The 130,597-nt window shown below is 36.2% G+C and overlaps 1 protein-coding gene across 2 annotated transcripts; it reads left to right on the plus strand.

Annotated features, from left to right (window-relative positions):
- Nucleotides 1-14,407: 14,407 nt before the first annotated feature.
- Nucleotides 14,408-98,997, plus strand: SLC12A2 (solute carrier family 12 member 2). Of its 2 annotated transcripts, XM_032476640.1 has the most exons (27): nt 14,408-15,325; nt 38,550-38,669; nt 39,868-39,943; nt 40,050-40,145; nt 48,687-48,826; nt 50,514-50,624; nt 51,231-51,339; nt 56,004-56,131; nt 56,227-56,311; nt 58,958-59,109; nt 64,140-64,247; nt 65,307-65,430; nt 66,391-66,492; nt 67,948-68,103; nt 69,395-69,494; nt 73,746-73,857; nt 75,307-75,447; nt 80,697-80,803; nt 84,012-84,091; nt 86,152-86,277; nt 89,005-89,052; nt 90,481-90,603; nt 92,065-92,176; nt 93,027-93,113; nt 94,356-94,491; nt 94,792-94,859; nt 96,110-98,997. In XM_032476640.1, the coding sequence occupies exons 1-27, from the start codon at nt 14,591-14,593 to the stop codon at nt 96,243-96,245; spliced, it is 3,618 nt and encodes a 1,205-aa protein (XP_032332531.1). In that variant the 5' UTR covers nt 14,408-14,590; the 3' UTR covers nt 96,246-98,997. The 2 variants fall into 2 exon arrangements, with proteins under 2 accessions (XP_032332531.1, XP_032332532.1); XM_032476641.1 differs by lacking the exon at nt 89,005-89,052.
- The last annotated feature ends 31,600 nt before the right edge of the window (nt 98,998-130,597 follow it).

The following is a 130,597-nucleotide window of genomic DNA, read 5'->3' on the forward strand; positions in this document are numbered from 1 at the left end:
ATAAGATATTGGATATCATTCCCTGTGCTGTACAGAAGAAACTTGTTGTTTATCCATTTTATATATAGTAGTTAGTATTTGCAAATCTCTTTTGTTTGTTTTTGGAGGAGAGGTAATTAGGTTTATTCATTTGTTTTTAGAGGAGGTACTAGGGGTTGAACCCAGGACCTCATGCATGCTAAGCATATGATCTACCACTTGAGCTATACCCTCTTCTCTAGTATTTGCAAATTTTGAACTCCCAATTTATCACTTCCTACCCTCTTCCCCCTGGTAACCATAGTTTGTTTTCTATGTCTGTGAGTCTGTTTCTGTTTTGTAGATAAGTTTGTGTCTTCTTATTTTTTTGTTTTAGATTCCACATGAGTCATATCATATGGTATTTTTCTTTCTCTTTCTGGCTTACTTCACTTAGAATGATAATCTCCAGGTCCATCCATGTTGCTGCAAATGGCACTATTTTATTCTTTTTTATGGTGGAATAGTATTCCATTGTATAAATATACCATAACTGCCTTATCCAGTCATCTGTTGATGGACGTTTAGGTTGTTTACCTGTCTAAGGTATTGTAAATAGTGCTGCTATAAACAATGGGGTGCATGTATCTTTTCAAATTAGAATTCCTTCTGGATATATGCCCCTGGGTGGGATTGCCGGATCATATAGTAAGTCTATTTCTAGTTTTTTGATGAATCACCATATTGTTTTCCATAATGGCTGCACCAAACTACATCCCCACCAGCAGTGTAGGAGGGTTCCCTTTTCTCCACATTCTCTGTAGCATTTATATTTGTGGACGTTTTAATGATGGCCATTCTGACTGGTGTGAGGTGATACCTCATTGTAGTTTGGATTTGCACTTTTCTGATAATTAGCAATATTAAAGATCTTTTCATGTGCTTATTGGCCATTTGTGTGTCTTCATCAGAGAATTATAGAGAATTGCCTGTTTAGGTCTTCTGCCCATTTTTCGAATGGGTTGGTTTTTTTTTTGTTATTAAGTTGTATGAGCTGTTTATATATTCTGGAAATTAAGCCCTTGTCAGTCGCATCATTTGCAAATTATTTTCTCCCATTCAGTAGGTTGTTTTGTACTTATTAATTTTTAAATAGCTTTAAAACACACAAGAAATAAGAATATAAACTTAAAAAGTCTTGCATGATTGGGTGCTTCCCACTACTTGTAAGTGTTACTGTTTAGACATGTTTCAGTCTCTTATTTAAATCTGGGTTAAACAAGAAGTCATTTTAGCTGAGAACTAAGTATAAGCTAGTTCACATGGATTATTTTATATATTCAAATGTTAACTCATTTAGACGTACTTAAGTGTTTTGATAAACTTTATATATATGTCATATTTTAACTATTCTATTAAAATATCTATTATAGGTTTTCTAAGGCAAATACAGAATATAGGAAATAAGTCCATATAAACCAATTTCATTTCATTCATTACAAGCCAACATTTAACCAAGAATTAAACTTTTATAGTAAATACTGGAATTTCTGACAGCTTTTGATAAAGTGTTTAAGGTGAAGTGAGGAACTGTAGTTTGAAGGAAGGTTGGAGGGAAGGTATTCTTTACCTTCTTAGAATAATTTACGTCTGGTAAGATAAGGCTCTTTACTAACAATTCTTCTCCCATTGACTTTCAGAATGACTGAAGGAAGAAGGAAAATAGTAGTTATTCAAAAGCTGAACACATTTTTGTTTGACAGCTGAGATTCATTGGAATCATCTATTCTTCTATCTACAGTGGTTCCTTCTAGAATTGTCCTCAAAGACTTCTTGGCAAAAAAGAGAAGGAAAAGGCTGAGCTATACGTGAACTAAATTTAGCTGTTTTTACAAATTTACAAAACAAATGGCAAAACATGAATAGACTTTTAAGTAATTTAAAAATTATGTAGAACCCCCAAAATCATAAGATGAAAATTTATGTACAAAAAAGTTATAAGCAAAGTGCAAAAATTAACTTCAAAACAGGAAAATATTTATAACACATAATAGACAAAAAGTTAATTTCTTTTTTTAAAAAAGGCTGACAATGTTTCCATTTTTTAAATTGTTTTTGCTTTTTTGGCGGGGGAGGTAATTAGATTGATTGATTGAATTTACTTATTAAATGGTACTGGGGATTGAACCCAGGACCTCATGCACGCTAAGCATGAACTCTGAGCTATATCCTCCCCAACAAAAAGTTGATTTCTTTAACTTATAATGAGTTTTACAAATCACTGATGAAACTGAGCAGGACCCTGTGGGGCCCTTCTGGATACAAAAGCCTTTTCCATGTCCCTCATTTCTTGTTTGTAGGAAAAATGCTTTAGCCTCCTAGATAGTCCCTGAGTTACAAAGGGCAGATTCAAACAGCTGCTAATCAGAAAACAGAGCAGCCAAACAGAGTTCTAGTTCCTCCTCAAGGAATGTACATAACAATATGTCTTTGAGTTCTGCAGGAACTAAGGCCGCCACCCAGGTGGAGAATGGCAACTTCAGGCTGAGCACAGGTGTCCTGGAATACAGCCTTGTTACCACCTACATCACCAAACAACCAGAAGAAAAACACACACCCAGCAGCCCTTACCCCAAATTTTGCCTATTAAAAACTTCTCCCCCAAAACCATTAGGGAGTTTGGAGCTTTTGAGCACTAGCCACTGGTTGTCCTTGCTTGGTCCTGCAATAAACCTTTCTCTTTTCCAAACTCCAACATTTTGGTTTGTTTGGTCTAACTGCGCATAGGAGGACACAGGAACCTGTGTTCTCTTGTGTTTGGCAACATTAAGAGAAAAAATGCAACCACCCAATACAGAAACAGGCAAAGGATATTAACAGGCAGTTTGACAGAAAAAGAAAAACAAATAGAATCATGCTTAACTTCATTCATAATTAAATAAATGCAAACCAAAACAAATTATATTTTTCAATGATCAGAAAAGCAAAGTATTCTGGTAATGCACAATGTTGGCAAATAGTAGGTGATGGAAATATAAATTGATACAACCTTTTGGACAGCAATTTTGCAATATCTATAAAATTGAAAATGCTTGTACAGTGAGAACTTTAAGTCTATAGCTAGGATTTTATCCAGTGAATAAACTCTCAAAAATTACAAGGCATATGTTCCAATGCATTTACCACTGATAATAACAAAACCTGGACATGACCTAATTAATCATCAATTAGTCTGCCTGGTTAAATAAATTATTATATACCAAATCACAATCAATTCAATATTATTTAGTATTATAAATTAAGAATTATACATGCTATTAAAAGAATGGAATCATATATGATGTTAAATAAAGTGACTATAAACAAAATAATACTATGTGCATTGTCATCTGCTTATGTATATGGAGAAAATATATATAAACATTTTCTAGGATGCATACAAAAGAAATTGTTAATTAGGCAGTCAGTTAAGGCAGAACTTTAGGGAGAGGAATTAGTGGAGACTTTGTTTCTCATTTTATAACTTTTGCCTGACTTAAAATTTTATTTTGCCATATATATTTATCCATATTATATATTTATGCTGTAATATACAGTATATTTAATATATATCTATATTTACCTATATATTATATTATTATCTAATTGTTGTATGAACATGTCATCAATAACATGTTTATACATAATATATAGTAATACATAAATAATAAATTATAATATATTATATATTAATGCTATATAATTTACAATAAATATTTTATATAATATGTATTAATATATATCATCCATAATGAGATACCTTTTTAAACTATGCCTAGGAAAGAATGGGTTTCCATCCTTTCTGGAGTATTTTAAAATTATAATACTATAATATAACCACTTTCCTCTCTCAGGGAACTTCTAGCAAATATTTGAAGACATGGTAAATAACCTTAAAAATAATATCATTTTTGGTACAAGTACTTGGAAAACAGTTTGCCATCTATGGTTTGTCACCTTCTATAGATGGTTTGTCACCACCTATTGAAGGTGAAGAATATACCTTGTGAACCAGTAACATCCTAAAAATAGACCCAGCAGAAACCCTACACACATATTCACCATGACATGTGTACTAAAATGTTCACTGCAAGAATGTTTCCAATAGCAAAAACAAAAGCTAACTTGGGAACCACCAAAATTTTCATTAATGGTGGAACGGCTATATGAATTGTGGTATATCCATACAAGGCAAAGCTATAATGTTGTGAAAATAAACTCACTACGATACACACAACATGGATCAACTGCACAAACATATGCTGAAAAGAAGCAAAGATATAAAAGCAACTTGCAGCATGAATCCATTTATAGTATGTTCAGGGATGTATATCCAGATAGTAAAACCAAGGAAATGACAATCCACGAACTATGGGGAGGGGGTCAAAAGGGTTATAAGCTGGAAGGGACACATCTTGGGGCTCCTGGAGACCTGGCAATGTTATGTTTGGTGACCTAGATTGTGATTTATATAGATATTTGCTCTGTAACTTTCATCAAAATGTACATACATGTTTTAAACACTTCCTTGTATGTATGTTATATATCATAATAAAAACTACAAAAACAAAGCATCCAATACCATTCTGCATCAATATTTCTATCCACTAGCAGGACTCATCATCATAAAGAATTCCAGAACGCCATGGGTTTTGGCTGGCCACATGACTGCCCACTAAAAGATGGCATCTCCCAACCTGCTATGCCTAGCCAAGTGCCTAAATTCTGGCCAATAAGATGCAATCATGTGAGTCTGTGTGTGTTAGAGTGTGTGTGTGGTGTTAAGGAGGTTGCCTATTTTCCATTCTCTAGTTCCCTCTTCCCAATGGCTGGGGAGAAAAAGCAAGAAAAGAAGCAAGTGCCTCTGACCCAGAGATGCGCACTCCTGATGAGAATGGCAGAGCTACCTGGCCAGCTTGAGATATATTTCTGGGCTGCTGTCTGAGTAAAAGATAAATGTTTACCTTATTTATTCATTGAAATTTGAGGCTACTGTTAAAGTAGATTTTAACAGAAAAGCCTAAATACTCAGTTAAATTATTTGTAGATAACTGCTAAATCACTGCCTCATACAAAGTAAAATTAGTATTATATGAATTTGGGGATTAAACATAAAACATTAAACTGAAACTTATATACATATAATTTTATGTACATGGTCTTGTAGTGGCAAAGTCCTCTCTAAGCATTATATAAAAGGTGAAAATCACAAAGGAAAAGATTGAGATATTTGACCACAATACATTTTTAAAATAACTGAATGACAAAACTATGGTGACAAAAACAATGCAATTGACAAATGAAACAGAACCAATTTAGTTTAAGGTCTATGTCTATGATACAAAACTCCTAAAATCGGTAAATAAAAGGCATTAGAAAAACAATAAAGAAGCATTGTATTAATACTGATTCTTGGTTGCAAACCATGGGAATGAACACTGGTTAACTTAGAGTGGATTACTAGGAGACTATGGGAAAGCTGAAAGGAAGAATTGTACACAGAGAGAACAGGAGAAGTAGTTCCAGAGGAAATACTATACAATCTTCTCTGAGTGCTGCACTGGAATAAAAGGACAGTTTCCTGGAAGTAGACTGAGGTGGTGAGTGCTTTCAGGAGATACATCTCTAAGGAAATGAGGAAGGCGGGACTGGGCAGAGGGAGAAGCAGACCTATAATGCAGATGCAGCTGAAGCCTCAATTAATCCTGTGGGCTGCTCTTGAGAGTAGTCCCAAGTAGAGGGAAAGGACTTTCTACTGTCTCTTTAGCCAGTTCTGCCTTGGGCTGCCCCCAGGCAAGGCAGTTCTCCAGTGAGTGAGGCAGTGACTATGAGCAGCTCATAGTCCCAGCAACTGGACTTACTTTCTGACTTTGCATCATACCACTCAAAATTCAAAACACTTCAGAGAGCAGATTGGCGCATTTGGTCATGTGCTCACAATTAGGCACAGGCAGTCAAGGTCCTTTAATATTCTGCCCTTCCAGAACTGCACAGAGAGATCATTCCCACATCCCACCAAAAGAAATGTGTATGCTATTACCAAAACAAGGCAGAATGGAAGCCGAACTTTCAGGATATAGCAAATGTCTATTACAGCAACCATCAGGTAACTCAGAGACTAAAAATACAATGCTAATAGAAGAATAAATTGATACAACCTTTCTGAAAATCAATTTTGCAATGTACACCAAAAGTTATAAAAACACACATACCCTGAAATTTCACTTCTAGGAATTTATCCTAAGGAAATAGTCAACTATGAAGAAAGTTATATGCACAAAGATATTCAATGCAGCATTGCTGCTATATTTATAAAGGAAAGAAAGAAACTAAGCATTCAAAATAGGTGATAGATTCAGTAAATCATGATAAATAAAAATGATGCAATATTTTGAAGCCATTAGGAATCATGCAGTTACAAGAAGATTATATATGCAGAAAGATGTTCGTGTCATCGGTTAAGTTTTAACAATTACAAAATATATAATATATCTTTTTATTATATCAAACACCAAACGGTAAATGCTTTTTTAGGGTGATGGTGTTATAAGTACTATTTCCCTTTGATTTTTCCTATGACTTCTGTATTAAACATGTATTACCTTTATAATTAGAAAAATATTATTTCTAATTAATTGATCTCACAAATGTGGATTTTAAAATTTATATTCTGAAATTTTATGTCTTTAGAAATTGGTTAAAATAGAGATAGACTTTTAGTTCAAAAGTTTTAAAGAACAATTAACATTTTTTGACTAATCAGAAGAGCTAATACTCAGGGCCATATTCGAAGTCAGACATGGTAGCCCAGTTGGAAGCAAAAACAATTACTTGAACTGTAAAAATCTGTCTTTATCTTTACAATCATCAGTTGTTGTTTTTTACTGGAATATTGCATTTAATAGTTTTGGCTCACAAATAAGAAAGATTAAATTACTTGGAAAGAGCCCAGAGGAAAGTAATAAAAATAATTACATATTTAGAAATTGGGATCTATAATGATGTGCAAGAGGAAATCATTTAGAAAATAAAACCAAAAATAACCTTACATTTTATAGGTTACCATAACCTCTGAAGAACAGGACAAGAATCAAAATTTCTGAAATGTTAGAAGAATAATTTAATTTAGCCATTAGGAAGAATGTCCTGTTCAAATAAGTATTTGAGTGTTTTATTACTTGTCTAATACTATAAGGACTTGTAACCATAAGAATGAGTTACTAAAGAAAAAAAAGGTGTTTTTTTTTAATGGTCAAAGGTAGAATGATTACTCTATTCCTCAAAGTAGGGGTGTACTTTATAAACCTTTAAGATCACTTCTGTATTTATGTCTTTTTGAATGTCTTTAGGCATCAACAATTATAAAAATATATCTCAATTATACTTGTGGCTTTTTGAAAGTGAAAAAATGGAGTAATCATTAAGGAATATAGGATGATAAAAAATTAGAGATTTTTCATTAAGAGTGAAGAAAAAGTGGGTATGTAATTTAGTTATGGGATACATTACAATATCTGACTCCAGAAAGAGGGACAATTTAATTATTAAGGCATGTATATTTTGTAAGTGTAAGTGTGTATGTTTTAAACCTTTATTTGGGGGAAATTACAGTGCAATATAGACAAAACATTCCTACAGCATATTTTAGTATATAACATACATTCAGTACATAATAGTTGTAGTAACAAACCACAAACAAACCACTAGTTTTAAAGGGCACAGCAGGAGGGGAAAATAGATTTAAGGTAAATAAAAAAGAAACCCTCAGCCTAGGCTGTTGTTTTGTCTTCCAAATTAAGTGGCAGCAAAATAATGACACTAACAACTGCTTTAAAAACCCCAAATCTGTAACAGGAAAGAAAAAAAAAAAAAACTTGTATACTATGCAAAAAAATCAGTTAAAAGCCTCTCAAAAACAAAATAAAAAGCAAAATTTAAAAACTAAACAGGACACACAGGACATACAATTTAAAAGGTTTGCTTTATATCTGGAAGGAAGTCTAATTTGAAAATATACATGCACCCCAATGTTCATAACAGCACTACACGCAATAGCCAAGACATGGAAACAACCTAAATGTCCAATGACAGATGATTGGATAAAGAAGTTGTGGTATATTTATACAATAGAATACTACTCAGCCATAAAAAAGAATAAAATAATGTCATTTGCACAACATGGATGGACCTAAAGATCATTATTCTAAGTGAAGTAAGCCAGAAAGACAAAGAAAAGTACCATATATCACTCATATGTGGAATCTAAAAAAAAAAAAAAAAAGAGGAGACTAATGAACTCATCTACAAAACAGAAAGACTCGCAGACATAGTAAACAATCTTATGGTTCCTGGGGGAAGGGGAGTGGGGAGGGGTTTGGAAGGGATAAATTTAGGAGTTCGAGATTTGCAAATGTTAACAACTATATATACAGACAGATTAAAAAAACAAGTTTCTGCTGTATAGCACAGGGAACTATATTCAATATCTTATAATAATCTTTAGTGAAAAAATTTAAAAAAAATAAATAAAAGATTTGCCTTACCACTATTTCTTCATTTGATTAAAACATTGTTTTAAACAATTATTCAATGTTTACATAAATTAGGGCTTACCATGTATCAGGTACTGTTCTAAGCACTTTATAGATAGAAATTCATGTAATCCTCATAGCTCTGAGTTAGCTACCATTATTATTCCTATTTTACAGATAAGGAAACTGAGGCACAGAGGTCACATGACTAATAACTAGTGAAAGTGCAATTCAAATCCAGGTAGACTATGGAGATCATGATTGTAACCACTTAGCTATTTGGTAAAAGTATTTACTTGATATATTAATATTTGATAACAATTTTGCACTTTAAAGTTTGCAAATGTTCATAGCCTTCAGAATTAGAAGTATAAAAGTTAATCAGTGCAGATGGAAAATAAGTTCAGCAATACAAAATCTGAGTGAAAGCAATTTCCTTGATTAGATTTATGACAAACGTGTCGGTGGAAGTAGGGAATGAAAGAAGACAGATTTATGTTTATTTTAAATGCATTTGTCATGAATTTACTGCTTGGATAAAGAAAACATAAAAGATTTAAATTCAGTAAAATTTTGGGCTATCTCTTTTGAAAGACATAATTTATAAATACTAATTTAAATATTATTTAGATAAAAAGCATTGTTAGATTTTTGATTAATTCTGATTGACTTGAAAATCTTTATAACATTTTTAATTTAAGAAGAATGCAATTAGTACTTAGGTAAGGAAACAAAAATTGTAACATTTACAGTATAAACAAGATTCTCTAGGGTAACTTTTTTTTTTCCCATGATAAGAGAATCACTTTATTTCTCGAGGGAAATACCATTGCCCAAATCTGTATACTGACTGTTAACTAGTAAAAAAGGAAAACCATAACCAAGTAGAATGTAAGCACAGAAAAAACACACAACTAAAACTCACTGTAATGAAAAAAAAAGTGATTTTAAAGGCTGTATATGGTTTTGTAACTCACATGTTCTAATGCTGCAGATATGAAGAACTATAGGTCTAGTATAATTTTTGTCTCCTTTTAGGATATTTTTGCATTTGTGAAATGAGAGGCCTGGAACAACATCCTAGTCTCTTCTAGTCCTAAAATTCTAAGTATGTTCAATGCATAGTACTAAGGACACTGATACATACATGGCCAAAGACTGATTTCCTGGCAGAAGGTGAAAATGAGCAAAATGACCAGGGTACCCCTCCATCATGGCCCTTATAATGAGCCTGTTCTCCTCAAGGTTAGTCTCTAAATCAACACCCTGTAAATCAAATAAACAAAATATTTGCTAACAGCGAACCACAGGAGACCTCTCCTGACAGCATTTCTATAAATTTCACACTGCCTATTAAGATCATACCTACTGGAACACTGCCCTCCCTGCCATAACCCTCTCATTATGTTGTTTCACACGTTACCAAATTCAATACATATTCACCTCTCATCTTTCTCCAATTCTTGGCCCATTTTAACACAGCTGATCCTACTTTGAAAATGCCGTCATTGAGTTTTCTCCTCTCTCTGGCCACTCCTCCCTCAGTCTAGTCGTTACATGTTGGAATTACACCAGTCTGGGCCCTAGGTTTTCTCCTTAACTCTATACCTATGCTGTTCAATATGGTAGCCACTACCCCATGGGGCCATTTAATAAACTTAAATTAATAAACTAAAATTTAAAAATCAGTTCCTCAATTGCACTAGGCATTTCAAGGGCTCAAAAACCACAAGTGGCTCATGGTTATCAAATCGGGCAGCACTGATATAGGACATTTCCAACATTTTACTGTACAGTGCTGCTCTACACTATCTCCCCAAGTGAGCTGATTCATATCCAAGTGTCAGTTATTATTATCTATTTGCAGAGAACCATCACATTTGTAGTCTCACTACAAACTTTCTTTTTGAGCACAACACCCATGTCACCAAATACTTCCTGAATTTACCACTTGAATGTCTCAAAGGTACTTCAAGCCCAGTATGCCCAAGATCAAATTTCTCATATTCATCTCCAAACCTAGTTTTAGAATGTTCTCTCTCTCTAATGTCACTACCATCTAACTCCAGATGAACAAATTAAAAAACTCAAGTTATTCTTTATTCTCCCACATTCCTTCAATCCATTTCCACGTACTCTGAGTTACCTCTTAAATACTGTATCTCTGATTTTCTTTCCTTCTCATTTCCCTGCATTCCCCATAATCCAAACTCCTAAAGCTTGATTAGTGGAGACATTTCCCTGGATTCAAATCGTTGGTTTTGGAGTGACCTCAGAGAAGTTTCTTTAAAAAAGTTTTTTTTTAATTAATTATTTTCTTACAGAAAATTTCTTAAACTTTTTTCCTTAACCAAATTTTTAATCTGTAAAAATATGGGTAATGTTATCATTTTCTTCAGAATGTTGTTGTAAGAATTAAATAAGATTATGAATTTAGAACTTAGCACAGAATCCAGGACATAAACTTCCTATAAAATCAGCTACTATTATTACTATCATCTTATGCCTAGATTACTGATATTGTATCCTATCTTTCTATACTTACTCCTGCTTCTCTCCATTCTTCTGCCTACAATATAACTAGAGAGACTTTAAATAAATGTGCATCTGATCATCCCCTACCATCTCCCTGGAAACCCGTTAATGGTTTTATAGGGCTTTTAGAACAGTCTCATCTTTTATCACTCTTGCCCCTTATTTCCTAGCCTTAAACCAAACTGGATTCAAACTCCTTAGACAGGCTATATTCATTCCATGAGGGCTTTTGCCCACAATATTTCCCTTTTTTGAAACCCCCATGACAGTTATAGTTTAATCTTAATCATCCTTCAGACCTCAGCTGAAAAGTCACTTCACCCATGACCAAGTCTGGTCCCTCAGTGTATCATATTCCTCTCTTGTCCTAAAACTTCTCAGCTGCAATCACACATTTATATGAATGAGTACTATTTATTACTATTGTATATTTATTTGTTTCCCCCAACAGATATAGCAGACTGAGCTCCCGATATTCCTCCAACCCAAGCTTGCTCCCTTTACCATCTCCTCCATCTCAGAAAACAGTAACACCATTGTTCCACTTGCTCAGGACAAAATCCTTGGATTCTCTTCAATCTTCCACAACCATCAGCAAATTCTACTGGCTCCCCAGGGTTTGACAACTTTCTTCCCATTTCCACTGCTACCCACAGTGGTCAAATGTAGCAATTCCTCTTAACTCATTTCCTTGCTTCTTTCTTTGCCACCACTGCTTACCATCTTGTGTGTTTACAAGAAGGCAGGTAGATTAATCCTTAAAATACTGTCAAATCATGTCATTCCTCTACTCAGACCCTCTAATAAGTTGCCATCTGCTAGGGACTAAATTGTGTCTCCCAAAATCCTTATGTTGAAGCACTTACCTGTGTGACTCTATTCAAGATCATGCCTTTAAGGAGGTGACTAAAATTAAATGAAGTCATAAGGGTGGAGCCCTGATACAACTGGTGCCCTAAAAAAGAGACACCAGAGTTCTTTTTTTCACCATGAGTGGACATAGTGAGAAGGCAGCCCAAGCTAATATACCATCCCACTCAGAGTAAAAGCCAAAGTCCTTTGAATAGCCAGAAGTGCTACACATTCTGGTCTGTCATGTCCGCAACCTGTGACCTCTCTGACCTAATTGCCTTTGATTTCCTCCATTCCTTAAGCAGCTTCAGCCACACTGGCCTACGTGAAATTCCATGAACATTTTCAGCAAGCTCTCACCTCTGGGCCTTAGTTTTTCCTCTGCTTGGAACACTCTCTCCCCAAATACTTGCATCACTTATTTCCACACTCAAATGTCACCTTCTCAATGGGGTCACCCCATGAAAAATTTTACCACCTCCATCTTACATACCTCATTCTCTTTTTCTTAGCGCTCAATACTAGCAGGCAACATACTTTACCTATTTATCTTGTTTCTTGCCTCTTTCTCACAAGACTATGAACTTCATGAGAGAAGATGCTGTCTGTTTTGCTCACTGCTATATCCCCATAACTCAGAGCATGTCACAGTAGGGGCTCTACATTTGTTTAGATCAATGAATGTTGAATAACCACAACCACGAAGCTTTAGAGCTAAAAGTTACCACACAAATCAGCTACCAAGGCAGCAATTCTTCAGCAGAAACTGTAGTGATTCAAGAACCACCTCATTGTTCTGGCTTCTAGTTTTCTGCTAATGTTACTAAAGCTGATGAGGGGCTTTAAAAACCCTGGCTACATGATCCAAGGGCGGTTCCTTCCTCTCTACACCTTTACAAGAGATACTAAACTGATATGAAAAGTTGTGAATGTCAAATTCATGGATAGGACAACTTTTTGAAAATTGCCCGATTGCAGCTTTCTTCATGGTATTTCCAAACAGCTCTGCAAATTCTGCGTCTCTTTGATCCTGCTTTCAGGATTCAGGAAAGGATGGTGTTTATTCTCACAAATAAAATTTAAAAACACACAAATATCAATACAACAATGAAAGACAACTGATGGAAGAAGCCGTTCATGGTTGTTTTTGTGCAACGCAGAGGGTAAAATTTAGGTTAGAAATGGATTCTGCTGCTAAGAAAGTTGCAAAGTAATTATATTACCCAACATTTTACAAAAGAAAAAATAGGCCTGCAGAGGAAGACCTTTCTGTTTTAGTTGAAACATTGGAATTCTTCACATTAAAGCTTGTGAAAGCTACCAGGTTAGTTCTCCACCATTAGGTATTGTCTCGGTGTATTCATTTCTAAGTGGAGCTTCCTATCTTTTTCAGAAATGCCTCAAGTTAAAAATCGTCTTAAAACAACATGGTATCACAACTAGGCTCCCTTCTCACCTTCAAACATCACAGCTTTTAAAAGGAAGCTGTCGTCGGAAGTGTGGACACACCCACTGCATCAGGACCGGAATTAGTATCTGGTTATGCAAATCTAACGCTGCCACGCGAGTGAGTTTATCCCCTCAAAGACAGCACTGAGGAAATCCTGCCTTCCCCTAGGCTCAGGCCTGGAGTGAGATGGGGAAGTCTCGGCGGGCCGGTGCTCAGAGTAGGCCTCGCGACGGGGGCGCACTCTGCCCGCAACTCCGGAAGCACCTGCGGGCCGGAAGGGAAAGCCCCCGGCATCACCCGCGGGAGCGCAGGGCGGTCGGCGGCTACTGCATCGCCTCAGGTACCACGCGCCGTAGGGGAAGCGGCCGGCTGCCCTCCAGCATCTCGCGAGATCTCGCCGGCTCAGCCCTGTACTGCGAGCATAGAACTTAAAAAAAAAAAAAAAAAAAAAAGCGAGCGGCGATAGTCCCTGAAGCTGCTGTAGTGGCAGCTGCCGCGAGAGCATCAGCAATCGGCGAGCGCCGAGGCAGGGCCCGCGCGCCCCTTCGCGGGCGAGGCGCTGTCCGAATCGTGGGCTGCGGCGGCCTGGGCTGCCGGCCCACTGACGCGCGGCCCCAGGGGCGGAGAGAGAGGGAGGCGGCCGGGGGGCCCGCTCCTCTCCGCCGCAGAGCGGGGCGGGGGAAGGAGGTGGAGGGGTGGGAGGAGGGCGACGGAAGAGGAGGTAGCGGCGCAGAGATCTTCCCGGAGACGGCGGTGAGGCGGCCAGCGGCCGCGCCTGCTCCCAGATCGCGCTGTTCTGTGACGACGGAGTCCCGGCGTGGACTGGTCGGGCCCGATTCCTGCGTGGGGTTGCGCGGAAGCCCGAGCGGGCCGGGCGCCGAGGGAGCCTCAACTGCGAACCACTGCCGGACCACGGGTGGGCGGGCTGAGGGGCGGAGGAGCCGCGGGCCCCGCCTCCCGCGTGCTGCAGCCGGAGCCCCGCCGCCGCGGCGGCCCCGCCGAGGCTTTAAACAGCGGGGCCCGCCCCGCGCCCGCTGCACTCGCGCGCAGACTCGCCTGCCGGAGGCGTTCGTGCCGGCCCGGGCTAGCGGCGGGGAGCGCGCGGCTGGGAGAGCGACTCCCTTACCTGGCGTTGCGGCAGCAACCTCCGCCGGCCAGGGGCGCGGAGGGCGTGCAGCTCGTGAGGTCCGCAAGGCTCGCCGGGTCCGCCGGTGGTCGGCCGGCGATGGAGCCGGGGCCCACGGCGCCCTCCTCCGGCACCCCGAGGCTGGCCGGGGTCGGAGAGACGCCTCCAGCTGCCGCGCTGGTCGCCGCCGGGGTGGACCTGCCCGGCACGGCCGTGCCCTCGGTGCCGGAGGATGCTGTGGCTGCGAGCCGGGGCGGCGGTGGGGTCTGCGGGGAGGGCGCTGCGGCGGCCGGGGACGGGCTGGGCAGACCCCTGGGACCCACCCCCAGCCAGAGCCGCTTCCAGGTGGACCTGGTTTCGGAGAATGCCGGGCGGGCGGCGGCCGCGGCGGCGGTGGCGGCTAGCGCTGGGGTTGGGGGCAAGGAGACCCCCGCGGACGGGAAAGCCAGCGGCGAAAGCGGGCTAGCCAAGGGTAGCGAGGAAGCCAAAGGCCGCTTCCGCGTGAACTTCGTGGACCCAGCTGCCTCTTCGTCTGCGGACGAGAGCGTGTCGGATGCGGCGGGGATCGGAGGCGACGGGCCCAACGTGAGCTTCCAGAACGGCGGGGACACAGTGCTGAGCGAGGGGAGCAGCCTGCACTCGGGGGGCGGCGGCAGCGGTCACCACCAGCATTACTACTATGACACCCACACCAACACCTACTACCTGCGCACCTTCGGCCACAACACTATGGACGCCGTGCCCAGGATCGACCACTACCGGCACACAGCAGCGCAGCTGGGCGAGAAGCTGCTCCGGCCCAGCCTGGCGGAGCTCCACGATGAGCTGGAAAAGGTGAGCTCTCCCGGCCTTCTCCCTGCAGCCCTCTCGCCAGCCCTCCCTCCTTGCCTAGCTACTGGTCCGCGCGGACCGCGGGATGTAGCCGCCGGCTCCCGGCGGGTGAGGCGGCGGGAATGGACGTGCACGACTCGCTGGCATCCCTGGATTCAGCTGTCAAGGGTGGAATTGCAGAGGAATGTAACTTAATCTCTTAAAAGTTTGCAGCGGGTTAGGCTAGTTACGTGATACAGGAGAGGCTGCATTTAACAACCTTCCCCATCCAGTTACATATCTTGTGTACGCTTTTTTTTTTTCTCACCCACGCTTAACAATTTCCGTCCCTCTGAATGACAGTTGTGCTTTTTTTAGGCCTGAAGAAGAGAATATGCAGAAGGTTTAGGTGAGGACGTCTCTCAGGACAGAGGGGAGAGCACCTAGGATCCGCGTTCCTTTTAAAGATTGTGTAGTATGGTTTAAGTACACCCATTAGGGGTCCCAAGAGTGGGAACATTAGTGTTGGAAGGGAAAATCTTAACAGAGTGTGTTTGTGGTCTATGAATTATTAAAGCTTAGTTGCAGTTTTGAGTATGCAAAGATCATAGAAATCTTAAGTCTTGGGACAGGCTGTTCCTGATAATGGCATAAATCCACTTTTTATAATGTAAATCTTTTAAAAGCGGATTACATCTAAAAGATGGGGAGCAGAGTTTAAAAGAGAGGAAGAGAGAAATAGAAATGGGAGAATTGTTTTTCTGTGGAGGATGTCCATAAGACCTTCCAGGGTCTTTTGTAAGTCGTTATACTTTGTGAACAGAAAGCCATTCCTATAAACTCTATTGATTTCTGTAATTATATATATATTTTTTGGTCACATAACGACTTTTATTTCTTCAGGTACAAAAATCGTTATTTTGAGATAACGATGCTTTTGATATTTGATTAATAATTAACTTTTTTTATGAGTTCGAATAACTTGAAGTATGCCTTTATGAGTGTATAATGACTACATTGATGGAATTCTGTAACTGCAAAGGGTACCATATAAGTTGACATGATCATAAGGTTGAAAAGTTTAAATACAGAAAGTATATAATTTCTTTTGGATATGATTATTTGGAAAGATTGTACTTGTTCCAGTGATGATAATGTAACATTCATACTGTTTGAAATAATTACTGAGGTCCCAACCCTTACAACTTATTGATTGTTTAAAAGCCTGACAGCATTTAGCTTTGGATACTACTACTCCTGTTACTCTGTTGTGGTCTTTTGTCATATCAGAAGGAAAACAATTTTTAAAACACTTATTTTATTCATACTCTTGTAGTTTCTCTCTAATCTATTATTTTTTCCTTTCAAAACTCAAAATCCTTGCAAAGTAGATACATAGCTGGTAATTTCTCTTTTCTGAGAGCATTTTTATTATTGAAAATATTAGATGTTTTCAGATTTACTTCACCAAAACCCTGCAGTTTAGTAGTAAAGCAGTCTATATTTGCTTACGAGTTTTAGAAAGGCTTTTTTAAATTGAAGAATATCATATACCTTGATCTTGTGTGCTCCCTCAAATTTTTTGTTATTTTATATTTAATTTTCTCAATAACAGAACACTTCTAGTTCTCCAAAACTTCAGGTTTTTATTTTTTTGTTTGGTGTTTTCGGTCAGTTCACAGAGTCGGAAAGAGAATACCTGTTTGGTTTAGATGTATAGTAGTTGAAGGAGTCACCCCAGCCTCTCAGAATCAGCTTCCTCAGCTTTCAGGGTTATTTTGGAGATGAGGAAAAATATTTCACATAAAGGCCCATGTTCAGTACCTGCAACATAATGGCTAGTGTAGTTATTATTTCAATCTTATATGGGTCCTTGAGAAAGTACATAGTTAAACTTTAGGATTTCAATTTTAGATCAACTTTAGATCTTATTTTCTACATTTTTGAGTGAATGTAGTTTATAAAGTGTTATGTTCAGAGTTTCATTTGTGCGTCAGGTAGTATAATGAATTATTTATAGTTTTTTACATTTTACCATCTGGGTCCTTTGTGGGCAAAGAGAAAGGTTTATTAGATTAACTAACCATAGAACTTCATCTTGAAGATAATTTTGTTTAGAATTTAGCAAATAGATTAAAGAAATGTATAGTGTTAAGGAGTACAAATCTGGCTATAGACATATTGCTATTGAAGGAAGGCAGGAGAAGGCTGATAATATAGATTGGACAGATTCCCAAAAGTTGTTCCTTACTCTGTCTAGATTAACTTTTACTTCTTAAAACATTTTCTAGTTCTTCTAGCCTTAGGTGAAATCATGTTATTTAGAATTCTGTAACATTTAACCCTAGCAATTGATTATTCTGTAGTCTACTTTGGTCACTAAGTGCTTAAAAGTATCTACCATGGATCTAACTCTTTCCTGGGAACTATGGAAGAACAAAAGAAGCAAAAGAAAAAGACTCCAGAAACCTGTTAGGAGAGAGGACTGTATTGTCTTTCTTCTACTTGAATTCCTGTGGTTGCCCAGCACTGTGACTTTTTAAAGTATTTTGCCTAAAAATCTAACTAAAAGGGAATAGTTAAATAACCATGGTGCATCTTGGTGTATTATGCAGCCATTCTAGGGCAAGTACTCATGAGTTCTCCCATTATCAAATTTGCTGGGGAGAAGAGTTTCTTAGGTGTTTGGTCACATGGCTGTGGCACTGTGGGGTGATGCAGTTATTAACAGAACGGATACTGACTAACCAAATGGTTGTTCAAGTGACAGTTACAAACTTTTCTTCCCAGTGCTTTGGAAGAAAACTGTAGAATAATAGTAAGGATATAATAGGACCTCATTTAATTGGGGTTGGGGAGGCCTTTTTCACAAAGTGTGACTTTGAAGCTGAAACCTGAAGGCTAAGTTATGATAGGCTAAGTTCCAGGCCAAAGGAACAAAATCTGTGAAGATAGTGTGGTGAGAGTAGTCCGTCCAGAGAACGTGAGGAGGCCAGTATAAGATTTTATTATAAAGGTAGTGGGAAGTTATTGAAGGGTTTTGTGTGAGGTAGCAACATGATCTGTTTTGTTTTAACGTCTTGATCGCTGCATAGAGAAGGGATTGGCAGGGGCAAGAATGGGAGCAGGGATGCTCAAGCTTTTACTGTGGTCTGTTTATGAATATTAAGAGGTTGGTGGCAGGATGAATTGGATGTAGGTAAATTGGATGTGCGAGTGAAAGAGAAGCTGGTTCCCCAGTTTTGTACTTGAGGGAGGAAAGAAAGAATTCTGTTTGAGTAGCCTGTTAAGACATCATAATCCAACAGTCATTTTGAGAGAGGAAGGGCATTATATTTGTATATACATTATGTGTATATATGTGTGTGTATATGTGTACACACATATATATAAGAGAGAGAGAAAGACTAAAGTTATATGTGAAATTATTTAGGGAGAGTGGGTAGCTAAGAGAACAGAAATTGAGCCTGGGATTGGGCCTAGGGAATGTCTAAAGGTCTGTTAGAGACTAGGGAGATACTAGCAAAGGAAATTAAGAAGGAGCTATTGGGATGGTGAGGAATAGCCAGGAGAGCAGTGTCAGAGAAACTGAAAGAAAAGAGTTTTAAAGAAGGCAGAAACTCTTCAAATCTGGTGCCAGGAATTGATTTTTTTTTTTTTTAAGTATTTGAAAGAACAAACAAGTAGTGATTCCTGTCCCTACAAGAAGAAATTAAAAAGTGGAAGGAGAAAGAGATAAGTATTTGATGGACAACTTCAGCATGTATGATGGAAAGCATGATTATCAAATGTGGAAAAGTATAGTGGTGGACAGTTCATAATAGTTCCTACTGGATTTAAAGCATTATTAAAGTAGCTTTAAAAGATAGCATTACCTTTGCATAGTTGTCCTTAGGCCAAAGCTTGGGAGCCTTTTGCTGGTGATATGTCCAGTCTCTGTATATGGCTTCTCTATTTTTAGCCTTTCTCATTAATAAAAAGGGAAAGGTTTAAGGAAGCAAGTGTATCAAGTGTCTTTTGTGGTTCACTGGGCTTGCTGGTTTTTTTCATATAATGTGAAATAGGTCTTATACACATTTTACTTAGGATAAAATGGGCTCATAGAAGCTGGAGAAATTGCATAATGCCACTCTCCTAGAAAGTGGTACAGCTGGAAGTCACACCCAAGTTTTTCTGACTATTGCCAGGACACAGTGGCTCCTCTTCCTTGTTACCTCTTCTTCCTGCTTATCCCTCAGACCTGCTCTGATATGGCAGGGATGTGGAGGGGGGATATGTTGGAGATTGCTAACATCAGTCCTCTACCTTGACCTTCTGAGAGTGAAATGATTACATAACTGAGGGAAAAGAGTTTCTTGTGATGTTTGTGATAATGTAATTATTGACTAATATGATTGTCTCTTTCACTAGGATCTGAGCTTGTGTCTCATTCATCTCCATATAGAGAATAGGTACTTAATAAAGATTTGTTTATTGAGTGTATCACTGTTGGCAGTTCCTCCCTCTTAACAAGTACTTTAAGACTGAGCAAGTGTAGCTGCTGCTCTGAAGGGGCTGTGTTGACTTGTGGACAAAAAATTTCACATACTACTGATCACGACAGCACAGAACTTGAGTCTGTGAAGGTCACCCTGGAGGAACAAGAATGGGTCATATCCTTGGGGATAAGGAGTAGAGTAGTCCTAGGAATGAATAAAGGTGGGACTCAAATCAGAAATATTTGCGTGTGACACAAACTTGAACTATTTGACAGTTTTGCCAGGGGCTCCACGCTCTAAACTCATGCCACCAGGGCTGAAGTCTGGTTTACCCATAAGACTGTACACATTGCCCAAGTATATACCAACTGCCTGCCCGGGCAGAAGGAAACATAAATTTGGGGATTTAAAACTTGGCAAAAAATCTGTACATTGCTGTTTTCATTGATGTCTTCTCTGTGTGTCTGTGTTCACACTTAAATTCCTGATTCTGTCAGACCAGAATTTAAAGGACCAAAAGAACGTTTCTTGATTGTTACATGTTGAGTGTGTTTATTTTCACTAATTTTTAATTGCACGTTTCCTATGTGTTTGGCAAGTCTATGGTACTAATTGAATTGGTTCCATGTGGAAATGAACTGAATATGAGTTTAGTTACTCAGCAGATCTTAACTGAGCACCAAAAATAGCCCTGTTGTGAATGCTGGGGATATAGTTGTGAGCACAGCAAAGGAATGGGGCTTTCATTCTGGTGGTAGGAGACCAGCAAATAGCTCAGATGTAACTGCTGTGAAGAAGTTAAATGTGGATAGATGGTAATAGCTGGGGTGGTGCTGTTCTACGGTAGTTAGACAAGCCCTCTCTAATATGTGAACAGACACTAGACAGGAGTGAAAGATCAGCCCCTGCAAATACTTGGGGCAGAGGAAGTGCAAACACCAAGACCTTGAGGTGGGAGTGTGCTGGAAAGTGCTAAGCTTGATTGAGAAACAGGGAGGCTAGCAAGACTGGAGTGATGAGGGAGAGTGATAGGAGAGGAGGTTAGAGAGCAGTGAAGAACAAATAGTGTAGAACCTTGTAGATCATGATAAAGACTTAGGATTTTACTCTGAATGATGTAGGGAGTCATGGAGAGTTTTGAGCACAGACTTGACATAATCCGACTTATACTATTAAACTGTCACTCATTGCTCTGGAGAATATCCTGTAAGGGTGTAAGAATGGAAGCTGGGAAACCAGTTAGGAGCCTATTGCAGTGCTTCAGTTGAGACGATGATAACTCTTACAGAGTGATAGTGTTTGATACAATGACTGGTGTTTAGATGCTGGATATAGTTGTTGAGACGTGGTGACAGTTTGGATCAGAGTCTTCCCCTGTTGAGAATGGAGTCGATATTTATGGAGACATGGAAGACTAGGAAGAGCAAGTTTGGGAGGTGGACTCAAGAGTTGGGTGGGTTGCATTCTACAAATTAGTTCTATAATGGGGCAAACACTTATAAAATTGCATCTACTGATTTGTGAAATAATAATAGAACTTGAGAAAATGAGTTTTAATTTATAGCATGAAAATGTGCTTTTATGCTACATTTTAGGTAAAACCATGAAAATGAGTATTTTGCAGGGAACTAGTGAGTTGCCTCCACAAAGTGAAGGAGTGGGGAATGGACAAGGAAAACTACTTAAAATGTTGAAGTCTAAAGTATAGCAATGATTTCCCATTTAAAATATGAAAGCTGTCATCTGCCAATGGCTGTATTATTCTTCCATTTTTCACTAGAACATGTACTAGTGATGTATTAAGCCATTATGAAAAACTTGGAGCCTATAGAGAACTTGGGGATTTCTGATTAGAAAGGGAAGATCTGAAAAGCAGAAGTAGCTTAGTGGAATCTTGTGCCTCTGGAGAAGCTAAGTATGGCTGGTATATTCATAGTACCCATGGGCTCACAAAGTTCTCTGCTTTAATTTTTTACTGTGCTGTTCCTGAACATTGACAAATTAGCTATTCATCTAGATAAAGAATAACCAGAATCCTCTGGATGGCTATTCATTGGGCTAATGTGAATTGGTTCCTTCAATGGTGTAGCTTCTAACAGAGTTTACCGTGAGTGTCATTTTGGAGCTTTTTGGTGGGTAAGTGGCTTGATAGAGCAGGCTTTATTACTCTAGTGGAGGAAGACTTAAAGGACCTTTGAGGACCCTGACTCTGTGCTGTAGTATGGCTCCTACCCCATCATTTCCCCTAAGTAGTTCTTATTAAAATTATCAGTTATTCTTATCACCAGTTCCAGGAAACTTTTTTTCCCAGCCATGTTCAACCTTCCAGCAGCATTTGATGTTCTTTTGAAGTCTTCTTGGCACTTGCTTGGCTTCTGTCACGCCACTCTCTTAATTTTCCTTCTCCCTCTCTGGCTCTTTCAGCCCAATGTCTTCTGCAGTCTCCTTCATCTCTAAACTGTCCATCCTCAAGGCTTGATTCTGGCTTTTCTTTTTCCTATGTCGTCTTCTCTCTCTGTGTATCTCCCTGTCTGTATCACCTGTAGGCTAATTACTCTCTAAATTTTGTCTCCTGCTAATACCCCTTTTCTGAATTCTAGGCACCCAAGGCCTGCTGGACATTTTTCACTTTACGACTCAAAGACACCCTAGAGTCACAGACTGATAATTTTCTCCTTCCTCCTCCAAAAATCAACCCAGGCCTTCTTTCAGCATGTCCTTTGTCTCTGTGAGACATAGTCATCATATTATGCAGGTGAGAAAATTGAGTCATCCTTCACACTTATTCTCATCCCTCTACATCCAATTCATCCCCGAGTTCTTTGTATCACCTTTATTTCCTTAGTGTTCTTTCCATCCTCATTGCTGGCATCATAGACCAAACTGCAGCATGTCCCTCTCCAGTAGCCTTCTTACTAGTTTCCCTATATTTACTATGCCCTCCTATCACTTTTGTGTTCAAAGGGATCTTTTAAAAATAAAATTGATCATGTTATCCCTTGGCTTAAAACTAGCCTTACATTGTCTAATTCTGGTCTGGCTCTTCATTGTTTCAATTCCTCAATGGCTCAATACTTCCCTTGGCTGTAGGCCTTTGTATGGAGTACTGTCCATGAACTCCTCCCTTCTCCCCCCATGCCACACTGCTGACTTTTCAGTTGTAAGATTTCACTTTAATCCTCATTTCCTCAGAGAGGAAGCCTTTCTCCTCCAGTCTAGGACAAACTCCTTTTCCCTTATAGCCCTTACTTCAGTTAGTGATAGTATGTTTATTAACCTGGTTATTTGAGTCAACTTGAATTGAGTTGACTGCTCAAGCTCCATGAGAAACAGACTGTGTCTGTTTATCATTATGGCCCTACTTCATAGCAGACCTTCAGTCAACACATGTTGAATAACAGAACTATTCTTTATAAATTAATGTAGTATGCAAGAATCTTAAACTCTTTTACATACCTTATACTGTTACTAGACTCTCTAAAGAACACTGGACAGGCAGATTGCCCTAGTCTGTACATTTGGAGATACGGAAGAGGTAAGTAAACTGTCCCAAAAAAATAGGACCTGTAACTGGCAGAGCCAAGGTTGGAACTTGGAGCAACCATTTTGACTCCCAGTTGCTGCTAATTCCAGTATTCTGCAGTTTAGTACTATAAAAGTTCTTAATATTTTGGTGGGGTTTTTTCTTTTTAAAATACTCAAAACAGTTGTATCTTTAGTCCATTAAAGTAGAAAATATTTGGATTCCTCAGTTTCACTGTATGGATGTATCTTTTCCCTATAGACAAACCTTAAAAAAAAATTATAAAGAAGTTTCTTATAAATGGAATCTGAGGGTTTTTTTTCTTTCTTTTTCCTCTGCCTTTCCCTTTCTGTATTTCCCAAAAGTGTAATGGAAATTTTTTAATGTTCTAGGGTTGCACTTTTCAATACTGTAGCCACATGTGGCTGTTAAACTAAGTTTAAATTAAAGTTAAAAGTTCAGTAACTTGAACCACATTTAAGTGCTCGGTACCCACAAGTGGCTAGAGGCTACCATACTGGACAGTGGAGTAGAACATTTCCCTCATCACAGGGAGATCTATTAGACAGTGGAGTCAAGGAAGTGATATATAAAGGAACTTCCTTCTCTCGTTCCTCCTTTCTTTTCTTCTTGCCTTCCTTTCCTTCCATATTAAATAATCACCACTAGTTGAAAACCATTAAACAGTCAAATTTTCTTCTAATTTTGCATGGGATCCTTCCTTAAATAAAGGTGTTTAGAAGATATTAGGCCTCAATGGAGTATTTGTTAAATCAGTGGAATCTCTTAGATCTTGGTCTTTAATTGGAAAGGCTGTAAAGAATTTCTTAATATTGTATAAAGTGTTAAGCACTTTCACATGTCTGTGTTTGATCTTCACCACCTGTCTTTGAGGAGGTGGATTTTCAGAACGTCTTGGAGTGGCAGTTGTATTTTGCAAGGCTGAGGTTTGCTGAAAGCACATAACTAATACTTGGTGAGTCTGCATCTCTTTGAAACTAGTGCTCTGCTTGCCTTTCATTTTCTTCTGTAGCAGTGATTCCCAAATTTCTAGAAGAATAACCTGGAGAAAATGTTACAGACTCCTCTCTCCCAAAGAATACATACGTCATTTTTAAAAAAGCTTTCCTAGTGATTCTCAGAGAGCCAGGTTTGAGAACCAATGTCCTAGATCATGTTGAGAGTCTTACACCTTGGTAATCATAGTGCATGTTGTTTTATTTATTTATTTTTTTTGCTATGCTGATTGTCAACTTTGAAACATTCTAATATAGACAAATGCTAGCTATCAAAGATCTGGCTTTAACCCTTAGATAACTTGTACACTGAATTGCATTGTTACCAATTATTCAACATCTTCTGTGTTTCAGGAGCATTTTGTAGTCTGGGCACCTTAACCTTCCATACCAGTTAGTTTATAGATAGAGAAACTCAGGCTAATAGCAAATTGCCAGTAAGTGGTAGATCCTGGATTTAAACCTAGGCACGTTAATAAAAGCTCACATGTGAGGTATTAGGACAAACATATAAGTTGCTTATTAAGTGGCCTATTAGAATCCTATAGGGAAGTCAGATATACAATTTCTAACTGGTAAGTTTGAATCCTGATGAGATATCACTTGGAAAAGTTGGGTCTAGATATTACCTCTCATATAGAACCTAATGGCTTCAGACATAACTAATCAGGCTCTATTATTTTAGAAATTAAGCTTTATGATAAATTACTCACAGCACTGGCTTACTATTAATTTCTAGAAATAATAGATTGGGATTGTTGGACTTAAGAAATTACTGTCTCGCCTATTTCAGCCCCAGTTATTTGGCAGATTTGCTGATCAGAAACAAGGCTGATCTAGTAATTAAGCAAAGCAACAATAATAACAGAAAGGCTTTCATATAAAAGGATTAAGTACACCTGTACTTGGGGACGGCATAGTTAAACACTTCATACATAGTTGTAACAAATACGACTTTCTGCTTTCCAGAACCAGGGCAGGTTAGAAGGGAAAATGAACACTGACAAAGGTGGATTCAACAATGGCCAGCATGTTGAGAGAGAGAGAAGTTAAGAAGATCAGGAAAAGCAGAAACAGAATTCTCAAGACAATAGCAGTCTAGAATAGCCCTATAGAGCAGATGCAGAGACAGGACTTCAGTTCTGGTTGTCACAGCATCTCCATCTAGCATAGTGCTGGCACAAAATAATGGTGCTTAAAATCTCAGTACAAAAGAGTCAACCAGCTACATGTTTTTGGAAAATTTCAGTCTCAAGTCATCCTAGAGTATCGAATTTTAAGAGGCGAGGGATTAATCAATCCTTTTCACAACAAACACTAAAAATTTACTCCAAGGGTTTCATTGTACTTTGTTTAAGATGTTAATCATTTCATTATAAAGAGAAGATAATACAGGAGGTTTGGAAAACAGAAAAGTTAAAGACCTCAAATCCTTGGTACTTGGCATTTTTATATGCATTTAAAAACTGTAATTATATATCTCACTCCTCCTACCCAGCATTAAATAATTAATCTTTAGTAAATAAGTACTCAAAATCTAATTTTTAAAATAGTTATTTTGTTGAGATTCCCTGTTACTCACTGATTCCCTATTTACCTGTAATTTTTTTTAACATTTATTATAGCTATTTTGAAGTCTTATTTCTTAAAACTAACATCTGTGCACACTTGAATTTAATTTCTAATGATTGTGTTTGTCTTGATTATGGGATACATTTTCCTGTTTAGTAGTAGTTAAGGGTAAAGACTGGACATGTAGATAATACATTATAGCAACTTTGGGTAGTTGTTTTAAAATATTCTTCTAAGGATTATTGTTTTTGTTCTAATAGGTACTTGATTTGTCTAGATTCAGACTGCACACTGGGTTCTCTCTTCCCACTATACAGTTGCTGATATCTTTGTTGTATTCTGTGTTTTTCATCTGCTACTTTTTTAGCCTGTCTCATTGTGGGAGAGGATGTGTATGTGAGAGGGGCCTCCCCAGTACCTCTGTTATTTAGTAGTCACCTGCGATTTGGAGCTTACCCTTGCTATCATTCCATTTTTTTTCCCCTAGAGATCTGCATTTAATTACCGGTTCTGCTGTCTCTTCGGCTCACTTCTCTGATATTTTAAGCCAGTAATACTTCACTTTAAGCTATCCATGTTACACACAGTTGTGGAAATGTTCTGTTTAAAAAGGCAGCAACTCATTGCAGCTGTATCTATCAAGAGTATTTCCTTTCTGGTCTTTGCTTTTTTACAATTTGTCCCAGGTTCTTTTCCATGCATAAATAGTTAAGCTGTCAGTCAGGGATTTAAACCTTGGCCTTTCTACTTAATACTTGTGTGACCTTCCAAAAAAAGACTTGCCACCTGTAATCCTCAGTTTCCTTTTATAGAAAATGGGAAAGATGATAATTCATAGTGAGAAATAGCATATATTCATGTGAGAAATACATGAAATACCAAGTGCAGATCATGCACTAAATTACATGGTTCTCCACTTATATATATTGCTGTTCTAATACTTGACCCATTTATGATGCTGCTAGTCATAGTTGTCTTCTTGATAACTTGATTCTTGTTATTTTAAAAAATAAAACAATTTGCAATGTAGATGACACAGATATTAATTGACACTGAAAGGTACAAGTTTTCTGGTCATTTGAATGAAAATATTTTTCAGCCGTTAGTCTGTTGTGAGGGATTTGAAATGGTGCATAAGTTAGGCTATTCTTAATGCATTTCGTTGTAACTCAGTCTTGAATGGTTAGTAAAGAACACATGGGCTAGGTGGAGGACTGAATTCTTTGACTGCAATCAGCAGTTCTGACTTGATTCATTGTAAAGTCACATGGTCACACCATCCACTTTTATCTGTGGCACTTGAGTTTTGAGCTTTGCATTAATGCCACTGGATATTAATAGACCATTGTTACCCAGAGCAGATTGGATTCCTGTAAAACAATACTTTGTTTTGAGAGTGTAGTCTGTATGGGCAGCATTACACTGAATACACCAATCACCGACAGCACGGATAGGAAATGTTGGTAGCTTTGGGATGATATAATTGGCTAATACTTGATGAAAAAATGGTTAAAATAAACCCAGCCACTTTGGCATCTAAATTTGCATATGTATCATCTATTTTTAGTTAGTGATTTGACTATGTTTCATGATTTTTAACACCTTACCTTGGTATTAGGCAGATGCTGTTAAACTATATGAGAAAATTTTAATCTTTTAAAGTATCTTTACTAATACGTTAGTTCAAAAGTTTGTTCTTAAGGTTTAAATAGCATTTTGGGGTGAACTTTAACTTTTTTGTAGTGTGACTTTGTTTTTGGTTTTGGTTTTTTCAATTAACAATAAGCTGCTTGTAAACAAAGCAGTGAGTTATTTTATATTAACTGTGCCCTGAAATAGATTCCCCATTCCTCTGGCTATCACCAACAGTGATTTAATTTGCTTAAATAAAGCTGGGCCCAGTAGTTTTGCTTCTATTCTCAGACTGCAATCTGTGCAATCTCACATTAACTCTTGCCAGCCCTGCTGTAAAGTGTTTATCATTTGCCATTAAAGGAAATAGCAAAGGGAGGAAGCTTTCATTGACTAAGCACATTTTTAATGCCTAAGAAGTTGCAAAACATTTCTAGTAGTACTGTGATCGTTGGTTATCAAAGCCAGATTCTTCCACTCTGTACCCTGCTGACTTCATGATGGTGTGGATGATAAATCCTTTGCCACTATTCCAAATGGAGATGCCATATTTGTATGTAAAGTTCAGTGTTTTTGTTTATTCTTCCAGAGGTAATCTTAAACTCTACCAGTATCAAATTATAAGAAGCGATATATTAGAATCTAGATTAATACTGTTTTGCAGTATTTATTTTTAAACTCATCCAATGGTGTGTAGGATTGTTTCTAGTTCTTAGCAATTTTTAACAATGCTGAAAAGAACATTTTTATATGTGTCTTGCATCATGTAAGTATTGTCTATCTATAGGGAATATTTAGGAGTAGAACTGCTGGGTTAAAAGGTATGCATTTTTGGGTGAGTTTAAAAATGAGTCATTTAAACTTCCTCAATGGACAGTTGCAATAATAGGTTACTTAATTTGTTTTTTATAATAATAGCCAAAATTTAACTTACTCTGTTAATGTTAGATAATGTATCAAGCATTTAATATATTTTCTTGCTTAATCTTTTAATTAGGGAATATATCAGAAAAAAATAAAGCATAAGTGTATAACTTCATTAAGTGATCACCAACCAGATCAAGAAATAGAACACTGCTGGCACCCCAGAAGCCCTCTGTATACCCTTTATAATCCCCTGCACCGAAAATAGTCATTGTCCTCTTTCCTGACGTCCGATGATTTTTTTTTTTTTTTTGAGGGGAGGAGTGATCATTTTTTTGAGTCTTGGTCTTGATCTTTTTTTAATGGCTTCTTTTTTTTTTTTAACCTTTATGTTTTCCTAAATACTGTTAGTCTAGTTTTGCCTGCTTTAAAACTTTATATGGAATTATAGAGTATTTTTAAAATCTGTCATCTTTTGCTCACCTGTGTTTGTGTATATTTATAATTCATTCATTTTTGTTGCTAATTTTCTTCCATTATATGAAGTGCTACAATTTACTCTGTGGTTACGGATGTTTGTGGGTGTTTTTAGTTCTAAGCACTTATTAACAATGCTGATAAGAACATTTTTATATAAGTGTCCTGCTTCATATAAGTATTGTTTATCTATAGGGATATATATAGAAGGAGAATTGCTGGCTTAAAAGGTATGCATTTTTTCAACTGAGGAAGATAATGCCCAAACCTTTTTTCCAAAGTTGTGTACCAATTTATATTCCCACCAGCAGTGTATGAGAATTTCTGTGTTCCATACAATCAGCATATTTTTTTACTTAATCTTCTCAAACAGTATGGGGTAGGTAATATTATCTCCTTTTTATAGATGTAAACTGTAGGGCCAGAGGGGTTAAACAATTTGCCAGAATTCACATAGCTAGTGAGTAGCAGAGCTGGAATTTGAACCTGGATCTAACTGAGGAGCAGACACTTAAATTTTTACTTCTTACTATTTCAGGACGTTATTTAGAAAGCATATTACCCGTAAAGTCTCAATATTCATTCACTATGTCTTTGATTAAAATGACAGGAAAGATCTGTGCCCTTGTGGACCTTCCATTTTAATACATGTTGAAGGAGTGGAGGTAGGTACATAGATTATAAAAACTGAATCAGTAAAAAAAATAATTACCGAGTGTGGTACATCCCTTGAAGAAGGTTTTTAAAGGGGCACTGATGAGAAGAAACTGTATGCTGGGTGCTCTGGGAAGGAAGCTACGTTTAGGTTAAGATCTAAAGGATGATCTCAGATCCATCTTCAAAGTATGTTAAAGGCAGAGGGAATAGCAAGCAAAAACTTCCCCAGGAGAAAATACTTTAAAACTGGTATTTCAGCAATAAAGCAACATGTCAAATGAAATATTTTAGTTAGAACTCTTTCAGTAATTTTCTAATTTAAAGGATGGGAATTTGAGGGTGTATAAAGATTTCAAGGAAATACAATAGAAATAGGAAAGTGGTCTGTGATTGGAAAAATACAGAGACCTTCTAAAACAGACTAATATTTACCTTTTCTTTAATCATGCCAAATATTACTATGTGTGATTACAAAACAGTGATGACAAATCTCACGAATTCTGTGTGGATAATTTTATTTTTCAAGCCTTCCTGAAAGAGCATGGATGTGTAGGTAGAATCAGGGGTCAAGAGGTTGCATAAATAAAGCATTTAAGAGAAGAAAGAACTTAGTAGGACTTAGCATTTGATTAAAGTGAGTTGCTAGCTTGAGCAGCTGATGTGGGTTTGTAATTGGAAAAAGAAAATCCTAGGTAATACACAGCTGAAGAGCCTATTTTACCCACCCTCTCTACCACCATAGCCTCCAAATAAGCTTCCAGAGTTAAAGATCTCACATGACTCTAGGGCACAATTTCATAGTGAGACATTTTACATGCCTTCCCAGATGGATTGTCTGGACACCAGCAATTCTTTCTCCTCCAGAGGTGGCCTCGTGCGGCTGTCTGTAACAGTCCTGAAGGGCGAAGAGTTGCTTAGACACTGAAGACTGAGGAGTTCGTACAAAGCACCAAGAGATTTCTGAAAATCCCCTCTGGTGCCATACAGTGCAGAACTTGGGCTGTCATTTTTGTTTTTATGAGGATTATGTCAGAAACCCTTAGCTTATGTAGATTTGGAAGCAGAGGAAGGAGGGAAGGATGAAGCAAGGTAAAGAGTGAAAAATAGCTGAGCAATTGGGAATTTTGAGTGGGATGGTTTCCTGAGTTGGGTGATATGTCTTTTGTCACCTTGCCAACAATAGATAATTAAAATAATTCACTTTGGCTCACTATAAAATGTGGAGTTCTGCCAGTTAGAAGATTCTTTGCACTGCCACCTTAATACCTGCGTGATTTTGGGTAAGTTTACCTGTAAGATGTGCCAGTTCAGGGAAATAGTACATGTAAGTATTCAGAGAAGTATGCGACACACAGTAGGCTTTCAGTAAACCCTGGCTGTTTTTAAAGGAAGCCAGCCAGATTATGAGGGTCTCATATACTAGGAATTCTTATTTTACCCAATGGTTAATGGGTAGCCAGACAGATTATTATGAACAACTGTGTTTTGTAGAAAACTTTTTTCTTGACTGTAGGAAAACTACTGTTTTGATGTATCTTGTAGTATTACTTAGCACAAAAAAATCTGACATGAATCACAATAAACTTGAATTGGGTTGGATTCTGTGCCAGGGTTCACCTCACTCCAAATTGCAAAACCAATTTATTGCGTAACCTATAAATCAATTCTTAATCCAGAGTTGAACTTTTAAAGAGTTCTCTTAAAGTCATGGGAAAAAAAATAATCCCTTTCCTTGTTTCCAAAGTGTGCGTGTTGTTACAGGAAATAGTAAGAGAATTGCTTAGAAACAGATAGAAATGATGTGTATTCAACTACTAAGGCAGCTCGTTACACTGCTAAATAGGCTTTTCCATCTTGTTTTTTATTTAGCACAAGTGTTGGTTTGGGATAGAATTTAAAACTTCTGGAAAGGATTATTTCAATTTTAGCATTTAGATGATGTGATATGCCAGAAAAATTTGAAATTGGATAACTTGAGTGAGGGTAAACATTTTGTATATTTTAAGATATTCTCTACCATAGCTACTACCTTGTACATAGCGTATTCTGAATAAGCAGTTTAAATGCCTTAAAGATTTTATAGCTATATATAAGCTCCCCCTTTTTTTCCTGTTCATTTTTTTTTTCTGCCACTCAAGATTATTTGGTAAGGTTGATTTACTGTGTAAAAGGTAACATCAGTTGTGATTGGGATCCAGATTTTATTTCATTGATCAAAATGCTAGAAAGCAATGTAGTTCCCTGGTCTTCATTTGGCATGCTAAATGATTGACCCATTTTTGTGGCAGCAAGATGATTAGGTAGTATATGTAATGTCGTCTTACTGAAAAACTAATAAAACTCTCTCATATGACATCCTACCTTCCTTTACAGCCTTCTTCATTTTTGATAAATTAGCTTTGTTTTTTTATGTAAGCAAACACCTTATCTTACACAGTCCTCACATGAACTATGTAAGGTAGTGTATTAGTTTAATAACCACTTTCTAGTTGCAGTGGTGATGCTAATAGAAAATCTTGTTCATCTAAATAAATGGACCTTTCCACAGAAGCATAGATTCACAGTGGGCCCATAAAACATGATCAAGATATAATGCAATATATATTTCAGAGATACAGTGTGAGAACAAAGGGGAGAGGATCCTTAGTTGCCAAGCCTTAAGAGGTGCTCACTGGTGTGGACTTTGGTCCTCTGTATACTGTGATGGGTTTGAGCTTCCCAGCAGGTGCCACAGGAGTAGCATTGACGGCACTGAGAGCATGTGCAGGCCCAGAGAAAGTGCTGTCTTTGCTCTGATAGGGTCAGCTGAGTATGTAATCTTGTTCTTGTCAAAAAGTGGCCACCCATTGAAAATCCAGGCCTTGGAATAAGTTTCCTACCAATCCTTTTGAAATGTATAACAGTGAGTCACACTCTCACATTTCTAACATGGCACTGAAACCTAAATGGCTATATTACAATCAAGTCGTATCAGCTGGCTTGGTAGTCAAGCTCTAGAAGCCTTGGCTGCTTTATGTGGCTGTCTTATTACAAACTGATCTTTATTTACAGAGCCTTAAGATTCCAAGGGGATAGTACTGATAGGGATTATTATTTCCATTTTACAGTTGGGAAACTGTCACAGAGAGGCTGTGACATGAAAAGGGAGGTTTTATGGAAAAGGAACTCAACCTTTTTTGACTGGAGTAAGCATTTAATTTAGTAGAGGCTGTTTGTTATAGTGGAAAATGCCCTGGATTTAAGATAAAAGACCTACCTTTTATCTCTAGCCTGTACTATAAAAATAGCAACTGGGAGGCCTGCAAAATATCTAGTATGGTGCTTGATAAAATTGATTAATAAGTATTTGTTTAATGAATGAGTGGAAGGATGTGATGGTGGTTTATCCCCAGAAACTGCTTTTTGCAACTGCAGACTCTTCAAATAAAAGAATAAAATAAAATAAAAGTAAAAACAGCTGAAGTTATTTTAAGGGATTGGAACATTTCTCTCTTCAAAGGGTATTCATACTTGAGCATCCTTAAGTCTACTTGGAAACAATACTGTGACAGCCATAGACCTAAAGAGATACTTGGATATAGCATTGCTCAGTTGTTCTTTAAAACACCCATAAAACAAAATAAGAACCCAAACACTTTCCCTTCTCCCAGATTTTAAAAAAAAGTACATTAGGTTACTGTCTTTTGCCTGGTATGGCCTAATATTGCTGAGCAAAGATATTTTACCAAGCCTTTATCAGATTAATTGTAAACACAGAATAAATTAGCATAAAAATGAATAGATTCATAATAGACTTTCCCAGAAATGTGTTTTATTAGTATTTTAACTATATTGAGAATTTGCACTGTCTAGACAGTCTTGATCATTCTTTGTACAATAATAAACATCTTTATTCAGCCTGAAATTCAGAGGGCAGGTCTGATCTGGAAATGTATAAGAGCCATTCCTTACTACGTATCATACATAGATGGTGTTTAAAGCTATAGATCTGGGGAGATGACCATAGAAAGAAAATAGAAAAAGAGATGGGTCTAAGACCAAGTGTTAAAGGGACTGGTACCACTTTATTGCTGGGTAGAAATGGCTGAGAGATTGTGATAATTTCACATAAAGTTTCAACAAAGAGGGAGTGGTCAACGGTATCATAAGATGTTGTAAAAATCCATTGAGACGGGCTGAAAAATGTACACTATATTTGGCAACAGAGAAGTCTTTGGATGTCTTAATATAGTTATTTTGGGGTTGTGGCATGGTGAAGCCAGGATGGCATGCACTGAGGACCTGCTGTAGTATTCCTACAAGTTTGGCTGGGCATTTGAAGAGGGGGTGTGCAGTGTGCAAGTAAGATAACCGTGGTTAAAGGAGAAAGAGTGGTCAAGTTGAGGTGAAAATTCAAATATACAAGGGAGAATATCCACAGTGTAGAAATCCCCTTTGACCATGGTGACCACAGTTGCCTTTCATTCTTGTGTTTTCTGTATTCTCAGAAAAACGTTGAACTCTTCACATTGTCTCTCCCCATGTTTCTCTTTTCATTCTTTTTCCATAGCTTCACCCTTTAGCTCTTTATCCCTGTCCCCTCTCCTAAGTTCCAGTCATGAATTTTTTAATTGCCTGATAGAACTCTTTGATTGTCTCATGGCTCCTCAAATTCAACATGTCCAACCGAGCTAATCATTTCCTTTTCAGACAGAGGTAACTTGTTAGCGTCTCTGTTTCTTTCATTAAGAAATCCTTCCAATTGCTAAGCATCTGCCTTTCTGGGTCTTCCACTGGCTCCTCTGTTTTTTCCTCTCTTCCCCGCTCTGTTCTCGCTCCCAGCCTAATCCCTGCCTTGTAGACTCAGATTCACAGGGCTACTTTTTGAAAGACTATTTCCCCAAGTAAATCTAAATTAATTTGGTCCACCTCATTTTATATGGTGTTAGCCATAAAATCATTTATGCTGTTGTTTTTGACATTTGTTATGTAAACACAAACTCATCATTTCTGTGAAAATGGTAGGGAGACTGAAGATTTTATGTACCTTTCTATTAGTATAATTTATAGTTCATAATTGTATATGTGAAATTTTCCTGATAATAAGATTTTTACACAATTTTGTGTTTCTGTAGATAAAATGTCATACTCAACAACTTCCTTATTTCTCTGAAACTAATGTGTTTATAAGAACAAAATATGTATTCTGCTTTGGTTTCCTGTTTAGGAAATGAATATAATTATAGACCTAATTTCACTATATTTAAATATATATTGATTGAAATATAAATAAAAATACTCATTTGATTTTAATTTTTGAATTGTATTTTAGAGATTAATAACAAACACTTTTTAAAATACAGCTATTGGAACATGATAAGGAAATTAAACTTTGATATTATTTGGATCTGTCTTTATTTTAAAATACTACTTCATACACTCAGGAAAATCTTTGTTTTTTGGATATAGTTGTTCATAGTGTTGGAAACTAGTGTAATTATTGCTAGATCTTCAACTTGAAGGTGGAATTCTGATAACCACCCCCAGGGAAAATTTTAAGATGCCTGCATGCTTCTGAATTATTAAAAAGACACCCACGTCAATACTTGGCCTTGGAGAAAGTAGCCTATTAAGTACACACATTTTTAGCTGTCTTTTAATAGAGATGGGAAAGAAATGTCTCTTTGCATATTACTATAGGCATTATATTTTCTTGTAGTACTTGGAGGTTATATAATATTTTAAAGTATTATTTTATAAGTTACCTGAAAAGCACCAGATATCCTAGAATGAAAACTAAGGAACATTTGTCTTTTTTAAAGTCAACTGAGTTAATAGGCATATATTTTTGTTTTGGATTTATTTGAATAATTGAACATTTGAGTCATCAATTCCCATCAGGAGTCTTTTTTGGGAGTAGGGTGGGAGGAATTCAGTGATGTCTGACTGTCTAGAACACATATAGCAGTGGAGGTCAAGCCAAAGTGGATTTCTCTTATGATTGACCCACACAGGCCTATGATTACATTTTTTCTATTTCTACATATTTCTAACAAGCTTAATAGTTACTAGTTTCCATGTTTATACTGAATTCTAAGTGAGAAAGAGGGATAAAAATAGGCAGACATATTGACTGAAATGAGGAGTGACATTCTGCAGTCCGATACAGAAGAGGTGAGAAAGATGACCAGAAGTAGTTATTTCAAAAAGCATTTCATGACCAGCAGTTCTCCTAGGTGTATACCCAAGATAGGTGAAAAATATTATGTCCACACAAAAACTTGTGCACCAGTGTTTACAGCAGCATTGTTTATAATTGTTTATATGCCTGAAATGGAGAACAGCTCAAATGACCATCACCTGATGAAGAGATTTTTTGAATGTGGTGTATTCATACAACAGAGTATTACTTGGCAATGAAAAAGAGTGAAATACTGATAATGTAATATAGCATGGATGAACCTTGAAAACGTTATGCTAAGTAAAAGAGGCCACATACAAAGGCCACATATCGTATATTTCCATTATTCTATGCATGTGATATGTCAGTATAGCAAATCTATAGAGACAGAAAGTAGGTGATTGCCAGGAGCTTCAGGAAAGGGAAAATGGAGAATGGAGTTTCTTTTGGGATGATGAAAATGTTCTAAAATTGACTGTGGTGATAATAGTACAACTTTGTGAGTACCTTAAAAATCATTGATGCTTACACTTTAAATGAGTGAGTATATGAATTATAGTTTAATAAAGCTGTTTTTTTTAAAGTATAGCAGATTGGGATAGTTAAAAATTTTTTTAATGGAAGTTTTATATGCCATAAGCCTGGGGCAGCCTTCTTTCTACCTTTTTTTTTTCTTAATGGAGGTACTGGGGATTGAACCCAGGACCTCATGCGTGCTAAGTATGTGCTCTACCATTGAGCCATACCCTCCCCCTGCAGCCTTCTTATAGTACAATAATCCTTGATACAGTAGGTAGTAGTTATGCAACTATGTGTTGTAAGGGAAATGATTATAATTTATTTCTCTTGGGATCTGTTTTTAAAAATTTGTGAACTATCAGAAGTAGTTAAGATTAAAGTTCATTTTAAAGTTCTTAGTGGTCTTAAAATGATTTATTTTCCATGGATTTCACATAGTTGAAATTATAGCTATGTCTTTTAGTGTTAACATGGGGATTAGTTTAAATTTTGATTATTTTAAAAAACCTGGGTAAAATAATTTATAAAAAGAATGCTTAAAGAAATTATTGCATATAACTTATAATTATTGCATATAACTTACTATAAAGAAATTATTGCATATGACTTTTTTAAATTAAAGTTTACAGTGTTGTGTTAATTTATTAATTTCTGGTGTACAGCATAGTGATTCAGTTATACGTATATATATTCCTTTTCATGTTTTTTTGTTATAGGCTATTAGAAGGTATTGAATATAGTTCCCTGTGCTGTACAGTAGGACCTTGTGGTTTATCTATTTTGTATATAGTAGTTAGTATCTGCAAGTTCTGAACTCCCAATTTATCCCTTCACCTCCTTCTTTCCTCCTCTGGTAACCATAAGTTTGTTTTGTGTGTGTCTGTTTCTGCTTTGTAAATATAAGTTCATTTGTGTCCTTTTTTTAGATTCCACATATAAATGATATCATAGGGTATTTTACTTTCTCTTTCTGGCTTGCTGCACTTAATATAACAATCTTTAGGTCCATCCATCTTGCTGCAAATGGCATTATTTTATTCTTTCCTTATGGCTGAGTAGTATTACATTGTAGGCATATAATTTATTATAATTTTTTTCTATTGCTTAAAAATCTAAGAATTTGTAGTAGGTAAGTATGTAAGTATGGAATATGAGAGCTGATCTAGGCTGATAGCACTTTGGAAAACCATATAGCAATAATGCATTAAATGGAATTAAATGAATCGACTTGGGTAACAGAAGTCAAAGAAAAAAATGGAAGTTTGGATCATTACATGAATTTGCTCTGTTGTAACAGAACTTGCTACAGCTCATTTCTATGAAAAAAAATTTATATTCAGAATTCAGTAGAGGGTATGAACCACTGAAAATGATTTTTAAAAAAAAGGACTGTAGGAAATCTAGATCACAATGGTCAGAATTAAATGATAATTTAGTTGGCTCTTCTGCATTTAAAGAATGTTTGAAATACAGCTGTGGTTTGTTCCCTGCTGTTGAGATATGGGTAGAGGAGGAACTGTGGAGATAGTGTTAGGGACAGGATTCTAGATCTGGGACATTTTCAGTCTCCCAACACTTCCCTCCACCCTTAATGACCTGTTTAAGGCACTGCTACTGGTTTAGAAATTTGTCATGTGCCTTGGGCGTGTTAGGACTGAACAAAAGTTGAGAACCATGGAGAGAGGGAGAGAATGTGAAGAACGAAAAACTAAGAATTACTGAATCAGACATGAAACATAAAGCCTTAGAAGGAAACACTAGTTGTGAAAATGCATGTCAACCAGTTCATGTCTGAATCTGAGAAAAATTAGAAAGGAAAGAATGGAGAGCGCTGAGTGACTGAACACAGAGAAGGGATGAGTAAAGGCAGGAGTTAGGAGTGAGTCCTGCTGTCAGGGACTATAAAGGGAAGCCTTTTCATGGGTGACTAGGAGGATTCCTATACAGTTATCACTGAATTTCAGATATGGGATGGATGCCAACGAGGCAATATAAAGTTGTACCTGGGGAGACAGTCTAAATCGCAGTCCTGGCTAGCCTGTACTTAACAAACAGTATTCATTGTGTGCTCCAGATACCACCAAGGTATAATTAAAATTTGAAATTATTAAAATGGGTTTGCTGTCATGATAAAATTTAAATTTTTAAAGTTCTCAGTAATTTAGGTTTTATTCCACTTCATGGCTTTACATTTTCCTCTGGTAAAATACTCAGAAACCCTTGATTCTTGGAAATCTGTACTGTGTCCTCCTAAACATGGTTAAGTATATGTAGTGATGTTTGTTTTTATCAGGTGATTTTAAATTATGAATAATTCTTAAGTATAGTTTACATTTCCTTTTATCACCAGGAACCTTTTGAGGATGGCTTTGCAAATGGGGAAGAAAGTACACCCACCCGAGAAGCTGTGGTTACATATGCTGCAGAGAGTAAAGGAGTTGTGAAGTTTGGCTGGATCAAGGGTGTACTCGTATGTACTTAAAGACTTCATTTTAGAATTATAGCATTTCTGTTTATTAAAAAAATCTTCATAATCTCGTTAATTCTCTAGAGAAGGCTTTTTCTTTTTTAAACTGTTTTATCTGAGTGTTACGGAGGACCAAATTAATAACTTACACCTGTCATCCTTATGGGTATTAAATCCAGCAAAGGAAATAATTTAATCAAAATATACTTGGTTACCTCTAAATGATATTTTATAACCTCTTGTGAATCTCACATATTATCACTTTTCAGAAATTAGGTATGAAGCTATTAAATCTGTGAGAGCGTCAGAATCAAGAAAGCTGGGCAGGCAGTTTAGCTGAAATAAGCCTGCTTCCTTATCTTTAGAAGAGAAGTGTATAGAATTTAACAAGCACAGAATAAAGGAGAAATACTTAAGTGTTGAGATCACTTCAGTAGTCAGGACTAGGTGATTAAGTTTCAGATTTACTTCTGTTTTTCTGTGTTTGAGTAGGTACTAAGAATCTGACTAGAGTAGATAGTCTCATCAAGACTTTGGAAGCACTAAATTAGAGGGAAAACCCCAATTCTAGTAGTAATTTTATTGTCTAATCAGAGTACATGTTAAGCTCTGAGTCGTATTGTTTGCCTATTCTTAGATTTTGGTCTTTTAGAAGACTGTGTTCTATGTATGAGCATAAGGAATAAAAGTAAAAATATTTTGGGCATACTGTCTTACAAAGAGTTTAGATTTTGAGAGATGTGTGAACAATTTTGTGTTGACAAATATTATCTAATACTTAATCTGCTGTAGAAATCACGAAATGAGGCTGTTATAAAATAATAAGCAAAAATTAAACCTATATTGATAAAAGGGAACATAAACTACTACTTTTTAGAGTTGAAGTCTTAAAATACTCCTTGTACCTTTGTTGTTTATTTGCTCCTGCTGCTTCAGATAATTGTAATGGGTGTATGTATGTATGTGTAGATAAAATATATACACACAAATACTCATATGTTACATTACACTTAAATTAACTCATGTAAGATCTCATTAAGCTCTTCAAAAAAACTGTTAAAGAAAAGGGTGGGTTAAGAGTTAGATTGGAAACAACTTTCTATGGTTTTAAATGTTATTCTGCTATTGGCTAATTTAGCATTTACTGTGCATTGTGTTTGATTACTTTTCATCTGTGACTTGACCTCGTTTTCTTTCCTAGGTACGTTGTATGTTGAACATTTGGGGAGTGATGCTCTTTATTAGATTGTCATGGATTGTGGGTCAAGCTGGAATAGGTAAGTAAAGTTACATACTGCTTGATTCATTTGATAATGAATAGGCAAAGTGGCTGTGTGCATTTGTAGGCTCTGAGCCTCAAGTCTCTTTTCTTTTTCCCTAAAGGTCTGTCAGTCCTTGTAATAATGATGGCCACTGTTGTGACAACTATCACAGGATTGTCTACTTCAGCAATAGCTACGAATGGATTTGTACGAGGAGGTAAATTCAGTCTTCTCACATCATCATCATTGGATTACCGATACTAAATTAATATTTAAGTCTTTAATTATTTTTTACCTTAAAAAAAAACATACCAGGTCTGTATAGGCAAGAAAGTTGCTATTGAGTGCTTTTGAACTAGAATTTTGCAATATAAAATTTTGTGTTGATCCATACACAAACCTGTATGCTTCAAGTTGTTTAGAGCATTCAGTATGTTTGGCAGCAAGAATGGAGCTTCTAACCAGGTTTCTTCTCCACCGGCTGTCCCTTGTTGCTTCTTCCCAGGCTTTAGCCCTTGGATCAGTGGCATGTGTCCTGTGTTTGGTCAGTGTGGAACAGGTATAATGTCATTCCTCCCCACTGAGGGAAACTTAGGCAGAGTGTTTTCCTCATGACCTAACAGCTTGTGTAACGCCTGGGGTTCTGAATTCATACCCATGACTAGCTGTCTTCAGTGGGCACCCTGAGGTCCCTTCTTTTATTGTAGTCCACAAAATCTACCTTGTGAGATTTCACATTGCCTCAGGAGAAAACCCAGGACACCAGGAGAATGGCATTGAGACCCTTGAGAACAAGAAGAAGAAAAATCCGTTTTCCAAACCAAAACTCATCATTTAGCTGGGGTGAGAGGAAGAGCCTTAGAAAAAGGAGAGAAAATTTATACTAGCCCCTGTAAAGTCATAGTAGATCACATGAGAAAATAATCAACTTGTTCCTTCTGTCTCAACTGTCTCTGCATATCTGTATTTGACATTGTATACATACAATTTCTGCTTTAACTGCATTGGTATTTGGAGAAAGAGAGAACCAGATTGAGCTTTCCATTTTTCCCCTGTCTTCATATTTCTTAAATACCAGAGGAGTCAGATCACTATGGCCCTCGGGAAAGCTGGCAGCTCACATCAATACAATTTTGACTATGTTGAGCATGCATCACTGTTGGCTGAAGTTTTGTTGCGTACATGAATCTGGATTGAGCAAGTTGGGGTTTAAGATGTGGATATGTCCAACAGTTAATTAGACACTGCTGTGAGATTCTTTTTGGTTTCTTATGTGCTGAATGCCTCATGCTTCATTTCATTCTGCTGCTATTGGAGAACGAAAGCTGAAGGAGAAATGGGGTGGAGTGTTAGGTGTTTGTGAGGATCAGCAAAGCATCAAAGAATTTCTCCTTATCTTCAGCCCTTTGAATCTAGGTTGTGAGCCTCGAGGGGAATGAGTCATGAACCCACTGTCAGCATGAACCCCAGACTGTTTCCCTGCGAATTCAAAATTATGGGAAGCATAGATTTTCCTGTATTGTGACTAAAAAGACATCTCATCTTTCAGTACTACCAGTAGTTTTCATGTATATTTATGAATGCCTTGGAGACTTGCATCTAGTCTTCTCTCCTGAGATACCGAGGAGGTGTGAGAACGTGGAGTGCATGAAGGTGTGTTCCAGCAAAGTACCGCATGTTGCAGTTTTGCCTGAGTTGCCTCAAAATGATAGTCAGTTCATGAAGTAAGAAACTTTAGGGAAAAAGTCATTGGATTATACAATTTGTAGTTCTTCTGTTACCAGATATTCATAAATGAGAAAATAAATAAGCTTGCTGAAATAATGAAACCTAGAGAAAGTCATTAATGTAGAGAAATGTCCAAATACTTTGAAGCTTTGCTAGAAGTCATTCATTTTTCACTTAACAGTCAGTGACTTTAGAAACCAAGATGATCCTTTATAGAATATAAACAAGTTGTATCATCTGCAGTGAAAGTCCCCGGAGATTATTTCAGTGAATGTCAACCCGTTCTGTCTCCTCTCTATCTGATTTGCAGACTTGGAGATCCGTGACAGGATTTATTTGGTTTCTTGAAAAAACTATTTCTGTGTGGAAGAAAGTAGATACAGGTATAAAACTAATGAGATTATATTGTATTCTGTATTCATGATTCTAAATTGAAGTATGACTCACACATTTTATCCCAAAAGGATATATTTCTTAGCTCTTTCTAGGAAAGTCACTGTACCACATGACCAACACAGTATCCCTGAGCACCCCTAGTGCCTACGTTGTGTATTTCCATACAAAGGAACCAGGGAATCTTGGAGGAATAACTTATTCCTTATCTGGGCAGGAAATGTACTAGAGGAGCCTAGACATCTTTTCACAGCAGAAAGGAAAGAAGGTAACAGGCTGCTAGTTACATGTTAGAAGCACCCAGTAGCCACATTGAGGAAGCTAACACTGACTCAAGTTTGGATAGTTTGAACAGCAATACTACTGCTACTACTGATTTAAATGAAAGCATTATTTATGACAAACTCCATAAGTTCACAGACATCACACAAAAAAATCTCTTTTTTTACCTTTGAAGAGTGCTAGGCAACTTACTATGAAAATTGATAAATAAAGGTAAAGAATCTAGTGTGAATCAAGTTTCCTGAATGAAAATTTCCTTATCTGAACTCAGTGTAACCAAGAAATTGATAAGAGATTTGTTCTTTAAGTCATTATTCTACAAAATAAGTGAAAAAAGAAAGAGAATTAGAATATTTCAACTTTGTAAACTTTTTGCTCAATAAGAGTACCTGCGAGGTATTGTTTCCCAACAAGTTGAATCTGAATTGCATCATACCTATAGCTCAAGGAAGCATTTTATGGAGTATGTACAGGAGAGATGAAATTACTAAATGACACTAGAGGCTGACGACAGTAAATGCTGGAATGGGGATCTTTCTGGAACAAGGAATCCTTGTTCAATAAAATTTCCCAAGGAGCAAAAAAGATAAAACAAATTTTAAAAGACTCAATGTATAGAAGTGAATTTATTAACAATAAATTATTTTATCTTTTAGTAGCTCTAGGACCTAAAGTGCCTGGGTTGCATGCCCTCTAGCACAGCTTCCTCTCTTGAAGAGGCTACATAAGATGAGAATAATAGAGCTAGAAGCATCCAGGGGGGCAGGGCGCAAAGGCTTCGATAGGAGAAATGGAGGGGTACTATGGGAATAGTGATGTCTGGAGACCCATCTTAATTTCCTTTGTACTGAAAGTTGATTATTAAGGGAATTAATAAGGAAATATCTTACCCAATGTACTTACAAAAGGTTGTGGTTGCTCTGTCTAATAATTTCAGTTTGAAAATCTCTCTTTTAAACTTGAGTACGTAGTTATTAATATAAAGAACTATTCTGGGGTAGTGTTTGACAGTTTATATTGATTCTCAACTGAATTATCACATTTTAATTTTATTAATGTTGAATAATATTTTATTCTTGTTTTGTAAGGTATGTGTTTCCAGCTCTGTGGAAGTGTATAAAATGTATACTTTGCCTGTGCTTTATGCCAAAGGAGAGATTTAATGTTACTAAGTAGCTTTAACATTGGCTTTAACAGTACATTTTAGAGATTAAACAGATACTAATCTAGAATAGTGTAGTTTTTAAAAAAATATAAATTAACTGCCAATTTGTGAACAAAGTGTCTGGTTGTGAAGTCTAGGATGAAAATAATTTGAAAATATTCAGGGTTTTTAAAAAAGAATCAAAACTTAGAAAATACAAGATGCTTAGTTTCAGGCTTGATTAGATTTTGCTAGTGATTTTTGGGTGGTAGTTAAATCTACCAGTGGCAGCTGAGAGAACCATCCCCTCAATTCTCTGCCTACCCAGATTAGGACTAGCAGCACCAACTAGCGGATGGAGTCACCCCCTTTACCTTCATCTCTGGTGTAGTCCCTGCTGTAACAGGCACATTCATGCTCTACAGATTATTGTAGCTAGGAACCCCGAGCTGTTTCCTGTTCTGCAAATCCTACCAGTGTTTTTAAGAATTTGGATTTTACAGAATTTATTTGGGTCATGTGTAACAGGTTCTGCAACTTAGATGCTGCTGGCCAGTAGCCACTTTCCCTCAGATCTGCATTTCCTAGATTTCACAGACCAGAGTTTCTTCCATCCTCGAATAATTCATCTCTGAATATCAACTGATTTATGAAATAGAGAACAACTGCAGGCGGCCTTTCGTAAGATGCAAATGTAAATTCTGGTTTTGGAACTACACTGTGTTATATGAACTGAGAAATAGAAGCAAGCAGTTCCTCACCCACTTTCTGGTTTGGAGCCTTTACTTTAAACTGGAGGTCGGTCCAGCTTAAAGTAAAAACCCAAGGTACATCAAAATTTTGATAGGTAATTCTGAAAATGTAAAGTCATTAGAAATCTACTTATTCTGTGACTAAGGTGAAGTTTTTGTTCCTTATATTTCAGTCAGTCAACAGATAATTGTTGAGTTCTTTGAGGCAGGCACTGGATTTGCAACAATGAAAGCCAGACAAGTTCCTATTTTCTTGGAGCTTATGTTCAGATAATAGTAGCAATTATTTTTTGAGATTTAACTGCTAGGCGTGATACCATGGTCTTGACATACATTATCTAATGTAGTGCAACATTGCTGTTGCATTATGCAAAAATGAAACAAATATACTTTTTTAAAATGAACTTTAATTTTCTGCAGATTCTGCTGGTGACTCTTTATAAAATGTCTGCTATATGTCAGAATTACTTTCACATACTCATATCTTTTTCTTTTCTCTGAAATAATTGACCTCACTTCTGTATACAAGTAAAGCCAAACATTGGAAGTGAGGAAAACTAACATTTTTCACATGTTGTAAGTGACAGAAAGTACTTTCTGTATTGGTAAAATAGATTGTCATTGATTATCAGATTTTTTGTTAGTCCATTATATAACTTTATTAATTATTATCATTACCAGGTAGAAAGTTAGATCACTTATTTTTTTTAATATGAGCATTTAAAACTGTAAATTTCCCTGTAATTCCTGCTTTAGTTATATCCTGCTAATTTTGATATGTTTCGTTTTTATTATCATTCAATTCAAAATACTTTTTAATTTCCCTTGTGGTTATTCCGTTATCAGTGGGTTTCTTAAAAGTGTCTTGCATAATTTACAAATATTTAGTAATCCATATATTTAACTCTCTTGTGGTCAATAATGCCGTCTCATTTCTGTTCTTTGAAATTTATGAAGACTTGTTTTATGGCCAGTGATCATAAGACTCTTGATTAACCTAGTCAGGTTTTTGGTTATTGATTTTTAATCTAGTGAGAGCTATAGGGAAGTATATCCTTAAATCAATATGTAATCATAGTGGAACCCATCATATATGGTATTATTACTTAGTATCTGTGGTGTCTGACTCATTTATGTCCTCTGCACTCAGGAGAATTGAGTATTTTATGGCCAAGTTATGAGATCCTATGAGGGTATTTTTTCCATATCAAGCTCTCTGTTTGCCTGGGCAATAGATTTTTTAAAAAGAAAATAGTTTTTTTCTGTTGTTGCTTTTTAATTGATCATAATTTTTTTTTTATCATAGTCTTTAGCCTATTCGTTGATAACAGAAAGGCTGATTTCATCATACATATTGTACTGAGTAAGCAAGTCAGAGAGACCTGAGTTTAAGCCCAGTTCTTCCCCTTGTACGTGCATGACATTGGTCAAGTTATTTAACTTTTTTAAGCCTTGATTTTCACATATCTAAAGTGGGGATAATAATTGTACAGCATAGAAGTTAGGGGTGCTGACCGTTGTGGAGTTGAAAATCCATGAACTTTTGAGTCCCCCAAAACTTAAATAGCCTGCTGTTGACTGGAAGCCTTGCGGATAATATAAACAGTTGATTAACATACATTTTGTATATGTGTTATATACTGTATTCTTACAGTAAAGTAAGCTAAAAAAAGAATTATTACGAAAATCTTATTAAAAAAAGTACATTTACAGTACTGTACTGCTACCATGTGTTTATATCATCTGTCTACAAGATGAATTATCTGAGTAGCCACATCAGTATTGTCTTGTATGATACAAAACACTACATATGTTATATGTATTACTAACACTAGAGATAAAAAATGAAAAGGTAAAGTGAAAAAAGAAATTTGTATTTATTTACAGGTCTAACCATGCACTGATAGCAAAGAGGCAGCACTGCGATTGCTTTATTGTAGCCCAATATAGTGATATGATTGCTTTGTGGTAGCCCAGGCTATTCAGTAATGAATGAATCATTACACAGTTTTTATAGCATACAGTATTACAGTCATATTCATAATACAGTACGGGGAACATTGTTACATTTTTTAAAAAACCACTCATCTGTGATGATACACAATTTCTCTAATTCGGAGAGAGAGAGATTGGCACATACTGTACGGTAATTAATTCTTTGAAGGCAAAGTTATAAAACACTGAGAAAACTAACACATTATTAATTTTATGTTAAATATCACTCATACCTATGTAAGCACAAAGTAGTATCCACATATATTTTAGGCATTCATGACATTCGTAATTTGTTCTTAATTTCTTCAGTATTTCTAGGCTACATGATTTATCTGCGAGTTTTTTCAGTGTTGTAAATCTCCAAAAAGTTTTGAGTATATTTGTTGAGAAAAATCCACATATAAGTGGACCTACACACCTAAAACCCATGTTGTTCAAGGGTTAACTGTACTTGCTAGAATTAAGTAAACTGTATAATTTTTAACAAAATAAAAATTTATGTGCCACCCTAAGCTGATTAGGAAATATACCAGTCATACTAAGTAGTAGGTCTTTTATACTAGTTTGATGCTAAGGGGAAAAAAAGTAGGGGAGAAAACTACTCTTAAGCTGATTGCTTCTAGGACACAGGAATGAAAGTGAGGCGAAATAGGGCAGAGCACTAGAACACTTTTGCTGTTCATCAGGAATTCAGAGTATAGGAAGACGAGAAGATGCTTTTATATTCTTCATGTGTAACTTCTTATTTTCTTAAAAAACCTTTTAAAAAGCAATGAAACTGTGTTCTGGGTTTTAAGTTTAGATATCCCAATTGGTAGAAGATTTTAAAGTAGTTCTGAAATCTCAGAATTTGTTGCTTATATTCATCATCTCCCTTCCCATTATCTTTCCCCATGTCAAATGCATCATAAGATGTATTTTTTTCTTTTTAATAATAGAAAGACTTGAAATTTTATAAAATCAAAGCTTTAAACACATTACAAATGAATTCCCTGCTTTTACAGGTTCTGTTGGTGATAGTTCTCATTCTAAAGTTTATATTGTCAACTATGGAAACACATAGGTAGTTGACTGATTTCAATTAAGCTTTTATTGTGACTTGAGTTTCTTATCTATAAAATCAGGGTAAACAATACTTAATTCATTATTGGTATTGGTATCAAATGAAATAATTTACATGCATTTTGACAACGTTTCAAAATATAGTCCGTGATGATTATAATATTCCAGGGGTATTCCTTGTGATTAATTATAATGTGATTTAATATTTTTAGAACTTCAAGAGAGATCTTTATTTGACACAAAAAATTGTCATTATATAAGTCCATTAGAATTTTTAGTGTTCAAAATATTTTGGAGAAATTTTTAGTTTTCATCTTATTTAAAAAATGAGGCTAATATTAAATGCTCAGGTTGCATTCTTTTTCTTCAGAATTTCCAAGGTGATAAAAATTATTAATTGGTAGAGTGCATCACTAAGGAAGTATTGTTGGATAGTTTTAAAGTATAGAATATTTTGAGAAACTTCATAACGTTAACAACAAAACCTGTCACAGGTATTTCCCGAATAAAATTTGCGTATTTAGTACTTTATTAAACAGTAGAATTTTTTTTGTTGCATTTATCTTCATTATATTGGGGAAACAATAGAAATAAATAGTAAGCTGTTTAATGCCATTTCATTATATGCTCTTAAGAATGAAATACTTCATCAGTGTCTAGCAAAATGTATATAACTTCATGTAACTTCATTATTATTAAAACTAAGTTTTGATTATGACCTAGAGGCCAGAAATAAATGAGAATTTTAGGAGAGCTCTTAGAGACTTCACCTAAGCATTAGAGTGACTCAGAATTATAATACTGATATATTTTTTAAGTTAGAAAAATACTTGATTCATGATAGCTCAATTAATGTCTTTGTTTACTCTGCCTTTTAGGCAGGACTTATTAGAATACAAACTATATCTCTTTGGGATGCCAGTATATGCTGTTCTTTAAGTTTCTTGTGATACTGTTTTTTACCTTAGTATTCACATTACTAGCAAATTACCATACTAATTTAAGTAACTGAAATCATGTCAATTGTGATTTTAAATGTTACATTAAGATTAAAAATATTTAGAAAATCATTGGGAAATGATCTTGGTGTCTGAGTATGAGGAGGAGGCTGTTACCCATTTTAATCTAAGCTTTAGAAGAGAAAGTAGAGATTTAAATAGCAGAATGATTTTATATTTGACATGAGGAGAATTCTCTGGATGTTGAGAACTGTTAATGAATGAAGTGGGCTGTAAAGAATTCTTTCTGGGTGTTTCTTTCTGAAAATATGCTCACCCACTTGCCTTTTAGTTTAACTGCTGTGTTCACTGGAGGCATGTGCTCTCTTGTGTAATTAAAAGGACTGTCTGACATTTAAAATCCTAACATTAGTACTTTTGTTGTTTTTTTTCCTTTTCTTTAGGAGGAGCATATTATCTAATATCTAGAAGTCTAGGGCCAGAATTTGGTGGTGCAATTGGCCTGATCTTCGCTTTTGCCAATGCTGTCGCAGTTGCTATGTATGTGGTTGGATTTGCAGAAACTGTGGTAGAGTTGCTTAAGGTAAATCACCTTTTTCTTGTCGTTTGTTTCCCAAATCTTTATTGAGGGGTTCCCAAATCTTTATTGAGGGTTGATGTGCCACTCACCATAGAAGATGCTAGGAAAGCAGCAAGGAACACAAAACTCATCCTTCAAGAAGTTTAGTGTGGGAGAGGGACCAAAAATTTATTATAGAATGTTGGAAATGGGTAATAGTAGGAGGCCTTGGCAACATGAAAGGGATCACTTAATTTACTATCCAGGAATGTGTGGCAGAGGAGTCTCAAGGCAGGGTTTTCCAAGGGGGTCTAGACGTTAGCAGGCAGATAGGAGTGGAGACGTATGGTATGAGAGGAATAGGGAAGAAAAAGAGAAAAGATCTGGAAAGGGTAGAGTATGGTGTTTGAAAAAAAGAAAAAAGCCAACCAAAACTGGAACTATTTCAGTATGGCTGGCAAGAGATGTAAGATGAGAGGGGAAGAAAAGGATCATATCAGGAAGAGTCTTACTTGTTGTTAAATTTGGGTCTTACCTTGACTGGAGTTGGGATCCATGACAGTCAGATTTGGGCCTAAGGAAATAACTGGCCACAATATAGAGGATGGATTTGTGGGGCCACAACTGGAGATGGAGACCATTTAAAAGTTGTTGTAGCTCTCCTGGAAGGGCAAACGGTGGCTAATCTTACACCAGTGACCAGTGGGGTTCGAGAGATGTGGGTGAGTTGGAGGGATTTTTAAAAAGTTGAGTAAGTGAACTTGATGAATGAGATGTGGGGAATTAGAGAAGGAGGGGGATTTAGATGGGTGGTAATGCGATTTACTCTGAGAGAACTCAGAACAGTTTATTTTGGGGTGTCTAATTTGGTGTATCTAAGTAGAGCTGGCCGGAAGGTAGTTGATGATACTGCTCTGAAGTTGAGAATAGAACTGATTTGAAAAGAGTAGTTTGCATGTGTATAGTTAAAGCAGCAGAAGTGAAATAGATTCAGTGTTATTAAATGAGAGAAACCTTGAGTGGACACCTGTGTTCATGTTAGGTTGTAACTGTTGTTCTGCTGTAGTATACTATGTGTTAGGAAGTGTAAAATCTGAAAAGGACTGGCATTTGCATTGGCACTGACCTTAACCTGTATAGGCCAAAGGATGGAGAAAAGGCAGTAAGCAAGCAAGAAAATCATTAAGAATTCATATTCCTTCATTGTGTAATTTAGTGTGTGTTTAATGTCATTGATATTTAGCCACAAATAATTTTGCTTGTAGAATGGAACAGTGTGTGTTTTTGAACAGCTTCGTGAAAGTGTGTTCATCTCTTTTCCTTAAGCAATGTAAGAGACATTAAAAACATAGGTTCACTAGTCACAATGAATAAAAGTACATTTTTGCCTCGTAACTTAAAAAAATCCTATTAGTACTATTTAGTCATATTATAATTTTTATTTGCTTGTTAGCAATTCTTCTTTTGTTTGTTACTGTATTAAATACAGTAATTTGATATTTTTGATGTCTTCAGATGCTTGAATGACACCTTAACAGTAAACAGTAATTCATTCCTTTTCCCTAGGTATCTCTATTCATTCCTTAAATAGGCATTTTATTCAACTGCTGCGTGTGAGGCACTGTGATATCTCTAAAATGCCTTTCATAAAGAAATGAAGAATGTCTCTGAAATAACTAATATTGCTCATTGTATTATTTTCTGCTTCTAGGAACATTCCATACTTATGATAGATGAAATCAATGATATCCGAATTATTGGAGCCATCACAGTGGTGATCCTTTTAGGCATCTCAGTAGCTGGAATGGAATGGGAGGCAAAAGTAAGTAATGATATCATTAGAACATCTGTATATGTTGAATGTATAAACTTTTAGAGTGTACATTTTAGGAGTGTTCTAAGGTGGGGCAATATTTTTAGATGTTGAAGATTCGTAAGTGGCCATTCTCAAAGAAGTTTACATATAAGATTATTTTTAAGATTTTCTATTTGGCAATGTGGGGAATATTTGTAGATAACAGTCATTTTAAGACTGTAATCTAAGAGTTTATTAAAAAAAAAAAAAAGGATGATAGGGTAAATCACCTATCAGGGGAGCTAGTAAAGATAATAATAGTACTGTAATTTTTTCCTCTGTGGCACTTATTAGCAGGACTTGCACATCTTTAATTCATTTCAGAAATGTATAGCATGATCCTACTGTTGCTGTCCATTTCCCCACAGTGTGCTGAACGTTGTAGGATAGTTCTTGAAGATTGTTCCTCTGATAAAAATTTATTAGGCACTTGCTTTGTGCTTGGCACTGTTTAAGGCACTGGGGAAACAACATAAATCCTTTCCCTCATGGAAGTTACATATATTCTATAATTCTAGGAAACGAATTAATGTCTAGACATGATATATATGATTTTGATTTTTAAATTTTCAGGCTCAGATTGTTCTTTTGGTGATTCTACTACTTGCTATTGCTGATTTCATCATAGGAACATTTATCCCATTGGAGAGCAAGAAGCCCAAAGGTTTCTTTGGTTATAAATGTAAGTAGGAAAAATAGACTCTTTTTTATAAAGCTGGATATTATAGCATTCTAGTGTTAAATATTTTAATGCATTTCAGATATTTTGTAATGTAGTGCATTTTAGATATTTTGCAATGTAATTGAGTTTGGTGTACTGACCAACACTAATTGACAATTCAGTTTAATTTGGTTCCCTTTATGTTTGTTGTATAATTGGAATAAAAAGTCATTTTGATTGGCATCTTTCATTTTTATTTATTAGCAACAAAAGTAATAGAATGTAGAGAAATCAATGCTATTGAGGAAAAATGCTTTTGTTCTCTATTCATTTGGGGAATTTGTTACTGAAATTGTAACTTTTGTTCTAACATAGCATCTAACATCTTTTTATTCTTCTGGTTATTTTTAAACACAACAGTCTAAAAGTGCCTCAGGCTGTGAAAGCAGTTAGAAATAATAGTTTTTTGCAATTTAAGTTTTTCTACAGTTTACATTAATTGCAATTTAGGTTTTTTTTTTTTTTTTTTTTTTTACAATTTACACTATTAATTGTGTGAGAATTTTGCCAGTTTTCATTTTTCATAACCCTTTTCATTCTGCACCTAATTTTCACTAGAGGTGAAATTTACTTGTCATTTATTATTTCCGAAAGTGTCTTTCTGTATGTCTCCTCCACCCACTCCTCGCATTGAGCAGCAGCTCTGAACCCACCTCTGCCGGGTAGAATGGAAGCCAGAAAGAATAGTTGCAGTAGTATCAGAGATGCTTATCACTTAGGGTAATAGGTCTGTGTTAAGTTGACAAAAACTCCTTGTTTTGAAGCCTTGCAAGAAAAAGCCTAGCTTCAGTTCTCCTGAGTTGTTTAGACCAGAGCTATTTGTACAGATTTGTGAAAAGATGCAGAATATAAATCAATGCACTTCTTGCTTCAGAAAGTCTTACTGGAGAAAAATTAGTTGAACTAAATGTAGGGCCTAGAGACCTAGGTGATGTACCTTCTGGTGCAGGCTCCTTATTGATCTTATTGCCACATGGTAACAACACACTGTTGTTGGGTCACATGTGAGTAGCATTGGTTTGGCCTATGTCTGACACTGACTTGGCTGGGCAGTTTTCTGATACTAATTGTTTCAAGGTTTACCTTACCCAAGGACACCTGCCTATAATTTGTGCCTACTCATCCTGGGTTGATAATATGATATCTGTTCTGGTTATTTGTGTTTATGCCTACTTTTAAAACAAGGCACTAACCTTCTAATCCTCATTTCCTGGATTAGGGGATGAGGTGTCTTTTAGGCATGCCAGAAGTGAAAATTTAATAGCATTAGTTAGATAATAATTCACTCTATTTTGTACTCTAAGAAATTATATTTGTGACTTTTCTTCTAATTATGAATGATTTTTTTACTTAAAATTTTACATTATGCATTTTTGAACATTTGTTTTTGCCACTTTTATTTCTAAAATTACAGTAAATTATTACTACTAAAATATTTCTAATAGTTACGTATTTTCTGCTTATGACTTTAATATCTATAAATATCAACTAGGCCATATTTTTCATTTCCTTTTTTTCAGATCCTTGACAACTTATAAAAGTATGACATAATTTTTTAGTATAGGAATAACTTACATTGTATTTAAGTAGGACATCTGGGCTATCTCAGCTGAGGTGAATAAATTTAAATATACTTTGGATCATGACTTTTTCTTTTTGGCAGTTGATACTGCTTGGCCCTCCTCTCACTCATTATTCTAAGGTAGTATCTGCAGTAAATGTTGATAAACTTGTCTGTTCAAATGACTACTTTCCCAATAGGGATATTCATTTTCTCCTCTATTTTATGTGAATTATCTCCCTTTTGCCAAAGACCAGTGCCCCTGTTGTGACCTAGTTCCTGTTTGTTTTACTTTCTCAAAGCATTTATTCTTTGGTAATTTTCTTGCTTCCCTGCATTGAAACTATCACTTCTATATACGTTTACATACTTGCTCTAGTAATTCCCTTCCTTGAAAATACTCTCTTGTCTTTTATTCTCCTCCAGTTACCACCTTACTTTCCAAGCCCCTTTCATAGACAAATTTCTCATAACCTTCCTTTCCATTTATTCCTTGTTATTTCAGAATAATTTCAAACTTACAGAAAACTTGAAAAATTAATACAGTAAACTCCTTATACCCTCCACCTAGGTTCACAAAAAAATTCACACTTTTGTATTCTTTTTTGACAAGTTTTTTTCATCACTTCATATATGTCTAATTATTGTTACTATGATTGATACCTTCTGAGGTAAGTTACAGAAATCATGACTTCTTATCTGTAAATACTTAAGCGTGTATCTACTAAGGAAAAGGACAGTTCAGGAAGTTTAACTTTGGCACGATGTTATAGCTAACATATTTTTCATATACAGAATTTTCCTATTGTTTCTATAAAGATTTTGTAGAGACTTTTTTACTGTTCCAGGATCCAGTCCATGATCATATATTGCACTGACTTGTCATGTCTTTTTAATCTCTCTTTTTAAAAACATTCTTTACTTAATCTTCAGTACCCTTTAGTCTGAACAGTGCCTTAACCCTTTTTTTTCCCTTTCCCTACATTCACATTCTTTAAGATTACAGGCCATTTGTCTTTCTAGGAGGTCCCTCCAATTGGGTTTGTCTGATTTATTTCCGTAGATTCAGTTACTCATTTCTGCTGAAAACAATGTGTCTTCCTCGGATCATCACATTGGGATGCCATTTTCCCAATCACTGATTGTTTTAAATTTGATGACTTGGTGAAAATGGTACCTGAGAGGTTTCTCTGTTGTGAGGTTGCTCCTTTTTTTGTGTGATTAATAAGTGGTGTGCGGAGAGGTACTTTGAGACTGTGTGTAGCCTATTCACCATCATGCTTTCACCAAATGGTTTTATTTCATTCATTATCAACCCCTCTTATCTGGCTTCTGTCAAGGTCACAGTCACTTGGTGCTAGATACAGTGTGCAGTGTTTTAGTCTTTTGACTCTCAGCAGACTTTAGTTGTCCCATATATTTAGTTGTCCCATTCTCCTTTTTGTTTGATGTCAGACACTGTGTTCTGATCAGTTCTTTTCTACCTAGTTCACTGGTCACTATGTCTATTACTCCTGTGAACCCTTCTCTTCTTTCCATCCCCTACATGTCAGAGTTGTACAGAGTGTGGTCCTGGTCATTCTAACTATATTCTTTCCTTCTGCAATATGTTTTCTTATGGCTCAAAAGTCTCTCAAGAGGCTGACATGTTTCTATTCCTTTCCTTTAACCTCCAGATGTAGGTGTACATTCAACTGCTTATTTAATGCCCTTCCTACCTAATCATTCTCAGACTTTTCCATCCCAATAAGTGAAAGAAACCAGGATATCAGTGTTTTCTATTTGCCCTCTTACCTTCTAATCCTTCTCTAGTCAGTTCATTATTCTCCCATTGCTAGAGTGAACCACTGTAATAACCTCCTAGGTGGTCTCCCTGCTTTGGGTGTTGATGCCTTCAGTACACTGTCCACATAGCATCCACATAAGCATTAATCACATCATGTCATTTGCATGATTCTAAACCCACCTTGGCTTGCCATTATATTTGAGATAAAATCGAAACTATAAAATTTTGCATAATCTCACCCCTGTTGGCCCCTCCCATCTCATTTTATCTCCCCCTTACTGTGAGAACTTTGTACTCTTATAGTTTCTCAAAAGAGCTTAACCTTTTTCCTGCCTCAGGGCCTTTGTACATGTTGTTGATTTTCCCTGGTATACTCTTTCCCCTGAATCATCACATGGCTGATTCTTACTCAGTAAAGTCTCAGCTTAAGTGTCAGCTCCTTAGTTGTATCTCTTTAGCCTTCTGTAACCACAATGAATTAGATTATTTCTCTTTCACAGCACCATCAGTAGTTTACTGCTATTTGCAGTGACCTGTTTCTGTACTTAATTTGTAATTCCCCATTGATACGCTTCAGTTTCATGAAGGTAGCTTGTTGCTAAATTATCGCTCAGTACCTTGAGATAGTAGATGGCTCCAGTGTAGGACCTGCACGTGGTGTATACTCTTATGATAGATGGATCGATGGATGGATGGATAGATAAATGACAGTTAGTTGGTTGTTTCAGTGTCAGAGCCTGTCACAATAGATGGAAACAATAGGACTAGTTGAAGCTTTCATAATTGTTGAAATAGAAAGGACCTTTACCTAGTTTGTCTTAGGTAAAATTATCTGGATGCCTGATGAATAGCCTCAAAAATCAAATAGATCACCACTAGGAAACAGAGAAAGCTGTGCAGGTAGTGTGTAACTTGTATGTCAGGGGGAAAAAAATGGTTCCAGGTTAGTATCATGTTCCTTTTGTTCTCCTACCTCCTTTCTTGTTTCTTTGACTTCTTGGTCTGGTGATAACAATCAAGTTAGAGGCGCTTGAAACGTAATTAGTAAGGTATACAAAATAGTACGGCATGAGCCAGGTCAAATAACCATTTTGGTTGTAAACTGTTGCCTCTACAAATAAAGAAAAACACCAGTATTTGAATCAGGAAATATTCAAGAATTTACTAATTACTTGAACTGAGGAAAAGTCAGGGATCATAGATAACCACTTACTCTTAACCTAAATTATGGTCTAATCTGCTATCCACTAATTGCCAAAAATATTTTGTTCTCTACAGCTGAAATATTTAATGAGAACTTTGGGCCAGATTTTCGAGACGAGGAAACCTTTTTTTCTGTATTTGCCATCTTTTTTCCTGCTGCAACTGGTATACTGGCTGGAGCAAATATCTCAGGTGATCTTGCAGTAAGTATTATCAACTGCTGTGTTGATTTCACATAAAAATGACATACATATATTTATTTTTAAAGATAGACTTAAAAAAACTTCTTGTCTTCTAGGATCCTCAGTCAGCCATACCCAAAGGAACACTCTTAGCCATTTTAATTACTACGATGGTTTACATAGGAATTGCAGTATCTGTAGGTAAATACCCTTAAATTTCTCTATGTGTTTCAAAAATTTCATGATGTACATACTATAAACATTCTTTTTTCATGACATTATATTTAACTTTTAAATTAAGAAGTATTTTATTAAGAAGACATGGAGTTTTATATATTTTATTTCAAAAACACTTGTAAGTGAACTAGTAGTGATTTTATAGAGATTATCTAAGCCACCAAATGATCTATTGTTTCCCTCTAGGATTTTTCTTAATTATATAGTAAATTAGAAAATTATGTACAATCTTATCTGCACTCTTAAATTTCACCAAGATACATTTATAGAAAATTTAATTAATATTAAAGTAAATGCATTTAAGTTTCTGACCTTTACAAATTTTGGAATATTTTTGTTTGTGATGATTCTTATATATTCTTGTGTATTCATGCATAAAGATCACTTCAAGGCTACTAAGCAGTACCTGACATTGTTTTTTATCATAAAACCTGATTTCATTGAACAGGACATACTACATTGAATGAAGAGTGTTAAGAAATTGAATGAAAGTAGTTTTAAGCCATTTTAATACATTCATGGAATCGTAACATTTTAGAACTTGAAGAAAGGGTATAAGTGGTCAACCAGTCTCTAAATTCTTGTTTTATTGTGTTTTATAGGTAATTAAAGGTTAGAGATTTTGCTACCAAAAATGAGATAATGGCATTTGCTTTAAAAAATTGTTTTCACGGAAAAGAGGGTTTTGGTGCCTTATTTATTTATAAATAAGTAACGTTTTAAAGGCTTTTTATAGTGGTAGATTCTTTAATTGAAACATTCTAGTTCAGAAAAAAATTAATAACTACTGATTTACATATAATTTGCATGTATTGACTGTAAATCCTGTCTTGTTTTGAGTTTATTACACTTTCATAAAACTATATGCTTTACCTAGAAAACATATGTTCTTAAAATGTAAGCATTGTCTTGAATGTCTAAATTCCAAAATTCGGATTTTACAGTTAAGTTTTTAAAGCATATTTCAGGAATAAATCTTAGTCAAGTATTAATCAGAAGAATCACAAACTCAAAATTCATAGACTACAGAACATAAATTTTCCATAGTATTTGAGTTAGAAAATTTTTAATGTTGCCGTTTTTAATTTTGCCAGTCATTTGTTTGTAAGCAGTTACAGAACTTTTTACAAACTCTGCTGCTAATTTGCCTATATGTGATTTTAAAATTTTTCTAAACAAGGGTTAGAAATGCTAGTAGTCAGTTTTACGGTGGCCTAAATTAGTATTTAAAAAAATAATTGGATTACATTTATCCTTACAATCCATATGTAAATCTCTGAAATTCATTTTGAAAAAACAAATGAATTAGATTTAGGCTGAGCAAAATTTTTTTGTGTTTCCCTAAAAGTTTCTAGCTTGCTTATATACATTATACATAAGCTAGCTAAAGGAAATTTAGTTTTAATTTAAAGAATATCCTTGTTATTCAGTAGCTGGGCTAATAAAGATCAGTTCTACACCAGTGACTGTGTCACTAGTTCAAGCGGTGGAACATCTTTTCCCCAATTTTGATGCAGGACATCAGAACATAAAAGCTTAGCTGTTTTAGGGTTAGATAGGGCGCTGTCTGTTCTCCCCTCACCCTTCAGTGTTTGCAGGAATGCCTTTAAGAAAAGATGGTTTTGCAAACACTGCTCTGAAAGTTAGAAGAAATTTAAGAATAAAAAACTGTCTAGTCATTAAAATATTCTTCCTTTCTAAACTTAATTTTGTTTTATTGTTCAGTTTTTGCAGTAATACCTATGATTTTTACCTCATATATGATGATACAGAAATGTTAAAGTTCTTCAGAAGTAAAACTATATGAAGACTAAGGAATGGTAGTTGTTACATCATATGTTATTCCAAAGGATTAAGTGCTTTTTCAAGAAAACTTCTAAAAAATATTTTATTAGGAAAGTTTCCAACTTTGCAGAAAAGTAGAATGTTTTCTAATGAAGAGTCCAACGTGTAACCATCATCCCTCTTCAAAAAAGTTACCAAGAATTATCAGTACATGGTTAATCTTATTTCATCTATGCTCATTCACTTTGCCCTGTGGGTTACTTTAAAGCAAATCTCAGATACCATGTATTTTCTTATTGTCAAAGTAGACTTACTTGATACAGAGGTTTAAATAGAATTATAAATTCATGTTCAAATTGTTTTCCCTCACAGAAGATTGATATTACCTCAAGTCTGATCTTTGGCACATTTTAAATATAAAATATTTGGAGTATAGGAAAACATTTTTGCCATTTGGAACTCTTCAGCACACACGCATACAAGAAAAATGTTTCTGTATTTGCTTAAAGACATCTTAACCAAACAGTGCAGAAAACGGTTTTGCTACTACACCATTTTTTACAGTGATGCTTACAGGGTTTTTAAGTGTGTATGTATACATACTAGTCTTTATAAGATTCCATTTCACTACCAAAATATTGAGGACCATGATGCTTTCCAAATTCTGTTCCAGGTAAAGCTATCTTAATTGTAAATGCAGTGTATGCTGTTATAAGCAAGTATATACAGTCAGTACCATAATTTCTTCATCAGTATATATCATTATGAAATGAAAATGAATGTTAGCTTCATTATCCTTTTTTTTCTTGGTCACTTGTGCTTCAGGTTCTTGTGTCGTTCGGGATGCCACTGGGAACATTAATGACACTATTGTAACAGAGCTAACAAACTGTACTTCAGCAGCCTGCAAATTAAACTTTGATTTCTCATCTTGTGAAAGCAATCCTTGTGCCTACGGCCTAATGAACAACTTCCAGGTGAGCACCAAATTTATATGATACAGAAATTCTCTGTTCATCTTGAGGTAAGATTGCTACCAAATCTGACCATTCAGAGTATAATAGTAACTTAGAAAGGAAGACTGTCATTGCTTTATACATAGGTATCAAAGACTGTACACAACTAATTGGGCAAACAGAAAAATATGAAAGGACAAAATCTGAAGTTGTTAATGGCAAAAGGGCCCCAGAGAGTAACACTTTTATAATAGAATATAGTGCATAGTACATATATGTAGTATACTATTTCAGAAAGCAAGGAAACATCTCACGCATGCTTGTGTGTGCTGGATTCGCATTCCATTGATCTTTGTGTCTGTCCCTCCACCAGTACCATATTTCCTTGATTACTATAGTTAGGTTGTAAGTCTTGAAGTCAGGTAGATTGATTTCTCCATTTTATTCTTTTTCACAATTGTTTTAGCTATTTTAGTTACTTTACTTTTCCATGTAAATTTTAGAATAATCTTATGTTTATCTACAAAAAAAAATCTTGCTAGAATTTTGATAGGAACTGCATTAAGTTTGTACATCAATTTGGGGAGAATTGATAGATTTACTGTTTGAGTGTTTCAGTCCATGAACACCATATGTTTTTCTGTTTATTTAGATCTTCTTTGACTTCATCAGTATTATGTAGTTTACAGAATATAAGTCCTGTACATATTTTGTTAGATTTATACCTAAGTATTTCATTTTTATTTTGAACAATTTAAATCCATACTAATTGAAATGGGTTCAGTTTTCTAATTTGAGTTTTCTCCGTAATTGCTTTATATATAAATACCCTTTTAAAAAAGTGTTGATCAGTATCAGTAATCTTACTTAATAAGATATGGCTTATAGAGTGATGCTGTGTTAAACCTCCATTTAACAACAGAATTAAATTACTAACGGTTGCTTGAAAATTTGTGAACTATTAAAATATATGAACTATGTAAAGATTAGTATTACTGCTCAAGTATTTGGAGACTATCAGTTCTGCTTTTTATTATGTCTATAAGATACTGAAAGCAAAATGAAATTTTTGTAAAATTTATGGGTCTTAGAAAAGATTTATAAGAAGAAAGGGAATTACTAAAATTTGGAGGATACTTTGAGAGTTGCTTGATAAGTCTTAGGATGCTAGAAGGAAAACACAAAGGTATAGATCAGGAGATTAAAACAAGATATTCTGTGGCAAATTTATAGAATAGATGGTTCTACTAATTCAAAGTGGAAAATAAAAAATTTGCTTCCTAGTGTTTTTCCAGTATTATGTAAATATAATAAACAGAATAGTTGAAGATTTAATGTATTTCAGAACATTATGTAGAAATTTTATGTAGACTGTGTATTTTACAATAAAATTTTTAACTTAAAATTTTAATGGTATTATTTGTATTTTCTATTGTATAGTTTCAAGCAATTGACGGCAATTTCAGTGGTTATAGATATTGAACTCAATTATATAATAGAAGTTTGTTTTTCCTAGTCACAAGACTAGGCAAAATCGTAGGAATGAAAGAAAGTATTCATATCCAGCTAATTACTCAGGCCAATTCTGACATTGATATTGTGTATGAAAGGCACAAATGTTGGTCTCTGCCCAGTGACTGAAAATGCCAATCAGATTTCTGTGTTTTTGCCTTAAAGTACAAAAGTGTGTTGTGTTTATCAACCCTAAGTATAGATTTATTCAAACAAAGAGGAGTTTGGTATACAGAAAGCTGCTTTTCCAGTTTAAGTAAATTTTTTAAAATGCTTTGTAAAGCGATACAAAATGGAAAGACATTCCTGTAAAAATATTTGTCCCTTGGAGAATGAAGAATGGTGAATAGAACATAAATGAGGAGCATGTAAGTGGAGATTCCAAAATGAAACCTATACAAAGGCACACTATATGATACTGATTTGCATATAATTGATAAACATATGCATGTATAATTGGGTCACTTTATTTGTCTTAAATTTTTTATAGTTTTATGTTTCTTACTCTATTTCTACATTTTAATGTCCTCTGAAACCTTTGACTCACCACTGCTTAATAAACAAAATGTGAGCATCTTTGCTCTGTCAGTCAAAGCCCTTCGTACCCAAAGTGCCACAGCTTCGTCCAGGCTGAACTCCAGTCATTGCGTGTCTGTGTATGTAAACATGCCCACTTTACTTTGTTCCTTTATTTGGTGCTTCACTCTGCTTGAAAGGCACCGGCTTTTTCTTTTTACATGTCCAATTCTGTCTGCCCTTCAGGGAGACCCAGTTCCATGAAGATTTTTTGAACACTAAATCATCAGTACATACTCGTCCCCCATGCAGAATATTACCATTCATTTTACTTGCCACTTTTTAACCTTTAATTAGACTTTTGTCTTTTATCCCCCCTTATTAAAGACCAGACCATCTTTTTCTTCTCGTCTTTATCTTTTGTATCGTAGACCACACTGATGTTACCATTATATACATTTATTTTCATTTACTTGCTACTCATTTTATCATAAAATGATAGGAAACACAAAGGTTACTGGATCAATATATAACTAGGGAAAAAGGAAACTTGGCACATCATAGAAGCATAGTCATGATAAGCTTGGAGCATTATTTACCTTAATTCAGAGGTGATGCAAGAAAAGAAAATGAATTTTTTCCTCAAAACATGAAAGGTGAAATATAGTTATATGTAAAGTTCCTGGGGTCAGTTTTGCCTTAATCCATCAATGTATCGTATTCTCTTTTCTCCCCTTTGTTCTTCATTTACCTCCTGCCTTTGTACTTGCTTAACTTTGAAGTCATTACACACAGACATGGAAGTTTGTATTAGCTGATAAATATATATAGCAGAAATCAAGTCTTCTCATTTTTATCTTGGTCCACCCTATCCTTTATATTCTCCTTCCCTAAAGACAGATTTGGCAGTGCTAGCATTAACAACTATATAAGGATAGTGATTGTGAAAAATGCATGGTATATATGTAACTACTAAATTGGTATTAAAGTGCTGAATAGAAAATCTTCTTTTTAGTGAGTTTTTTCTCCCTCAGATTCTCAGAGAAGTCAATGTTAATGTTTCTTAAACAAATATATTCTTCGTTTTTAAACCTAAATCTCCGGAAAGATGCAGGCAGAGCAACTTAAGTGAAACAAGATGGTTTATGTATACATGAAACCAGACTTACATGTTATGGCTAGGGATTGTGCTAGCTTTATATCTGGTTTAAAGTATTAAGTTACAGGCAAGTGTCTGATAAACAACCTTAAACCTAATTTCCTTATCTCCTTGTCTCAGTTGGCATGTTCCTGGTTAATTTAAACGAAAGGTAAATCTCCACTAATGAAGTAATGAATCTAGGTGGTAATCATCATTCATTACTGGTAAAATTTATAGTAGTTGGATCAACCACTATAGCACCTGAATCCATCAAGCAACTCTTCCAAATCAATTTTGTATGTTGACAAATTTCAAAGGTACACAAGGAACAGTGCAATGAATACCTGCGTGCCTCCCCTTCATTTGTATTTACTAGTTTATATTTTGCCCCATTTGGTTTTATCTTTATATATATGGATAGTATTTTTCTCCTCAAACACATGAAAATAAACTGTAGACAGTCACAACATGACAGTCAGATTGGAGTGTTTAAAACATTTTGTACAAGCACAGTACAGTTGTCCCACCCAAATAATTCAGTGTTGATGAAGTACTGTTGTCTAAGTATATATTCCATATTTACACTTACTTGTTCTCATAATGTCCCAGATCAGTTTTTCCCAGATCCAGGATTCAATCTGGGATAACACGTGGCATTTAGTTATGTTATCTTAAAATTCTTTAATCTAGAGCAGTTCCCACCCTGCCTGTTTTAATCTTTCAGGATGTTGGCATTTTGAAGAGTCCAGGCAAATTATTTTGCATTGTACCCCTCAGTTTGGATTTATTTGCTTGTCTTCTCATGGTCTAAGTGATCAATCCATTTTTAACTTCTTCATAGGGAAATGTCTGAGCATGTGCAAAGATAGAGAAAGTAATATGTATTTAACATACACACTTTCCAGCTTTATCATTTATCAGTGCATGGCTGATTTTGTTTTATTTGTGATTCCCCACTTCCCAGATTAGTTAGAGGCAGATCCTAGGCATAGATCCTTTTGGCTGGAAATATTTCTACTTTTAGCTCTAAAAAATAAAGACTCTTGAAAAACAGACAAAAACAACCACACTATCAATCTACTATCTTAACATCAAAAAAAGAAACTACCTATTATACAGAAGTATATCGCTCCACCTTGAATATTTTCCCAGAAAACTTGTACCTCAGTTAGATCAACTGTCTAAATCTACCTATATCAGTTGACTAGAAGTAGAGGCGAGAGGAGCAGGTTAAACAATGCTGTGGCGATTGTCAGCAAACTCCAGAGTGTGGGATTTCTGTAGGAGAAATGACATAAAATAATAAAATGTAAAGGAAAGGGTAAACCTGTAGATTGAAAAAGACTTAAGAGGCGCATCAACCAAATGTAAATTGTCATCCTTTTGTGGATCCTAATTTGAACAAACCATTTTAAAAAGCAAGAAGAGGGGGACAGTTTGGGGATTTAGAATGCAGTGGCCATATCTGATGCTGTTAGGGAATTATGCAGTCCTTAGGCTGTCGCAGTGACTTTGTAGTTACAGTTTTTAAAAGTTCTTACTTGTTAGAGGTATGTACTGAAACTTTCATGTATGAAATTATATCTTGGATTTGATTCACAGTAATGCAGAGGTTGGTTCTGTTGAAACTGGGTGATGGATACCTGGCAGTTAAGTATGCTTTTTCTCTGCCATTGTGTGTGTCTCCAAAATTTTACAAAAGAAAAAGGTTGGTTTTTTTTTTACATTAAGGACTAGAGGTAAATCAATTTCAGAAGTTTGTAATACAGATAGCCATTATTACTGTTATTAGATTTCCCCCAATATTAATATCAGTCTTTCATTAGAATAATAAAGGATTTTATTGAAGACTTATTTTTCCATTTTTGTCACCTTTTTAAAGGTAATGAGCATGGTGTCAGGATTTGCGCCATTAATTTCTGCAGGTATCTTTTCAGCCACTCTTTCTTCTGCATTAGCATCCCTTGTGAGTGCACCCAAAATATTTCAGGTAAGTATATTCACATTACAAGCTTTATTAGAGGGGGAGTTAAGGCAATATATTTCAATTTGGGATTTTTAATATTTTAGTTTATTTGTTTACTTTTATCAACCCCATGTATTTATATGTTATATACAGACACATATGTCGGCTGGTATATTTGATTTTATGCATATAACTGTGAATATGTATACTTATATAAACACTTGTGCGTTTATCTACTGTCAGAGTGTGCTTTTTGAGTTGTTTTTCTGGAAGTGGGGATGAGTTTTTGCTTTTTTGACATACTCTTAGCATAAATTTTCATAATGTCTTACCAGGAATAAAAAGTGAAGTCCAAGACCATAAATCAAAAGAATTAAAGGATCTTGTTACTATTAGCATGATGCCAACTTAAATATTTCATTTTACAAATATTTGAATGTCTAATATATGCCATACATTGTGTTAGGTACTCAATGTAGTGATAATAATATAGATATTGTCTCCCTTTAGTGACCGTTAAATAAACAGCTGATACTGAATATAAAATACTTTTCATTACTAAAACAAATGTAATTGATTCTACAGCTTTGTAATTTTTTTTTTGTTCTTAATTTTTTGTTGTAGTTACTTAGTACAGTAAAAGTATAGAATTTTTTCTAAAATTATTTTCAGTATTGTTTTAAGAAAAGTGATTAAGTATTATAATTAGGATTTTTGTCTCTTTAAGTTTAGGCTTTGGATTTGATTTTCTTAAAGTAGGTCACACCTCTGTTATACTTCTTAAGCTTCCAAATTTCTTCTATATATATGTCTGCTTCTTTGACTATCTTCATGTAAGAATTTCAGCCTGGGGTGGGGTAAGATGACTGAAAATTCAGTGGTATTCTAAACCTCCTACCTTTCTGATGTTTGAAATGTTTGAATCTCCTTTACAGTTTGTAGGTGAAGCAGTGTGAGGGGAAAGAAAGAGGACCAAGAATTAGATACTTGGGTTTGATTCCCAATTAACCTATTGTAACTGTAAGCAGATCTGCATATCTTACTTTGATATATTTGATTTTAATATTTACGTTTCTTCCTTAGGCCCTATGTAAGGACAACATCTACCCAGCTTTCCAGATGTTTGCTAAAGGTTATGGGAAAAATAATGAACCTCTTCGTGGCTACCTCTTAACATTCTTAATTGCGCTTGGATTCATCTTAATTGGTTAGTCTATAAATGGTGTGCTAATGTAGATATTGGTGCATTTACAGTATTAGCTGTCAACACTGAATTATTAAATTATAAACAAAATATTATTTTCCCTACTATACTAAGTATGTTTTTGATCAAAGGAAAGTTGTATTAGAAAATACTGCAAATATTTATTTAATAAGGAAGCATAAGGAAAAGTATTCCAGTGTCTTCCATGACGATAGAACCTCTGCTGATCTGTTTGGCACTTTTCCCTCTGATTGCAAGGGAGCTGAAGGGTCTTTTGCTGCTAAAGAAGACCTTGGACTTTCATTAAAAGTCTGATAACGCCACAGGTGTGGAAACAACTCCCCTGTGATTCTAGGAATGTATTTGGTGTAGCTACCGGTTGGCAATATTTAGTAAAATTTCCTACAATCCAACAGTTATTTTTAGGAGTTTTTACCCTACAGGAATTCACATATATAAAAATATTTAGTGTTATTAATTATAATAATGAAAAAGGAAGCATCCCACGTATCTATCAACAGAAGAATGAAACTGCAGAATGATGTTAAGCAGTAAAAAAGTGAATAAACTTGGTTTTCATATATTAATATGGATGAATCTCAAACTTAATACATGTGAAAAAGTTAAATTTTGGAATGATAATATAGTATGATATAGTTTATGTAAATTTTAAAACACCCAAAATAGTACAACATAATGCTTATGGACCATATATATATATGTAATAAAACTATATATTGTCATTGGAAAGAATATTCCAATTTTGGAACAGTGAGGTATAAAAGGGGTGTATCTTAAGTATAAAAGTAAAGTAGATAAATATATATGGCAAAATTCATTAAATCTGGGTGGTAGATGTAGGAGTATTATGTCATTTTCTAAAGGTTTGAAATAATTCATAGTTTTGAAGAGTTAAAAAATGTCTCATATGTCAATTAAATATGCTTCGTGTTTCTTTTGCAGCTGAGTTGAATGTTATTGCTCCAATTATCTCTAACTTCTTCCTTGCATCGTATGCATTGATCAATTTTTCAGTATTCCATGCATCACTTGCAAAATCTCCAGGTGATTTTACATTTTTTAAAAGTTCTGTAAATGTGGTAATGTCTTTGACTTTGGAGAAAAAACTTTAACACGTTTTAAAAGATGGCATGTAGGGGGTTAGCTCATTATTGCTTCACTCTGCCTTTATAATTGAGTCAAATTAAATAAGTCTTCAAACTCTCTTATCATGAAGTTTACTGGTAATATTTTGTTTCTTATCATCAAAGCATTTAAAATAGCATTAATCTCAAATTCTGACTCATACTATGAAAGAATTATTTTCTTCTTTTTTCCCCCTATTTTATTGTTTAGCTGATTGCTTTTTCAGTTCTAAGAATATTATTATGATATTGTTAACCTGTCCGGCAGTATTGTTAACACAGTGAGTTCTGTGAAGTTCTAATATAAGGGGCCTTTTTCAACTGAAAAAGTACTCCATTTTCTTTTTTGTGGGCATTTTGTTAGAAACCATCACAACAGTTGGACATTAGGGAAGGAAATGAAGGTCCAAAAGCACTTTTCCTTCTAAGGGTCCAAAAGTTTTTCAGAACAGAAGGAAGTATGGAAACTTAGGACAGAAACAGCTTCGGTTTTTACTTTAATAATATAAATTGTAGAGGTGGGTGTGGCTGTGGCTATGAGAGGGCAACACAAGGGATCCTTCTTTTGTTGGACTCTTCTTTATCTTGATACACTAATATCAGTATTTTAGTTGTGATATTCTGGTATCGTTTTGCAAGATGGTATCAGTGGGAGAAACTAGGTAAAGGGTCCCTGGAATCTGTATAATTTTTTCAACTTTGTGTGACTCTGCAGTTATCTCAAAATTAAAAGTTTAGTTTTTAAAAAAGAACATAAATTTTATTGAAATGATTTTAAGATAGTATTTTTGACTCTGGAACTACCTATGAATGAAAATTTTAAAGCATGGGTCTTTAACATTTTTTAGAGTGAGCTTAATACATACTTCACCAAATGGGAGGATAAGTTTCTGTAGTCAACTCTTAGTTTTTCTAGTGACTAGATGAATTTTTAACAATTCTGAAGAACAGTTAGTTTGAGTTGTTTTATATATACATTAGAATTTAGAAGTCTCATGTTAAGAACCAGAAAACAAAGCCGCAATATTAAGGACTGAATTTGAAACCTAATTTTTTAATCTTCTTTAGTGTTTAGTATTTGCTGAGGTACGTCAATTTGTATTTTTTTGGTAAGGAACTTTTTAAATACAGAACTAGTAAGATAGAATAATGTGAATGTAAATAGATGTGCCCACTTGATGGCCATCAAGAATCATGAAGTTAAATTGTGATCAATAATGGTCTGACTTTACTTTTATATTTTAACCGTATAGTTAATACTTAAAGCCCTCTCACTGTAGAAGCCACAAAGAAATTTGTGCATACGTATGTACCATTGTCTAAAACAGATGACGTATCTGAGTAACTTTCATTTATCTATTTTATTTATTGTTAGGATGGCGTCCTGCATTCAAATACTACAACATGTGGATATCACTTCTTGGAGCAATTCTTTGTTGCATAGTAATGTTTGTCATTAACTGGTGGGCTGCACTACTAACATATGTGATAGTTCTTGGACTTTACATTTATGTTACCTATAAAAAACCAGGTCAGTAGCCTTTTCTATTTAGTATTTCAAGCTCGAAAATGTCTAGAAGCTCTTTGTAACTTTTCATATCTAACCATCATGTTTTGTATATTTGAAAGGTACTTTGTGTAAAATCTAAACTACTTGATTTCCAAATATATGTAGTTTTAATGAAACAATTACTGCAAGGCTTTTTATTCTATGGAATTCCATTCTTACCCATAAGTTAAATATAACTAATCCTGTTTGTAGAAAAGTAACAAATTCATATAACTATCATTCTGTTGCACTTGATATATTTTTAAATTAATCTTTGAAAGGATTATATTTGCAGTACTTTAGTAGCTGTTAGCCTAAGAAGCATATGTATTACCTACTGTGGTTTCAATATCTACTGTAATTTGTACCACGGAACTAAAAAACAAAAAACTAGAAGTATCATAGTATCTTCCCACTAGCTTACTGTGTAGTAGGGAAAGTTGGACAAACATGTTTTAACTGTTACCCTAGATTACCTAGAATGTGTAATGCTGATGGCTGCTGGGTATATCTCCACATAAGAAGATGATGCTACAATCTATTAGGGTTAGTCTAGTATTTAGTATGAGAACCAAGAAAGTCCACTGAGAAAAGTTTGAAAAGTTTTGGCCCAATAGAATAGATTAGTAAGAGATAAGAGTAGTTGCGGTATAGTCGTTTTAAACAGTGAGAGAACATTTTGTAATCCAGGTAAGAGACAATGAGGTTTTGGATTAGAGTGGTGGCTTTAGAAATGAAATAGACAAAGAAGATACTGCTTTTACTATTTTAGGAGCAGTTATTTCTTTCATGTGCCTATTCAGTCTCTAACGTAACAAATGTCTAGAGTCATCATTCGAGTCTGGGCTGTTTATTCAATCAGGAGTAAAATTAGCCTGTTCAAATAACTTGCACTTTTAAGTACTTTATAACAATTACAGAACTGCCTCTTTCCTTTTAGACCTTTGGCTGTATAAACAACAGTTTTTAAATATTTTGTTTATTTGTGACAGACTCTTTTTAATTGTATTCTTCACAGCATGTCTGCTGCCCTATCATGTCAGCCTTTTCGAAATTGTACTTTTTCTTTAAATGTAATTTATACTTCAGATTAACATTGTCTTAATGTCCTGCCATGAACTTGAACTATTAAATGTTCCAAGTGAAATAGTTTATTTTAGCAATTGACTTTAAAGATGTGCTAGCATTGTTTACTTCTCTGTATGTGTCACGCTGGTTATGGATGGTTGTTACTGCTGGTGTTAAATGGTGAACAAACACTGTCCTCCCACAGATGTGAACTGGGGATCCTCCACACAAGCCCTCACTTACCTGAATGCACTGCAGCATTCAATTCGACTTTCTGGAGTGGAAGACCATGTGAAAAACTTCAGGTAAAAGATAAGACAAAATGTTTCTATGTTACCTTAAGTGGCCATCAGTTCGTTTATTGTTCAGTAACATTTTTATTTGCTGGTATTTCATGAAAAGTTTTCTAAAAGCATAGAATATTGTTTTTTGTTTAGGTTTGATTTGAGCAGTTTATTCAAAAATAAGGTTGAGGTTTCTTAGCAAAATTTTGCAGAGATAAATTATCTTACAAAATAAATTACCTTACAAAAAACATTAGGAAAGTTTTGGAGGTCTCTCATTTGAAAACTTTTAAATAGTAGGTGTCATAAGGTGAACTTCTTCCCTATGTGGGTAACTACTGTATAACTACTGAGTATGGAATTTATATTTTTGACATCTTTGTTTTATAATTTTACTAAGGCAGAAAATGTTTTCATGTTAGTTGCTTCTTTCTCATCATTGAACTGGAAACCAGTTTTAGTGATAAAGGAATTGATTAATGCCTTCAAGAGCATTTCTTACTACTTCAATAAATTGTTTTCTTCAGTAAATTGTTTTATATTTTATCTAATGAAATATAGTTTATTTTATCAGTTATCAATTTAAAAACTTTTTAAATTTAATATGCTTCTAATAATTGATAAGATTCGGTTATTAAAGAAAGCACTTGTAAATCCAGAAATATTATTTACTTATATACATTTTTAGAAATTATAGATTATTATTTATATTGAACAATAGTATAAAAATAGGCTTATCATTGTTTAAAAATAGATTGTTAAACAGTCATTCTCATACTGTTCACATACGCCTGGCTGTGGACAGGTGATTTTTCATAGTCATGAGCAATCAATTCTCATCGGCTTCTGCACAAAAAACACAGAAATAAGGTCCTTGTTTGTCAGTAAACCAAAAGACAAAATCTTTTTAAAGGAACTCTGAAGAGTGGATAAGCACCAGAAAAGAAGTTCTCTATCGAGTTTCTCCCAATAAGAAACATCTTTGTATATTCTTTTTGTTACTTTTTGGGCCCCCCTCCCCCCAACTTATTTCCAAAATGAAAGGTTTCCATAGACCACAGATCTTCAGCTTTGGAGTAGACAGAAACTGGAAAAAGACAGAGAAATGAGAGCTCTCAGAGGAAAACTTTAATTACAACACATTTCGAACATCTTGAATAGTTGATGCCAGAAAATAGAAATCGTTCCTTTATATAGAAAGTTATAGCCCAAAACTGAGAGTATGACCAAGAGTCAGAGTTAATTTATCATTAATAAAAAACTTATTTTGGCTTATAGTAATGAGAATTTTTTAAAAATTTTATTTTAGTAAATGTTTTTAAATTTTTATCAGAATTGTACATGAATATAGTTTAAAGAGGAAAAACTTAGGTTTGTTTTGAAAATTAGTAGTTACCCTATTTCTCATCCCTGTTTCTCTCATACGACAGGCAACCACTTTCAACTCTTGGCTGAATCGTGTAGTATGTTTTACTTCATACTCCCAAATAACATGTTTGCCTCGATGTATTTTTTGAGGTTTAATTTTAGGCATTATCTGTTGATGTCTTTCATGTATGACCACCACACACAAGAACCCTTCTCTTTATCTCACCCTCCCAGTACATCTTTCGTGTCATTATTTGGACTAGATTTTGTTTGATCATTTATATCTTTATGATTTTTTAAGCATGATTTGTAGGTCAGCCATGTAGTAAGTTACAGTTGCTTTTTTTTCCCTGTACAGCCGTTTTGTTTTCTATGTAACCAATAATTTTCTCTCTTCTTTTTTTTTTTTTTTCTGTTTAAATTTCTCTTTACCACTATCTCAGCCTTCACCAAACTTGCTGAAAGAGTTTGTTTTCTTCGCTTTGTAGTTTCTATTTCCTTGAAGCATCTTTCTCCCTATTTCCTGTTTCTTTAATTTGGGTTCTTAGATTTAGCCTTGTCTGAAGTATCTGTGATCCTCAGCCAGGGAAGTTCTGTATTGGTGGGTTCAGAACTTGTCACAGAAGCTCTTAATGTAGATTAATGTGGCTTTGCTGGTTCTTTGAGAAGTTTAAGTCATCTTAAAGGCTTTCTTTTTTTTGATCTGATTAGATTTCCCAGAAAAGAATCTTGTAATCTTCTGCTTGTTGATAATGTTCTGGCTACCGGAGTTCTAAGAGCCAAGTAGAAAGGCAGCTTGGAATTTTTGAGATTGAGCATATAGTAAATGTTCTCCTAACTTCCGTACTGAAGTAGCTGCTCCCGCTCTCAGCTCTTACTCCCAGACCAGAGGCCCTCTCTGATGAATAAGCTCTGGCCTCACAGAATTGGAGAGAGGCAGGGATAGTTGCCCATCATAGTGATGGAAATAGTTTGGGTTCATGTAGGTGTTTCTTCTGCAAACTTTAAACCTTCTTATTTTAGTTTCTTTAATACATTATCCCAGCCACTTCCAGAGCTATCTGCTGCCTCTGAGTCCCAGGCATTTTGATGATTCTTAGGTATACAGTCAGGCAGCATCACAGTTTCCTCTTACGCTCACTTAGCCTGTGCCTGACTTGTCAAATCGTTTATTGTCTTCCATCTGCTTTCTGGCTTTAAATATCTCAGTGCTATTGTGTCCTATACTCTTGTCCATATTTTGGGGGCCTTAAAATTTCCCATCCTACCGTGGAGATTTTTGAGGAAGGACTTAAATGAAGGCAGATGTTCACTCTGCCACTGTTACCAGAAGTCATTCCTAATATATTTTGTACTATACCTTTTTTGGTATGACAAAATTATACCAAATTATGCCTTTATGGTATGTTTACTGTTTGGTAAAGATAGGGACTACAAGTGTGTTTTTCCACAGTAATAGGTTATATTAGAGTGTAGATTAGCTACCATAATAAAAAGATGAAAAATATGCAGTGGTTAAATAAGACAGACATCAGTGTTACGTGATAGTCCAGATGGATGGTTCATGGTTGGTAGACAGTGGCTGCACTTGATCATTCAGGTCCCACATTCCCTGTGTCTTATCACTCTGCCATCCCCTGGGACGTGTTTTTATCCACGTGGTCAAAGTCATTGCTACCTCCACAGTCTAGCTTATAGGTAAATGCAAGAAAGTATGAAGGGTGGCCAGCTCCCTTTTTAAAATGACATGATGTGGAAATAGGAACATCGTATGGTCTGTAAATCATTCATAGGGCCACTTTCAGCTGCTAGGAAGGTGAGGAAATGTAATGTTTAGCTGGGGAGCCATATAACATGCTAAAGCTGAAATGGAGAGACTGTATTAGTAGCACTCTGGGCCATAGAGGTTGATTTCATGTTTGGTTGTCTCAAAGCAATTTCCCCAGACGGGATTAGTTTTTCAGATAGCTTGCTAAAATTCTGAATAAGTTAGTATTTTTTTAAGTCTTTATTCAGATTTTCATGGTTATTTTCTGAGCATGGTTAGGAACTACCCTAACAATTGAGTAGTTAAGTCAAAATTTTAGTCTATTTATTATTTAGTCTATTTATTTAGTCTATTTATTATTGTTGAAGTTTCTTTTAATTATATACATTGTTGTGTTAAAGAATTTTTGTGAATCTGTTTGAATTTATAAAATAGATACCTGAATACTTTTTCCTCAAACAAGATTGACTTTTATTTCTAGTTAGCGAAAATCAGGACTTAAAAATAATATATGAAATATATGAAAATGTTTGTACAGACAATTGAATTCAATTCTGGTTTTCATCATAATTAATTAGAATTAAAACTTTGAGTTCAAATGGAAACCTTTTCTTCACCACAGGTGGTTTTACTCATATGACAATAGTCGTTAAAAGTTAAGCTAGATTAAGGAAGGCTAATATTACAAAGTAGAATTAACTATGATGTGATCAAACTAAGGAGGAAAGTGACCTGTTTTCTACATGAAGGCAAGGCTATGCTTTCAGGATGTTGTGAACTCTGTGAAAGAACTTAAATATTTATTACCTTCAGAAGATGAAGAGTTGTTATATATTTTTAATTAACATGGTCCTTTCGTTCTATAATACCTACCAGAATCTTGATGTATAATATTACCTATCAACTTAGGACATTTGGCATGTTTGTCCCATGAAGGTTTTGTTGCTGTATTTCTCATGTACCAAGGAACCCTGGTTAAGTCATCTTCTGTAAGAATCTTGTGGCTTGTGTCTTAAGGACAGTTGCGTAAAGAACAGTCTAGCGTAATATCTTTAGAGAACCAATGTAACATCATGTCCATGTTACCAAAAGCCTAAATTTCTCTAATTTTGTTTTTCTTTTAAATCTTAAATTAGGCCTCAGTGTCTTGTTATGACAGGTGCTCCAAACTCACGCCCAGCCTTACTTCATCTTGTTCATGATTTCACAAAAAATGTTGGTTTAATGATCTGTGGTCATGTACATATGGTAAGTATTAGTTTTGTTTTCTGTACTAAAAGATTTTTCAATTTGTGTATATAATTTATAATTTGTGGGTCTTTGTAGATTTGAAATAATTTGAATAGATTTCAGCAAATTATATTGCTTTGGCTAAGAAAAATAGCTTCTTGCTAACTAAGGAGCCTAAATGGAATTTAGTATGTGTGTTTTCTTACTGATATTTCTCAGCAAATCTTGAGAATACTGGAAACATTAATTTACCACAAAAAAGGAGGCTGGAGAAGGTGGACAAATCATGATAAATATCTAATATCTGTTATTTAAGAAGAGCAGAGTGAATGCTGAATGTCCACATTCAGACACTTTAATTGCTCATTCATTTTAGTTTTATTCATGAGTAAGAAAATTATTAAAAATTAGGGATAAACGTCATTCAAAAATTGTTTTCTGTTTTGGGCATCTTGGCTGTTAAACACCATCACTAGGTGATGGATCACCTTTTCTGCATAAGAAATTGGAGTATTTATTTGCCAGATGAACTTTTCTCCCAAGCTCTATTGTTTGTCGTGTTTTGGTGCTAGAAATACATGTTGTATGCCCCACGTCCTAGCCCCTGCTGGAGTTGATCTTCTACTCCTATAGTAGTGAAGTCAGCTGCATGCATTTGTGTGCGCGCGCGTGTGCGTGTGTAGGGTAGTGGAAGAACACATTGACTCCATTTGGGACTTGTGGAGTTTTTATAGTTTGTCTCCAGATTGGTTAATTCAAGCTGGGGTCTTGAGCATAAGAAATTACAAATGGGGCAATGTTTCTACTAGGAAAGATAAATTGTATTTTTCCTTTACTTATTCATGTATATTTAGGATGTGCTCTTAATCTTATTTTTAGATTTTTCTTCATACATTTTAGGTAAGACATGTAACACATTTTATGTGTTGCTTGCAAGGATCAAAATAGAATTGCAAGTTAAAAACTCATTTCCTTTCTTCTGTTATTTCATCGTTTCACAGAAGTATGAAGAAAAATGTATTTGTATGGCTCACTTTGATATTTAGTTATATGACTAGGTTACTGAGAATTAATTTGGTTGAAATTAACATTTGGTTGAAACAAAAAACAAGCTGGGAAACTTTCTGTAGAAACACAGAAATTCTCTTATTCTTCTTTGTGTAATTTCTTCTCCATTTTTAATTTCTAATTTCTCTCATTTACTTAGTATTGAAAACTTATTTTTCGGTCTGTGTTTCTTCCTCTTTTCTTCTACCTTCTACTGTCACCCTCTGCATTAACTGTTCCCTCAACACTATCTTTTCATAATCTTAAGTATTGGAAAGAATTCACTAACATGAAAATAAAATGCTGTTATTATGCTCTCTTCCACCCATGTTTAGAAACTTTGTTTGAGCCAAGATAACAGGAAGGTTTTTATAAAGGTGGAATAAATAACCTTTCATTGTTCATATTTTTACCTTAAAGGGTCCTCGAAGACAGGCCATGAAAGAGATGTCCATTGATCAAGCCAAATATCAGCGATGGCTTATTAAAAACAAAATGAAGGCTTTTTATGCTCCAGTACATGCAGATGACTTGAGAGAGGGTGCACAGTATTTGATGCAGGTAAATTTATTGAGCCTTTCAAATGATAACATTTTAGTTTTGTGTAAGCTTTTAAAAACTTTTTTATTCCAGGTTTCATTGTTCATATTGATACAAATAGTAAATCTTTTAAAATATCTTTATTAAAGTAGACTAATAGAGTTTATACAATTTGAGAATTAAAGGGACTATAGAACTACTGCGCTGTTGGCTGTAAATAGTAAAGAACCTATTTGGGAATTATCCTAGCCTGTTCCTGTTCTTCTGTAAGATATTCCCCATTCACTCCCTACTGCACCACCTCACTAGGCTTTTTGAAGAGTAGTAAGTAATGGCAGTCCTTAATTTTTTAAAAATTATAGATCCTTATTATGTTTCTCACTATTATTTTACTAGTACTAAAACTTCTCTTTCAGTTTTGTGTGTTGCATAGTAGCTGGAATGTGGGGTTTGTACTAAACTGTAGGTTTAAATGCTAGCACTGCCACTTCCTTATTATGGATTTTGGACCCAGTAAGTTGGTTAACTTCTCTTGAAACTCAGTTTCCTCCACTCTTAGAGGTTGTGGGGAGACAGTGTTTGCCAACTTATTTTTATAGGAACCTCTTCAAAAGAAAGCTTAAGCAAGATCCCATTTACTGTGTTAATTGTGGGGCTGCTTTGTTGAAGTAGAGATGGGAGGCGCACAGTGCCGTTGCTGAGCCTTTTCTGTTGTGTGTTTTTTAAAACTTGACAAGCACAGGGTTAAGAATAGCCTAGGCAATCCTCAGAAATAATAAGGTGTGGGAGTGGGCTTGCTTTGACAGGTATAAAGCCCTATCATTAAACTATCATGATAAAGACATTGTGGTATTGAAGGAGTGCCAGACAATTCAACTAATGGGACAAAACAGAGAAGAAATAGAGCTACTTGTATAGGAAATTTTAATACACGACTGAGATAACACTGAAAGGATGAGCTGGGATAATTTACTATGCGAAAAAAATGATAAAACAGATCCATACAAAGACCACATTTCCAGAGAGATTAAAGACCTAAACATGAAATGCAAAATTTTTAAGCTTTTAGAAAAAAATATAGAATAACTTTTTGACCTTGGACGAGGAAAGTTTTTTAATTGAGACACAAGAAGTTGAACTATGAAGAAGAGATGAGTTATTTTTTAGTTAACACTTAAAATTTTGTGCTTCTAAAGAAAGCATGAAAGTAATAAACAAAGCCACAGAGCAAGATAAGATAACATGTTACCAGCAAAAGAATATGGTCTACATTATATAAAGAAATACCATAAATTAATGAGAGGGGAAAAAAGGAGCTAAAGATATTATAAGAAGAGGAAATCTAAATGACTGAAGTAAAAATTAAAACCACAATACAGCTTTATTCCATAGTCATCAGTTGGGAGGTAGGGTGTAGCTCAGTGGGAGAGCTCATGCTTAGCATACATAAGGTCATGGGTTCAACCCCCAGTACCTCCATTAAAATAAATAAATAAACCTAATTACCTGTCCCCCAGGAAGAAAAAAAAAAAAACCATGGTCATCAGATTAACCAAAATTAGGTCTGCCAATACCAAGTGTTAGAAATTGTGTAGAGCATTTGGAGATCTTTGAACTGCTGTGGTAAATACAGATTGGACAACCAATTGGGACAGCAGCCTGACAATGTCCTGCAACTTTGAAAGTGTGGGTATTCTGACACATTCCCGTTCCTAAGTGTATACCACAGAGAAGCTTGTACACATGTGAGGAAGGCCATATGAAACTTCATAGCACTATCATTTGTTACAGTGAAAAAGAAATTAAAGCAACTTCAACAAACATCAATAAAATTCTTGAAAATAATCATGCAGTGGATTTCCATATAGTAGTGAAAAGGAGCTATTCATATCAACAGGGATAAACCTCAAAAACAAAAACTATTAAGGAAAATAATAAGTTTTTTAAAAAGAACAATATGAAGATATTATAAATTAAAGTATGTAAAATAAAACTGTATAGGTATGTATGCCTAAATAATGGAATTTATAGTAAAAATATAAGGAAGGCTTGAAAAGGATATATAGGGTCCTTGATTTGTGTTTGTAATGTTTATTTTCTTAAGCTGGGTGTATACGTGATTATATATTACTTTCTTTGTTCACTTTTGTATGTGAAATACTTAAATACTACCTGGTCATAAGGTTGTTTCTCATGGGTAAATCTTGCTTGGTTTTGTACAGTTTATAGGAACATTTTGATAACTACTTTATGTATTTAATAAATGTTATGAACAAAATGAAGTAAAATATTTCCTTCATGCAATGGTTCTTGACTTCAGCCTGCATCAGAACCACCTTGTAGACTTCTTAAAACACAGACTGCTGGACCCATCTTTACAGTGATTCAGTAGGTCTAGGGTAAGGCCCAAGAATGTGCATTTCAGATAGGTTTCCAGGTGATGCTGCTGCTGCTGCTGGTCCAGTCCAGGCATTCCACATTGAGAACCACTATTCTAGAGGGTTTCTGTGATATAAATGACAACATCGTTATGTTTGACAAGAGTTAGGATCCATCTTCCTAATCACTCTCCTCTACTTCACATACTCACCCTCATGGATCATGACAGTTTCCAGTGGAGGGCACAGGGAGGATGTATAGAACAGTATCATTTTAATAGCAAATGCTATTTCCTTTACAAAAATGCCCGAGAGATGGACTTTATTCTAGTGGGAGAGCTATCTGAGGACCTATGTAAAATATCCTTAGAAATATGTGCATTGTCTCTGTAGAACTAATCACTGAAATTTTAGTACATGTTGCCACTGAGAGTATTTATCTTTCCTTTTTACCTTCTGGAAACCTTTACATAAAGTGTCAAATGGCTTTATGTCTGTTAGAGGTTTGTAATCATTGTCAAAATAGTTCTTTTGTACATTGATCTTTTTCTACAGTGACTTATTTTAGAGTTCTAGAGATGCTCTTGTTAGATGGCTTTGTTTTACTCTACACTCTGACTTTTCCTTTCTTTGTCCCTTCATTTGTCTAGTTACTAATTATTATCGTAAGTATATATTTGGAGACTAACTATTTTAAGGAAGGAGCCCTTTGGCAGAAGGGCATTAACATTGCTAACTTCTTTGTATATTGGATCCCTCTCCCTTTTTTTCGTAAGGTATGAGCCACTTGATTGTCAATCCAGTTTTAAACTTTTATTTCAAATAGCGAAAATCCCTTGTTCTTACTGAAAATTCAAATTACATCATTATGGCCCTTTAAATCAAGTGGATCTCATTCAAATACTCCGTGTAGCCATAACTCTAACTCTACCTTTTTTTCTCTAGGCAAGGCTAGCTTAGAGTTACCCTGAGTAAACATACTGTTTCTGACACCTTTCCACTTCTTCATCAGCCACATTTTGAAGTAAACAGTGATTTTTAAAAAATTGTTCTAAAATAAGTAGACCAAAATAACTTAAAATTGCCAATAAGAATATTTGAAATATAAATTATATCCATGTCCTATAGCATCTTCATAAATGTGTGTGTGTGTGCGCGTGTGTGTGTGTGCGCGTGTGTGTGTGTTTATAGTACCATGGTATTAACTAATGATAATTTACAGCCATCACTATTAACTCAACATCTCAAAACTAACCATCCAGAACATGAAGCCAAAATTCTACAACAAATTCAACTTCATCACAATTAAAAACTGTTGTACATAAAAGGACAATAGCAAGAAAGTGAAAAGACAACCTACAGAAAGGAAGGAAATCTTTTCAAATCATATATCTGATAAGGTTTAATATCCAAAATATATATAGAATTCCTAAAACATCAGCAAAAAGATAGACAACCCAATTTAAAAATGGGCCAAAACTTGAATAAACATTTCTCCAAAGAAGATATAAATTTATAAAAATCACTAATAAGCACATGGAAAGATACTCAATATTATTAGTTATTAGGGAAATACAAATAAAGAATCACAATGATATAGCATTTTACACTGCTAGCATGCATGTAATTATGTAAACAAAAACAGGAGATAACAAATGTTGCTGAGGATGTGGAGAAATTTTACCCTGTGCATTGCTGGTGGGAGTATGAAGATGCAGCTGCTGTGGTAAACAGTTTGGTGGTTCCTCAAAAAGCTAAACAAGGAATTACATTATAACCAACAGTTCTACTCCTAGGCATACATATACCCAAAGAAATTACAATCAGGGAGTTAAACAGATACTTGAATGCTAATGTTTGTTGCAGCATTATTCACAGTAGCCAAAAGGTAGAAACAACCTAAGTATCCATCAACAGATGAATGGATAGACAAAATATGGTAAATTCATAAAACGGAATATTACTCAGCCCTAAAAAGGAAAGAGGTTCTGATTGATGCTGTAACATGGATAACCTGAAAGGTGATAGGCTAAATGAAATAAGCCAGACACAAAGGACAAATACTGTATAATTCCACGTTTAGGAAATATCTAGGATAAGCAAATTCAGAGACACAGAAGTAGATTAGGTGTTACTAGGGCCTAGAGGGAGAAGAGAACTGGTTACAGAATTCTTGTTTGAAGTGATGAGAAACTTTGAAAATGGGTTGGTTGTATAACATTGTGAATGTAATCAATGCCACCGAATTGTACATTTAAAAATGGCTAAAATTGCAAAATGTTTTATTTTTTATCAAAATTTTAAAAAAACTTAAAAGTGTGTATACAACCTTGGGAATAGAATTTTCAGTGTGTTTTAAAGTATTACGAAGGTAGAAGTTAATTGGATTTTGGGGCATATTTCTTAAGCATATTGAATTACAACTCTTGATGACGTTGCAAGAAAAACTGATGAAATTCTGACCTGCAGCCAACAATGCCTGTTTTCCATTTGGACTTTTGCTTCTAGGTTTTAATGACTGTTACTAAAATATATAACTAAGAACACCACCATATTCTTATGACTTTTATGAAAGATTTAGTATATTCTGTCATCTTTTCATAAAAATATGAACATTTTGAAGTCATAAAAGTAGAAAAATACACATTTAGAATTTTTCAGGTGTTTTGATTTTATCTTATATTTTGTATCATGTTTAGCCATAAGTAATACAATTAATGTAGTATGTATAATTTATGAATATGCATGTATTGGATGCTCAAGAATTGGCTGAGTAAGGGTACATAACTTTTAAATGTTTAGAGGCTGTCCATTTAGAGGAGTTTTTCATTTAAAAGACATTTTGTCTACAGTATGTCTTTATTTAAAGTTGTATTTTTTCCTATGGTTTAGGCTGCTGGTCTTGGGCGGATGAAACCAAACACACTTGTCCTTGGATTTAAGAAAGATTGGTTGCAAGCAGATATGAGGGATGTGGATACGTATATAAACTTATTTCAGTAAGTATTCAGTAACTTAGTGGATTCAGAAAATACTAATTTTGAAAGCCCACCTTGGTTTTTGAAGCCTGTTTCTCAGACAATCTCTACTAGTAGAAGCATGAGAATGAAAATAATCACACGGGGTTAATTGGGTTTTAAATTGATGATCTACAAAACAAATGGATCTTTCTAAGTTTCTTTATACACTCAAATATTCACGTAACTACACACACACACACACGCACGCATATACTCTTACTCTCTGGTTTCCTGTTTAAGTTAGTAAGCTTGTTCATATCCATGCAGCTGTTGCTGAGCAGAGTTCCCGAATGTTGTCAGACTCATCTTCTAAGCCAAGTCATTATGGTGCCTGCTCCTGAGGAAGGCCTGTCAGGCACATCATCACTGATGCCCTCAGAGGTTTAGGTTTATTTCCTTCTCAAACTAAATTGGCAGTTAATCATTTGAAAGTTCATTAAGTTATTTACATTTCTGTTTCTAAAATGCACTTACATGTTTGCTTTACCACCCCCTTCAAGTACTAGGTTCTGAGTTTACTATTCATTCTCCAGTTTTATTTCCAGTGTTGTTCATCAGACAACTTAGTTTTGATTTATATCACTTTAACTTCCCTCTTATGGGTTGTCTACTGAGTTCTTTTTATTCTTCTGTTACTTTATATTTCTTATTTTACTCTATCCATGTTATTAATTTTTGTATATGTATCTGTTTAATATATTACAAATGCTTTTTGGAACTGAGTTACTTAATAAAAAGAATATAACTTTTTATTTTTGCCAGATTTTCTTCTTACTCTTGAGAAGTATGTACCTTTCTAGTGTTCTGGGATTTACTTAACAGGTCCCTCTATCTCATTCGCACTGTTTTATAGGGGACAAGGTTTCCCTCTCACGACATCATACTTGATTGAAGAGAAGTCTTTTTCTTGCCATAGCTGCTGATGAAATAGCTGTTCAGTCCTTATAAAATATTTCTTCATATACAAACAATTGTCATTTTAAAAAATTTGTATTTGGCAAAATAATTCTAAGACCAGATTCAAATCCTCTTTCTTTGTGAATTTTTATCTCCTTACCCTTAACTCACTGGCACTATTTCCCCTCCTAGTACTCCTGTTTATCTACAGATAGAGCCATATCATTATTTGCCTGTATCACATGTAATAGTTTTATTTTTGTAGCTTCCTTGAAATGTCTTTGTAGAAGTGAGCAGTTCTCATACTTCACTTTTTAAAAAATCTCTTTATATTGCTTGGGTAAAGTGTACAGTGAATAAGATTTTCCAAGTAATTGTTGAATACTTTTAGTAAAATTCAACCCCTGCTGGTTTGTCATAGGTTGTGACTGCTCTTTGGCTTTGGGTTTATTATTTTTTGTAAGCAACATTTCATCCTACCTTTCTAACTTTGTCTTCTGTGCTTTGTATATATGGGGATTAGGGAAAGAAGGACAGTGTGAAAGAAAGACATCACGTGGGTCTTGAGCCATGAGTATGCTTTTTCTCTCTGAAGATGCAAGACCAGTGAGATGGAGAAATTATCCTAGAAAATAGAAGAAGTGACATTTTTGCAAATAATGCATTCATTATTAGTTGTAGTCTGTCATAATGGGAGTGCTGGAAGAACGGAGTCTTTCTGACTCTTACCTTGTAGGAACTGAAGCGAATATTTCCTCTGAGAGTTAAGTATGACTCAAGCACTCTATGTCAGGCAGTAATTTAAAGAAAGGTAAAATATTGTTCTGTGGTTTCTGGCACCATAGAAGTTGATGGTCATTTTAAAGCAGTGATACTGCTTACTCTTTTATTTTGTTACACTTACGTTTTGGTTGTGATTCTAAATACCTTCAGCAGTTGAGATATACTTTATTTACTGTGTATGTATTAACAATATGGAGGTTCTGAAACTGCAAAACTGATTTCTATAGCTTAAAGAAGTGGTATAGTTCATAGAAATTTTTATAACCTGTGGCAAAAACATTTAGCTATTTTAATCTGAAGTAAACTAAGAGCTACATTCCCTGGCTTTTCTTTAAGGAAATTGATTTTGACTCAGTTGATTTATTAAATACTTTAAAAAAAATATCTGTATTTATTTCTTCTCTAAAAATTAATTAGTGCTTTCACAGTATAGCTGAGAAAGGTTAACATTTCTAATTTTTATCTCCAGTGAATCTCTTTTGACCTTAGTTAATTCAACACAGAAATGAGGCCAAACATGCCTCCCTGTGATTTAAAACAATAAGACCATTTACAACGATACCCTGAACACATTCTTCTGTTTTTATTAGTAGGAGCAAAAATTTGATCATTTTGTTAGATTTTAGCTTTTTCTGTTTGTTATGTCTGCCTGTGGATTAATGTTATTATTTTTATATACATATAATGAATATTACTTAAAGTTATGCCTGTTGGCACTCCAGGGGACAACCTGAAGTTTTGTAATTTGAAAGTCTTTCAGTAGTTTTGAGAGGAATTTAGGTCTACATGATTTATGGTCTTAACAAAGTTTCCAAATTTTGTTTTCAGAGTTGTCTTTGAGAATTTAACGTATTTTACATGTGTCTAGGATGCCCTTGTTTGAGTTTAAAAATATTAAAAAGACATATGAATACGTGTCTGCAAATGCATGTACAATCTTAGGACTACTTTTTAAACTAGTTTTGTATCTGCAAATGCATGTACAATCTTAGGACTACTTTTTAAACTAGTTTTGTAAAAACTTTATAATTACTTGAAAAATACCCTTTCTTCTTTGATAAATGATCCCTCCATATTCTACAGCCTGCTCTCATTCTCAGTAGAATCTGTCTTCTTTGTCTTCATGTATTTCTTTTGGCTCTAAGGGTATGAGCCTAAATTAAGTATGATGGGATTTCTGAGCATTGTTTCTCCTTGAAATTTTAGTTTATTTATGATAGGATAAAAATACTGCTTTAAACAGCTGCTGTAGGTAGAATATCAGTACTACAAATATCAATACTTCAGTAATTTTTAGAGGAATTACAGAAAAGGGGAAAAGAGAATGGTGTAGGATTTGAAACTAATGTGATTATCGCCGTAATTTTTAAAGCATATTTTAAAAATCAGACATTATAGCTGAAAGTAATTTTAGAAGTCTTCTACTATTGCTTTCAAAATTATAGAGGAAGAGACAGGAACTTTTATGATTTCTTTAAAGTTTTATTCTTTTTTTTCTCTGTTATAGTGATGCCTTTGATATACAATATGGAGTAGTAGTTATCCGCCTAAAAGAGGGTCTGGATATATCTCATCTTCAAGGACAAGGTAAATCTTGTTTGAAATATGTTTCTTTATTTTAAAAATACAAATTACTTTGTTAGAAAATTATATATAATTCTACTAATTCTTCAGTAATCTGTTCTGTGTCATATACTTACTGTGTGGCGCTTTAAGATCAGATCTGTTTGGCTCCACCAGAGTTTGTGTTTTCTCTTTGTACCAACCTGAATGGTGGCTAGTAATTATTAATAGAATAAAATTCACTTCAATCATAAGTTTAAGAGAAACAAACATTAGTTATGATTGTAGTTTGGCCAGATTTGTAAAATTACATGATAAATAATCAGAGGAAAAATTTTAAACATTTTTATGTTTATGAAAGTCATGCTTTGTACATAGAGGCATATTAGTAAAGAAAAACTTAACTTTGTTATATCTTTTACTCTTTCTTCAGAAGAGACACTATAAATTATTTTTTTTAACTTTCTCATTTTGAAGTAATTATAGATTCACAAGAAGTTGCAAGAAATAGTACAGAGGCATCTTGTGTACCCTTCATCCACTTTCCCCCAGCAGTAACATCTTATATATCTATAGTTCTTTATCAAAACCAAGAAATTGACATTGGGACAACTTACATATCTTACTTAGATCCCCCAATTTTACATACTTGTGTGTTCCTGTGTGCCTGTGTGCACGTGTGTGTAGTTCTATGCCGTTTGTCACATACGTTGATTCATGTTACCAGCACCACAGTCAAGATACAGAGCTGTTCCATCACCACAAAGATCTTTGTGCTACTTTCATCATACTCCTCCCCTGTCCTCTAACCCCAGACACCCACTAATCTCTTCTCCAACTATGTAATTTTTTAAGCATTAAAATTTTTTTAATTAAAACCTATTAAAGTGTACTTATCACTTTTGCCAACTTTATAAAAACTTTGGAAAATTCCATACCCTCTAGTGATTTCCTGGGAGTTTAAAAAATACTATAAGCTTAAGAAAGTTTGCATACCTAATATTTTACCCTTATCAATTAGTTAACTAGATCATCAAAATTAGCTAAGCCTAAATAGCTGAGAGGCATATAATGAACTTTTGTCATCTATTTATGTATTTAAACTGTTTTAATCCTCCCAGTCCCCCCACCATTTTAAGGGTATTGTGTAGTTCTGAAAGGAATGCTTTGAAGTCTTTATCCATGTAACACAAAAGTATGGCCTGCTGAAAATGCATTTTGTTACCTCTGGAGTAGGCCTTGCAAAATACTATTTCCATTCTCTTTTGCTCTAACAGTAATTTAGGTGTAGGGGTACCTGTTAACTCTGCATAACTATTAGTAGTATTCCCTTTTACTCTCAAAAGTATCACAGTTTGGCTAATAAATTATATAGTTCTATAATTTGCTGAGATTTGAGTGTGATTGGAAGTTTGACAAAATATTTTCATGTGTTTATAATCATGAGAATTGTTTTGAAAGCCTCGTTTTTCATCATTAAGATTTGAAGACAGGAATTTGGTTTAGCACAGGGCTAAAGAGCATAGGCTATGGTGTCAGATACACTTAAAAAATTCCAACTTTTTCTCTTAGTAGTTTTGTAGCCTGGGCAAACTTGCTGACTTCCAAGCCTCAGTTTCCTCCTCTTTACTTCGTAGGGCTATTGTATGAAGATCAAATAAGAGATACTGCCTGTGAGGCTCTTAGCATAGTGCTGGCATCTAGGCTTACATAGTTTCTGTTGCTATTTCTCTTACTACACACATATCAGTGATGAGGATTATGAATAGATGATCAATTTCATATCATGTTTGTCTTTATATGTTTTAATGGTGGAAGCTAAACGTTTACTAACTCCTTCCCAAGAAGCAGAAAATGAAGAAAGTGCCTTAAAAATAGATTTTTCAACATGAGCTTAGGAAATGACTTTGTCCCCTAGTTTCAGCATGGATTATCACATTGTTTACTTAAGAAATCATTTTAAACTTAACATTATTTCATAATAAACTTTGCTTGAAATTGTCATCTAGTTGATATTACACCATGATGCTCTCTTTGGTTAAGATAAGATTTAGATAACATTTTGAATACTTTTATGTCTGCAGAAGAATTATTGTCGTCACAAGAGAAATCTCCTGGTGTCAAGGATGTGGTACTAAGTGTGGAGTATAGTAAAAAATCAGATATAGATACTTCCAAACCATCTAGTGAAAAATCGATTACACATAAAGGTAATATTTGTTCAAACAAGAAGTTTTATTAATGGTAATGTTTTAATTTTGGAAGAAATGGTTTTGTTATATGGTATGTCTTACAAAATAACCAATTCTCAAACTTGTACTGTTCATTTCTAGTTGCTCAGAAATGACTACAAGTGATTAATTATTTTTAAGATATTAAAGTAGATCATCAAACAGAAACCATACCAGTTAACTATATACTAGTATGCTCTTGTATGGCTTTATTTATACTTAATTTTAGTTTGAAGCATAGGTTAAATCTGAACTTAGAAAGAAGCATGGTAATTTTGGAGTAATGTGCATATAGCTTATGATAACTCTGAAAGGTATGAGGTTTATAAAATCAATTTGCATAATTTTTTGGTAAATCAAGATATTTGAATACTAGCAGTTTTGTTTATGTGCTTAGATACTCAGAATATTTTTATATCTACTATACCTGGTGTTCCTGAGGTAAAACAATGTAATAAAATATCAAGTGCAATTTTATTCCTCAGTTTAATCTTCTGAAAAAATTAGCTATTTGTATTTGGTTGCTGAACTCTTGGGTCATAATTATAGACATAAATATCCCTGGTGGCTAATGTGGTTTAATTTTTTAGAAAGTTTTCCAAATCTCATAAGACTTTGGGGTAGTTTCATCCACAAATCTCTATGTCATGTTTATAAGAAGGAAAGAGAGATGACTTCCAAATCTTACTCTCCCACCCTCACTCCTACCTCTGTTCAGTTTAGTATCTCCATCTGTCCTACTCCCAGCTGACAAGCAACAAGAAAAATCTGCACTGTAAATCATCAAGCCATATCACACTTTTGATTCCTGTAAAATAATTACCATTCTTTTTCTGAAATTGATAACCTTGGACAAATCTTATCTCTGAAATTGATCTCTTCTAGATTATTTAGAAGCATTAATGTTGCTTTTTCTTTCCTCTTTATTTACCTTTTTGCTTAGAGTAGTGGTAGTTGAGAGTTTAGTTGATACTCGCTTTCCATTTCAATTCTTTGCTGGCTTGATTGTAATTTGTTTTGTCTTTTACCTCAAAATTCTATAAACTGGTTCTGATAACTCTTATGTTCCTGCATTTTTAGTTTATGGTATACATTCTTTCATTTTTCTATTACTTTTCTTTTGGTTGTTGTCCTTTTCTCATGTCTAAAACAGATACTTTCTTTATGGAATCTGTCAGGAATTAATAGGTAAAGCTATAATGGCAAGGGAAGAAGTAATAACAAGCATCTGCCTGTGCCTCGCACATTGTAGTACATGTTAGCCATACATTAGCTCATTAATGAATGTGTGTCACAATCTTATGAAGTAATTATAGAGTAGGAAACTGGGTCAGTACATTTCTGCTCATCATTTAGTATAAAAATGTAAATGCCTTTAACTTAATTTAAATCCTTTTTAAGTGTCAAGATTTCCTTGACATTTGTGAGTTCTTTGAAATAAATGCAGAATGTCCATAGTTATATTTATAAATGTTTTTATTATCATTAAAGAAAGATAATATCAAATGTCTGCTTTCTAAGAACAACAATATTTAATACTATAAAATTAAATGTGATAACTGAAATGTTTCTTGTTCCATAACAGGCATAAAAATTAGCATTCACTTTGTTACATGTTTATTTTCCATTTAGCCAGTTATTTTCAAAATTAGCATAGAAAATTTAGAAAGTTTATACAATTTAAGTCTTCAGAATTATAAACATTCTGGTATAGTTATTATACTTGGTATATCCGTCTTATTGACTCATATAGTGTGCAAAGGGACAAAAACAATACCCTTTGAATATGTATTTTGTGCTAGGAACTGAGCTGAGTGCATTGATGCTTGCAATATAACATCCTTAAGAGGTAGGTATTGTTCACTATTTTAACAAATGAGGAAAGTGAGGTAGCTCAAGGTAACACGGCCAGAAAAAGGGTTAGAGGTAATCTTGGAATTCTGGGCTTAAGAGCTGACTGCAGTGTACTCTTTCCTGTCCAAGTTGGGAGTTTTATGTGCCTCAAAAGTAGTATAGCTTGTGATAAGGAAAAAAAAATTGAGATTAGGGAAACTTCTAAGCCCAGGAAATATCTATGTATATGTGAATATATATGGACAAATATATGTATACATATATGCATATACTTATATACATATCCATATATAAATTTATGTATATGAAAAGTCACTCCCATGTAACCTGGCATTTTATATAAAACAAAACTCGTGTCTGATCAAATTCCTTAATATTCCAAGTGGTGATTAATTTTTACAAATACCAAATATTCATTAAATGTTTCTAAAATTACTTGTCAGTCATTTGCAAAGTGATGCAGTGGCCTGTATGAAATTTAAGTATTATCTGCAACATCAGTTTTTTGAATGTCATGTTTCTACTCTGTAATCCATAGTTCAACATTTTTTCAACTGCTTTCAAATATGAAAGTTTAAAAGTTTAAAAATTCTGAAATTTTTGAAGTAAAAATTCCGGTTTTACAGGAATAAAATTTAGGGATGGGTTTTGAGTAGCCCTGTTGGAGGAGTCTAAAATACACCTTTTAAAATCCTGAACACTCAATGTAGAAAATATCTTCAGTCTTAATTATTTTTCACACTGTTTCTTCATACTATGTTTTGTTTATAAATGTGTTCTATTTATATTTTCATTACTTTATTAATATAAAGGCAATTAACTTACATTTTGTGTTTTTTAAACATAATCTAGATGAGGAAGAGGATGGCAAGACTCCAACTCAACCACTGTTGAAAAAAGGCAGGCATTTTTCATCATTTTGTTTTAATCCCTTTTCTCATACTGCTGATTTTTTAACTCCAGTCTTATTATTTTCTTTCTTTATCTTAGTTTTTATTCCATTGTGAGGTGATGTTACAGTTATTTATTAAAGGCAGATTAGGAAAATTGTCATTAGTCCAACTAAAGCATTAAATCATCACAGGAAAAGGTGATGTATCAAAGACAAATTCTTTTAAATCACAATAGCATTTCTGAAATATTCAAATCCTGAAAATTAATTTTTTAATTTAAACTGCATGGTTTAGATGATAAATAGAGACACTGAAATAGGTTTATTTACAGTGTCACTTGCATTCTTTACCATCGGTTGTACCCAGCCAAGTCCTTAATTTTGATACTAATATATTTCTCATTTCAAAAATTACAATATTTCTCACAGTCCTGCTGCGTTTGGGAGATACACAGTCATGTCAACGTACATGAATTTTATGAGAAGGAGATAGAGGTGAGAGTTATGGAGCAGTGTGGTTTGGTAGCCATATTTCGTCATGCAAAATCATTCATCATGTTTGCGTACATCATGGCAGCATGAAAAGTGAATGATGGACATTCTACAAAAGTGATCAGATTTCCTTCTGTGGATTTCTGCTTTTAAAATTTGTTGTAGGGATTTCATTATAGTCATTTGCTTACTCATAGAGCCAGTGCCATTTTTTTTTTTTTTTTAATTTCCTAGGGATACAAATGGGAACTCCCTTGATAAATTGTTCTTTAAACCTACAGCAGATGGGTGCCCTTCCTGGGAGTTCCCACCATCTTTCTGTGGTTCAAAGAAAGATGTGGTGATGATATGACTTCAGAATTCAGTCTCACATATTGAGGGGAGGTAACATGAGGGAGATTTTTCTTAGGCTGAGAGGTTTCACTGTGATAATTGCAAGATTGTATTGATATGTCTTTCACTTCCTTCTATCTTTTATATTACAGATAACAATATTTTGTTTTAATTTTTTTTCGAGCTTTAAATTATTGAGAAACCAGATTGCAAAAGAAATATGTTCATGGAACAAGCCTAAACTTAATTTACTCAGCATAAAACAGCTTTTCAAAACTCAGAATCTAGCAGTCACTTATAATTTTCTCAAGTCGTTTTTATGATTCTCTTTAATTCAGAGTGTTTCCAAATATTAGAAATTAGGCAAGATAATTTGGATGAGTACATACTCAATACTAAACAGGTATTGTAGAGACACATTTATCTTTAATGATTTTTAAGTATGTTTAAATTATAAACAACTAAAAACTTATGATGGATGCCAAGTATACAACTAACTACATTATAAACACTTGAATATATAAAAGTTAGAGAATTATAGGAATTTAGCTAAAGAGACTTTAATAGTTACCTCCCTTATTTATATCTTATTTTTCTGCTTAATTCTTTAGAATCCAAAGGCCCTGCTGTGCCTTTAAATGTAGCTGATCAAAAGCTTCTTGAAGCTAGTACACAGTTTCAGAAAAAGCAGGGAAAGAATACTATTGATGTCTGGTGGCTTTTTGATGATGGAGGTAAGGTTACTAACATTTCTAAACAAGTTTAAATTTTCTGAAGTTGTGGGAATAGTACTTGGAGATAGCGTGTATTCTTCACCCATAAACCCCATTCCCGTTAGACCAGCATTCTCAAAAGCAACAGTATTAGTTCTAGAATCAGGCATCACACTTAGCTGTCGGTCTCTTCAGTGGCCTGTAATTTGGAATTTGCTCAGTCCTTCCCTGAGCTTAATGGCCTTAATTTTTTTTTTTTTAATATTACAGACCATTTTGTAGAATGTCACTCAATTTGGAGTGCTGTTTGATAATTCATCGTAATTAGTTTCAAGTTACGTGTTTTGGGTAGAAATATCACAGAAGTGATGCTGTGCCCTTCTGTCTGTCTCTTATCAGGTGGCACATAACATTAATTTATCTCACCACTGGTGAGGTTAGCTTTGACCATTGAGTAAGTTGGTTTTCACCAGGTTTATATACTGAAAAAATTAATGTTATTCACCTTTATAATTGCAGGCATTTGAGTGATGGGGAGTTATTTTGAGACTATGTAAATATATACCATTGTTACTGTGGTTTTTGTCACCATCTTTTGCATCCAATGATATTTCTGCCTGAATTTATTCTTACTGTTGTTTTTGTTGAGATGTGTTTGTGGTTGCCAAATGATGATTTTATCAATCACATCATTTCTTCCTCGTCTATTAGTTGGTGTTTTACTGTAAAGAAGATCTTTCTCTTTCTGTCTGTGTGAACGTACAGATTCCCATTTAGTGGCATATGATTTTTCATTCTCATTATTTGTTTTTGATCAGATTGTTCCAGATTTGTTCAGCAGTAGCCTCTAATTTAGGCTGACTTTCATTTGCTGTGTCCCAATCATTTTTTAATTTTCTGATAAAAAATATTCCAGGCTCAGTTTTGTACTTTACCTACAGCAATCCTTGAGTCAGCTTTATTCAAGGATCCTTGATTCCTTTTAGTGGGTAATGGTATTAGATAGACTTGTTGCTACTAGGTTGTCACTGCTCTCTGGCGCTCTCAGTGGACAGATCTAGGAAATACACATATATACATTGGTTTATATATGCAGATATAGATTGAAACCAATTCCAGTCCAGCACTTCAGGGTTTGGTTCAGCTTCTCACTTTTTATGTTTTTCATTTCAGTGAGAAACATGGCTCCTGTTAGCTTCAGTGAATATTCTCATTTCCTCAGTCCCGATGTGACTAATCTCCTGACCCTGCCAGGCCACTGTATCATTTCTCTGCCTTCACATGGGCTCTGATTCTACAGGTCCTCCCTTGTTCAGATGTGCCAAATGGCTTTTTGACTGAATTATTAAGGAGGGACAAAAAGAAAAATACTGGTTCATACTGATTTGTAGTAAACAAGTTTTTAGCAACTAACTTGAATTAAAACTTCTTACTTGGGGAAGTAGTGTTCAATAAATGATTTGTTATGTTTTTATGATTTAGGTCTGACTTTATTGATACCTTATCTTCTGACTACCAAGAAAAAGTGGAAAGATTGTAAGATCAGAGTATTCATTGGTGGAAAAATAAACAGAATAGACCATGACCGGAGAGCGTAAGTCTATTTTAAATTAATGGACATTTATCTAGTAGTACTTCATTATTTCAATATAGATTTTGTAGGATAAAAATTAGACAATCCAGAAAATGTCAGTGAATTATGCAGGAAGTACTGGTAATAATTTAAAAGTTAAACCTGTAGCTCATTTGTTTCCTAACATCTTAATTTAGAAAACTCATTTTATTAAAAATAAAATCCTATTTTGTTAATTGCTTTTCCTATATGTATGTTTTTAACTTTTTTGTTATTACCAACAAAAGATTCATTACCAACTCTGCCTCCAAAAAGGTATTCATTCACTGGAAAATCAGTGGCTTGGAGTTCTTTTCCCGTGCTTGTCCCAGTTCAAAAGAAAAAAAAATGCTGTGAACTTAATCTGCCATCAGTTAATAGCTTCAGGTTTGCTCAAAAAGTCGTATTTGGTTCTTGAGATAAGCATTCTTCATGGATAGAAGAATAATCCAAAAATAATTTTAAAATAACTTGACTAAGTTTTTACTAAAATCAATATACTTACCAATATAATTTGTCTAAAATTAACTTAAACAAAGTTGTTGCTATTCAGTTTTATTATTAATTTCTTGTTTTGTCCATTCATTATTGGATGCTAAGGAGAGATTCAGAGAAACTAAAAGAATACAATAGAAGTTTTCTACTCAGAGAATTTAGATGTCTGTTTTGTGAATGTACAGTATGAATTAATTCATTTGGACTTTGTTCAGTACTTGATAGACTTTTCCTGTAAATCATGCTTTTTAGATATATGGTTTCAGCCCTAAATAGAACAAAAATACTTATTGTATACACCCTTCATGTATCTCAATACTGCTGTCTTTTGTTCCAGGATGGCTACTTTGCTTAGCAAGTTCCGGATAGACTTCTCTGATATCATGGTCTTAGGAGATATTAATACTAAACCAAAGAAAGAAAAGTAAGTTATTGAATAAATTACTTTGTACAAATCTCTGATTCTTTTATGGGTGACCTACTCAGACATTCAAGTAAAACAGGTTATTTAACTTAAACTAATTACCTGGGAGTTTTGCCTGCTGTTAGTTACACGTAAAGTCAACTTTTGTTTTAATCTAGCAGATAATTGGCATGCCTGTAGAAGATAGAAGTAAGTCCAAAGCATTTTCAATATTTAGAGAAGAATTCAGTTACTGCCTTACAAGTAATTTCTGAAAATTACTAATGCCACAGAAATTCCATACAGTCCTTTAAATATCCATTGTTCATCTGTTGTTCACTATGACCTTTCAGTCCCTACTCCACATATGTATTACTTTCCACTATTTTATCTTCTTACTAAAATAGGAAAAATTTAAGAATTTGTCTATAATAATTGCATTCAGAATTCTCAAGTCAAAGAAAAGTAGACTTGTGGACTATTTTACCTGAAAATGGTATGCAGAGATTGTTATTATATATTTATATTACTGTATATAATTTTAATTACTCTCAGATATATGTTGACTACATGATGAAGCTGATATGAAAAATTCATTTTAAATAGAAAACAGTAAGATATTCGTTGTAAGTTTCCAATCAGGGAGAGGACTTCTTTCCTCTTATAAAATTATATATTGCAGGAGCTTTGTATGAGACTTGATACTGAAAAATAGGTTTTTCACATTCATAGAGGATTAGAGTGCTATTCATGTTCTTGTACTATCTTTTGTCTTAAGTATCTTTAGATCTAGAGATTAATTCTGCATCTTCTTAAATGTTTAATATTTGCCCTTTCCTCCCTTCACAAAATTCTAATCTTTTCTTAACTACTTCTATTCACTGGTACTTGAACTGGGAGAGCTTTTAAGTGTTTTGAGTAAAGGAGTAACACACTTTTACTTAACTACTCAAGAGGGTTATTTTGGCTACAGGGTGAAATTTATTTAGATTGAGGGTGGTGGGTGTGGGAGCAGGGGTAGATAAAAGGAGATCTGCATTAGCAGTTAAAATTGCAATTCTGTTATTAGGAATATGATTCTAAATTTCTAAGTTTGAGAAACTAGTGATTGCTGTTTTCTGAATAAATTCCCACAGTGATTATCTAAGGATACAGAAGGGAGCAGAATAGCTGGAAAACACTAACTTTTCAAGTTATAATTTAATGTTTAAGATCTTATTGTTAAGTAATTTAAAATAAAGTTAATTGTCAGTATTCTCTAAGTATTATAGCTTTTGATGAAATGATTGAGCCATACAGACTTCATGAAGATGATAAAGAACAAGATGTTGCAGATAAAATGAAAGAAGACGAACCATGGCGAATAACAGATAATGAGCTTGAACTTTATAAGACCAAGGTATTCTTTCTTTCCTGCTTCCTTTTCATTAATCTTCCCTATGATTTTTTTTTACTTAAGACATAAGTATCAGGAACTGTAGTTGGTTATGAGAGGAACCAGCTGTGTAAATTAAATCTACTTGAAGTTTGAATTTTATGTGGATAGTACAAAGGATTAATTTTTTTAAATTAGGGAACAGATATTCTTATTACATCAAAATTGATTTTGGTTTCCTTTTGTCTCCTTATAGTTTTATGAACCACGGTAGCTTCTAATTTTCATAAAGTCTAGGAATGACTTTGTTCTGTTTCATTTCAGACATACCGGCAGATCAGGTTAAATGAATTATTAAAGGAACATTCAAGCACAGCTAATATCATTGTCATGTAAGTAATACCTATACTAAGATTTTTGGGGGTATTCATTTTATGATAATGCAATTAGGATTAATTTCTATTACCAAATACGTATCTACATAACATACATAATTACTTAGTAGTTTAAGGAGGAAAAAATTAACTTTTTTAAAAAATACACTTGCTTTAAGCATATGAAGAAATAATTTAAGATAGGAGGAAAGAAAAATAAAAATTTTAGCCTGAAGTTTGTATGGATCTAAGTACTTATCATAGTAGTTTATTTTGTAATTTTTCCTTTGTGCTTTTTCCCTTCTTTTAAAAATTCCTTAGCTTTGGAAACACCACAGCATAGTCAACATATGTAGGGTTTGAGAGCTGCAAGTTAAAATTTGGACCCCAGGTAGCTTCTTCATAAACATAACCCCATAAAGTTACGTGGAGAATTAACTTTAAAACGTGATTCCTATCTGAATCCCCACCCTCAAGTTCCTGCACACAAACTTTACATATAGACACGTGTCCTTGCATTGAATGTAGATCTTCATGCTGACTCTGGCTTTTCCTCCACTAAACCAGGTTAGCTAGATCTTTCTTGAACACAGTCCTAGAGTCTGGGTCCTTAAATTCGTAAGGAAGGCCCAGACCTCTGAACACATGCCAAATGATGAAATAAAGTCATTCCAAAGGGTTGTTATTTTAACAACTAACATTTTCTACACCAGAAAACTGTAGATTTTGCTGATGATAGTCAAGTATCTGTAATAGAAGATACTAAAACATCGAAATCTAGTGAAAAACACTGTGGAACGGCTGAACGTACTACCACTATCTACAAATGGAAATGAGAGCCCAGAGAGATGAGAGAAAATGGACATTAATATGTAAAATAAATTATGTTTGAATTTCATTTTTCCGTGTATAGTTACCACTATCTAAATTCAGGTAGAAACATCCCTTTTTCCTAAAAGAATTCTAAAGGGTAGTTCGGGGTTTAATGTTAGATATTAAATGTTACGGTTTACAGAAATATTTATTTGCTGTTCTCAGGAAGAAATACTTTAAAAATCTTTTCAAACTTGAAAAAAATGAGAATAGTGATATGTGAGTATAATAGTCACTATATTATAGGCAGAATTTCCCTGCACTCAAAAATATTCTGTAACTTTGGTAATTTTTAGTTACTATTACTGTAACTTAATTTATAAATTTTATTACATTTTATTCTTCTCAACTTAAATGCATTGCTTAATTAATTGCCTTTGTTTTTTGGATACCAGGAGTCTCCCAGTTGCACGAAAAGGTGCTGTGTCTAGTGCTCTCTACATGGCATGGTTAGAAGCTCTATCCAAGGACCTACCGCCAATTCTCCTAGTCCGTGGGAATCATCAGAGTGTCCTTACCTTCTATTCTTAAATGTTCTATCCGCACAGTGGACAGCCCTCCACACTGGTACTTCAGTGCCTAGTGAAACTGAAATCACTGAAATCTTCAATGACACGTTAACATCACAATGGCAGACTGTGACTTTTCTTTCACTATTTCATTAATTTGAAAGCACACAGGGAAGTTGCTTCATTGATATGTGTATGGAGACTTCAGTTTTAGTCAATTCTGTATCTCACTCTTGATGATTCCTTGTTGTTGGACTGAAACTCATGAAAGTTTTCCTTTGCTACTTGAATAGCAATAAAAGTATGTTATTTTTTGATTGATGAAAGGAGTACAAAAAGCCTTTAGCCTTGAGGTGCCTTCTGAAATTAACCAAATTTCATCCATCTATCCTCTTTTATAAATTTGTAGAATGTCAAACTTTGCCTTTAGCTCTTTTTATTTTTAGTCTTTTTCACCTTAAAATAAAATGGACACTGCTTTTCATCTTCCATTGACCAGTTAGTGTTGAGTACTGTATGTTTTCTATTACTTATATAAAAGTGTCTGTTAGATACACTAAAGAAAGTGAGAAATTAGGGCAAGTTAATAAAGATGCAAGAAAAAAATGGGAACCAAAACGTGACCCCAAGGTTAGGTTTGCATGAGTTTGTATAAATGTAGATTGAAGGAGAAAAAAGGCCAAATAAACCTTTAAAAAAACCAAACTCTAATTGGCTTTTATTTATATCCTTATTTGATTATCCTGTCTTGAAACCTTAGGGAATGTTGAAGATTTATCCAGTACTTCTAAAAAACATGCTGAAAAATCACATGTTGTCATTCTTTAGGCAAAAAATTTCAAGATCATTGGTAGTTAGTAGAAGAAAGATCTTACCTAATTTAGAGTTTTCCTTAAATATGAGGGACTTTTACAAAATGCTAAAAGATTTTTTGGAGGAAAATTAGAAAAAGCATTGTCGTTTAATAGAATATTCCAATAAACACTACATGGAATTTCACTAAAGCATCCTTTTATAAATCATTAAAATATTTAATGTTTCATCAAATGGTTAAATGGACCACGGGTTTCTTAGTGAAATGTTTTTAGGCTTAATTCATTCAATTGTCAAGTACACTTAGTCTTAATTAATATACTCAGGTTTGAACAGATTATTCTGAACATTTAAATTTAACCCATTCTTAATACTTTAAAACTTTTGTGTTAAGAAAAACTGCCAGTTTGTGCTTTTGAAATGTCTGTTTTGACATCATAGTCTACTAGTACAATTTTGACAGTGCATATGTACTGTTACTAAAAAGCTTTATATGCAATTATTAATGTGAAGTTTTTTTCATTTTTTATTCAAGGAAGGATTTCCTAAAAACATTTCAAGGGATATATGTCTACACATCTGTATGTGTGTGTGTATATGTATATGCATACACAGATGCATATGTGTATTTATAGTGACATATTACTGGTTTTTTGCATTTTAAGGTGATCACGATTAATCAGATTAAAAATTGTTTCAGCAAACATAAGTTCAAAGTTAGACTGAGAGATACACATTTCATAGAGAACAAAGGTGATCATTTGAAAGGTATGTAACTTCATTCAGTTAGAAATGGAGAACATTTCATCCAAAGTACTGTTCAGTGTGTTCATTGGTACAAATTTCACTGGTAAAGAATTTATGCAGATTTTCATGAATCTTGATAGAAATCTGTAAAATCACTGCTGTTGTCAATAATGCAGTATTTTTACTGCATGAGTCATGAACTAAATTAATATTAAAATGGAGATCTGGTAGTAAGTTTGAATTCAGGATGTTAAGAGAATGAGGTTGTTAATCTAAAATTTTTTCCCTACATTGTAACTCATAGAATCATACCATTTATTGGAAGTTCTGTAGTGTTTGAGGAGGAAAAGACAGTAGAAATGTCATATTATTCAGTTAACAATATCATGTTTGACCTTTTTAAATGGATAATAGGGCATAACTGAGTGCTGCTATCTTGAAATGTGCACAGGTACACTTACTTTTTTTTGTTTTTAAGTTTTTCCCATTCAGGAAACCATAATTGTGATCTGTACTGCAGGAACCAAATGTCATACATCATACATATGTGTATAAAGTACATAAAATATATCTAAATATGCATAATGGGGGAGGGTAATATTGTCTGTGAAATAATGTAAGAAGCTTTTCACTTTTTAAAAAAAAGTATTACTTCCACTTAAAACTAGACACCAGATCAAAATTTTCAAGGTTGTTGTAGTGCTCTAATAAATTTGAACAATTAATTCTTAAGAGATGCTAGCTAGTGTTGAAGCTATTCTACTCCATTTTATTTATACTGAATTTGATTATTTTGATGCCAAATTTTTAGTTCTAATCATTGGTGATAACTTGGAAATAATTATGCAATGGCATATGACAGTTCATTATTTCTATAGGCAAAAATTTAGTGGGTTTAGAGAGAATGGTGGTGTTGATTATTAATAGTTAATTAAATCAAGTATTTATTTGTTACATTATTTTGTATTTTAGGTTTCCTTTTACATTCTTTTTTATGATTTCTGACATTACATATTTTTAAAGACTATGGAAAAATAATTTAAAGAATTGAACTCTGGTGGATGTTTATCTACTAAGTTTAAAAATGTAATATTTTGATAATACTGTACTATAACTGTCACACAGATGCTTTTCTAATGTTTTAACGTTGAGTATTGCAGTTGCTGCTTTGTACAGAGGTTACTGCAATAAAGGAAGTGGATTCATTAAAACTATTTAATGTCTACTCGTATATTTTATATGTTATTATAAATTGATGTCAACTTTGTGATTTAACCTCATTTATATTTATTTATGGATGTCTGAGTTTTTTGTTTTTTTTTTAAGTCTTTACCTTATTATTCACACCTTGGAAAAGTTGTTTGAAATTGTGCACCACCTTTAAAGCCTTTGTTATAATCACATTTATACTGACAGTGTGATTGAACCATATCAAATGCAGCTCACTTTAATATTTTGTAAATGATACAGCTTTTCTGATTCTGTTTTATTTATCTTTGGGTTAAATCACATGTTTATGAATTAGGAAACTAGAAGATTAAAATAGATTCATAGTTTGTGAATACAATCTGATTCTTTAGAAGATTTTTGGCAAAGCTAGTTTCAAGTTTTACAAAGCATTTTTACTTTCTCATTTGAACATTACAGTAGGTATATGTGCAAGACAGCTGATTTCTTTTCTACCATTGAGAAAGTAGCTTGGAGCATTGGAGCAAGTTTCCCAAGGTTATGTGATAAATCAACAGAGGCTACTGGCCCAGAGCCCAGATCTTCCATCTCCAGGGATGTCTCCATCTTAACATCTGCTGCTGCCTGATCCATAACTTACTGTTGGGAGAGATTGGTCATTTCCAAACTACTCATACCTTTTTGCCTAGCAAGTATATGCTCAGGTAATACAAGTTATTACAAGTATAGGTTAGCTACACGCTGTCTTAATCTGAAACAAACGTATATATGCATTGTATGATCTTGCTTCTTCTCCAGTAAGCTGCTTTTCAGGCCAATTGTCTGGGGAGTTTTTAAAAGAGAATTCAGAGACAACTATGAATGTGGTATTTCCTAATGTTAGACCATCCAAAGGTTTTCAAAACAGGAATGTAATTCATCTTTAAGCCAGCAGGGTTTTGTTGTTGTTGTTGTTGTTCATTCTCTGGGAAGAGAATATAAATGTGTTTGATACACTTCTGTCTTTATTTACAAATCAACAGGATATTTGTCCGGTCAGAGTGAACAGACAGTAGTTTAATGTTTAACTGAGTAAAGACAGCAGAAGTTCTAGGATATACTCATCAGAAAGTACTGTTTAGCTAGTTCAGATATTAGGTACACAAAATGTGTTCGTGGGTTAACAATTTGACATCTTTTTTTTTTTTGGTAGACTACTAAAATACCTGAAGATATTGTTGCTCTTTATAGAATACGAAGGCAGTGGTCACAGACCACTGTGGGATAGGAGTTTTAGGTAGCCTATTATATACTAGCATTAAGAACTTCAGCCCATTTTTTTGCCCTTGAATCTACCCTTGAATTTTGTGTTAGACAAGGTGGGAAAAACTGTTTTAGAGGGAAATGTGAAGGCCTCTGAATTTGTCACCTCCTGTTGTTCAGGCTTACTTATGGCTGCTGTCCTCAAGATCAGATTCCCAAAAATGCTAGTTCTTGTCAACATATATATAACCTCTGTTCTACGCTTCTAAGATATGAATGCAGATTAACAAGATATTTTGCCCAGAGCTACAAATGAAATTTACTTTTTTGATCTGTAGAAAAGTATCAGTGATCCATGGATACTGAATGCAAAAGCAGAGGCCCCAGACATAGTAATTGACAATTTCATTAGAATACTGCTAAATAAGCTTTTGGGTTGGAGAATTGTGGAGATTTTATTCTGGAAGTTACACAGTCTGTTACATGGTTTATTCTTAACTTACACAGTCTGAAGAAGGCAAGTGGTTTACAGGGTAATTTCATACCCAGCTCACATCTCTAATTAACAGACCAAAACATTTTAAAATTAGGCAGGCAGTGTATTTTTAATTTACCTCTGGTACACATATGGCATGTAACAACTACTGTAAGATAAGATTATACTTGCTCTTTTACATTCTAAATAAGATTAAGCCCCAAGTAAGCCATTTTTGAAGGAGATTGTGACAGTGTGGAAAGGAGCGAGCTTTAGGAGTTTATGTGAGTGACCAGTAAGACACAAGTTATTTTTAAGCCTACAACATTTTGCTTAAGCCATGAAAACTCTTTTTGAGTTTCTAAGAAGTGTTAATAGATAAGACATTAAAAAGATGACAAGGACTATTTGGGAACTGAAGTTGTTGAGGGTAGTAGGATGGAAAGTTAGGAAAGAAAAGAGTTTGATGGATTGTGAAAGATTTGCCTCTTTATGGCTAAGAGCCTTGCAGTCATACCTCCCAGTAAACAGTGAACTGTGAAGAATGAAAGTTGTATTTTTTTCCTGAACTTTAAAATCTGTTGATTTTAATTAGCATCTCCTGTTAGCTTTCTCAGACATATGGCCTCTTTCTTTCAGGTAGTCTCTTTCTCTGTGGTTGTTCCATCAGTAAAGGTAATCCTTTATTTACTGTCTATGCACCTGTGAGTTTAGAATTGTTGACATAAATTTTACACTGGGTGTTTTTCAGAAAACTGACGGTAAGGAAGCACAGGTGTATTATGTATTGAAACTGACTAGAACAGTGGTTCCTCAAACTTTAGTGTGCATCAGAATCACCTGGAGGGTTTGCTAAAACATACTTTGCTCCTGCCAAATAATCTGTTCTGAGTGAAATTCCTCCCGTTCACAAACGTTCCTTCTCAGTATAACCCTCCCTTCTTTATTATTGCCTCCGTCCTTTACCCATGCCTCATTTGTTGAGTTACTTCCACAAAGTACACTTATTTTCATCTCCTCTCACACCAGCTGTGAATTCAGAAAATGACCTCCCTTCTGCATTCCTCAGTGTTTTCACTTTATGTTAGATCTTCAGTGGTAGGAACAGAACCTATGGCAGGTTAGCAAAGAAGACAGCTGAGTTCAGGGACTCAAGTTAGTGTAAGCAGGGACTCAGAACAATGTCGGTAGAGCTCTGCCTACCTTTTTCTTCTCTCTGGTTTACCTCTGCAGGCTTGACTTGATTGTTCAGGTAGACTTGTCACTACATAGTGTGCTCGATGGCTTCTGAAAAAAACAACTCAATCCTTGAGTTCAACAACTGTAGTAAAAGAGTTCTTTATGTTGGCCACTAGAATTACTTCATTATTTGTCAGGAGCCATGCCCTCTCCTTTGGGCTTGCCCTTGGACTCTGGGGTTGATGTAGTCCAGGAAATTAAGGAAGGGCCTCTATTCTTTGGTACACCTATGGCTGGCTGCTTCATCAGGTGCTGGGTTGCTCAGGTTCCAGAGGTTGATTCAAAGGTGAACAGGCTAAATCCAAGCTACCAACACCTTTACTAAGTTCCCAAGCTCTGTAGCTGAATGCTTAATATCCACTCCCTTCCCTAGCAGTCAGTCCCACAGTCAACCCCAATTCAAAGTTTGTGTTCAGAGGGTATTTGGCAGAGGATTCCTGGCTCGCTAGTCTTCATCAATTCGATCTGCACACCCCTCATGTCCTTTCTCCTTAGGGTAGTATCTCTCCTGGAACTGCCTCCTACCCTAGTCCCCACCCACACCAGGGAGCAGCCTCCTCTCAACCCTGGGACAAGAATCAGCCTTTCTTTCCCTTCCCCTTTCCTTGACACTTGGTCCGTACCCAAAGGAAGATAAAAACCTGGTAGCTGATTCTAAATCACAGAACAGTCTGCTTTACCTATAGTATCTAGAAATGCATTTAGAATTGCATTTAGAATGCAATAGCAGAGTCTTTCCTCACCAAAATAGAGTACTATGCTTTTTCTAAAGTAATTGAAAACAGTTTGATTTTTCCTATTCTGTTGTATAAAATTCTCAGCAGCTCACCCTGTTACTCTTGAACCATACCCAGACAATGGTAAACCCAAAAAAGCTTTAAGGAGACATTCATTATTCCCAGACTATAGTAGGGGGAGCTACTGGCATTGGTGGCATCAGCACTAGTTAGGAGGGCATTATAGTTTCAAGTAAGAGAATATGGGGATGAAGGGATTGAACCAAGTCAGCAGCAGGAAGAATACAGAGCTCAGAAAGAAAGGATTTTAAAAGGCAACAGGATGTAGTGTGGGTAAGAGGAGAGACTAGGGGATGAAATGAGGATGACATCAAAGTTTCTGGCTTGGGTCACAGGATGGAAGCTAAAATTTATAACACAAGAAGCCTAGCTGGTTTGGGGAAAGGTGTGTGTGTGGGGTAAGGATAAAGGAGCTGTTTAGAACATGAGTTAAAGGTAAGATACAGGGTCTGGAACCCAACATGACAATTAGCCACTGAACCACTGAAATAATCTACCAATAAAATCATCTGATTAAATCATTTTTGGAAGCAGTACTTAATTTATGTTGTTTTCATTCCACAGTTACTGTTTTTAGGTTTTCTATTTCTTGCCGTGTCAATTTTAATAGTCTTTTATTAATGTTAATTACTGTATCTTGAAATTTTCTTAGCAATTAGACCATGATTTTATATAATTTCAAATTTTATACACTTGACATATTCCTTTCCTTTTTTACATTTTTTTCATTTCTCGATTGGATTTGTTTCTGATCCTTAGAAGAGACAACACTTTTGAATTTAACACTTCCATTAAATATTTCAGGTGTTATGGCTGAGACAAATGCAAAAAAGGCAGTGCTCTACGTTTTATTTCTCCCCCTCAGTAGAAATTACCTAAATTACATGGAATATTTTTTTCCCTCTTAATCCTGGAAAAGTATGCTCTGATATATAAATCTATGGAGATATTCATTAGTTTCCAAAAGGTATCACTATCTTGCAAATAATAATCTGTAGATAAAGGAAAAGTCATGCCCCTATCTCCAACAGGCTTAACTTTTCCAAAACATCAAAGATACTCCTCTGTTTCTAAAATCATGGCACAAAATTAGCTCCTTGGCAGAAAGCTGCACATGAGCTCAGGGTGCCACACAGAGCTGACATGTTCTATTGGATGAACTTGCACTAGAATAGCTGATAAACAAGAGCTATCTCTTGAACTTCAAAAAAAAGATGAAGAAAATCACCAGTATAGTACACTGAATGGAATATTTTCTGCTCACTACAGGACACCACATTTTTCCAGAGACGTTAAGAAGCAGAGTATAAAAATACAGACAAGGCCCTCCTTTGAGAGGAAATGGAAGTGTAGCTGTGGCTTTCAAAAGAGAATGACCTGGGTTCCCGTGCTGACTCTGTGTTGTTCACTGGGATCACAGTCCCTTGTAAGCCTTGCTCCTCAGTTCTGCTGAGGATAAGATTATCCACTTCAGAGAGGGGTTGTGAAATTTAAATAAGTTAATATATGTAAATAAGTGGCATGTGGGAAGTGTTCAGTTCATGTGAGCTCTTTCTCCCGCATCTCTCTGGACATAGAATTAAGAAGACAATATTTAAGCAATTAGGACAAAGTGAGTGGCTCCATCATCTTGCTCAGCCCCCAAGACAGTCCATCACCCAGTCCTATTGACGTTATTCTCCTGAGAAGTTCAAATCTCTACCTCTCTCCAACCAATAGATTAGCTATGATGTCAGTTCCTATTTCCTACACTGTGAGACTGGGATTATAAAGTCAGGGCAAAGGAAGAATTCTTATGCCTGGCAGAGGTGGATTGGGTAGTAATGTGGACCAAGTATCTGGGCTCCCTTATCCTAAGGCGAATTTCTCTCTCCACATCTCTGTAAGGTGTTGAGTGCATTTCTGAGGAACTAGGGGGCCACCTCAGAGTACATCCACCAACTTGTATCCTTACATTGTCCCTCTTTTGCACTGTTTCTTTGCTAGTTCTTCAGTAAACCCAAGCAAAGGCCCCTTAACCTGAGTCCAAATCTCTATTCTCTTTAGTTCTCTAACTCAGATCTGGACTTTGTAGACAGGCCAAAATGATCATATAGTTCACATTATTAAAACAGGTTTCTCCTTTGTCTCTGCTCCCATACTACATCATTCTGACCTGTCTCCACACTAAAGCCAGGTTGAAGGTTTTAAAACAAGATTTGATGGTATTGCTCTTCTGTTTCACATCACCACTTGGCTCCCTATTTTTTCTGGATATGCTCCAGGTGCTTCAGCGTGTTCTTTCATGCTTCCCTCTAGGTTCGTTTTCCGCTCCCACTGCCCCATGCCTTCAACTATCTACTCCAGCCAGACTAAACATCTGCATAGGGCTCTTTTTTTGCTTCCAAGAAGTTGAATATCCCATTTTCACTGGCTGGTCTGTCCCTGATCTTTTTCCTCAAAAGAAAGCTGAGAACCTGCTCTGGGAAGTTTTCTCTGAGGCCACCAGGCTGCATTAGGGGTCCGTTCTCTCTACTGTACCCCTCTGTGCTCACCCACTTTCCCCTGCCATAGCCTCACTATCTGCATTGGAGTTATTCCTTTGTTCTGTGTTTTACACAAGCCTGGGAGCACCCTGGGGGCATGACCTTAGGCAGGGCTTACAACGTTGTTTAGCACTTAATGTTGTTGAGTGTGTGAATACACTGAATGAAGTGAATTAATTTTTTAAATCTTATGAACCCTATGGACCATGTGGTTTATTTTGTTTCCCATTTAACCCTGACTGATAGGTGAAGTACTAACAGGGGTATATGGTGGGTATTCAAAGGCTTTTTTACAACCTTTCTCTTTCCCACTCCACTCTGACTTCTTTTATGATATTAGAGTATCAGTACATTTTCGGACTAAGTAGGAGTGTTGAAATACTTAAAAATTAAACAAATTTGTCTTATCATTGTGAAAAAGCATCTGCTATCAATGCCTTGTCTTGTCAAGTGCCTGAGGACCAAGTGCTTCCCAAACCCACGCTCTTCTATCTGCTTTATGAATGACAAAATATTATGTAAATATTACTCATTACTTTTCCCAACTGGCAAAACCCTGCCCTTTCTTTATGAAACAACTCAAAAGTCACCTTCTCTATGAAAATTCTCTGATGTTCTGTTGCCAAACTCCTTCTGCAGCCCTCCCACCTTTTTCCTTGGTCCATTCTATTGTTTTATACTTGATTTCCCAATTAGATTAACTGACATAATCACTTTCATATCTCCAGTGGCTTATCTTAGTTGTGAGCAGCAAGATTTCAATACAGGATTTTTGAATTAATAAATTAATGAAAAAATTATAGAACGGGGAAGGCTGATGATGACGGGAATGGATGAATGGAGTTACAAGCACGGAGCCTTATTAGAACTTGGAGCTTTCAGAAATGGATGATTCGGTTCAGTGTTCTGGTCGTAACAACCACACTAATGCTTGCATGTTGTAAGACATGTGTGCTTGAATTCTTGAGGCCTAATCTACAATAAATACCATTTCAATGCACGATTTTTGTTTCCTTTGCACTAATCATTAGGATATCATTGAATAAGTTGTTGGTGGTTGTATCCCTAATACTTAGCACAGTGCCTGGCACCTAGCAGGTCCTCGGTGAGTATTTATGGAGTAAATGAATAGAATCGCATTGGGAGAGAAGACGAAGAACTGGGGAGGACATCTAGGGCTGGAGAGCTGGGCGAGGGGCGCCCTCCATTACTTGAAGGCATCTTTAAAAGGCGGCTCCCACGCGATGTGAGCCCCCAAACCCTGCGCGAGAAGGAAGCTGCGGGCGGCGGGGCCGGGAGCAGCGCGGCGAGGGCAGCCCTGTGGCTCCGGCCCCCCCTGGTGGAGGGCGGTGGGGCTGGGGGTGAAATGCTCAAGACAAGGAGGAAAGGGAGCCAGTGCTTTGTTAGGTGTCGAAGTATTTGCTTAAGAAATTAGTCACCCGCTCAGCCAAGTCCACGCACCAGTTAAGACTGTTATCTTAACTGCCCTGTAAATGCTTCTCGGTGGCTTTTGTTCTCTGAGGATTATTTAACAATTCTGCCCTACAGGTGCCTGCTGTTTTGAGAGAACTTTGTGCCGAAAAGTACTCGAATGGGAAGCAAACCCTCACTTGCCGTTAAACCTCCCGTCTTCTGAGAGGTCCTTTTCCGAAACAAAAGACGCTGAGGGTTGACGTCTCCTCAGGGTCCCAAACGGAGGCGGAATCCTGCCTAACCCGGGTCACGCCCAGCTCAGGTGCAGCCCGGCTGACGAAACCTTGACGCTTCCTCCCGTTCTCCCCCCGCCCCTTCCCTCCCCACCTCCCTCCTTCCCCTTTCCCTCCCTCCTCTTTCCCTCCTCGCCTTCTTTTCTCGTCCCCCCTCTTCCAGTTAGTACAACTGTAATTCTAACTTATTGCATCCCCTCCTGCTTTCTATTCACATTTCTTAAGTTTCGCCATTTCATTTCTTTCTTTGGAGAAGTGTTCTAAAGAAAAGAACGTGACTTGAACATATTTTCTACTTTTGGAAACAGATCTTTCTTCCTTATTTTGACTTCAGTTTCATTAAACGCCAACCAGAGGAGCGAGGCCTGGCTGGCACAGACCTCGCCCAAAGCTCTCTGAGGCATCTTGAAGAGCCCGGCGCGCCTCACCCTCCTGTGCAGACCACGCCTCACGGAGCAGCGCGCACTTCGCCCTCACGTGGAGACCCCGCCCCCTCAGGGCTGCGCGCGCCTCGCTCGTATGTTGAGGCCCCGCCCCTCAGGGCTGCGTGCACCTCCCCCTCACGTGAAGACCCCGCCCCCCAGGGCAGCGAGCGCCTCGCCCTCACGTGAAGGGCCAGTCCCATAGGGCAACGCGCACTTCACCTTCCAGTGCAGGCTCTTGCCTGAGGCAGCCGCGCGCCCTTTACCCGCACGTGGAGGGCCCTTCCCACAGGGCAGCGCACACCTCGCCCTTATGTGGAGACCGCGCTTCGGCCTCCACGGAGACCTCGCTTCACAGAGCTGCGCGCGCCCTCGCCCGCACGAGATCCCGCCTCAGGTAGCAGCGCGCGCCTCGCCCGCTTGAGGAGGGCCTGTGTCACAGGTCAGCGCGCGCCTCGCGCTCCTGTGGAGACTTCCACCTCACAGAGCAGGGCACGCTTTGTCTGCCTTTTGTGGCGGGGAGAGTGGGGAGGGGGCGCTTCCTGGAGCGGCAGTTTGCTGGTTTGTCCTGTCAGGGGCTCTCCCGCGTGGCACCTGCGGACAGTGAAGTCCGTGATTTAAATGTTTGCTTCCGTTCTTTTTTGATAAAGAAGGCCAGGGTCTTGCCCTCAGGAGCAGACGGAGGAGATGGTCTCATTTTCTTTTTAGCACATTTTTTGGCCTTCAGAGTAGAAAGTTTCCAGCTTTTCCCAGTCTAATCATGGACTCTGGGAGAGGAATTCAGTGACATCCAGTTTTAAGTAACCAAACTCCTGCCTGCGAAACAATTTGGGGTGAAATTACTGCAGAATTCCTCAAGACTGCTTTTGTCACACAGATGAGGAAAAGGAGAAGCTAAAAACACGATTAATTGAATACCCACTAAGTGCCAGGCAGTTTACATTATTATTTAATCTTAGAATATGTCAACTTGAGTGGGAATTGTCATCCCCATTTTTTAAAAAGGTTGAAGTATGATTGGTCTATAATATCAGTTTCATGTGTATAATAGTGTGATTCGGTATTTTTACGGTTTATACTCCATTAAAAGTTACTACATGTCAACTGAAAAAAAAAGCACAACCTAAAAAAAACCTTTAAAAAGTTGAGAATTATGTTTTATTTGGTAGACTTTTGAGGACTTAGGCAGGGAAGAAATCCTCTCAAGTAGTTCTGAGGGGCTGCTCCAAAGAGGGAAGGGAGGCGCCAAGAAATCTAGGAGTTTTTGTCACAGAAAGCAGGTAGTCAGAACATCAAAAGATTACTGTCAATTAAAGAAAAATAAGATATCTCAAGTTAATGAATTTAGTGCTTTTCTATGTATGAGAAGGTGTAAGACTCTGAGCTCATTTAAATCATTTGATATGCACCTTAGCTACACAGAGCCAGCTTCCTGTTCTTTTCCATACTGTCCCCTCAGGATGCATGATTATGTTTGTGGGACTTCATAGACTTCATAACCATGTGAGCCAACTGCTATAATACATTTTTTCCTTATATATATAATATATATAATATTCTTATATAGCCTATTGAATCTTTTTCTCTTGAGAACCCTGACTCATATACTCATTATAAGAAAGAACTTGCAGAAACAACAGAGGAACAGACCCTCAAATATCATATTGGAATTTTCAGACACAGAATATGAAAATTTTGTTTACGTGTTGATCAAAAGAAAAGACAATTTAGAAAATCTCTGCAGGGACGAGGACACTTTAAGCTTTTTAAAACATGCAGCATTTTAAGAACTAAACAGAACTTCTTGTCTTATAAAAACAGTTAACATTTTAAAAAATGGATGGACAGATTTAATAGCAGATTCAACATAGCTGAAGAGATTAGTGGACTAGAGTAGAGGGTAGGTCAGAGAAAGTTGTATAGAGTGTAGAAAGTTGTATAGAGAGATGAAGAGATGGAAAGTACAAAAGAGGATATGAGATATGGAGGAGGAGTGTGAAAGTCAAAATACATTTGTTAGGAGTTCTGAAATAAGAGAAAGAATGGTATAAAACAAAGGTAATTACTGAGAATATGAGAAGCAAGAATGAGAAGTAGGATAAATAAAAAATACACTCTAGGCATTTAGTAGTGAAACTGTACAAAAAAGTTAAAAAGATTTTAAAAGTGGCAAGAATTGTAACACCATGGATGAAACTGGAGGGCATTATACTTAGTAAAATAAGTCAGATGGGGAAAGACAAATACTGTATGGTACCATTTAAATGTGAAATCTAAAAAAGCCAAACTCAAAGAAACAGAGATTAGAATGGTGATTACCAAGGGCTGGAAGTAGGGAGGGTATGGAAATGAGATGTTGATCAAAAAGTACAAGTTTCCAGTTAAACGATGAATAACTTCTCAGGATTTTAAGGATGAGGGTGAAATAAAGAAATTTGCAGACAAACAAAAATTGAGATCTCTACCAGCAATCCTCACAAAATAAAATTTCAAAGGTTGGTCATGAGGTGGAAATAAAGTGAATGCAGAAAGAATAGCTAAGCTATAACAACAGATGAAGAGAAAAGAAACTAATTAATATATAGGTAAGTCATAGTAAGCACTGACTATACAAAAGACAGTAATATCTTGAGTGGGATTTTAAAAAAAGCAAGACAGTGTTTAAATAAACAATTTAAATAAAATTTTGGATAGCTTCCAAAATAGAAAAGTGAAAAATAGTATGAAAAATACTCAGGCAAGTATAGATAGAAATTACAGTAAACCTAAATGAATTGCATTATGCAGTTAAGAGAAAAAAGAATTTGTTGGGATATACAAAAAGCCCCAACCATATATTATTAGCAAGAGACATATCCAAATCAAAAGATAAGCAAAGGTTGAAAGGAAAAAGATAGAAGAGAGTATATCTGTTAAAGTCTGAAGAAAAGACTGATAGTAATATTAATAATTAGCCATATTAATATCAGACAAAAGAAACTGCCAGGCATAAATCATTACTAAAAAATAAAGCAGATTATTCTTAAAGAATAAAACGTTCAATTTACAGTGGAGATGTAATCACTTTCAATTTACATTTATTTAATTAACATAGTCTCATAATATGTAAAGTAAAATGGACAGACCTTCCAGGAGAAATAGACAAATCTAAAACCATCGTAGTAGATTTTAACACACCTCTCTGAAACTGGTAGAAAGAGGAGAAAACTGCAAGGAAATGTGCAAAGAAGAAAATCCTGGAAGGGTGATGCTTGTTTTCTTTTTAAAAGTTTTTCTTGCCTAACCTGTTAGAATGGCTATTATCAAAAAGACAAGGAACAGCAAGTGTTGGCACAGATGTGGAGGAAGGGGAATCCTTGGGTATTTTTGGGGGAATGTAAATTGATGCAGTCACTATTGATTACAGTAAGAAGCTCCTCAAAAAATTAAAAATGGGACTACCATATGACCCAGCAATTCCACTTATGAGTATTTTATCTGAAGAAAATGCGAACACTAAATCAAAAAGATACATGCACCCCTATGTTCACTGCAGCACTATTTACAATAACCAACAGAGGTTCCTCATCTGTGTCCACTGATGACAAACAGATAAAGGAATTGTGGTATACATACACAATGGAATATTATTCAGCCATAAAAAAGAATGAAATCTTACCATTTGGGACAACATAGATGGACCTAAAGGGTGTTATGCTAAATGAAGTAAGTCTGACAGAAAAAGACAAATACTGTATAATCTCAGTTATATGTTGAATCTAAAAAACCAAAACCAAAACCAAGCCAAACAAAAAAAACCCAGCTCATAGATTTAGAGAACAGATTATTGGCTGTTGCCCAAGACAGGTGGTTGAGGGTTGGGAGAAATGGGTGAAAGGGGTCAAAAGGTTAAAAAATAAACCCAAACAGTTAATATGTACAATTACAGTTGACCCAGAAACAGAGGAGTTGAGATGAGGTGTCAGGGGCTTTGTGTCTTGGGAAACTTTAAAGTTGAGGTTACCTAATCTGTTCCTAAACATCCCAAGTCTGTGAGTGATTATGAACAGAGGGAGAGGAAAGAAGTATGGATCAGGTGTTAACATCATTTTTTCCAAACATTGTCCCTCCTACTTTCCCAATAACTTTAGTTTTGGAAAGCCCCTTGTCTGCTCTAAAGTAAACCAAGCTGCCTCCCTCAGGGTATACCTTGGCCAGGCTGTGGGCTCTGTCCACTTTGATCCCAATTCCAGGAGGGAAATGACCCCGAAAAGAGCTGAAATCTAAAGGCTGGCATCTAATCCAGTGGTGGAGATGAACACACTTCCAAAGACGTGGAAAGTCCCCGCTTGTTCTAAGTCATTTTGCTTCCTGCCCAAGAACAGGGGTCCTTGTTCTCTGTGAGGTGTGTGCAGTTTATCCTGGTAAAGACACTTTATATTATTTTATTGTCAGTGGAAAATGAACTGTCACCTCCCATATTTTTCCATAGGAATCTTACAGTCTTAGTGTCTGAGGAACACACCCAGGGGCAGGAAGAGTTCACCAGAGACTGAACTAACACCGAAGTGTGGAAGAGAGCCGTGCCAAGATGAAAGATGTTTCCAGGGGCCGAGTGAGGTGATGGAAAAATAAAACTCCAGACAAGTATGTACATAAATGTAGAAAGGGTACCTCTTCTCCAGCTTCATGCAGTACTTAGGGCTTGATTTTGCAAAGTGCCTTTCATACAGACTGTTTCCAAAAGCACTTTACAGTTAATAAAAAGCTCTGTATTAGCCATTTGTTGGTATGCAGTAATAAATTATGGTAAAGGTAGAAGAAAAAGTTACATCCAGGAGATGACACAGCTGTCAACTGTCTGTGGGGTGGGGCAGCTTAAAGATCTTGTGCTGGGGCACCGCAAGGCTGATCTAGATTGCTGACTCCAGTCTTTCAGGGTCTTCTGCAGCTCTGTCAAGCAAGAATAACTACTTTTCATGCAGTAACCACAAGATTGGCTTCTCAATATTTCTCATGCTTCACCAACCTTCTGGTGATCCATGCCTGTCCAATTCACAAGGCAGAGATACCAAACCACACACAATTTGCCACTCATTAGTCAGTTTTAAGTATAACTAAGTCGAGGGTGAAGGCTTGAAGACAGTTACACATGGTACAACATTTGGGAGAAGAAGAAGTTTAACTAAATTTAGGCAAGACCCATACTCAATATCAAGCCACCTTCAGGTCCCAACAAGAGATTTCCAAGCAGTGAACTTCTGTAAAACAGAGTTTATCCTGGAAGCTGAAATAGAAACTGCATTATGACTTTTAAAAGGTAGAAAACTTTTCCCTGCTTTACCTTATTAAGTAAGAGCAATTAATTTCTCTTCAGTGGTTGTGAAATGGAAACAGTAGATGGCGATGTTGCCTTTATTTTGGGGGAAAATAGCTGCCTGTTAGAAGCTGGTGAATTGAGGCAAACACATTTAAAATCTGTGGTTAAAATGTTGTTTCAGTTGTGTTAGAAATGTATACAGTATACATTTCTAGAAGCTAGAAGAGTTTCCTTCAACTTTTTATGAGCTTTTTATACCTTTCTGCTGTATTGAGGTTGTACTTTTATATTCCAAGGTGTGACCAGAGTAGTAGGTGTAGGGAAGGAGTTTATGCTAACCACAGGCCATTTGCTCAGACCTCCTAATATGCTCATCAAAAGAAGCAGTCAAGAGCTGACAAAAATCTATCAAATTACCAGTTTTGAAAAAAGTGCTCTGGATATTTGTTTGGAAGAAATGGTAGATAAATTGTCGTGTTGATATACTTCTACAATAGCAAATTTTAGGAACTAATTTTTAAAAAGCAATGACAATAATAATATTACAAATATACCCACCATTTGTTGAGTGTTTTCTATGAGTCAGGCACTGTGTCAAGTATTTTACATGCCTGCTATTATGTAATTCTCACAAAAATCTATAAGGTAGTTATCATTACTCCCATTTTACAGATGAGGCTTTCAAAAAGTTGAAGGATTTTTCCTGAGGTTTTACAGTTAGTCATGGGGGTTTAGAGGAAATACTGCTGCTTAGGAGACCTTACGTGCGTGTATGTGGACACCTCAGTCCACACTTCCATATTCTGTCCATTCTTCTCACAAACAGCGGCCCTTTGCCCTCCACGCCATGGATCTCTATGAACTTTAGATTAAGGACCCAGAGAAGAAGCTGGTACAGGTTCTAGAAGCTGGCTGGAGCCAATGGGGTGGGAAATTCTGAGGACCATGTTTGAGTTGCAGGTGGCTTAAGGGGTCATCATACTTTCTTAACCCTGCAGACTTTCCACCCCATGGAGTGGAATACAGCAGAGCACAGCCAAGGAAGGGCACACAAATCACAGGGCCTGGCTGGCGCCCTCTTGCATGGATCTAAGTGCATGGAGTATAAGATGCTCCATAATTGGTCAAAAGTATATGTAAAGGTCAGTTTTCTCTGTAGAAAAGGAGGTCACGAGAGGAGAAGATCAAGAACAGGAAAACAAGGCAGAAAGAAGAGTCAAGGGAATGTCTCTCAGCAGAAGCAGGAGGAGGGTAAGGTAATGACACTGCATGGCTCAGGCAGAGGATAACAGAGATGAGCCAAGTGGTTTGAGAAATGGTATCCACCCCTAAACTGTGGGCCCAGCATTTTAGAAATTAGAAAAATAAGTGCATCTTTTAGAAAGATTGTCATTAAAACAAAATAAAACTCCAGTGTAACAAGAGTTAGCATTTTGGTTATTGGAAACGTGGATTACACTCATGCTGCTGTTTCAAGTTGGGAGGAACAGGGACCCTCACGGTCCCTCCATCACATATGGAGGGAAGAAAGTCTGGAGTGGCCTGGGCAGCCCCTACTGTGAGGACTCATGGGGAGCTGCACTGTTGTCACTCCCCAAGGTTCGGCTGCTCAGCAGGATCCAAGGCACTTCTGGTCTCATTCTACTCATAATCAGGCGCCCACTGCACACACAGCTGCATTCTTAGGACTCAGCCTCTCTCTTCCATCACTTTCTACTTCTACTCTTTAGTTTGACCCATATGCAAACCTTTTTAAGAGAGAGTCTGATTGACCTGTCCACTGTTGGGACGCGGAATCTTTCCAGGCCCTTGCCACACCCTGATTCAGGTGATGACTATTAGCTGAGGTACTGAGCAATTCAAATCCACCTTATCAGAGTGACCAGCCACAGCTGATCTGTGGCTAAGGTAGGCCTCAGACTCACACCTAACCTAATTCATGGCCCCAGCTCCTTTTCCAAGGTTGACTGCATAAGTCAACTGAGGATAGTCCAGATGTGAAGCCAGTAAATTGTGAAGGTCAGTGGTGTATTGATTTTCTAAAATAAGGCAAGGTTTGCTTATGATGTCTTTTAAAGCTCAGTAAAAGGCAAAACACACAAAGGAAATAAATGAACAGAAGGGGAAGGAATTGTCACGGCAGCCAGATGGTTATCAGTGCTCTGCTTTGGCTGATTGCTCTGAAATGAAGGGTATGGATTTAGTGGTCTCCAGGCCTTTTGAGGGGGTATATTTCTATGATATGATTTCACATCTTGGGCTGCAGTGTTGTCTTATAGAGGCAAACACTGACCCTTCACTGATGCTGTTACAGCACCATTCCCATGCAGTAATAGCCTGCTCTGCTTTCATAACCCCCTATGAGCGAGCCGTCACCTCCCTGTCCATTTTTCTTTAAAAACTCAGTTGTTTGCCAGACCTCAGGAGGTCATTTTCAAAATCCACATCTCAGGAAAATCATAGGCCTTTGGTGACCACAGTGTTGAGGGAACCTGGCAGAGGCTTTGCCAGTAGCCAGGCTGTTGATCCTGGCCGGGTTTCTGCCCTGATGTGGACAGGGCATGGGAGACCGGCTTCCCCTCACTCTCACCCTCCCTTCCTGCTCCCCTGCTGTGCGGTAAGGCTTGGGTTTCTTCGACTCCCAGTGGAAGCCAAGCAGCTTGCCTCAGGCCAGTGGTTTGTGGCCTGTGCCCATGGCCTCCTGAGCTAGGCTTAGTGTGCTCAGATGAGCTTGACCGCAGACCCACAGCTGGAACATGACTCAGTGCCAGCTGCAATCAGACCCTGGGCCAGTTAGGTCTTAACGAAAACTGGAATATTGCAGATCACACCTAAGGTGTACGTCACATAAAATGAATGCAGTGAGAGGACGTGAAGCATTAACTGAAGTTCCCCACCTCTTTCTACCAGTTGCTCTTGCCAGTTGGCCTGAGACCAGAGCCTGGCATTGTCTCTCGGGCTGGGGAAGAGTGTCAGGAGGGAGCCAGAGAGCAAAGACAGCAGAGTCTGGGCACTTGATTTCAAAAGCCTTGAGTTTGGGTATTTTAGGAGCTTGAGACTATCACCTACAACTAGTGCCACCCCATATCCCACCGCCACTAGATAAGAGGTGCCCTAGGCTGGAGGAGGGAGTTGCTGATGAGAGAAAGGAAACAAGAGTTTGAATAGACTGTGCATGTGATAGTGGTTGAAGGGGATGGAGGTTCTCTGAACCCGAGCCTGTCTTTGTATTTCCTGGGCCAGAGCTGGGGAGGAAATAACAATATCCCCAGTGGATTTGGTGGTCCCAGAGCAAAGTGATCCTGTGAATTGATTCCCAGAGTTAAGCCTTGGGAAGAAACTCCATGTCCTGTGTGTGCTGTGTGAGGCCAGTAGACCTAGTGGAAGTTTGTGGAGGCTCCAGCAGGCCCAGCATCATCCCTCAAAGTGCTATGAGAGAGCACCCAAAACTTTCAGGGGCCCTCTGACTAGGGGGTAGGAGAGAGTGGAACGAGAGCCTACAACCCCTAAAGGCCATGGCTGTCAGGTAAGGCAGGCACAGAATAACCTGCATGAACCTGACAGATGGAGACTCAGGGTTCCTGGACATGTCAGGAGATGCCCGTGGGGCCGTGTGGAGGACTGGTGGCTGCCAAGGGCAATGAGAGGAGGACTGTAGGTATCGATAGGGGATCAGGTCGACTTCTCTCTGCATGCATGGCCTTAGATACACTCCCCAGCTCTTCCCTGTCTCAGTCCCAGGGTTTTGGCGGTGAGTTAGTGTGGGTAATCTGACAATTTTGAGGAAAGAAAACATATGTAGGTGGGAGATCTGCCTGGGCAGCACTTGGAAAGACTTAGATATCTTCCGTCTTAGAATTCAACCTTCCTCTTCTCTTCCTGGGCCGTTTCAGCAGCTTTAATCCCTGGTCTCCCTTCTGATCCATTCCCCACCCAGCCATCAAGCTTATCTCCCTGAAGGACAAACTTGATCATTTTCCTCCCTGGTTTACAAAGTTTACTACCCAAATCTTCTCTCTGCCCTCCTCCTACTCTCCATGTACAATGCCCTCTTCATTTACTATATCCAAACTCTTGAGCTGCTTCCTTCATGATCTGGGTCATGAACACCCCCAGTATGTCTTTATCTGGTCCCACCTCTGCTCTTATCTCCCTCTCTCCCTTCCAGTCTGAGTATTTTGAGAGTGTGTTCTATACATTACTCAGCTCTGTGATCCTGAGCCTCACAGAATGCCTGTCATATAACAGGCTTTTGGGGAGTAGCAGAACAAGAAAGTCTGAGAAAGGAAAAGAAGAATACTGTTATTTCTGTCCAAATCTCCATAAGATGTTTCAGTGAGAGAGGTTACACCTATCAAACATTAAGGTTTACAGAACCATTTTAATATGATTGGACCATGCTTATGTGGCATTTTAGTATTTTTATGGAAAGGATATGCCAGATGTGAGCCTTGCCTTTTTGGGCTGTAAAGTCTGGTTGGGAGGGGACCACGTGTGTGTTCTCTTCATTTCTGCACACAGGGTGCGCTCTAAATATATATTAAATGACAATGAATTGCCAGAGGGCTAGGTTAGTTTGTTAATCTTGGCACTTGGGTTAACCATGGTGATGTTAATAATGAAATTCCTTTTTTTGAACCCAGCCCCTTTTCATCCACAATATGACATAATGTGGCTTTGAAGTCTCATTTTATGAAGAGAAGAACAAAAAGAATGTTAGTCTTATGAAGTTCCAATACTGTGTTTCCTCTAAATACATCTTTTAGCCATACTTCCATTAAAAAGGCTTGGTTGCAGCAGATAGGGCCCTCTCCTGTTCTTCCAAGGAGGAAACTGAGTGGAGGGGGCAATTGCCAAGTCATTTCTGGTTTGTGGATTTGCACAAGATTCAGCCTAAGTGGGAAGGCTATGTGCTGGAGCCTGGACTCTGAATCAAGTTTGTATCACCAGAAGGGGCCAGATGAGTCTCAGAGGGAGGGCAATGTCATGGAGTCGGGTGACAGCTTTGGTTACCAGTGCTGGGATGGGATCAGGGTCCAAACACAGAATGCCTAATGGGCTCATGGTTCCGTCCCACACGAGAAGCTGACTGATCTTGTTACAATACTTCACTTTTACTTACTGTAAAAATCCACGTCTTTATTCAATTTGACATCTTCTTGTCCTCTCCAGATAATGTGTCACAGGTACACTTGAGCCTTTTGGAAGCTCTGAGGCCTCCCCGCAAGTTGAATAAAGGAGACCATTAGCAGAGGCAAGGATAGGCCTGTGAATTAGTTACTGTGCATTGTCACCTGCCTTTCCCTCTGGTTCTAGGCCGATAGTTGCTCTATGACACACAGCTTTGACAGATCTCCCAAATTATGGAGATTCCCAATGGCTTTAAAATGCCCAGTGCATAAGAGTATGAATTCTGTAGATGGAATGAGTCTGGAAACTGAACTTTTGTTGACTTCATCAAGACTCATTACCTGAATGAGCAGGTGAAATTCATCAAAGAATTGGGAGACCTCATAACCAATTTGTGCAACATGGTGGCCCCCAAATCTGGCATGGCAGAGTATCTCTTTGACCAATATACCTGGGAGACAGTGGCAACCAGAGCTAAGTTGTAGGCTGGCTTCTCATAGTCATGGGGGTGATTTCCCTGGTCACCAGGCTGAGTGTGCATGTTGGGATTAACTTTATCTTTTCTATAAATTGTACCAAAACAACTACTTAAATTCTTTCTTTTGTACCATTTCTTCAAATAATGTAATTTGGTCCCCCACTTCCACAAAAAAAGTGAAGAAACTTGCTGGACTTTTAGCTGAAAGAGGACGACTCTGTACACAAATGGGTAGAATCAGGAGAGGTGGTAGTAGGGTCACAGGTGGATAAATAGCCGAGTACTCAGTGACTGGGGGGAAAAAGGCTGCTTCCCTCTCGGCTGTAGCTAGCTGGATATGGTGCAATCCACCACCATTAAACATCCTCAGAAGAAAGCTAAAGAACAGAGAGACTTTCTAGTGTCCTACTTTGGCCTCGTGGTGGTAGCAGCTGGGAAGAAAGAGGTAGATTTGGAGAATGGGATGTGAGTTGTGGATGCAGGGCAGTTTTTCAGAGGGTGGAAGTGCCAATGCCTTAGCCTTCCAGGTTCTTGGGAGTAGGGAGGATCCTGCTTTTACAGGAGAGGAATTGTGCCAAAAGGGTGAGGCAAGCCTGGGAAGGATGTGGCCCATTGCCATGGAGAGGAAGAAATGAAGTATTTATTCCAGGGAGCTGTGACAGGAATAGAACACTGAGCTGAATCATACTTGTGCCTTCTCTACAATTTACACCTCTGACCAGCAGGTTTCCTTGAGAAAGTATTGTGGCCCCTTGAAGAATCACAGCACCGTACATTTTGTATGTATTTCTTTAAGCTTTCTCCCTTATTCACTGTGAATATCATTGTAAGATCCATCCTGGTGAAGGGAACTCCAAGAAGTTGTAAGTTTTTAAGTTAAAGAGTATAGGCAAAAAATGAGTTGGGACAAGAAATAGACTTATAAACTCAGGTCAAGTTAGAAAGGACCACAGGAATGATCTGGATACAACACTCATTCTACAGGTGAGGAAAACGAAACAACAAAATTTTCTTGCCTGGGCCATACAGCCAAATTAGTAGGAGAATCAGAACAAGATTAGTGATTACAAATTCAGTACTCTTTCTTCTTCACCAGGCTGTTTTAGCAATGGGTCCATCCTAACCTCTGTGTGTGTATGTGTGTGTATGAGAGAAAGGGAGAGAGGGGTAGAGGTGGATACTCATGGGCCCAGTCACATCCTTCTATGCTGATTTATACTAATCCTTAACAATGACACACTTGGCAGTTGGTGGCCCCCTGACCTCATAATACACACATACTGACATCCTGGCTCAGGTGATAAATATAGCTCCACCTGCTCTTTCGGTTCCTTTGATAAGGATGACTCACTGATTTTACAAGATGTTGGCTAACTTAGGGAATGGTTTACTTCTTCTGTAAGAAGCCTAGGAGGTACCCAGGCTTGTCTCCATTCTGGGGTTATGTGTTACATGGTCTTGAGGGTGGGCAGCAATGCAAATGCCTGCTCTAAATAGGGTTGTATTTTTCTGAAGCCCTGTTACCTATCTGACCTGCTGTGGCCCCAAGAAATTCATTGTAGCTACAGGTTTCATTTGGCACCATTTTAAGGGTCTTACTGTCCTCTATAGACAGACACCATAAAGAAAGATATGAAATTAGCTTACTAAACACCAATTACCTATACTGTTTAAAAAGATAATTACAAAAAAATCTCCTGTGAACATTTATCAGAGATACTAATGCCAACTCAGGCACAATTAACATGTGCAAGAACTCACCACACTGCATCTTAATTATGCTTCATTTGCACCAAGGAATTAAGATTTAATTCGTTCTAAACTCTACTATTGGCCGACTTTGCTAGGATTAGGTCATTAAACACCAGTAATTCTTACCCAGATTCTCTGCAGACGCTCCACATTCGAGCAATCATTTGTTTTACTGTTCCTCTTTGCTAAAGCATCTGTTGTGGGTGGCATTGTTCCAAGCCCACTAATCAACAAATTAAACTTTCCCAGGAAGGAAAAGTAGTCCTTAAAATTTCTTGAACTGCCTTGGCTTCCTCTGGATACAGTTACTTCAAAACACAGCCTGATAAAAGCTGAAGGGTGACTAATGCTACCAAAAATGGGTGCTCTGAATCTTGCAGGGTGGTCTCCTTGATTTGCACTAGGGGTAGCATCCCACATACCACAAAGAATGTGATATACAGATGGGGATGCAAACATCTCATGGGAAGGGCCAACTTGTGGGCACAGTTAGATAATGCAAGAAATACTTGGAAATGCTAACTGTTTAAACTTCACTTTGTTTCACCATCAATTGCTGGAGTCCCACAGGAAGTACATCCTTTACTCCCCAGCAAAAACTTTATCATAATTCTCAATATTACTGAGCTAGCCACAGTGTCTTTATAAAATGTGATTTTAAAAGTTAATCTCAGTTCGGCAAAGTCTCCCCTACTCCTTTTTTTCCTCACCAAGAGTGTTTTCTGACTCCAGCTCATATGTTAATATGGCTGACTTCATTTTCTTGGCTGGCTTCGTTCAATGACACCTCACTTTCCAAGCTGATTATGCTGCTCAGGTGTTGTACTGGGGCTTTTTATGGCATGTGCTTTTTTTCTCCCCACTGTATTAAGAATGGGAGGAAGAAAAATAACTCACAATTCTGAAAAGTTACCCAAAACAAACATTTGGAGAAGAAAGCCCAAACCCACCCTGGGTCAGGGTAAAGCTGACAGGCTCCCAAGACCTATGCTTTGCTTTCCTTTGATCAAGGTATACTTTGGGTGTGTTCTTAAGAGCTTTACTTTTTCTAGAAGGTTTAGGGAGGGAAAGGCTGGTATGACTAGAAATAAGAGCTGAGATTTCTGAGTTGGCAGGGATTAAGTGCTGTTTGGCAGCTATCTGCTGATTGAGGTGTAGGAAAAAATCAGCCAAATCACTGAATAAATTAATTTTGACACATAACACTAAAGAGAGTTGGAAGTCACACCAAAAGAATGTGTTCCACCTTTTCTAACCTAGATTTTCTCCTTATGGAGAAAAGTAAGAGACATTTGAGTGTCTTGATCTGAACCTAGAAGAGTGTTACCTGCAGGAAAACCAGTGGTGAGCAGGGGATGGAGGTGGACATATGTTTAGCACCTTCTCTGAACCTGACTCTGTGCTTGGAGTTCTTAAATCCTCACTTCATTTAACCTCTATAACAATTTCAGGTAGGTTAATAGTAATCCTTACTTAGTCACTGAAGTGAAGTGATTTGCGAAAGTCATGGAGATAGCGCACACCAGAGCAGGACCTCAAGCCCTTATCTAATTCTGAAGCCCATTGTCTTTATTTTTTCTTACACTACCTAAGATTAGCCCAGATATGAAACAAGAAAGTTCTTTTCAAGTCCAGTTGATAAGAACATCTTTACTCAGGGACGAAAAACCTTTAGAACACTTTTTTCCCCTAGAATGCTGAGAATTGATCCACACAAAAACCAAAAATCCAAATCAGTTTCCCTGCAAATTTAAATAAACACGTAAAAGAAACAATTTTAAAAGCAGTTTTCATACTTAGAAATGATGACAAAATATTACCCCTCCCCCAAGGGGACTACTATATATATAGAATATTTGTGTCCACCTAATCCCCCATGTGATGATACTTGGAAGTGGGCCTTTCAGGGGTGATTAATGACCTTTTAAAAAAGAGCCCAGAAAGCTCCCTTGCCTCTTCTACCATGTGAGGACACAGCAACATGACCGCCACCTGTGAGCCATAAAGTGGGCCCTCTGCTGGCACCTTAATCTTGGTCTTCTCAGCCTTCAGAGCTGTGGGAAATAAATTTCTGCCATTGAAAAGCCACCCAGCCTATGGTATTCTTGTTACAGCCACCTCAACAGACTGAGATAGGCACATAAAATAAATTTTACCCTCCTCTGCCAATCAGGAGAGGACATTCTTTTAGACTTTGTGATGGGCTAAATGGGAGCTATATTTTCAGTCTTATGGTGACTTCTCTCTGGGGCTGGTAAGGAATTAATATCTTTGTGCATCAGTTTTTAATGGTTAATTCTGAGAAGAGAAAGAAAACCATAAAACTATTCAGGATTCTTGTGGCAAGTGTCCCACTATTTAAGCAGTATAATTTCCAAAGCTTATCTCTAAGCAAGTCTTGACAGAAGGGCCCCCTCTGGCTTTCCCCCACAGTGTCTTCCCATGCCTTGGGGGAACCCTTCCTCCATGAGCTCGGGATGTACTTAGATTGCTGAGTCTTCCACAACACACCAGCCAAATGCTTCTCTCCAAGTTTGACAAAGTATTACTATTCTCTCTTGCACAGGTAGAATGCACAGAGAAGTGTTCAGAATCTTCATGTAGAAATTTTTTCAGAACAAGAACTTAAAACTTAAACACTACAATGGAAAATATCAGGGTCATCTGTTTCTTGTTATTTTCTTATCTGTGTCTCATTCTTCATTTTGATAGGTGTGGTTTTATTTTTAGACTCTTGTCTTTCTGACTTGAGGGCTCCTGCTGTAGTTTTCCATATGCTTTCACCACCATTGTCATAAGTACGCTTTTAACAGACAATTGTTTAGGTTACTAACCCGGCTGTTTGAGTTTAAGGGCTGTTGCCATACGTAGTGCTGAGTCTATGCTTAAAGTACCCGTGTAGAGATTGTTACATTTGTAAGCAAAATTTGAGGATTTGGTTGTTCCACTCAATATTTCCCATGGGGAATGTTTCTTAATATTGTTTTTTGAACCATCCTTGTGTCATGTCTGATTCATGACCCTCAGAACTGGATTGAATTTCTCACCACCTCTTTTGGAAGAAATGCCTCTTTATTTGGGAACAGGTTGGAGGAGTGGTGCATTTTGCTGGTGGTTTTAGAACCAGGATTGGAGAAGAGACATAGAAGGCTATCAAGATGTTTACTAATTGCTTTCTTTCTAATATTTGCATGTCCTTTCTTTCTCCTGAAGTTACTAGTACTATTTCCTATGACTTATTCTACATCTTGCCAGATCTTTCTGCTAGCCCCTTTTCTTTTCTTTTGTGAAAGGATAACCACATGGTGGTGATGTTTTATCAATCCAAATTTCTTGAATGTATTTTTTTTCTCCTTGTATGTATTTATAAGATATGGGGAATGAGGTAAGTTGTGCACTTTGTTTCCAAGAGCCTAGTTCATGTTCTGTGTGTGGAATGGATATGTAGAGCAGAGGAGGACTATGAAAGCAAAGTGACCCTTTAGGAAATCTTGTGTTTGGGTCCCATTTTCTTTGCTCGATAAAGACCACATGACTTCTAAATATGATGCATCTTCATTGGAGAATGCAATTAGGATAAAATATTTTTTCTGTCCATTTATCGGACAATTTTGATGCTAAACGAGGCCATACTCTGGGGCAACAGCTTCCTGATGGGCAAACATCTCATAATGGGACTCATCAACCTGGAAGAAAGGACAATTTAAGTCTCTAGCTTGGAAGAAACACATAAATTTATTCCAGCAGACTATCTTTTGTGGAGCTACTACTAGGGCAACTAAAGAGGGACACAGGACAAGCTGAAATTGCCTGGTATTTTCATGATGTCATTGGTTAAATGACAGCAAAGGCTGTTCTCACGGGGATAACCCATTCTACTCCTGGCAGAGGATAAGAGTGGCAGTCTTTGTCAGTCTCAGTCACCATTCAGAAATGCGGCTTATTCCAACATGATCCTTTACTCTTTTACTTTTCCTTTAATATCCTATACCAATTTCATCAGTAAATTGTGTGGGCTCTCTCTCAGACATATCCAGAAGCTCCTCCTTCTACCACCTCCACCATGTCCCCCCTGGGTGACTGCTGTGACCTCCTCTCTGATTCAGCTGTTGCCCTTGCATTTCCAGGGACAGTTCACAGAGAAGCTAGCGGGAGGGGAGATCAGATCGTTTCATTTCCTGCTTACAACCCAACAGCGGCTTCCCATTTTACTCAAAATAAGATTTAACTCTAATAGAATTCAGTTTCTTTATCAAGGCCCTAAGTCCCAGATTTAGTAATTATTCTTGATTGCAAGTTTCAGATCACCTTTAAAGATGCTGTTAAATGATAATTTTAAAAAGCAATATAGTGAATGATTTCTCTGCAGAGATCATGAATATACATTTTTAGGATGAATGAAAATTATCAACTGCTCTAATACCATGCAAATGAGCACTTGTAGCTTGAGAAAAATTTTGCAGTACAACCTCACTTGAAAAGTGCTATGTCTTAAAACAATTTAGGTGACATTGGAGATAGCATGCTTTGGAAATCTGTGTTAAATGATTTGAAAATGCAGAACATACATGGGGCAAAGATGCATGCAAGGAATTTAAATAAAAAATGGTTTATAAAATGTGAGTGTAGAGAAATAAAATATATTAAATCAATATATTATTTTAGATATTATACAATTTGAAATAGGTGTGTAATGAATTGGTAAATAGAAAGTAAATATTATTATTTTATACAATTCCTAACAGTTATAGATTCAGTTTGGCCACACTTCCTTCTTTCTCTCTCTCTTTAACAGTCTTAGTTGGGAAAGTGGGTGCTTACTTACACTTGGGGTTGCCTCATGTTTAGGCAGATATGTTACATAGAAAGTGTGATTTCTTTGAGGGTTTGTCAGTTGCCAGCGATTGGATGAAGTCAGAGCCAGGGACTCAGAAACACAACCCCTTATCCTGGCTCTCTCTGATTCCAGCATGGTTTCAGTTTCCTCTTTTGAAGAAGATCAAGCAATCAGGCAATTAGATTCCTTGCAACAGAAATGGCTGCTATTAGGCACGACCTTGAGAGACACTCACATGCCGCTGGCTATCCCTTCCTTCATCAGCCCTCAGAAGAGACCTGAAGGAAGTGAGAGAAGTGGATGTTTATGGTTTATGGACAAAACCTATGCTATGAAACAGAATTGCTTTTATTATCAACAGCAAAAGGGAACTTACAGATATATAAACCTTTGGGGACATAGTTGATATCTTTTCTCTATTTTGTTTTTGCTGTAAAACAAATACAAGGACAAAGTTAGAGACATAAAGTAGATAAAAACAAATTTAAAACAGATACTGGAAAGCATTTTTTTTTTCTTTTCTGAAAACCATTCATGTGTAACTTGGCCAAGGAGACAAGGGTAAAGAATTAAATTGCTAGGTTGCTGAAGAAATAGTTAGCTGACATAACTGGCTTTTGGAGAAGCTGGCTTTTTAAGATGTGAATTAGTTTTGTTAGGCCAAATGCATTTATTCCTTCAAAATCGTCTTGTATAATTATTTATTCTACACAAAGCTTCACATGCATGTACTCAATCAGCCCATGGAACAGTTTAGGAGAGTATTACAGGAAAAGCAAAGGATGACAGCATGGAAAGAAATAATTAAAGTGGCTGACATATAACTATGGCATTTGATTCATCTCTTTTTTACTTAGCTAGGCTATTTCCACCCTTCTTGAGGCTGTTTGGCACAAAGCTCGGGGATCATAAATGGTTCTTCCTATCGCAGTTTTCCTTGGTCCTTTGTGAAATGTAAAAATCTACCTCCTGTGCAGAGAAGACCCCACCTTTCTTCAACATGTGCTTCAGAAACAAAGAGGCCTGGCCCTGGTTTGTCCTGGGACTGAGCCCAGTGTGGGCAACCTAGTTCCATCCTGCCCAATCTAGAGAGACGGGGAGGATGCAAAGACAATGAATAAAAAGGGCAAAGCTCTTGTGAATGGCAGACTCATCCTGGCTTAGATATTCATGGTAATATATGGCATGGGATGGGACTGAGGAAAACTCAGGGCTCCTTCTTCTTGACATAAGTAAAGCAGCTGTTGGTCTATTGTATGCCCTGTATTTTAGGCTCTGTGCTTAGAGAGTTTAATATTTCTAATCCTCATAATAATCCTAGGAGTAAGGTATGAATGGCAGCTCGGATACAAACTCAATTCTTTTTCCTGCCTCAAAGGCTATCTGTTTCCTACTCTGCCATGCTACCTCTCAGGTCTACAGGTGGACAGGGATCATGTACGTCATTTATTTTGTCATTGCTTGCAACAAAGTGATTAATGTGAAGAAAGAGATGAAGATTGGAGGTTGTGGTGAGTAGATATGGGGGAGAAAGGAGAAGATTTGATTTTGTTAGCAAAAATTCTCATGATACTTTCTTGAATAGCTGTCTAGGCATCCCTGACACTCCTCTTTTCTGGTTTCACTACTACTTCTTCACCTCCTCTTTCTCCCAGATGCTCTTCAGCTCCTCCTATTCTATTTCTATATAAAAAGTTTCCTAGGCTTGGTCCAAGGTCCTCTTTTTTCCATCAACTCTCATCCATACACCAATGACCCTCACTAGCTACTGACTAAAGGGTAAAGTCCAAATGGGTCAGCATGGTGTTGAGGGTTCCTCATGCCTGAATACCATACTACCTAATAATCTTCTCTTTTGTTGTTCATGGTACCATCATTCAAGGCGGCCCATTAGCCTATCTTTTCCTTGTGTTCCAATATGTCATCCACATTATGACTTCAAAATTTGTTCATGCTAGTCTATCTTCCAGGAAATTCTTCCAACTTTCTACCTTGTACCCAAATCTGCCTCATTCTACAAGGTCAAGCTCAATTCTCACCATCTCTGAGAGACCATTTCCAGTAGCTCTACATTTCAAGGACCACTCACTTTTTCAAGACAAATTCTGGACCATTTATCTGGGCCTTTAACTATATACCATTTCATAATCTTATGTGGTAATCTTGTTTCCCTGAATTGACTGTAAGCCTTTGGAGGGAAAAATCTTTTTAGGACTGGGTAAAAGCTATGCAACAAATATTCATATAGTCAGTTTGTTTCAGAAATAAGAGCTGTATAAACTCTCTAAAAATGAAGTTATTGGCTCCCTTCTCCCACCCACAACACTACGGAAGCAGCAGCAGCTTCAGTACAGGTTTGGACTGGGAATCCCCTCATGTGACAAATCCAAGACACAGTCAGCCTTCCAAAGAGCTTTCAGTCTGCTCTCATTCTGGGTGAGATCTATGAGGCTCCCTAGAAAAGTAAACGAAAGCAGCATAAATGAAGAAACTCCTCCAGAAAGAAGGGACGATTTCTCCAGAATGATCCTCAGAAATTTGCTCAGAGGATTTCCACTAAAATCATTACTGTGAAACCACCCACTCCTTGGATGGTGTCCAGCTCCACACAGTGATCTGTGGCAGCCCACTACTATTCAAGGTGGTAGACTCTGGAGAGTCTTAGAATCGTCTCCCTCTTTTCCTTTATTCATTGAATATTTTCTGGTCTTGGCTCTGTGAATTACCAGATCGACTAAGGTTCATCTCAGGTTGAGTTCCAGGTGTTGGTATATGGCCACGGGACTTACAACTCTGCCTCAAGCTTTATATTCATGAATGCACAGGCCTGAAGGTCTAAATTCACCTCAGCATGAAGGGGTTCCCCTGGTACAGGGATGCTTGGGTCTGACAGAGTGGAAGGAAGAAACCCCAGGAGTGAAAATGTAGGCAGCTTAAGCAGACCAAAGGGCTGCTTTTTTGACACATTTTCGGTAATTGGTCATTCACAGCCTCTACTGCTATTTCATTAATGGAACTCACACATGTAGCAGTAGTTGTCTGGGGAAGGCTACTAATGTTAACTTTCCCTATGGTTTGCTCTAAAATTCATGCAAAGCATTTTCCTGTTTTCCTTTGGAAAATGTCTACACTACATCCTGAAATTTAATCTGAAGCCCTAACGGGGGTGACTAATGTGAGCTGTTCATTCTTGGCTGTTTCAAAAGTAAGCCAGCTTAATCTAGTAATATCTTTTTTAGGCACACAGGAAAAGGAAAAAAAAAAGACAATTAAGCAACACAAGCAACTAGTGTGCTTTCCTTAAGCATTCTTAGTAAAGCAAACAAGTGTATGTTTTTTGAAGTTCTGAAGGTCTGGTTTAAATAAAATGTTTAACCCTTTGAAAGTCATGGCTCCAGCATGCTTTTAAGAAAGTGTGTGATTTAGGTGGGGTCTACACTGTGGCAGCCAGTATCTTGGCATTCTAGTGTGTATACAAACCTCTGGTCTACAGGAGGTTAGAAGCAGTTACACAGAGGGCGGGTAGACAAAACAAAAAGCAGTGCTTGGATCGTACTTGGAAAACATTTTTGGATTCAGTGTGAGCCAAAACCATGGGAACTGGCCTATATCCTCAAGGTTTAAAAGAGATCCAAATAGGCTTACCATGTAGTGGAAATATGAATAGCACCAGACTACAACCGTGCAACCAGGGTTCTGGTCTCAACTTGGTGGAAACCAGCAGTGCAGTTGGCCGGGTTATGACTCTGGGCTTCAGTTTCCTCACATGAACATATGAGTAGGTTTCCAAAGGCCTTTCTAGCTCTGACTTTCCGTGACACTGTATCATCCTAAAAGGGGTTATCAGAAGTCTGTATTCTCCTTCATGTTTGGTTTCCTAGGTATCTGTACATATGACAGCTCTGGCTGTGGAGTTGGCTTGAACTTCCAGGGCTACAGCCGGTGACTTCAGTAAGTGATGAGCAGGGTGGAGACACCAAACTCTCATGATCACACCAGGACTTCTGAAGACTCCCTAGAGGTACAGACCATTTAGGGGACACGTCTTTAATGCTATTTATCTTGGATGTGGTCCTATAATTCAGTGGAAAGTCGTAATTTCAGGGCCATGATTAGGAAGGAGTTTTGTGTGAATACGGGGGCACATTCTCTCTCTGTACTGTGGTTTTAGGAGCAGTGGGTGGAGGAGGAGGAGGAGGAAGAAGAGCAGCTGATAGTTGCAAAGTGCTTGCTGTGTGCTGGGCCCTCAGCTGCCAGCACTGCTATACTATCTCACTTGATCCTCTTAGCCACACTGCAGGGAAACATCACCTAGGAAAGAAACCAAGGCTCAGGGACGTTGTGTAGCTTGTTGGAGTGAGTCCTTCCTTTAATCTCCTCTTTTATTTACAACTAATTGGACATTCATAACTGAGCAAAAGTGCCTCGCATATTACACCAGGACACCCAAGAGATTTCTACCCTCCCATTCATCCAAAAGTAGGGTCACTAAGATCTCAGAGGGGGCTGCAGATGCAAGGGAGTCGGTGAGCTTGCCCAGTCTCCCACTTGCCAAACAGGTCTGCCTGATCTGAAGGTCTCTTTCTTTTACCTGCAAGGTGATACTGCCTTGGTGGTTGAAGTGCTGAATTTAGTGAGCTGTTCACTGTGTTTCAGGACTCTTACTATGTACATCAAGTGGATTTCAAAGAGAATTAAGGTCGGAAATATGTACTTCTTATTAAGCAAGAAAATCACAGTATTTATTTGAGAAAGCAATCGTGCTAAAAAAAAAATAGATCCATAAGCTAGATATCAAAGGCAGGCTGGCTGAGATTGCAAAAGAGCTGTCACTTTCACTTCCTTTGGGGTGTTAATGAATCACCATCTTTCCCCTGTCTTTTCAGAAAAAAATATTCCTGAAGTTTTCCCTTTATTTTGTAAAAAACATTGTGCTGTATTTAACCTTTCCCAATTGGTTTGTCTTTGTCTTTAAACAGCTTCTACTAATCCCCTCAAGGTCCCCCAAAATGTGTGATACAGACTCTTTCCAAAGTTTTTGAAGCATGAAAGAAAATGGCTGTTTGAATAAATTATGTGCATTCTTTCATGGACTATTGTAAATTAGGGGTACAAATGAGCCACAAGTAGCATGGAAAGGAATGAACAGAATTGACTGTCTTTCAAAGAGAAGAGAAATTTTCAGCTTTCCAGTCTATTCTTGAGGAAAATGAATATTTCTGAATTACTGAGTCATTACCATTTTGTAGGTCAAACATGGCCGAATATTGGCAGTTACTCATGGTTCAATTTAACATATAAATTCACTCATTTTCCTTGAGGCATTAACGATATGAACCAAAAGGTCTCTAGGTCTCAGACTGATGTTCAGTAAATTTTAGTTGTGTTGCCTACCCTCCACACTAAGCATTTATTCTTGAACCAAGAAGGTAAAACAAAACCTTCAAAGTATTTAGAAGGGACATATTGTATGACTTAATCCTGTTTGATATTCCTGGGTAATGAAAAAGGGCAGATGCTTGAATTTGGAGTGAAATCCTTTTATATTACCCTGAACTATTTTCAATGTTTATGTGCAAACTGTAACCAACTTTCATCTACCACAAGTAAGCAATAACATCAAAAAGTACTCAACAGGACTAAATTTTTAAAAGCTCCAAATCTAAATGCTCGTGGGGAAAGAATCCATGTCAGCTGAAGACCAAATTATTGTTTATTACATTA

This window comes from Camelus ferus, chromosome 3 (genome assembly GCF_009834535.1).
Source record: "Camelus ferus isolate YT-003-E chromosome 3, BCGSAC_Cfer_1.0, whole genome shotgun sequence".
Classification (NCBI taxonomy): Eukaryota; Metazoa; Chordata; class Mammalia; order Artiodactyla; family Camelidae; genus Camelus; species Camelus ferus.

Excerpts from the sequence above, each read along its gene's own strand:
- SLC12A2 (XM_032476640.1), top strand. The coding sequence starts at position 14,591 with ATGGAGCCGGGGCCCACGGCGCCCTCCTCCGGCACCCCGAGGCTGGCC. Across the intron at positions 48,827-50,513 it reads CTGTGGTAGAGTTGCTTAAG|GAACATTCCATACTTATGAT; the intron begins GTAAATCACCTT and ends TTCTGCTTCTAG. Across the intron at positions 94,492-94,791 it reads TTGAACTTTATAAGACCAAG|ACATACCGGCAGATCAGGTT; the intron begins GTATTCTTTCTT and ends GTTTCATTTCAG.